A 144,179-nucleotide genomic window follows, 5' to 3' on the forward strand; every position below is an offset into this window, starting at 1 on the left:
ATGTTGACCTTTGCACTGTATAAGTATGATTTCGCTTTCCAACTACACACATATTAGCCTCTGTTCTGGGTGAACACAGTGTGAGGTGAGCATTTAGCTTAGGATTTAGCTTAGCATTTAGCTTAACATTTAGCTTAGCATTTAGCTTATCTTAGCATAGCTTGCTATCTGTATGAACACACAGTTTGGGTTCTGTTTCTTTGCATCCTGATAGATAGCCTAATCTACCGTTGTTGCTCAACCCTTGGTCTCTGTTAGAAAGAATTGTATTAAGACTTGTACAATGGTGATATAATGTGTTTTTCACTGTGGTCGAAGCTTCAAAGCAAAAAAAAAGGGAGTTATGGATAGTTTCTTCTTCTATAGTGTTCTCACATCCGGCATCATGACTTATGACTGATAGTAAGATACCAAGATATCAATCAGCTCTGTACCATTATTTTAACAAACTCTGAATTAATAATCAACACATTTTTGTCTAACTGTAGGCCTTGCATACCTGTATAGGGCCTATAGGTGTGTGTCCCAAACAGCAGCCTACTCCCTATATAGTGCACTACTTTTGACCAGGGCCCAAAGGCTAGTCTTATCAGTTAGAGGTAAAAATGTATGCACACATGACTGTAAGTCGCTTTGGATCAAAGCGTCTGCTAAATGGCATATTATATTATATTATAGAGGTACACAACTGACGCCACCCACCGCTGAGACCTTTAGATTCCCCGAAACTGTTGGTGCTTACCTTACTCCTCATGCTTGAAATATGTCACTTGTTGTCACTGCTGGATTGTCCTGACTCTGTTCATAGGGAAAGCATTGCAAAGATTGTATTCTCAGCTGTGTTGGTTTGCATGCTATGATTGGATGCTATGATTGGTCCTCCTTGGGGAGGGAATGGCCGGCAGGGATGTAGCTCAGTTGGTAGAGCATGGCGTTTGCAACGCCAGGGTTGTGGGTTCGATTCCCACGGGGAATTATGAAAAAATAAAAAATAATAATGTATGCACTCACTAACTGTAAGTCGCTCTGGATAAGAGCGTCTGCTAAATGACTAAAATGTAAATGTAAATGTTGTTATCGCACGCTTTGTTTTATCGTCACCGTTTGGCTCCCTTCACTGTCTACATGTTAATAAGTGGTCAATAGAACAGAGGTGTAATATTAAACTTCTAACACTGGCAATGGTTGATGTGGCTCAATGTGGTGATCTATATTTATCTAGTCATGCTCTCTCGTTGTGTTAGGTCTATTGTGTTAGGTCTGTTGTGTTGGTCTGTTGTGTTAGGTCTGTTGTGTTAGGTCTATTGTGTTGCTCTGTTGTGTTAGGTCTGTTGTGTTAGGTCTGTTGTGTTAGGTCTGTTGTGTTGGTCTGTTGTGTTGGTCTGTTGTGTTGGTCTGTTGTGTTAGGTCTGTTGTGTTAGGTCTGTTGTGTTAGGTCTGTTGTGTTGGTCTGTTGTGTTGCTCTGTTGTGTTGCTCTGTTGTGTTGCTCTGTTGTGTTAGGTCTGTTGTGTTAGGTCTGTTGTGTTGCTCTGTTGTGTTGCTCTGTTGTGTTGCTCTGTGACTGTCAGCATTGCCGATGTGATGTCTCAGATGTGTTGTAACTTAGACACACTAGAGGTGATGAGGTGTGATTTTCCATAGAGATATGAGAGGAGAGGCCTCCTGTAGCTCAGTTGGTAGAGCATGGCGCTTGCAACGCCAGGGTTGTGGGTTCGATTCCCACGGGGGGCCAGTATGAAAAATTTATGCACTCACTAACTGTAAGTCGCTCTGTTTAAGAGCGTCTGCTAAATGACTAATGTAAAAATGAGAGTGATTCTACCAAGTGATTATAACCAGTGCCTGAATTCACAAAGCATCTCAGAGTAGGAGTGCTGACCTAGGATCTGTTTAATATTTTAGATCATAATGAATACGATTATATTGTCAGGTGAGGACCTGATCCTAGATCAGCACTCCTACTGGGAGATGCTTTGTGGATACAGGCCCTGGTCCTGTCCTTCCTGTACACACAGGGCCTGTTTCCCCAACCCAGATTAATCCTGCTTCTGGACTAAAATAAATGTATGCTAAATGTTGAATCTCCATTGAAAGTGCTCTTTTGACCAGGACTAGGCTTAATCTGTTTCTGGGAAATTGGCCCACAGTCTGCTTTGGCTCCTAAAAAGTTATTGTTACGAGGTCAGCAAGTCTGTAAGAACCTACTCAGGTAAACGAATGATACTAAATGACAGATGTACAAATCTCAACTGTTCCATATCGCTTGTTTTTCTTGTTAGCATTAGCATATTGTAACAGGCACAAGTAGCCTTCAGTTCCAATCACTCTGGTACAGTAGTCTCACAGGACTGGTTAATTTAATGGAGCTAAATAACAGTCTCAGTCAGAGCTAATGAGCCATAGCAGTACTGATGTCCCCTGTTCACTATGCTTTATTCATACAGTACAGAGAGAGGGAAAGAGGGAGAGAGAAGCGAGAGGCGAGTGAGTAGTTCATTAAAGACACTGACTAACTGTGGAGCTTGTCTGTTCTGGGTTATCTCCCCTTTCTCCTATTTGTGTGAGTTGGTGCGTGCATGCCTGTGCGTGTGTTCCATGCATGCGTACGTGTGTGTGTTCATTCCTGCCTCCATTTGTGTGTGTGTGTGTTTTTCCCCATATCCATGACCATGCAGAAGGCCCATGAGGTCCATGAGGTCCAGCAGCAGCAGCAGGTGGGGCTGGGCTCCAGGGGGAACCCAGAGTATGTGGAGCGGGAGCGGGAGCAGCGAGTCAAGCTCCTAGAGAAGGAGGTTTCCTACTACAAGGAGGAGTCTGGCAAGGCCCAGGCCGAGGTGGATAGGCTACTAGCCATCCTCCGAGAGGTGGAGACTGAGAAGAATGACAAGGATAAGAAGATCGCCGAGCTGGAAAGGTAACTGGGCTATACTACCCTTAGCTTTACATTTCTATGGTACTCAGCAGAAGTGTTATATATATTTACAGATATGTCAAGTATGTAGGTGGTCCTCTGTAGCTCAGCTGGTAGAGCACGGCGCTTGTAATGCCAAGGTAGTGGGTTCGATCCCCGGGACCACCCATACACAAAAAAAAAAATGTATGCACGCATGACTGTAAGTCGCTTTGGATAAAAGCGTCTGCTAAATGGCATATTATTATTATAATAGATAAATATATTGATGTTGAGGAGTTGGAGGTGTGGCATAAGTATGGAAGTGCTATGGATGGATAGAGAAACAGACAGAATTATAGATAAATATAAACATATTTGTTGAACTGATTATCAGACTAACACCATATCCCCGGGTTAACGTCTAAGGCAATACTATTACTTACTGTTAATGCAATGTTTGAAAGTCTTATTTAATCACTACAAATCACTTGATTGAGTCACAGTATGAATGGGGGTTTTGATCGTTTTTTTGTGAGCAAGCAAGGCTATGGGTGAAACTCCTACAATGTGCAGCGAAGGTCACTGTATTTGTATGAAAATGCACTGGATGTGAGGGTCCTCTCCAAAAGGCCTTGTGTTGACTGCTTTATTGCTATGCGTTGTTTCTGTAACTCTGTGCAAGTTGGCTTTAATGTGCTCTTGTGTAGTTAATGTACTCTCTCATCCTGTCTTTGTTGATATATGGATGTTACGTCATCCTGTAAATCTCCCCCCCCCCGCCCGGGTATTGTGCTGACTGAAATCTACATCCTGCTTATAGAGTATTGATGAATATTTTAGTGTAAAATATTGCAGAAAATGGTGGGTCAAACTGTATGTGCTCGCCACATGAGCGCCCCCTGGCAATAATACGGTGCCATTGCATTTCAGTGTGTCATACTCATGCTGTGACTGATTCATTTAACTGAGTGTTTCTGTCCTTCTTTACCATCTTCGCCCAAATCTTCCCCCCTTTATATTTTCCTTGTTCATGCCAACGTCTCCTTTTTCCCTCTCTCCCTTCTTCCGTGTCACCTCTCTCTCTCTCTCTCTCTCTGTATCTCCCCAACACTTTCCCCTCACCCTCCTCCTCACGCTCCTCCTCCTATTCCCCCTGGCACAGCCCCCCTCACCTTTCCCCTGTCCCTCGCCCTGGCTTCGGCCTTGGCCCCGGCTCTGGCCCCGTCCCTCGTCACGGTCCCGGTGGTAGAGCTCCCCCTGACCCGCTCCCCCCTGTGTCCGCTGCCCCCCAGCAGATTGGGGGCATGGTGTGGGACTTCCTGGGAAAGTGAGTGCTCTGCCCCTGGCACTTCAGCTCGGCTGCCCTCGTGGTTTACGTCTGCGACTGCACCTGCATCTGGTCTCACCTGTTCATTTCTTTGGTTTGATTTGGAAGCCCATCGGCCCATCCATGTTATGTAAAGATCACTAGATCTGTTGTGCAAATTTTACAGCAGAAGTCTTGTCTGCACCGGTGTGTGTGTATCTTATGTTGTCTGTGCATGTCTTCAGCCTGCTTCTCCACCCGTGTCTGCACACACTTTATGACTCAGTAACTAAGGTGAGAATGGGCAATTGAAAACAAGCAATGTTATATATGACTAAACAAACTATATCAAAAACCAATCATCTACATTAGCATGTATGAATAAATACTTAAATATTTGTATTAATACTGAACTAATACTGTATGCATTAGATTTTACATATAAAAGCCATAAGGACGTCATATATTTCTCATATACAGTATGTAAGTTTCAACACATACAGTGCATTCAGAAAGTATTCAGACCCCTTGACTTTTTCCAAATTTTATTCTAAAATGGATTCATTATGTATTTTTTCTCATCAATCTACACACAATAACCCATAATGACAAAGCAAAAACAGGTTTCTATAAATGTTTGCAAATGTATTAAAAATAAACATCAGAAATACCTTATTTACATAAGTATTCAATCCCTTTGCTATGAGACTCGAAATTGAGGTCAGGTGCATCTTGTTTCCATTGATCATCCTTGAGATGTTTCTACAACTTGATTGGAGTCCACCTGTGGTAAATTCAATTGATTGGACATGACTTGGAAAGGCACACACCTGTCTATATAAGGTCCAACAGTTGACAGTGCATGTCAGAGCAAAATTTCAAGCCATGAGGTCGAAGGAATTGTCCATAGAGCTCCGAGACAGGATTGTGTCGTGGCACAGATCTGGGGAAGGGTACCAAAAAATGTCTGCAGCATTGAAGGACCCCAGGAACACAGTGGGCTCCATCATTCTTAAATGGAAGACGTTTCGAACCACCAAGACTCTTCCTAGAGCTGGCTGCCCGGCCAAACTGAGCAATAGGGGGAGAAGGGCCTTGGTCAGGGAGGTGACCAAGAACCCGATAGTCACTCTGACAGAGCTCCAGAGTTCCTCTGTGGAGATGGTAGTACCTTCCAGAAGGACAACCATCTCTGAAGCACTCCACCAATCAGGTCTTTATGGTAGCGTGGCCAGACGGAAGCCACTCCTCAGTAAAAGGCACATGACAGCCCGCTTGGAGTTTGACAAAAGGCACCTAAAGGACTCTCAGACCATGAGAAACAAGATTCTCTGGTCTGATGAAATTAAGATTGAACTCTTTGGCCTGAATACCAAGCGTCACATCTGGAGGAAACCTGGCACCATCCCTACGGTGAAGCATGGTGGTGGCAACATCATGCTGTGGGGATTTTTTTCAGCGGCATGGACTGGGAGACTAGTCAGCATCGAGGGAAAGATGAACGGAGCAAAGTACAGAGAGATCCTTGATGAAAACCTGCTTCAAAGCGCTCAGGACCTCAGACTGGTGCGAAGGTTCACCTTCCAACAGGACAACGACCCTAAGCACACAGCCTAGACAACACAGGAGTGGCTTCGGGAGAAGTCTCTGAATGTCCTTGAGTGGCCCAGCCAGAGCCCCGGACTTGAACCCGATCGAGCATCTCTGGAGAGACCTGAAAATAACTGTGCAGTAACGCTCCCCATCCAACTTGACAGAGCTTGAGAGGATCTGCAAAGAAGAATGGGAGAAACTCCCCAAATACAGGTGTGCCAAGCTTGTAGCGTCATACCGAAGAATACTTGAGGCTGTAATCGCTACCAAAGGGGCTTCAACAAAGTATTGAGTAAAGGCACTGAATGCTTATACAAATGTGATATTTCAGTTTTTTTTTTTATACGTGCAAACATTTCTAAAAAACCGTTTTTGCTTAGTGATTATGGGGTATTGTGTGTAGATTTCATCCATTTTAGAATAAGGCTGTAACGTAACAAAATGTGGAAAAAGTCAAGGGGTCTGAATACTTTTCGAATGCATATCATATGTATTCCTTTCATTTCCTGGATGATATTTCATTTGACAGTCCTGTTATGTCCCTTTACCATGAACTCACTCTCATTACAACAGAGTACCATTATAGGATCTGTACTGTAGCAAATGCACATATTGTACATGTACCTTACACATATACAATAACCAGACACTGATTCCACACACACACACATGCACACACACACACACACACTTTTTTTCTGTGGCCTTTTGTGTGTTGGCTGTTTGGTGTAGCTTCGGTACACTCTTAGAAAAAAGGGTTCCAGAAGGGTTCTTCGTCTGTCCCCATAGGATAATCCTTTTTGGTTCCAGGGGAAAGTGTTCTACAAAGGGTTCTCCTATGGGAATAGCTGAAGAACCATTTTAGGTTCTAGATAGGACCTTCCTACACTCTTAGAAAAAAAGGAACCCTTTGAAGAAGCCTTTTTGGTTCCAGGTAGAACCCTTTTGGTTCCAGGTAGGACCCTATTGGGTTCCATGTAGAACCCTTTCCCCTGGAACCAAAAAGGATTCTCCTATGGGGACAGACGAAGAACCCTTCTGGAACCCTTTTTTCTAAGAGTGTAGGAAGGTCTTTAGAGCTGAGTCCTTCTCCTGCTGTGAGCATGCTGCTTCCCCTGCTCATTCCTACCCCGCATCTGACCACCTTCACCCCAAACCCTCCCCCAGAACCAACCTCACCCTTCGATGTTCTGATACCATCACCCCTCCCCAGAACCACCCTCAACCTTCACTGCTCCGATACCTCCACCCCTAACCCTCCCCCAGAACCACCCTCACCCTTCTCTGTTCCGATACCTCCACCCCTCCTCCAGAACCATCCTCATCCTTCACTGCTTTGATACCTCCACCCTACTACTAACAGTGACTCCCACCTTCTCTACACTGACCTATGCTCTGCTCTCCCCTGCCCTCTCCCCTTCCCTGTCCAGCTTGCTGTGCCCGATGTAAATGCTAGCTCTCAGCCTAGTAGCCTGGCCTGCATGACTAGAGCTGCTGTGCTCCAGGTCAACAGTGTTTTGCTCTGTGAGTGAGCTGTTTAGTAGGTAGGGTCTGTATGTACTGTCCCCCTCTGTCTGGCTGTCTGCCATGGCTCCCTTGACTGGTTCCCTTGACTGGTTCCCTTGCTGCCTTGCCCACTTGGTCTCCTCTCCTCCTTGCTGTTTAGTATACTAGCTCTCTCGTCCCCCTCCTACTAGTCTACCCTCGCTCACTCCCCCTCTCTCTATCACGGCTAGTGTCCTCTGTCCCCTCTGTCTGACTGACTGCATGCCCGGCCCACACTCACAGGCTATGCAGCCAGCAGCTAATACAAAGACATACAGGGTTCTAACCTGGCTGTCAGAGGAGAAGGTGTATCCTGTGCATCCCGCGTTAGCTATGTCCGTTAGGCTGCTGTGTCTTCCAGTGACTGTCTCTCATTGGTGCCTCTGATGATGATGATGATGATGATGATCTTTCCCTGTCTGTTTCTGACTGTGTACACTCTGACCTATTCTGGTTCTGGGTCCTCGGTTGTCCTTCTTCTTGTCTGATTCTAATGTTTTATTTTTTTACTCTTCTCCTCCTGTCTCCTGTGTCTGTCCACTGTTTCCTCTTGTCCTGCCATCCCTCCTTACACCTCCTCCTCCTCTTCCTCCTCTTCCTCCACTCTTCCGTCTGCAGCCTAGCTCCCAGGTAAGTAGCGAACCTTCATTAGCACCCCCCATCTCCCCCCCACCACCACCAGCCCCATCCCTTCACCTGAGAGGTGCGACTCCCCCCTACTATTCTAACTCTGGTGCCTAAACCTGTGAGCCATTTCAGAGATCTCTAAACATATTAACATGGACATGTATATGTCTCATCTGTGTCTCATGTCTCCTGAATGTTGTTCATTGGTTTTAGATTCAAATTTCAGTGTCAGTTACAGTACCTGTATGTCTAACCTGAGTTTCTTGATGTGCCATATATATACTGAACAAAAATATAAATGTAACATGCAACAATTTCAAAGATTTTACTGAGTTACAGTTCATATAAGGAAATCAGTCAATTGAAATTAATTCATAAGCCCCTAATCTATGGATTTCACATGACTGGGAAACAGATATGCATCTGTTGGTCAAGGATGCCTTAAAAAAAAGGTAGGGGCGTGGATCAGAAAACCAGTCAGTATCTGGTGTGACCACCATTTGCCTCATGCAGCACAACATATCTCCTTCCCATAGAGTTGATCAGGCTGTTGATTGTGGCCTGTGGAATGTTGTCCCACTCCTCTTCAATGGCTGTGCGAAGTTGCTGGATATTGGCGGGAACTGGATCACGCTGTCGTACACGTCGATCCAGAGCATCCAAAACATGCTCAATGGCTGACATATCTGGTGAGTATGCAGGCCATGGAAGAACTGGGACATTTTCAGCTTCCAGGAATTGTGTACAGATCCTTGCGACATGGGGCCATGCATTATCATGCTGAAACATGAGGTGATGGCAGCAGATGAATGGCACGACAATGGGCCTCAAGATCTCGTCACAGTATCTCTGTGCATTCAAATTGCCATCTATAAAATGGCAATTTGTTCATTGTCTGTAGCTTATGCCTGCCCATACCATAACCCCACCACCACCATGGGGCACTCTGTTCACAACGTTGACATCAGCACACCGCTCGTCCACGTGATGGCAGACAATGCTGTCTGCCATCTGTAACGCTGTCTGCCATCTGCCCGGTAGAGTTGAAACCGGGATTCATCCGTGAAGAGTACACTTCTCCAGCATGACAGTGGCCATCGAAGGTGAGCATTTGCCCACTGAAGTCAGTTACGACGCCGAACTGCAGTCAGGTCAAGACCCTTGTGAGGACGACGAGCACACAGATGAGCTTCCCTGAGATGGTTTCTGACAGTTGGTGCAGAAATTCTTCGGTTGTGAAACCAACAGTCTCAGACGATCCCGCAGGTGAAGAAGCCGAATGTAGAGGTCCTCGGCTGGCGTGGTTTCACGTGGTCTGCGGTTGTGGAGCCGGTTGGACGTACTGCAAAATTCTCTGAAATGACATTGGAGGCGGCTTGTGATAGACAAATTAACATTAAATTCACTGGCAACTGCTCTGGAGGACATTCCTGCAGTCAGCATGCCAATTGCACGCTCCCTCAAAACTTGAGACATCTGTGACATTGTTATGTGACAAAACGCACATGTTAGAGTGGCTTTTTATTGTCCCCAGCACAAGGTGCACCTGTGTAATGATCATGCTGTTTAATCAACTTCTTGATATGCCACACTTGTCTGGTGGATGGATTATCTTGGCAAAGGAGAAATGCTCACCAACAGGGATGTAAACAAATTTGTGGACAAAATGTGAGAAAAATAAGCTTTTTGTGCATGTGGAAAATTTCAGCTATCTTTTATTTCAGCTCATGAAACACGGGACCAACACTTTATTTTGTTCAGTGTATATACAGTTGAAGTTGGAAGTTTACATACACTTAGGTTGGAGTCATTAAAACTATTTTTTCAACCACTCCACAAATTTCCAGTTAACAAACTACAGTTTTGGTAAGTCGGTTAGGACATCTACTTTGTGCATGACACAAGTAATTTTTCCAACAATTGTTTACAGACAGATTATTTCACGTATAATTCACTGTATCACAATTCCAGTGGGTCAGAAGTTTACATACACTAAGTTGACTGTGCCTTTAAACAGCTTGGAAAATTCCAGGAAAAGATGGCTTTAGAAGCTTCTGATAGGCTAATTGACATAATTTGAGTCAATTGGAGGTGTACCTGTGGATGTAGTTCAAGGCCTACCTTCAAACTCAGTGCCTCTTTGCTTGACATCATTGGGAAATCAAAAGAAAGCCAAGACCTCAGAAAAAAGATTGTAGACCTCCACAAGTCTGGTTCATCCTTGGGAGCAATTTCCAAACGCCTGAAGGTACCACGTTCATCTGTACAAACAATAGTATGCAACTATAAACACCATGGGACCACACAGCCGTCATACTGCTCAGGAAGGAGACGCGTTCTGTCTCCTAGAGATGAAAGTACTTTGGTGCGAAAAGTGCAAATCAATCCCAGAACAACAGCAAAGGACCTTGTGAAGATGCTGGAGGAAACAGGTACAAAAGTATCTATATCCACAGTAAAACAAGTCCTATATCAACATAACCTGAAAGACCGCTCAGCAAGGAAGAAGCCACTGCTCCAAAACCGCCATAAAAAAGCCAGACTACGGTTTGCAACTGCACATGGGGACAAAAATCATACTTTTTGGAGAAATGTCCTCTGGTCTGATGAAACAAAAATATAACTGTTTGGCCATAATGACCATCTTTATGTTTGGAGGAAAAAGGGGGGAAACTTGCAAGCCGAAGAACACCATCCCAACCGTGAAGCACGGGGGTGGTAGCATCATGCTATGGGGGTGCTTTGCTGCAGGAGGGACTGGTGCACTTCACAAAATAGATGGCATCATGAGGAAGGAAAATTATGTGGATATATTGAAGCAACATCTCAAGACATCAGTCAGGAAGTCTTCCAAATGGACAATGACCCCAAGCATACTTCCAAAGTTGTGGCAAAATGGCTTAAGGACAACAAAGTCAAGGTATTGGAGTGGCCATCACAAAGCCCTGACCTCAATACTATAGAACATTTGTGGGCAGAACTGAAAAAGCATGTGCGAGCAAGGAGGCCTACAAACCTGACTCAGTTACACCAGCTCTGTCAGGAGGAATGGGCCAAAATTCACCCAACTTATTGTGGGAAGCTTGTGGAAGGCTACCCGAAACGTTTGACTCAAGTTAAACAATTTAAAGTCAATGCTACCAAATACTAATTGAGTGTATGTAAACCTCTGACCCACTATTTACCTATAAAGTACAGTAAACAAAGTATTAGTAATGCCTCAAAAGTTGATTCCCCAACCCAAAGGGACGTAGGAACCATTGGTACCGGAAGTTCTGCTTGTGGTGCAGTAAGACGGTGACTAGTATGATAGAGGATTGAACTCTGACCCAATCTGTGGTTCTCCATCCAGGCAGACCAAGGAGCAGGTTACTAAGAAGGGGGGTCCCAACCTCAAACTGGGCCCCCAGGGAGACAAGAAGCCTGGTCAGATAATGGGGGACCCTCGAAAGGACAACACCATGGACCTTGGTCAGCATATAAAGGTCTGTTTATAAAGTGTGCGTGTGTGCTTGCATGTCTGTGTGAGTGCCTACTTCTTTGCATGCATGTGTCTTTCTGTGAGACATAGAAAATACAGTATGTCTGTAATTCCTGTGTGTGTATGTGTGTCAGCTGGAGGAGATGGTGAACACCCTAGAGAGGACCAGACAGGAGCTGGACGCTACCAAGCAGCGCCTCTCGTCTACCCAGCAGTCCCTGCAGGAGAGGGACGGTAACCTGACCAACATGAGACAGGAGCGCAGGAAACAGCTGGAGGAAATCCTGGAGATGAAGTAAGTCACGGGATGTCGTGCTGTACATCAGCAGAGCAATGAAACATGTTCATATTCATGTTCATATTCTGTTTAACAATGGTTATCAAAAAGAGCTGCAGTCAAATCATTCAAATAGGTCAAGGATATAAAGCAGAACTGGCTTGGTCGTGTGAATGCTCAAATGCCATGTCAATACTTTTTTGTTTCTCTTAAATAGAGAGAAATGGTTAAAGATGCTATCTTCAGATATGGGAAAGATGCATGTTTTGTCTCAGCTGTGCTGACTGGTATCTTTCTCTCTTGTCTGTCTATAGACAACAGGCCCTGCTGGCAGCCATCAGTGAGAAGGATGCTAACATCGCCCTGCTAGAGCTGTCTGCCTCTGGGAAGAAGAAGACCCAGGAAGAGGTTCTGGCTCTGAAGAGGGAGAAGGACAGATTAATGCACCAGCTAAAACAGCAGGTCAGGCCTGGTGACACAACTCAGGTAGCCATTATATTCAACCTTTACTCAGGGTCCATTCCATTTCAATTAAGTCAATTCAGTAAGTAAACTGTTTTAAATTTGAATTGGAATTGGAATTTCAGTTTACTTCCTGAATTGACTGAATTAAAATGGAATTGACTCCAACCCTGCCTTTATGTACACAGGTTTGTCTCATTGAGATCCAAAAATAATATTTTGCAGGAAGGACCTGCTCACGATAGAAGCAGTTGTTCCGTTATAAGCTTATTTCAGCTACTCAGTTGCTACTCTCTCGCTGCTAACTCAATCAAGTCCTTCCATTCATAATGACTAACTCAGTGTTTGGGTCTCTCGTGTTAAATTGTAGCACTTACGTTTTTGTGTTTTATTCCACAGACACAGAGCAGGATGAAGCTAATGGCAGACAACTATGAAGACGACCACTACCACCCCCATACCCCCTTCCATGCCCAACCCCAGCAACCCCACCCGGGTCCCCAGCCTCAGCCACAGTCCCCCCAGCACCAGTACCAGCATCCTCCACATCCCCAGCAGCAGCAGCAGCCCCCGTACCCCCATGCCCCACACCCCCAGCACCCCCAGCCCCCACCCCAACAACACCCTCACCCCCAGCAGCCTCAACAGCAGTACCCCCCTCACCCCCAACAGCACCCGCAGGGGCACCCCCAACAGCACCTGCAGGGGCACCCCCAACAGCCCCCACCCCAGCACCAACACCAACCACGGCCTCAGCACCCGCTGCAAGCACAGCACCCACACCCACAACAACAACACCCCCACCCAGGACAGCATCCCCACGGGCCTCCGCCACAGCAGCAGCACCCCCACCCCCAACAGCACCCACAGCAGCACCCTCACGGCTCCCCGCAGCAAGCCCCCCACCCCCAGCACCCACACCCCCAGCACCCCCAGCAGCACCCCCATCACTCTCCCCATGCCCCGCAACAGCAAGGCGGGCACCCCCGCCACCCACCCCCACACCACCGTGGAGGACCAGGGCCTGCCAGAGGACCCCCCCATGCCGGCCACCGCCCCTCCCACGACCAGGTCACTTGTCTCCCTTTCTTGTGTTTACAATCAGGGGCTTGATTCATAAAGCATCTCAGAGTAGCAGTGCTGATCTAGGGTCATCATAATTATGCAAAACTGAGACGTTTTATGACTACGGGCCCAGAACTCTGATTGTAAGGCTTTTACTCTTTGTAGCTACTAAAGTGGTGCACGTACTCTACTTATTCAAAGCCATATTCTCTTATTTACTCAGAATGTATTGCATTGCCATTGCCAACTCTAAAGAGAACCCTTTAAATGGTTGACATTATGGCAAATATTTAGGTCCATTATGTTTTTGCAATAACAGATGTTTTTGCGGACAATATTAGACAAAAAGCAGGCTGTCCCTCTGTATCCTGTCCTCCTTGTGGTGTGGTGGTCTAATGGCCAGAGTGTGCATCGTGCGTCTAAATCTATGTTTAGATGAACTCTAAGGCTGCGTCTCAAATGGCACCCTATTCCCTGTACTGCACTGCTTTTGACCAGAGCCCTGTGAGAACTCTACTGCAGTGCCTTCCTGGTGGGAGGTCAAAATAGACCCAATGTTTATTCTCAGCTTTGCTCAACAGTCATGCCTGGATCAAGCTGACCACTGTTAACCCATTCAACCAATACTGTCTGTAAATAGTATAGAGTGGGCCTTTAATTAACTTGTGCAATGCAGATTGGATTGAAAAGCAAAAACCAGATTTACGATGCCTTGATGCCTTTGCTATCCTCTATAATAATCCTATATACAGTGTAACATTATCATGACTCTTAATCTACTGCTTTCAATCATTTCTCTACTGCATATTTACCTACTCATGACATGCTTTCAGATAATAACCTTTGACCTATACTAACTCCTGTTAACCCTTTCTACTCTCTTCACTTCCTGCTTTTCTGCCGGCCTATAACACTGTCACCAATAGGATGACGAGGAGGGCATTTGGGCATAATCGTGTCCATGATGACAACCAAAGCTCTGACGTTCTGAGGGGTGAGATGTTTAGAAACACAGATTTTTCCTACCTTTTCGCTTTCACTTCCTGTTTTCTCTTCGGTTCTTCTGTTCTATATCTCTGTGTTAGGAGTGTGCTGTGGTTTTATTTGTTTAGCTAACTGATGAGTATCTCTCTCTCTGTCTGTGTCTGTGTCTCTCTCTCTCTCTCTCTCTCTCTCTCTGGGTCCTAGATGATTCAGTCACTATTGGAAGAGCACAGCCATGCCATGATGCTGAAACACATTGACCAAACATTTGTTACCGCCACACAATCCACACTTCAAAATGGGGCCTTTATTTTTTACTGAGGATGATGAAGCAGGTGGGAGGGCCAGACGAAGACACTGATAGTTGAGCAGGTAAAATGTATTTCTAGATTCAGTAACACTTGATTTGGAGAGTCCCCTTTAGGTGTAACTTTCCGAAAATTCCTTGGTTTTCCAGAAATCGCGGTTGGAAGATTCCTGGATTTCCTGATTATTCCCTCCTAATTCCAGGAATCTTTCAAGTGGGATATCAGGAAAACCTGGGAAAGTTACCTGAATTTTGCAATCCTAGTCCCCTTACAGAAGGTTTGTAGTCCCCTGTTGCTCAGTTGGTAGAGCATGGCACTTGCAACGTCAGGGTTGTGGGTTCGTTTCCCACGGGGGGCCAGTATGAAAATGTATGCACTCACTAACTGTAAGTCGCTCTGGATAAGAACGTCTGCTAAATGACTAAAATGTAAAATGTTGTAGATATAGGATAAAGCACTGTGAGTTACTGTTTAGTAACTGTTTAGTGTTCATTCAACAATCACTGTAAAAGGACAGGAACGACTGTAGTGCTAATTGCACCATTGTGTGTATTTTTACAGATGACTGAGGAGCCATCATGTGAAGAGCACTCTACAGACATTAGAGAAACTGGTCATCTCTTTGAGAGTGACTCTGTGGAGGATGAGTGGCCCTACACAGACACAGAGGTGCTGTCTGTGAAGTTAGACTGGGTTGGACAGACTGGGTCCCCCTCAGACAGACACAGACAGACAGATGAGCTGTCTGGTCTCAGCTCCGTGGTCCTGCTCACACAACCAAACTCACACAGCCGCTCTGGCCCAGTTGTGAAGCTGCACAGCTCCCCTGTCCGTCCGTCCCCAATCTCACCAACCTGCATCTAATTGGTTCACTCTCCTGACTCCACCTTGCTTACCTGAGCTGCCCTGTTTACCTGATTTGCCCCGCCCTATTCATCCCAGGCTGGCTCTGATTGGCTCACCTGCCTGTCAGTCTCCTCCCTACTGACAGTATTCACAGCACTTCGTTTACTCATATGTTGTTTTTTGTTGTTTTCTCTTTTTCAGAAATAGCCTGCTCTCTTCCCACATATTTTAGGAAGTGTCATACAGTTACAGCTTCAGTTAACTTTTAAATTGTTGTGCTACTTGTTTTTATCTTCTAATTACCTTTTGTTGAGTGTGTTTCATCTGCAGTACTTGACTATGGCTATGATTGCTTTGTGTTAAGTGCATCAGAACAAGGAAGAGGAACCAATAGGCAGCCACTACAGCTCTTATCAGACCAATAGGCAGCCACTACAGCTCTTATCAGACCAATAGGCAGCCACTACAGCTCTTATCTGACCAATAGGCAGCCACTAAAGCTCTTATCGGACCAATGGGCAGCCACTAAAGCTCTTATCGGACCAATGGGCAGCCACTGGCCTTGCCTCTAGTACTGAAAGTTTACTTGTGCTGTTAATGTGCAGTCTGGCATGGCCTTATGGGTAGGGCCCTGTAGTAGGGGTTTGCAGGGCCTTTGGGCTTAGGGCTGCCAACTGTGTATCTATCCTGTTACCTCGGTTGATAACCAGACACAGTCAGAACTCCAATCTATGCAGACGTCAGAACTAATAATGCAGCTTTTATCCAGTCATGAGTCAAGGGCACCAATCAAAAAGCATTTAGATGTCTTAAACCAGTACCAGTACCAATCAGAATGGTATTTTCAGAACATACACCAATCAGATTACATGATGGTGTGTTTCTCAACGTTATATGCACCTATGCACCTCCTCCTCCCCTGTTTCAGGGATACTTCTAATGGTGCTTTTAGATCACTGGTGCTCACAACATGATGTTCTACCAGAGACACAGCCAAGGGACATGGCCATTGGACATTGTGCAACCATGTCACTAAATAGGGATGTTGATCCCAAAACCTGGCTTGCTTATGAACTGTAGAAGACTGTATTGTATGTAGGATCAGCTGGAGAGACTCTGAGAGAATGGGACAGGAATATATACATTTAATGCCATCCATGGGCACCCAGGTGTATGAGATTTCCTGCCATACCTTTATAGTCCTCTCTCCCTCCTCCCTCCTCTTCTTCATCCTCTCGTCTCCTCCTTTCTTCTTCTCTTTCAGCAGTCAGTCTGTGCTAACCCAAACCCAAACCTAGTGACTCGTTCATATTGTATACATATTATAGATATATATAGAGAGAGATCTATAGTCTATATGTGGTCAGAATACTGTGTCAGAAAATAATATTGAGGATAAAAATACATGGTTTTGTATTTTTCAAACTGGCCTGAGGATAAAAAAACATTAATTGTGTGGAGTAACATTTGTGACTTTCCGCTGTTTTGTACATTCCAAGAAAAACTTAGCAGCAAGTAACATTCCCTGTATGAAAACAGACTGGCTCTCACAAAGGAAAGTCTGGCCTAAGGAACCTTGAGACACAGTCCAAAGGAAAGAAAACCATTCCATTCTCATTTAGAAGAGCTGTTACATTCCTGTTGCAGTGTGATAAATATTTTTTGAGACACACACACTCACTATAGTATCAATGAGATTATTTCTGAAACTTGCACTTGGGAGTGAGGACTATCACTACCATCGTTAAAGTGGAGGTTTGGAGTGACTCCGTGGTTGCAGATGCATTATCCAGACAGTCTCTGTGTTGTGTGTTTGTTTGTTGTCGTCGTCAATGTCATTGTCCCGGTGTATCCAGATGTGGTGACATACGTGACAGTTGAGTGTGTAGAGAACAACAAAAACCCTTCCATTGGCAAAACACTCCCCCTCCACCACTACCACCACTCCCCCTCCACCACTACCACTCCCCCTCCACCACTACCACCACTCCCCCTCCACCACTACCACTCCCCCTCCACCACTACTACCACTCCCCCCACCACCACTACCACTCCCCCTCCACCACTACCACCCACCACAACTCCACCACTACCACCACTCCCCCTCCACCACTACCACCTCACTACCACTCCCTCCACCACTACTACCACTCCCCCTCCACCACTACCACCACTCCCCCTCCACCACTACCACCACTCCCCCTCCACCACTACCACCACTCCCCCTCCAGCCTCCATCCTCCATGGTGTGTGTGTGTGTGTGTGTGTGTGTGTGTGTGTGTGTGTGTGTGTGTGTGTGTGTGTGTGTGTGTGTGTGTGTGTCTCCTTGTGGCTGATATCGTGACTGTTGTAGAAAGGTGCCCCATTCTCCAACGGGTACCAAACAAAACGTGATCCACTTACAACCGTCAACTCTGTGTCCATTTGTCTGTCAGCTTCAACACAGAATACAGACAGGACATGAATCTCACAACTCATCCTCTCATTGACCAAGAATTACAAGTTCCGATGAAATCAAATTGAAAAAAAGACGTTGTGTGGATGTTGTGTTTGTGTTTAATACCAGATATTGGTATTAATGAAAAAGAGAAGGTAATGCAGAAAAGGAGTTAAAAACCTCTCACTTTACCATCAGGCTTGGTTGAAGATGGGAAGGTTAAGACAGTGTAATAATTCCATGCGGAAGCATTCACAAACAAAAAAAATAATGGGACCAGCGCCGTTGCTGGATTCTACAGGATTAGCATTGAAACGTGACCAGCGGTCAGGAAGTCCAGTAATAAAGTGTCCAGATTATTTTAAAAACGTCTAAATGAATAGAATGACAGTAAAGCAGTTATGCTATGTGTTCAATGAGTAGTTAGCTGAAATTCACTACTGTTGTGTTACTTTTTCACTTTGATGGCGAACTGCTGCTGCTACCTTTAACTCTCAGTCATTCCGAATGCGGAAGCTGATCCCTTGTTGAATATTGGTGCAAAGAGTTATGGGATATTAGAATCCTCTTGTCTTAACCTGTATATTTTGAACGTAGCCATCAAGGGGAACGGATTCAGAATCCCCCATTTTCAGGTCCTTTACTACTGAATAGTTGAAGTATGGGTTATCCTACCATGAGAAGTGACTATACAGCACTTGGTATATAGAACATGGTAGAAAACGTGGAACCCTTCATTTATGCCCATGCATGCAGATTTTTACGTAATGTGCCAACTGAGAGTGATAGTCTGCGGAGATTCCTGTCCTCTGTGCAGAGATCTTGATGTGCAGTCATCAGTTAACATACACCAGGGTTGTGTTCATTAGGGCATGCAACGTTTTAAAACACTTTGCAATGCAAAATGAGAATGAGCGTTTGTTATTGGACAAGTCCAGGTAGTCCTTCCCTGTTTCTGTAGATTTTTCTTCTGTTTGGTGCCTAATGAACATGACCCAGGAGTTAAAGACAACAGACTTCACCAATAGCGATCAAGGGAGTAAAAGGCCTTCTGATTCAAATAGAAGTATGAGAAGCCTAATACAGGCGGACAGATTCCCCTTCTTTGTCTTGTACAAGTTGCATTTGATTTATTGTATGACGTTGAACATGCAAACCTTTGGATCAAACAAAACACTGTGACCAATGCCAGAAACATTTTTGTTTTCTTTTACTTCAAATTTGTGTTTTTACTTTTGTAGATGTATTTTAAAATGTAAAGCTGGAATCCTTAATGGTGAAACTGCCACGTCTGTTTGGGATAATACAACAACAAAGAAGTTGCTGCAAGACTGTTTGTTTCCCTCTGACATCATTGCACGTGTGATAGAACAGCAGCATATGTACTGCACTCATTCTTTTTTTTGCGTTGATGCGCGACGCTCCTCTCCTCTGCTTTGTTAACAAAACAAAAACAATAATGACAGTGGCGCTGTTTTCCCCTACTGTGGATTCCATCTTTAAGTTATACCTTTTTTTTGTTTGTTTGGCTTATTGAATATGTCAGTTTGGGACTGTACTATGTGTATAAGTAAATGTTTTCTGTACAGTAAGGATTTAGGAACAAGTTAAATGTGTATCCAGCATGTTGAGTGATTACTTGTGTGAACCTGGGCTTATTTCCCATGATGCTCTAGTCCTCATACATGAAGTGCATCTGCATCGTGACGGTGTGATGTTGTGTTTGAGAGTGGTGTGTCTCCTCACTTAACCTGTCCCCCTAGTAGACAGCCTGTGCAGTGTTATGAGCGAGGAAGCATGTTTTTGGGGTGTTGCGGGTGTAAATATGTAAGAAAGATGTGTGTGTGTGTGTGTGTGTGTGTGTGTGTGTGTGTGTGTGTGTGTGTGTGTGTGTGAGAGAGACCGAGAGAGAAGTGATAAAGTGTTTGTGTGTGTGCGCATGTACGTGTCTCTGTGTACTATATATTTTCTTGTTTGTTGGCGCGCGAGTGCAAGAAAGAGTCAAAGAGAGAGGGAGAGATGCAAAACCCTCTATTGCAGGGAGCCCTTTAGAGAGAAAGAGAGATGTGAAACCCTCTATTGCAGGGACCCCCTTGAGAGAGAGAGTTGTGTTCAGCATGGACACTGTGTGTCATGTTTGGTGTTTTTCGGAGGCTGTCTCCAGTGCCCCAGACATTTCTATTGTATGTGCTGTATCAGAATATTACTATTGAGTGTTGGCCAGCTTGTTTATATCCATTCAATAAAGGTGACTTTATTTCTGACTTGTGTGTTGGCTGGTCTCTGTACTTAGAACAAATCGTTTTAAACCTGCTCATGTGGTTTTCCTGTGGTGGCTGAAGACTGGTCGGCTGTTTGAGCCAGAAAAGGGTGCTTTGCTATTCTTGGGTAGCAGAATGACTTTTGCTTCCCTCCAGGTCTGAGGACACACACTTTCCTGTAGGCTTAGATTGACGAGATGGTAAATAGGAGTGGCAATATAGTCCGCTGTCATCCTCAGTCATTTTCCGTCCAAGTTGTTCAGACCCAGGTGGCTTGTCATTGTTGATATATAGCAATAATTATTTTCACCTCTTCCACACTCACTTTAAGGAATTAAAAATGACAATGCTTGTCTTTCATCATTTGGTCAGTTCTGAATGGATGAGTAGGTTCAGAGTTTGTTGTTGTCATGTCATGCCTAAGTTTGCTAATCTTGCCAATGAAAATCATTAAAGTAGTTGTCAACATCAGTGGGTTTTGTGATGAATCTGATTAAATGAAGGATGGAGCCGAGTTCGCCTTTTTTAGCCCAAAATTGTATATAAGTTGCTCCAAAGTGTTTTATTATCATTCTTTACATAATTTATCTTTGTTTCCTAATACAGTTTATTCTTCTTTTTGTTTAGTTTAGTGACATGATTTCTCAATGTACAGTATGTTTGCCATTCCTTTCGCCTCATCCCTTTCAGAGATAAAATTTTTCAATTCCTCATCAATCCACTGGGATTGAACAGTCTGTACAGTCATTTTCTTAATGGGTGCATGGTTATTTGTAACTGGAATAATTTGAACGTGTCAAATGCAGCGTCTGGTTGCTCCTCTTTGCACACAACAGACTAGCAAATATTCTTTACATCTTAAAAATAGGAATCACTGCAAAACCTCTTGTATGACCTCTTATACACTATATTAGGCCCAGCCTTTGGAACTGTGGTTTTCCTAGATATGGCTACTATATTGTGATCAGTACATCCGATGGATGTGGATACTGCTTTAGAGCAGATTTCTGTAGCATTAGTAAAGATGTAATCGATACCTGTGGATGATTTCATTCCTGCGCTGTTTACAAATACCCTGGTAGGTTGACTGATAACCTGAACCAGGTTGCAGGCACTGGTTACAGTTTGAAGAATTTTCTTGAGTGGGCAGGTTGATGAAAGCCAGTCAATATTTAGGCCACCCAGAAAATATACCTCTCTGTTCATATCACATACATTATCAAGCATTTCACACATAGTCCAAATACTGACTTTTAGCACTTGGTTGTATAGCAACTTCCTATGAGAATAGACTTTAGGTGAGGCAGATAATTCTGTAGCCATATTACTTTAAAGTGAGATGTGTCTACACTGTAAAGACTCACGATCCATCTATACACAGTAACCCTGTCTCAATCACTATTCTTGGTAAGAAAGTATTACTTAATACACTGATCTGGTTGAGTTACTTTGTTCTAATAGAAAAGTGTCACCTCAAGCTGGCATCAAACATGCATTTCTCAACAATGTATTCTCACCATTTCAGTAATTTAACATACAGTTGAAGTCGGAAGTTTACATACACTTAGGTTGGAGTCATTAAAACTAGTTTTTCAACCACTCCACACATTTCTTGTTAACAAACTATAGTTTTGGCAAGTCGGTTAGGACATCTACTTTGTGCATGACACAACAATTGTTTACAGACAGATTATTTCACTTATAATTCACTGTATCACAATTCCAGTGGGTCAGAAGTTTACATACACTAAGTTGACTGTGCCTTTAAACAGCTTGGAAAATTCCAGTCCTGGCTTTAGAAGCTTCTGATAGGCTAATTTACATAATTTGAGTCAAGTGGAGGTGTACCTGTGGATGTATTTCAAGGCCTACCTTCAAACTCAGTGCCTCTTTGCTTGACATCATTGGAAAATCAAAAGAAATCAGCCAAGACCTCAGAAAAAAAATTGTAGACCTCCACAAGTCTGGTTCATCCTTGGGAGCAATTTCCAAACGCCTGAAGGTACCACGTTCATCTGTACAAACAATAGTATGCAACTATAAACACCTTGGGACCACACAGCCGTCATACTGCTCAGGAAGGAGACGCGTTCTGTCTCCTAGAGATGAACGTACTTTGGTGTGAAAAGTGCAAATAAATCCCAGAACAACAGCAAAGGACCTTGTGAAGATGCTGGAGGAAGCAGGTACAAACGTATCTATATCCACAGTAAAACGAGTCCTATATCGACATAACCTGAAAGGTCGCTCAGCAAGGAAGAAGCCACTGCTCCAAAACTGCCATAAAATGCAGACTACGGTTTGCAACTGCACATGGGGACAAAAATCGTACTTTTTGGAGAAATGTCCTCTAGTCTGATGATACAAAAATATAACTGTTTGGCCATAATGACCATCGTTCTGTTTGGAGGAAAAAGGGGGTACTTGCAAGCCAAAGAACACCATCCCAACCATGAAGCACGGGGGTGGCAGCATCATGTTGTGGGGGTGCTTTGCTGCAGGAGGGACTGGTGCACTTCACAAAATAGATGGCATTATGTGGATATATTGAAGCAACATCTCAAGACATCAGTCAGGAAGTTAAAGCTTGGTCGCAAATGGGTCTTCCAAATGGACAATGACCCCACGCATACTTCCAAAGTTGTGGCAAAATGGCTTAAGGACAACAAAGTCAAGGTATTGGAGTGGCCATCACAAAGCCCTGACCTCAATCCTATAGAACATTTGTGGGCAGAACTGAAAAAGCGTGTGCGAGCAAGGAGGCCTACAAACCTTACTCAGTTACACCAGCTCTGTCAGGAGGAATGGGCCAAAATTCACCCAACTTATTGTGGGAAGCTTGTGGAAGGCTACCCGAAATGTTTGACCCAAGTTAAACAATTTAAAGGCAATGCTACCAAATACTAATTGAGTGTATGTAAACTTCTGACCCACTCGGAATGTGATGAAAGAAATAAAAGATGAAATTAATCATTCTCTCTACTATCATTCTGACATTTCACATTCTTAAAATAAAGTGGTGATCCAACCTGACCTAAGACAGGGAATTTTTACTAGGATCAAATGTCAGGAATTGTGAAAAACTGAGTTTAAATGTATTTGGCTAAGGTGTATGTAAACTTCCGACTTTAACTGTATAGCATAAATAGGTTTATACAACGGGTGGGTCTAATCCTGAATGCTGATTGGTTAAAATAGCATTCCAAACGATGTCTAGTCCACAAGTTACAACCGGCTAAATCTATGACACTAAAATGCCTATTTACTCTGTTCCATCTGACTGTGCAATCCACTGTCTCATCAGCCCAGCCAAGCAATTTATAAACTTCATCTCCACTATAAAAAGCATCTAGACGTTATCTCACATTTCTTTTAGACTAACATTCAACAGCAGAGATTTGTATAAACCTTTGGCGTTTGTCTCTCTGATATTTGCAACACTGTTTCAATATTCAAATTCAATCTCCAGCTGTCCTATAGTAATGAACTTGTCGGGATGGACAGACAGGCAGCGTTTCTCAGCCAGTCGAAATCATGAATCAGCTGGAATAATTTTTATGGTTATATACAAAGAAATGTCAATTGAAAAAATGTCAAATGAAATGAAGTGCAGCTAGTTTGCAGTCTTTTTGAAGTGATTGTGTTAGCTGTGTTGTTGGCTAGCTCCTCTGAACAACAGTGTCCTAACGAGTGAGCACATTTTCTATGCTATGACTTCATCTTGGGCCTAACAACACCCGTGCCAATATATCCTCCAAACACCGGCTTCTCTGGCATTATCAATTAAATGTATTATTCACAGGACAATATTTGCTGCTGCTGATTCTCTCTGACAACAAGTACAACATGTCTACATTTAGAAATATGATGTAATGTAACTCCATGATTAGTTCCATAAATAATCCAATGCTAATCTCCGCTGCTGTCATCTCCTTAATTGAAAAGTGACTGAAAACAATCTATTACAGGACACTGTCTTATCAATATTGAATTAAATGCCATTATACTGCATCCTGTCTAGTATTATAAAGGTAAATTGATTGTTTTTGTACCTGGAACCCACTCTTCTCTCTCTCTCCACCAGAGCCACTTGAAGACAGTTTGCGAACTTACTGTACATACATGTAGGCCTACCATACATGCCATACTGTACTGTACTGTACCGTAACATACTATACTGTACTGTACCGTACCATAATATACTGTACTGTACCATACCATACCGTACAGTAGCATACTATACTATACTATATCATATTATACTGTACTGTACTGTACCGTACCGTACTATACTATACTACACCCCCCTACACACACACTATTCTGTTCGTCTTTCTGTGTAAACTGAGTGTATGGTAGTGTCTCATGGCATGTTGTACACGGCAATGTTTATTATTAAAGCTTTTCAAATAACAATTTCTCTGAGGGTGTTTTCTATATTAACAAATAATATGAGCAACAACAATGTGGCTGATTGTTGTTACAGTAAAGTAAATTATAAATGTATCGCTTTGCCAATTTCTTTGCAGTATTACTTTATTCTGTACAGGCTTCCTTCTTTTCACTCAGTCAATTAGGTTAGAATTGTGGAGTAACTACAATCCATCCTCAGTTTTTCTTATCACAGCCATTAAACTCTGTAACTGTTTTAAAGTCACCATTGGCCTAAGGTGAAATCCCAGAGCTTTCGTTGTGAAAATGGAACACATAATAATATACAGACAGAATGAGATATGCATAGAAGTGTGTTCTACTTCACAGTTCAGAAACCAGTGATTAGTACCAGTCGTAATGAGGAGGATTTCATCATCACCTGTTTGATTCCTGGACCTGCTGGTAACAACACCACCTGTAACCTGTATGTTGGAGAGCAGAGTAAGACGTTCTTGAAAAGACAGATCAGGAAGAAGAAATCCCCAAAATCTAAACGATGGTACTATACATTCTCTGTGACCAAAGATGATCTGATCAAACGTCTACAGTCAGTAAGGCGTAAGGAGGTGAGCTGTGACTACAGAGTGAGCTCAGGACCAAACTCTCTCCACTCAGTGATGGGTACAGCTTTACTGGTGAGTCATTATCTATACAAATCTATTTGTGCTGCAGGTCTTCATGATCTGACTTCCCTTTGATTTGACAATCTTCTTAGTATTACTGTATTCATTCTGACCCACAAACTGTAAATCCCGAATGCTCTTAGATCTGGTGAGAGTTGACATCAGTGATCCCACAACTATACAGACACCCAGGCCTACACATTTATACAGCTGTCCCACTTCAATCTTTCTTTCATTATGAGTTCTAACAGAACACTTTTGTTGTGATTAAATGATGACCCTGCATAAGATGACCATTTGATTGCTACCTTTGTTCTTGCTCCTTTGATCTGTTTTCATCAGGTTTGACTCCTGGCTCTACTTTTGCCCTCAGCACAATAGCGAATCCTACAACAGGTGTGTTAGTCCTCTAGCGAACATTTTTATTTAGTTTACAAATATCCAATTATAAGTTCACAACGTTATCCCTTTACTTATTAGTTATGTTGGGTATGATTAATGTAGCTAAAATCAAACCACTGATTTTAAAGGAATAAATAACTCTTAATAGTGTCCGTTGATATTCTTCTCATGTCATAAACTTGGCTTGTCACCCTGATTCCTCTACTGGATCAACCCCTCCACTCATGACAACCACTGAGACCTCTATAGGAAACCCCACTGGTCCCACACTGACTCCAATGGAGATAGGTAATAAATGTCAGTTTAATTTACCAGAAAAGACAGAACAAATATTATGGTTAAACTCAAATATACAAATTGATAAAAAAACCAATAGCTTTGGAAAAAATGTTTTAAAAAGTTTAATCTTTGTAAATGATATCATAAATAGGACTGGTGGAGTTATGTCACACATACAGCAAACAAAAATATATGGAAATGTCTGCTCTAAATTTACAACCAACTAATTGCAGCATTACCGCAAAAATGAAAGAGGCAAGTGGAAGGGGGAGAAAGTAAGGAACTTGTCTGTCGACACTGCATTAAAGACCACAATTGCCTAAAGAAAATTGTGATAAATAAAACAGAATACCAGTTTAATTTAAGGACCAAAAAACTGACAGCTGTGCCATATACAGTGGGGAGAACAAGTATTTGATACACTGCCGATTTTGCAGGTTTTCCTACTTACAAAGCATTTAGAGGTCTATAAATCCAGAAAATCACATTGTATGATTTTAAAGTAATTAATTTGCATTTTATTGCATGACATAAGTATTTGATACATCAGAAAAGTAGAACTTAATATTTGGTACAGAAACCTTTGTTTGGAGATATATTCGTAGGTCTTGACAGGGCACACTGGCAGGGGATTTGGCCCACTCCTCCCAGTCCAGATTCACGGGGCTGTCGCTGGCAAGGACTTTCAGCTCCCTCCAAAGATTTTCTATTGGGTTCAGGTCTGGAGACTGGCTAGGCCACTCCAGGAACTTGAGATGCTTCTTACGGAGCCACTCCTTAGTTGCCCTGGCTGTGTGTTTCGGGTCGTTGTCATGCTGGAAGACCCAGCCACGACCCATCTTCAATGCTCTTACTGAGGGAAGGAGGTTGTTGGCCAAGATCTCGCGATACATGGCCCCATCCATCCTCCCCTCAATACGGTGCAGTCGTCCTGTCCCCTTTGCAGAAAAGCATCCCCAAAGAATGATGTTTCCACCTCCATGCTTCACGGTTGGGATGGTGTTCTTGGGGTTGTACTCAATCCTTCTTCTTCCTCCAAACACGGCGAGTGGAGTTTAGACCAAAAAGCTATATTTTTGTCTCATCAGACCACATGACCTTCTCCCATTCCTCCTCTGGATCATCCAGATGGTCATTGGCAAACTTCAGACGGGCCTGGACATGCGCTGGCTTGAGCAGGGGGATCTTGCGTGCGCTGCAGGATTTGAATCCATGACGGTGTAGTGTGTTACTAATGGTTTTCTTTGAGACTGTGGTCCCAGCTCTCTTCAGGTCATTGACCAGGTCCTGCCGTGTAGTTCTGGGCTGATCTCTCACCTTCCTCATGATCATTGATGCCCCACGAGGTGAGATCTTGCATGGAGCCCCAGACCGAGGGTGATTGACCGTCATCTTGAACTTCTTCCATTTTCTAATAATTGCGCCAACAGTTGTTGCCTTCTCACCAAGCTGCTTGCCTATTGTCCTGTAGCCCATCCCAGCCTTGTGCAGGTCTACAATTTCATCCCTGATGTCCTTACACAGCTCTCTGGTCTTGGCCATTGTGGAGAGGTTGGAGTCTGTTTGATTGAGTGTGTGGACAGGTATATTTTATACAGGTAATGAGTTCAAACAGGTGCAGTTAATACAGGTAATGAGTGGAGAACAGGAGGGCTTCTTAAAGAAAAACTAACAGGTCTGTGAGAGCCGGAATTCTTATGTCATGCAATACAATGCAAATTAATTACTTAAAAATCATACAATGTGATTTTCTGGATTTTTGTTTTAGATTCCGTCTCTCACAGTTGAAGTGTACCTATGATAAAAATTTACAGACCTCTACATGCTTTGTAAGTAGGAAAACCTGCAAAATCGGCAGTGTATCAAATACTTGTTCTCCCCACTGTAGATAGCAAAATAGTTGGGAAGAGATTTTCGAAGTACCGATTTCATGGCACATGGTTTATGAACCGATACACAAAACAACCCTGTATTCAAAACTTTAAAATAGTTTTTCAATTTAAATTATTATACAATATTCTTGCAACCAATAGAATGTTATATACATGGGGGATACATCCATCCCAACTCCACAGATTTTGCTGCGAAGAGACAGAATCAATAGACATTTGTTTTGGTACTGTCCATATGTAGCTTGTTTTTGGTCGCAGGTTCAGAAATGGCTGAAGAATTGCAACATTTACCTGGAGCTCTCTGCAAATAGGGTGGCTATTTGAAGAATCTCAAATATAAAATGTATTTTTTGATTTGTTTAACACTTTTTTGTTTACTACATGATTCCATGTGTGTCATTTCATAGTTTTGATGTCTTCACTATTATTCTACAATGTAGAAAATAGTAAAAAAATAAAGACAAACCCTTGAATGAGTAGGTGTTCTAAAACTTTTGACCGTTGTGTATATATATATACAGTGGGGAAAAAAAGTATTTAGTCAGCCACCAATTGTGCAAGTTCTCCCACTTAAAAAGATGAGAGAGGCCTGTAATTTTCATCATAGGTACACGTCAACTATGACAGACAAAATGAGAAAGAAAATCCAGAAAATCACATTGTAGGATTTTTAATGAATTTATTTGCAAATTATGGTGGAAAATAAGTATTTGGTCAATAACAAAAGTTTCTCAATACTTTGTTATATACCCTTTGTTGGCAATGACACAGGTCAAACGTTTTCTGTAAGTCTTCACAAGGTTTTCTGTAAGTCTTCTCAAATCCTGCAGTGCATATGATTTCCATACCATTGCATTTACTCCATTCCAGCCATTACAATGAGCATGTCCTCCTATAGCTCCTTCCACCAGCCTCCTCTGGCACACACACACATTTGTTGTGTGTGTTTTTCTAACAATATTTTATGCAATATTTTATCTTTGTGATTTATGTGATCTTTCATTTTTAATTTGTATACGGCAGTGTTTATTGTACAGTTGTAAATACTCCTAAAAATATAAAGAGGTACCTTAAAATGATTTTAATATATATATATTGATCTTGTTGAAATATTAATGTAGCCTTTGAGCTGGATGTAGGATAAAAACGAAATGCTGTGATTTGAATAATTTTTTTCATTAATATTTTTTCTATTGTTCTGGTGTGCAGAATTGCGTCTCCCTCACTTTGCGACTTGGGCAGGTTGCCTGATTGTAACTTTGTAAATGTAATTCTCATTCCGTGTCCTTGTTGTTTCTCAACCCCTGGTAGACAGATGTTTTCTGTTGGCCAGCCTCTTCACTGTGCACAATGAGAAAAGGGAAGAACCTACCTGTCGTACAAACACACATCCTTAAATGAAAGCACAAAGTCAGTACTATTGTCTGACAGACTGTGCTTATAGCAGTCTGTTGTGTGATTTTGCCCATTCAATATTTCTTTATGAATCACAGTAAAGCACAGGAACATCAAATCTTTCACACATAACCAATGTCAAGTCCATAGCAGCATACTGTATAATTGTACCAGACAAAGTGATTGAAGCTTGTTGATATTCTGTTTGTTGTTTTTCTTTTGAAGTTTTGTTTTTCATGAAGATTTACGTCAACTGAACTTTCGTAGCCCCCAGAACTAATAACTGTACAAATTCAATTTTCTTTGGTAGGCTTTACCAGTGTTTAGACTCAAGCATAATAGTGTAGATATTTGTACACTTATTTCAGCAAGAAAATGAGTTTTCTGGCACATAATGTATAGCATATACTGTGCATTGTCTTTTTATCAGTTGATCACACATGTGGACTGCATTTAACTGTGCCATTAATTTGTTTCAACCTGGCAGTTTGTTTAACTTGTACTTTAGTTAAATGCTTGCCATTATATTTTAATAGTGTAGCTGGTCCAGAACTATATAACTGGGAATAAAAATCTGATACAACTGACATTAGGCAAAGTACTTATAGCAACCTGCATCTGACCGGCGCATCTGATCTGGCTAATGAAGTCGTATGTACATTTAAGCTAGTCTATGCTAGTAGGCCTATCTAATGCAAAATGCTAATGCTGTTGTCTTTGCAGATTGGGTATTGATATGTTATCGGGCTGGGCCCTGAGAATTTGTATGAGAAAGTGTGTGTGTGAGTGTTTGTTAGTGAGAAGTTTACCATCTGGGGTCAGCAGAAGTATAAAACACGAATGCAAAGTTGACTGACAGTTGAAGTAAAGTAAACCAAAGGGTGATTCCTAAATTGAATGCACCAATTTGTAAGTCGCTCTGGATAAGAGCGTCTGCTAAATGACTTAAATGTAATATAAATGTTTATTGATAACATTTTCTTTCTTGACAAATATTGTGAGCAACAACACTGTGACTAATAGGTGTTAATGTCAATGATGATACATTTAGTATAGACATGTACCCACCAACAGGTTTGGTAATAAGTCCTTGATAGAGTTGTACAGTGCCTTGCAAAAGTATCCATCCCCCTTGGCGTTTTTCCTATTTTGTTGCATTACAACCTGTAATTTAAATGGATTTTTATTTGGATTTCATGTAATGGACATACACAAAATAGTCCAAATTGGTGAAGTGAAATTAAAAAAAAAAACTTTTTACAAAAATTCTAAAAAATAAATAACGGAAAAGTGGTGCGTGCATATGTATTCACTCCCTTTGCTATGAAGCCCCTAAATAAGATCTGGTGCAACCAATTACCCTCAGAAGTCACATAATTAGTTAAATAAAGTCCACCTGTGTGCAATCTAAGTGTCACATGATCTGTCACATGATCTCGGTATATATACACCTTTTCTGAAAGGCCCCAGTCTGCAACACAACTAAGCAAGGGGAACCACCAAGCAAGCGGCACCATGAAGACCAAGGAGCTCTCCAAACAGGTCAGGGACAAAGTTGTGGAGAAGTACAGATCAGGGTTGGGTTATAAAAAAATATCAGAAACTTTGAACATCCCACGGAGCACCATTAAATCCATTATTAAAAAATTGAAAGAATATGGCACCACAACAAACCTGCCAAGAGAGGGCCGCCCACCAAAACTCACGGACCAGGCAAGGAGGGCATTAATCAGAGAGGCAACAAAGAGACCAAAGATAACCCTGAAGGAGCTGCAAAGCTCCACAGCGGAGATTGGAGTATCTGTCCATAGGACCACTTTAAGCCTTACACTCCACAGAGCTGGGCTTTACGGAAGAGTGGCCAGAAAAAAGCCATTGCTTAAAGAAAAAAATAAGCAAACAAGTTTGGTGTTTGCCAAAAGTCATGTAGGAGACTCCCCAAACATATGGAAGAAGGTACTCTGGTCAGATGAGACTAAAATTGACCTTTTTGGCCATGAAGGAAAACGATATGTCTGGCACAAACCCAACACCTCTCATCACCCCGAGAACCACATCCCCACAGTGAAGCATGGTGGTGGCAGCATCATGCTGTAGGGATGTTTTTCCATCGGCAGGGACTGGGAAACTGGTCAGAATTGAAGGAATGATGGATGGCGCTAAATACAGGGAAACTCTTGAGGGAAACCTGTTTCAGTCTTCCAGAGATTTGAGACTTGGACAGAGGTTCACCTTCCAGCAGGACAATGACCCTAAGCATACTGCTAAAGCAACACTTGAGTGGTTTAAGGGGAAACATTTAAATGTCTTGGAATGGCCTAGTCAAAGCCCAGACCTCAATCCAATTGAGAATCTATGGTATGACTTAAAGATTGCTGTACACCAGCGGAACCCATCCAATTTGAAGGAGCTGGAGCAGTTTTGCCTCTAAGAATGGTCAAAAATCCCAATGGCTAGATGTGCCAACTTATAGAGACATACCCCAAGAGACTTGCAGCTGTAATTGCTGCAAAAGTTGGCTCTACAAAGTATTGACTTTGGGGGTGGGGGGGTCAATACTTACACATGCTCAAGTTCTGTTTTTTTGTCTTATATCTTGTTTCACAATAAAAAATATTTTGCATCTTCAAAGTGGTAGGCATGTTGTGTAAATCAAATGATACAAACCCCCAAAAAATCAATTTTAATTCCAGGTTGTAAGGCAACAAAATAGGAAAAATGCCAAGGGGGGTGGGTGAATACTTTCGCAAGCCACTGTAGCTCTAGCGTCCCTTAAGGAAGCTGTCCAGTACGCGGTCTCTCCTGTCTGAGAGCCAATATCCAGCCATGGCCGCCACTCCACCCATGAAGATGGAGGTGAAGACCATGTCTCCTTTAGCAGCCAGGGTGGCAAGAGCACAGAGCAGCACCCCAAAGAACATCTGCTGGAGAACCTCCACCTCTTCATCCTGGATGTCCTCAAACAGACCCTTCTCACCCACACCTGGAGGGGGAGAGAGAGAGATAAAGGAGAGGGAGAGAGAGAGAGAGAGAGAGTGAGAGCAAGAGAGAGAGACAGGGAGAGATGATGTGTGTGTCTGTGTGTGAGTGTGTGTGTGGTTACCGTGTGTGTGGTTAGGTCACTTACCTCTGGGTAGCTGTTTTTGCATACAGATGCTGTCCTGGCGTGTGAAGCCTTCAGCACAGTCACAGCGGAAAGAGCCGTCCACATTGGTACAGATCTCATCCAGCCCTGGACATGCCATAACCCGCTCACTGCACTCATCTATATCTGAGAGAGATGCAGAGAAAGAGAGACAGAAGTAAAATAACTGCAATCATTCCTTTTTCAGAGAGAGAGAGAGGTAAACCTACTGCAATCATTCCTTTTAAATAGAGAGAGAGAGAGAGAGAGGTAAACCTACTGCAATCATTCATTTTAAAGAGAGAGAGAGAGAGAGGTAAACCTACTGCAATCATTCCTTTTAAAGAGAGAGAGAGAGAGGTAACCCTACTGCATTCATTACTTTTTGAGAGAAAGAGAGAGAAAGATAGAGGTAAACCTACTGCATTCATACTTATTTAAGAGAGAGAGAGAGAGAAAGAGAACGGTAAACCTACTGCATTCATTCTTATTTGAGAGCGAGAGAGACATACAGACAGACACACAAACACACACACACAATATACCTACACATTCTCCCACAAACACTACACCACTAACCTAAACACTTGGCTCCAGTTAGTCTGTAGCCAGTAGCACACTTCCTGCAGCGAGCTGGCCCAGCGCCCATACAGCCCACACAGGCGTCATCACAGCCTGGGGGAAGACCACAAAACATCTTCATCAATACATAACACTCACATCCACAGCTCTCACTAATGGTGGAGAGGAGGTTCTGCTTCAGATATCGAAATGAATGAAACTCTCTTAGTCATAAAACTGGAGAAAGAGCAAAGAATCTACTTAAGACACCTCTAATCTATGCAATGTACAGTTATACCTGAAGCTCTTAAAAATCATAAAGTGTATCAACTTCTGATTGGCTGTTGAAGAGGAGGAAGTGAGCTCCTGACCTCTGGTAGCAGAACTGACCTCTGCACTGATAGTTGCCCTCTGTGTTGAAGCAGTAGGTGTTGGGAGGACACTGACCCAGCTCTGTGCCACACTCGTCTATGTCTGGAACAAAACAAAATAGGTATTATTGGAACAGAACAGAACAGGTATTATAGGAAGTGAACTGAACAGGTATTATAGGAGCAGAACAGAACAGGTATTATAGGAGCAGAACAGAACAGGTATTACAGGAACAGAACAGGTATTATAGGAGCAGAACAGAACAGGTATTACAGGAACAGAACAGGTATTATAGGAACAGAACAGAGCAGGTATAATAGGAACAGAACAGAGCAGGTATAAGAGGAACAGAACAGAGCAGGTATTATAGGAATATAACACAACAGAACAGGTATTATAGGAACAGAACAGGTATTATAGGAACAGAACAGAGCATGTATTTTAGGAACAGAACAGGTATTATAGGAACAGAACAGGTATTATAGGAACAGAACAGTTATTATAGGAACAGAACAGAGCAGGTATTATAGGAATATAACACAACATAACAGGTATTATAGGAACAGAACAGGTATTATAGGAACAGAACAGAGCATGTATTTTAGGAACAGAACAGGTATATAGGAACAGAACAGGTATTATAGGAACAGAACAGGTATTATAGGAACAGAACAGAGCAGGAATAATAGGAACAGAACAGAGCAGGTATAAGAGGAACAGAACAGAGCAGGTATTATAGGAATATAACACAACAGAACAGGTATTATAGGAACAGAACAGGTATTATAGGAACAGAACAGAGCATGTATTTTAGGAACAGAACAGGTATTATAGGAACAGAACAGGTATTATAGGAACAGAACAGTTATTATAGGAACAGAACAGAGCAGGTATTATAGGAATATAACACAACATAACAGGTATTATAGGAACAGAACAGAGCATGTATTTTAGGAACAGAACAGGTATATAGGAACAGAACAGGTATTATAGGAACAGAACAGGTATTATAGGAACAGAACAGTTATTATAGGAACAGAACAGAGCAGGTATTATAGGAATATAACACAACATAACAGGTATTATAGGAACAGAACAGTTATTATAGGAACAGAACAGAGCAGGTATAATAGGAACAGAACAGAGCAAGTATAATAAGAACAAAACAGAGCAGGTATTATAGGAACAGAACAGAGCAGATATTATAGGAACAAAACACAGCAGGTATTATAGGAACAGAACAAAACAGGTATTATAGGAACAGAACAAAGCAGGTATTATAGGAACAGAACATAGCAGGTATTATAGGAACAGAACAGAGCAGGTATTATAGGAACAGCACACAACAGAGCAGGTTTTATAGGAACAGAACAGAACAGGTATTATAGGAATAGAACACAACAGAACAGGTATTATAGGAACAGGACAGAAATTATAGGAACAGAACACAACAGAGCAGGTATTATAGGAACAGAACAGAACAGGTATTATAGGAACAGAACAGGTATTATAGGAACATAATAGGTATTATACGAACAGAACAGGTATGATAAAGTGCAGTACAGTATGATGATAAACTAAAGTATTACACATTATAAACACATACACCAAAATTGACATTGACATTAGTAATCCAGAGTGACATACAGTAGTGAGTGGATACGTTACAAGCGCCATGCTTTACCAACTGAGCCACACAGGATTTAGAGGAAGATGTTAAATGTTGATACAACTCTTCTTTCATCTGCGACACACTCACATACACACATGCACACACACACACACGCGCACACACACACACACACTGTCCCACTCACCTACACATGTGTTGACATGGAGGGTCCAGCCTGTTCTGCACTCCAGACACAGGTCATTCTGAGGACCTGAGCATTCCTTACAGGAGTCTAGACAGCCTCGGACCAGAACCATCTGGGACAGCACTGAGTACAGCCCTGCAGCCAGGAGAGGCCAGCCAATCCTCATCACTCACTCCCTCCCTACCTACCAGCCACTGAGACAGTATGGGAGAGGTGGAATCACTATGTTCTATAGTGGGGACTAGGGTACACAGACAGGAAAGCACACAGTTCAGGATTAGGTTGAACACTTACTTAAATCAATGAGCTAATTAAAGGGGGATCTTCTACGATTGCTACATCCATTTTTAGACCTTTAAATTATTTATACATCGGCCTGCCCATTGATTCGTGAAGAATATAGCTTATAAATGACTCATGGGCTTAGTTCAACTGTCACACCCCATCAGAACCCCAAATATATGCTTGTTTTACTCCATTGTTTCTAAACAATGTAATTGTAAACGAACATGGTATAGCCTCAAAACATGGTTAAAACTATCATTTTGATGCCATAGATGGTCGGTCCTTGCATCCATAGCTCTGTCTATGAATTCCAAGATGGCGTAGCATCTTGGAATTGGTGAAGACGCTAACGGTGACTAATAACAGGTAGCCATTCAGTTGCAGCTACACTATTTTCAGCTTACGGTTCTTGATGAAAGTTATAAAGTAATAGTAGAATCCTTTCCACGTTGGGTGAGGCGGGTTGCAGGAAAGTATATTTAGTTAAAGAATGAAAAGTAAAAATTGAGAAATATATACAAAATAGACAAAAAAAACAAGAAACGGGATATTTACACAGGGACAATGAATAAAAGCGACCGCACTGCTACGCCATCTTGGAACCTACACTATCCACCAGCCAGCTCTAGCTCTAGCCTGGACAATTCGTCGGCCAGTCTGCACAGCGTGCTATCGACCCAGCGTGCTATCGACCCAGAACTTATTGGACTTTCTGCCGGAATCACTGGACCCTAGCGCCGGATCATCGCAACCAGCTAGCTAGCTGCAACCTGTTGTTGGCTGATTACCATTGCCCTATAGCAAGCACCAGTTAGCCTTGAGCTAGCCTCAGGCCCATCTCCCGGCTATCTACCTCTCTGTCAACCGGACGGGACCTCCTAGTGTTGACACTGAGCCGACTGGTCTGCCGACGAAATATTCTGATGTGGTTTCAACAGGCTTCCCGTGCCAGCCCCGGCCCGCTAGCACACGCAAACTACAACTGTGCTCCCTGCTAGCTGTGCTGAAGCACCAATTTGAACTGCTCTCGGACTCACATATTGCTGTTCACTGGACCTTATGATCACTCAGCTGCACAGCTGATGCCTGCTGGACTGTTCCTTTACACGGTACCCTGTCCTGTTTATTCTGTTTATTCTGTTTAGCCTTAGCCCAAACGTTATCGCTATTTCCAGTTGTTGTCTTAGCTCTCTCTAATAACACCTGTGACTGCTTTATGCCTCTCTCCCATGTCAATTATGCCTTGCCTATTGCTGTTTGGGTTAGTTCTTATTATACAATTTCACTGTAGAACCCTAGTCCCTCTCAAACTGCCTCAAATAGTTCCTTTGTTCCACCCCCCATACACGCCGAGACCGGCTCAATCGGCTCAATCGGTGCCTCCAGTGACGCTATCTCTTTCATTGTTACCCAACGCTTAGGGTTACCTGAACTGTACTCATATCCTTCCATATCCTTTTCTGTACATAATGCCCTGAATCTTTCCTACAACGCCCGGAGAACTGCCCCCTTTATTCTATGTACCCAACGCACTAGAAGACCAGTTCTTAAAGCCTTTAGTCGTATCCTTATTCTAGTCCTCCTCTGTTCCTCTGGTGATGTAGAGGCTAACCCAGGCCCTGTAGCCCCCAATATCACTCCTACTCCCCAGGAGCTATCATTTGTTGACTTCTGTAACCGTAAAAGTCTTGGTTTTCTGCACATAAATATCAGAAGCCTCCTTCCTAAGTTTGAGTTATTCACTGCGTTAGCACACTCCGCCAACCCTGATGTTCTAGCAGTGTCTGAATCCTGGCTTAGGAAGACCACCAAAAATTCTGAAATTTCCATCCCCAACTATAACATTTTCCGTCTAGATAGAACTGCCAAAGGGGGTGGAGTTGCAATCTACTGTAGAGATAGCCTGCAGAGCTCTATCATACTATCCAGGTCTGTGCCCAAACAGTTTGAGCTTCTACTTCTAAAAATCCACCTTTCCAGAAATAAATCTCTCACTGTTGCCGCTTGCTACAGACCCCCCTCAGCCCCCCAGCTGTGCCCTGGACACCATATGTGAATTGATTGCCCCCATCTATCCTCAGAGTTCGTACTGCTTGGTGACCTAAATTGGGATATGCTTAACACCCCGGCCATCCTACAATCTAAACTAGATGCCCTCAATCTCACACAAATTATCAACGAACCTACCAGGTACAACCCTAAATCCGTAAACATGGGTACCCTCATAGATATCATCCTGACTAACTTACCCTCTAAATACACCTCCGCTGTCTTCAACCAGGATCTCAGCGATCACTGCCTTATTGCCTGCGTCCGTAACGGGTCCGCGGTCAAACGACCACCCCTCATCACTGTCAAACGCTCCCAAAAACACTTCAGCGAGCAGGCCTTCCTAATTGACCTGGCCCAGGTATCCTGGATGGATATAGATCTCATTCCGTCAGTAGAGGATGCCTGGTTGTTCTTTAAAAGTAATTTCCTCTCAATCGTAAATAAACATGCCCCATTCAAAAAATACAGAACTAAGAACAGATATAGCCCCTGGTTCTCCTCAGACTTGACTGCCCTTGACCAGCACAAAAACATCCTGTGGCGTACTGCATTAGCATCAAATAGCCCCCGCGATATGCAACTTTTCAGGGAAGTTAGGAACCAATATACACAAGCAGTTAGGAAAGCAAAGGCTAACTTTTTTCAAACAGAAATTTGCATCCTGTAGCACTAACTCCAAAAAGTTTTGGGACACTGTAAAGTCCATGGAAAATAAGAGCACTTCCTCCCAGCTGCCCACTGCACTGAGGCTAGGAAACACTATCACCACTGATAAATCTACAATAATTGAGAATTTCAACAAGCATTTTGCTACGGCTGGCCATGCTTTCCACCTGGCTACCACTACCCTGGCCACCAGCTCTGCACCCTCCGCTGCAACTTGCCCATGCCCCCCGCTTCTCCTTCACACAAATCCAGACAGCTGATGTTCTGAAAGAGCTGCAAAATCTGGACCCCTACAAATCATCTGGGCTAGACAATCTGGACCCTTTCTTTCTAAAACTAGCCGCGAAATTGTCGCAACCCCTATTACTAGCCTGTTCAACCTCTCTTTCGTAACGTCTGAGATCCCCAGAGATTGGAAAGCTGCCGCAGTCATCCCCCTCTTCAAAGGGGGTGACACTCTAGATCCAAACTGTTACAGACCCATATCCATCCTGCCCTGCCTTTCAAAAGTTTTTGAAAGCCAAGTCAACAAACAGATCACCGACCATTTCGAATCCCACCGTACCTTCTCCGCTATGCAATCCGGTTTCGAGCTGGTCATGGGTGCACTTCAGCCACGCTCAAGGTCCTAAATGATATTATAACCGCGATCGATAATAGACAGTACTGTGCAGCCGTTTTCATTGACCTGGCCAAGGCTTTCGACTCTGTCAACCACCGCATTCTTATTGGCAGACTAAATAGCCTTGGTTTCTCAAATGACTGCCTCGCCTGGTTCACCAACTACTTCTCAGATAGAGTTCTCAGAGTTCAATGTGTCAAATCGGAGGGCCTGTTGTCTGGACATATGGCAGTCTCTATGGGGGTGCCACAGGGTTCAATTCTTGGGCCGACTCTTTTCTCTGTGTATATCAATGACGTCGCTCTTGCTGCTGGTGACTCTCAGATCCACCTCTACGCAGACGACACCATTTTGTATACATCTGGCCCTTCATTGGACACTGTGTTAACAAACCTCCAAACGAGCTTCAATGCCATACAACACTCCTTCAGTAGCCTCCAACTGCTCTTAAACACTAGTAAAACTAAATGCATGCTCTTCAACCGAACGCTGCTTGCACCCGCCCACCCGACTAGAATCACTACTCTCGACGGGTCTGACCTAGAGTATGTGGTCAACTACAAATATCTAGGTGTCTGGTTAGACTGTAAACTCTCTCCTTCCAGACTCACATTAAGAATCTCCAATCCAAAGTTAAATCTAGAATCGGTTTCCTATTTCGCAACAAAGCCTCCCTTCACTCATGCTGCCAAACATGCCCTCGTAAAACTGACTATCCTACCGATCCTTGACTTCGGCGATGTCATTTACAAAATAGCCTCCAACACTCTACTCAGCAAATTGGATGTAGTCTATCACAGTGCCATCCGTTTTGTCTCCAAAGCCCCATATAATACCCACCACTGTGACCTGTACACTCTTGTTGGCTGGTCCTCACTACATATTCGTCGCCAAACCCACTGGCTCCAGGCCATCTATAAATCACTGCTAGGCAAATCCCGCCTTATCTTAGCTCATTGGTCACCATAGCAACACCCACCCGTAGTCTGCGCTCCAGCAGGTATATCTCACTGGTCATCCCCAAAGCCAACACCTCCTTTGGCCGCAATTCCTTCCAGTTCTCTGCTGCCAATGACTGGAACAAATTGCAAAAATCTCTGAAGCTGGAGACACTTATCTCCCTCACTAACTTTAAGCATCAGTTGTCAGAGCACCTTACCGATCACTGCACCTGTACACAGCCCATCTGAAATTAGCCCGCCCAACTACCTCATCCCTATATTGTTATTTATTTTTGCTCATTTGTACCCCCAGTATCTCTATTTGCACATCATCTCTTGCACATCTATCATTCCAGTGTTAATACTAATTGTAATTATTTTGCACTATAGCCTATTTATTGCCTTACCTCCATAACTTGCTACATTTGCACACACTGTATATATATGTATTTCTGTTGTATTTTTGACTTTGTTTTGTTTTACCCCATATGTAACTCTGTGTTGTTGTTTTTATCGCACTGCTTTGCTTTATCTTGGCCAGGTCGCAGTTGTAAATGAGAACTTGTTCTCAACTGGTTTACCTGGTTAAATAAAGGTGAAATAAAAAAAATTAAATAAAATTTGAGAGTAGTTACATTTCTCCAGCCCCATCCCTCAACTATTTACCAAAACAGAGGCTGCGAAACTACTTCGTTATTGCTTGAACAGCAGGTTGCCCATTTAAAAGTGGAGTAATTGTTGTTTTCACATGAATTAAATAAATGTCACTGTAGGTGTTATTTGCAGCCTTTTCAGTAAACCACAAACAACTAAGGGAAATAGTCCATGCAGGTCTGTGCAACTTGAGAACAGTAGTAAGAGATTACATGGGCTATTTTTACAAGAAAATAACCTTTGAAAAAGTTCACACAATATATTTATTTTAGCTATTTACCTGTAAGCGCTTCAACGCTGAGCGTGAAGAGCAAATTGTCGGGAAACTAACAGTTTCGTCCGAGGCACTCGTCAAAGAATTGAGTGAACTTCGATGCTCTCTTTGGGACGCCTTTTTGCTCCGTTGAGATCAGCTGCCGTCGTTCTTGTTGATCTCGTTTTCTCTCAAATAGCCCTTGACCAATCACAGTCTCTTGAGGGGCGAAAGGGTCCGGGACTACTGTACATGTTGGCCAACCAGAGCACCACCACACAGATAATCAATGTTATTTATAACTGCAAAAGTGTGAGAGGGGGGCTGCATTCCTGTCTGTCGCGCGACCACTCTCGCGGCTATTTCCCACAGATATTTGTGGTCTTTTTACAAATGTTTTTGAAAACGCAAAGTACTATTTTCCTCCTGGTGACAATATCAATTGTGAGGAGAAATTCTTTTTTATATCAAAGTACATTTATTTGTCATCTTTCACATAGAAAAAAATTATACATTATACAGTCCATGATAGGTATTGACCAAAAATAATTTAGGTCATTTACATAGGCTTACCACATTTTATTTCTACACTAATGCATGTGTGGTCTTCTGTAGCTCAATTGGTAGAGCATGGTGCTTGTAACGCCAGGGTAGTGGGTTCGATCCCCGGGACCACCCATACGTAAAAATGTATGCACACATGACTGTAAGTCGCTTTGGATAAAAGCGTCTGCTAAATGGCATATTATTATTATTATTATAAACAGATAAGGAGAATATAATTAAGCAATAAGGCCCAAGGAGGTGTGGTATATGGCCAATATACCACGGCTAAGGGTTGTACTTAGGCAAGACACAATGCAGAGTATATTGGCCATATACCACAAACTCTCGAGGTGCCTTATTGCTATTATAAACTGGTTACCAACTTAATTAGAGTGGTAAAAATACATATTTTGTCATACCCATGGTATACGGTCTGATATATCATAGCTGTCAGCCAATCAGAATTCAGGGCTCAAACCACCCAGTTTATAGTAAAATATATATTTATTGTCCATTGGTTAGAACGGCAATTTGTCTTCTGCCTTTCCCAACACCCCCAAGACACACACACACTATGAGAGGCACAGGGTGAGCAGCAAATGTTGGGGGTAGAGTGCCTTGCTCAAGGGCACAATGACAGGAGATGGTACATGGGAGCAGCAGCTTTCCAGCTGCCAGTTCAGTTCCATTTTTGTGTTCACGGCTTAAACCGTGAACCTTCCAGCTGCTGGTCCGCCTCTCTAATCTCTAGGCTACTGCATATCATTCAGGTTTGTCCTATCTTGAATTTTGATCCAGCAAATATTCCAATATGACTTTCAGACATCTCTATCTACAAATCATTGAATTAAGAGTAAGATAAAGAACATAATAGTTCACACATAGAAGTCTACCCTGAAGGTGTAGGCCTACTGTAGGTTACAGACTGTGTATTGGCTCAATAATAGCCCTCATAACATCACCAAATACAATCCAAGGCTTCTGCATTCAACCCGTTGCACGTCCAGTGTATTCAGTGTGAATGTAAAGTCTGGGGTTGTTGGGGTGATGATGGGGGCCGGTATTGTCTGAGTGGTTGGGGAGATTAAATGTCAGGGTGACTGCTCTGCTGTAACGGCACAGTCTCCACTCCAGTGACAACACACTTATGAGGCAGCTCCTTAATCAGGTACCCCCCTGAGTCTCTCCTCAAACCTCTGAGTCCCCCAGACAGTCTCTGTGTAGCCTCCTTCAGCCCCTATGTCCACCTATACCAGCCCCAGGCCCTGTGGGCCCCATGGCCAGCTCAGCAAGGAGCCCCTGGCTCTGGGAGGGCAGGTGGAACATGGGCAGCTCTTGGAACAGCTCTGGGAGACCTCTCTCACTGCTGGGGGGCTTGGCAGAATGGGCCTCAAAGTGGACCAGGAGGAAGCGTTCTCCAGCACAACCTAGTTTGTGGTCCGCCTTGATGCAGCTCAGAGCGGCACTGAACACGTCTGCATACGGGGAGGACAAGCCCTGGAGAAGCCCCTTATTCTCCCCCCTCCACCTCCTCACCCCCCTCCTCCTTCTCCACTCCCTGGACTATGTCCTTTCCCTGTTGGCCCTGCTGGTCCCACTGTCGAACCCAGTCCTCTGTCCTCTCCCAGGCTGCCTGTGTCAGTACCAGTATTGCCCGGCCCCCTTGGCTATCCAGGGGCTGCAGCTGGGAGTGCAGCCAGGGCAGGGGCCCCAGAGAGCACAGCTCAGCCCGACTCCACAGGTCCACAGAGACACTGAGGCCCTGGGAACACAGAGAGGAACCGAGCTCACACACCAGCTCTGACACAGAGCCATCCACGTCCGGCGGGCTCAGCAGCACTATGTGTCCCCTGTTGGCTACTACAGAGGGGGGGAGATAAGGAAGGAGGGAGGGAAGGGAGGGAGGGAGGGAGGGAGGGAAGGAAGGAAGGAAGGAAGGAAAGGAAGGAAGGAAAGAAGGAAGGAAGGAAGGAAGGAAGGAAGGGAGGGAGGGAGGGAGGGAGGGAGGGAGGGAGGGAAGGAAGGAAGAGGAAGGAAGGAAGGAGGAAGGAAGGAAGGAAGGAAGGAAGGAAGGAAGGAAGGAAGGAAGGAAGGAAGGAAGAAAGGAAGGAGGAAGGAAGGAAGGAAGGAAGGAAGGGAGGGAGGGAGGGAGGGAGGGAGGAAGGAGGGGAGGGAGGGAGGGGAGGGAAGGAGGAAGAGGGAAGGAGAAGGGAGGGAGGGAGGGAGGGAGGGAGGGAGGGAGGGAAGGAAGGAAGGAGTGAGGGAGGAAGGAAGGAAGGAAGGAAGGAAAGAGGGGGAGGGAAGGAAGGAAGGAAGGAAGGAAGGAAGGAAGGAAGGAAGGAAGGAAGGAAGGAAGGAAGGAAGGAAGGAAGGAAGGAAGGAAGGAAGGAAGGAAGGAAGAGGGAAGGAGGGAGGGAGGGAGGGAGGGAGGGAGGGAGGGAGGGAGGGAGGGAGGGAGGGAGGGAGGGGAGGGACAGAAATAAGAAATGAAGGAGGGAATGAGGGAGGGAATGAGGGAGGGAGGCAAAGGGCAGGGGGATTTAGTGACATTAATTTTCCATTGTTTTTCAATGATTATTGCTAGATGAATATGTATCTTCTTTATTTTCATATTGTACATTTGGAGTATGAGAAACCTGCTTACTTCGACCACACTCCTTCTGGTGCCATTCCCATGCCCACCCTGTTGGAGAGACAGAAATGTGATGTGAAACACACTGATATGGTTCTGTAACACAGAGTCTCCTGTGTCATTTCATGAGTTTTTGGTCCTTTACAAAAAGCCTTGGGCCATTGTCCACCCCCCAAATTCCTAACTGTAGTAAACACCCACAAGTCAGTCAGAGAGACACATGAATAGAGCTATTGAGAGGAGTGTGAATCTGGGACACTGAGGAATACACGTAGTATAGGAAAGATATTAATTCTTCTAAAATGTGTTTTGTTGTATTTTACCTCTTTCTCCCCAATTTCGATCTTGTCTCATCACTGCAACTCCCCAACCGGAGGAAAAGGTCAAGTCACGTGTCCTCCGAAACATGACCGCCTAACCGCGCTTCTTAACACCCACCCACTTAACCCGGAAAACAGCCGCACCAAGTAAAGCCCCCCCGGCCAAACCCTCCCCTAACCCAGACAACACTGGGCCAATTGTGCACCACCTCATGGGACTCCCCACAGCCGGTTGTGATACAGCCCGGTATCAAACGCAGGTCTGTAGTGACGCCTCTATGCAGTGCAAGCCCTCTTTCTCTACATTTTGATCTCATTTAAAACTCCTCCTCTCTCTCTCTATTAAGAATTATTTAGTGGGAGGCAGAGAGTACATCCGTGGTGAGAAGAGCCTAGCACTCACTTCACCACAGTGTAACACAACACAAACCTAACACAAGTTTAACACTTTTGGACTCTTTTTGTCTCTACACACAGTGCCTTTGCATGTGTGTAGTCGGGGAGAAGGACCAGAGTGACTCACGTTTCAGTTTACCATGCAGGAAATATAGACAAATTGCTGCTAGGACAGCCAGCATAAGGGAGACCAGGACCAACAGACTCCAGCGCCAGTGCCACCAACTGGCTGAGAGGGAGAAGTACATATATGATTATTTTCCAATCCTCCTAGAATTTCTTACTAGCTTCCCTACTGTGAACGTTTGTTTTACTGAGCATACAAATACATACTTTATTGATGAATCAGATTTGAACATAACAGCCATCTTTTAACACACCAAAAATCTGAGAAGTGGTCAGGAAATGGTACTTGTATTAATTTTAGTAGGATCCATATCAACTTTGATAACAGGGTGATTCTACGGAAATGGTGGATCTTGAAGAGCCAACATAAAAAATAAAAACAACTTTGTTTTTAACCAAAAAATTACAGTCAGATAATAGTTAACCGTTTACCATTATAAATCAACATAAAAGCCAGCTTAATGTATTTTTAGAAAGTGCAGTCTTTTTGTGACTTTATTTTAGATGACAATTCAGGCTTTCCTGAATGTAATTTCACAAAGCAATTTGCATATATAATCAAAGACAGAGAAGGTTAATGCTAATATGAAGATTATTCAAAAAACGAGTAATAATTTACTATAAAATGGGATGTGTAAAGTTCTATTGTGCAAAAAATTAATTATACCACGTCTTTTGTGTTGTAACATCAGAAATGATTGAGGTTGAGTCATCAGAATTGGTTTATCATATTCTTAAAATGCTTACTAATGAATGCAGCAGCAGTTGGGTAGATACAAATAAACATATTCTATAAAGATGGGCAACTCGGATGCCAGAACACCAATATGCCATGCAGTAACACCAGTGACGCGACATAACATCAGTGAAACAATGTGAAACCAATGACATAACATATGATTATTTCATACAAATTTGATCAATTTAGTAATATTTTTTTACAAATCATTTTGTAACATGTGTTGATTTCATATGAACAATAAAATGAAGGTTATTGGTCAAAGATTAAGACCAAAAGCCTATTGACTAAAATGTATTTCCTAACACAACATTGTCGTACAAGCATAAAACTTGTCTATTAGAACTATAGAAACACAAGAACAATAGAAACACAACATTGAATGTAAACTAAGACTAACGTTTCCCAAAAGCACTGATATAAACATATTGTATGCAGTAAAACATGTTCATGGAGTAGGCCTATTTCCTGTTCTCATTATTTCCCATACTAACTTCACTTTTACTTGAGATGTGTTTGTCTTCAGAAAAGTTTGTCCATATGTTTCTCTTTGTCATGTTATCGTGTCACGTCCATCTTTTATCATCTCCGAGCCAGTCTCCATTGATTTCTAGCCACTGACGGCTTCTTCTCTTGTGGCCAGTTCACATCTGCCACTTTCACACGTTCAGGTGCTCCTCCAAGTACTTCCAGATACTGTGGTCAATCTGAGCTGATCTTTTGTTCACTGGCAGCAGCTTTGGCATCAGACACACAATCTGGTCATCCCCATACCAGTTGATATCATTTTACATTTACATTTTAATCATTTAGCAGACACTCTTATCCAGAGCGACTTACAGTTAAGTGAGTGCATATATTATTTTTTTAATTTTTCATACTGGCCCCCCGTGGGAATCGAACCCACAACCCTGGCGTTGCAAACGCTCATGCTCTACCAACTGAGCTACATCCCTGCCTGCCATTCCCTCCCCTACCCTGGACGACGCTGGGACAATTGTGCGCCGCCCCATGGGTCTCCCGGTCGGCTACGACAGAGCCTGGATTCGAACCAGGATCTCTAGTGGCACAGCTAGCACTGCGATGCAGTGCCTTAGACCACTGCACCACTCGGGATATCATCTCTTGGGCTTGGCCAGAAGAACTTGTTGACTCCATTCCTGTGCATGCGCTTAACTTTAACGTTGTGTTCTTCGACCTCCAGTATAACACCAGGGTATGGTTGTTCATCGTAGTTCACAATGCACCACTATCCAGTGTGGTGAGCCTTGATGACATCTAGACGAAGTGGAGTTGAGGTATCTGGGTCGATGACATCTGTTTGATGTGGAGGTGAGTGCCAGAGTCCCTTACCTTCTGATAGAAAGGCATCCGTTATGTCTTTCCTGTGGTGGACCAAGAGGTCAGCTGACCTCTTTAGTGAACCCCCCACTCGATCCGGAGCACCCTTTCCTTCACTGGCCTCAAAAAAGTCCCACGTACTCCCCTGGAAGCCCTTCTTGAAAGGTTCAGTGCCAAACATATAGAAGTTGCCCTTCTGTTTATATTGGGTGGCAGGGCCATCACTGAAGAAGTGAAAGCTTTGCACGGTAGGGTACTGCTGCTTTATCATGTCCAGGACGGGGTCCAGGTGAGCCCATATGGCTGCTGGGTCATGACTTCTGCTGGGTGAGATGGTGCAGAAGGAGATAGGGGCCTCCTCTGCCACATAGAAGACACCAGTGTGGATCGTCGCCTGCTTGTGTGAACCCCCGAAGTGAACTGACTGGTTCTCTGAAGCATGCTTGTATGTGAAGTTTTCACTAAAATCTATATGGATCAGGCAGTCATTGGTCAGGTTCTCTCTCAAGGTCCGGTAGCTGTGGTACTGCCATTGGATGTTGAACAGATGTCTCCTAAATTTAAAGAGCCTATCCTGGAACTGGGTCACCAGCTCTTCCTCGGTTATGGCTATATCCTTCTTCACAGTGATGAAGCTACTTTTCTCTTATTCTTCATTTGCTCTGTTGTGCTCTATCTTCTCCAGACACCACTGAGTGAGCGACACCTCTTCGTTGGATTGCTGTCTAGCAGTTAGTGCAGTGGAGTGTTCACATTCTTGGCATTCGCCATAGGCACATGCCTTTGAATTGTTACAAACTGTGCTATCTGCAATCTCCTCCAGGTTGCTGGACTGTGAGTTCTCAACAGTCTTGCACTGGCAAGTTTCTCGGTCGCTCTCCTGTGGTGTCAAACCCAAAAAGGGTCTCTCCCTGCAGAAGAAGGGATCAACACTGTCTCTCCTGCTCTCAACATCTCTCTGTTTTTCTGTCTGACCCGACATTGCTTTCGCTACTTTTTCCTCTTTCTGTGAGATTATTCACTCTCTTTCTTTTTTGACTCTCTAAATCCTTTAAATAAGTAAGTCGGGTTTTTTTCAAGGTAAGCTGCTCTGCTGTCTGGGTCAGCATCCCTGCGCTGTCGTAGTCTTTGCTTTTCAGCAGCACTTACTTTTTAATTTGCCATATTTATCAAAAGGAAAGACATTATGTTACAAATTACAATATTGAAACAGTATAAAACCTTACATTGATATAAAAAGTTAGCAGTGTTATTGATTGTGACTGGTGTTACTGTCATGTCACTGGTGTTACCAGCAGGAACAGGAACACCAGTGATGTAACACCAGTGACGAATCTGCTGACAAGATGGCATATCTAAAATGGGGGCCACAGTAGCTCAAACCACACTTCTTAAATTGTAAATAAATCACTTAAAAATGTGATTGGATCAATTATTTCAATCATATTTCCTGTCCCCATACTATAAACTGCATAACACCAGTGAAGCCTTTTAAAGCTTCGCATTAAATTACCAAATGAATCATCAAATTGCTAACATATGAAGAGAGAGTGCAGAATCACCATGTGCTCTTCAAAACAGCCCCACCTGCAATTAACCTTTGACCCAGGAAGAAGTTGGCAGGATGTTGCATTTTTTCAAAGTGTTTTGAAAAAGGGTAACACCAGTGACATGAAATTGAGGGACAGCTATTCCCTGTAAAGTAATTATAATATTTAGTTGATATTTTAGCTTTTTAATTAATTCCCTAAAGAGCTATAATACTTTACTTTGTATTATGGCATTTAAAGTTGGAGAACAAAATATATTTTGACTCAAAATATGTCACTAGACCATGACTCCTGACTCGAAGGACAAGCCATTTTCATGGTGCTGACCGTGTTCTACGATAATATGAAAAATATAATTTGCAATATAACTGTCTTACATATGTTTATTAACAATAAAACATTTCAATTAAAACAAAAACATATATTTTGTGTCATTATCTTATTTGTTTTGGTGTTTTTCCCTGGTGGTTAAGGCAGGGGACAGGAAAGCCACCATTTTCATAGAATTTAGTCATTTAGCAGACGCTCTTCTCCAGATCGACTTACAGTTAGTGAGTGCATACATGTTTTTTTTGTTTTTTTTCATACTGGCCCGCCGTGGGAAACGAACCCACAACCCTGGCGTTGCAAACGCCATGCTCTACCAACTGAGCTACACGGGACTATCACCCAACAATGATACTTCAGCCCTCTCCTAAAATACTCACAGTCAATGGGACAGAAGGGGCCAAGCTCACTGTGCTTCCCTTTAACCTTCACCTGGAGGGACAGAGACCCCCCCACACACACACACACACACACACACACACACACACACACACACACACACACACACACACGACACAAACAAACACAAACACACACACACACATTTACCATAAGATGAGCTCTCATCATGATACGACAGGATCCCAGTTTAATACTGGGGAACAACGAGAGTGAACCAGTAGAAGTGTCTTACCATCACACAGAGATCAAGGCCAGGTTTGACATCCACAAACACACCGGGCATCAGCTGAAACATAAACATAAAACAAATATATCTATCATTCAATCAAAATATGTCTTATTCATATCTCACCAGACCATAAAAAAGCCACAAGTAAAAAACTAAACAAACAATTGCTACAAATGATGAGAGTATATCCCAATGACAAAAAGGTCACTAAAGATGCATCAATAAAAAGGGGACAAAATGATCAAAAGCATCCATCAAATGCTTCGATATACGTACCCAGTGTCCCCTGTCGTTTTCCCTCCATATGTCATCTGACAGACGCTGCCTAAAGGCAACCAGCTCTGTGCACCTGTCCTTGTCCAAGCCTGCATCTTTCTGGCAGTGCCACACTTCAGCCTCCATCCTACAGGGGGCAGTCAGGTTCCAGGATAGCATGGCACCACCACTGTTCATTTGGCCCTGCACCACAGATACTGACACATTCTCCCATACGTTCCTCTGCAACAGCTCTGGAAGAGAGAGATACAGGTATAAGATACTGTACTTTATAGTGGAGTTACAGATGCAATGGGAATCAACATCATGGCCCACATTCATTACTGTCATAGTGTAACACAGGTGTAGCAAGAAGGATGCTACATGGTTCTTCTCTTACCGGTGTGGTTTCTAAAGGGACAGCTCATAGATCGACGAGACCTCTCGTCTCCTGTATCCCACCACACCTGAAATACACACACACCAATTAACACACACCGATTAACACACACCTGAAACACACACACCGATTAGCACACACTGATTAACACACACCTGAAACACACACACACCGATTAACACACACCTGAAACACACACCCCGATTAGCACACACTGATTAACACACACACACCGATTATTAAAACACACAAAAAACAGAGAATTCAAGTGAGCAACACAAAATGTATAACCTTGTCACTGAGTTGGATGTTTCTAGTAGCAGCACTACTGACAAAAGTACTGTAGGCCTAATCCAGGTTGGTAATGAAAAAGGGGAAATAAGATCAGTACCTGGAAGCACATGCAGGGGGTGACAGAGTGCAGTGGAACCGTCCTCTCCTTACAGGGCTGTAGGACAACAAACAACATGTTATCATTGAAGAGGGAAGGGTGAAAGTCTGAGAAAATCATTGCCTATTAACTGAGTTAAAAAGAAAGCCAAGTACAACACGGACCCTGCACACTCCGTTATCTTCATGTTGTATGCACATTTCCAGTGGGTAGGGGCTGTCCTCTTCCTTGTCGACTCGCAGCCTCACCTCACGCCTCTCCTGATCAATCAGAGCGCTGAAACTGGGGACTGACAGACACACCAGCCAATTAGAGAACAGAAAAATGTTTCTCTCTCTTCAAATAAACCAGAATCATTATGGAAAAACAGAACAAATGCCACGGATAAAATATGTATTGGTTTGGATAGTCCCCTACAGATGGTTTATATATGCTCAACTGACTAGCAGCAAACTGTTCAACTACTTTAATTATCCACTAGCCGTAAGTCGCTCTGGATAAGAGCATCTGCTAAATGTAAAAATGTAATGTAATGTCTTAACACTAACCCTAACTCTAACACTAACCTTTAACCCTAATCCTAACTCTAACTCTAACCCTTAACCCTAATCCTTGGCCTAGCCCTAGGCAAGATGTTGCATGTCAACAGGGAGGCAATCGATAATCGAATTAGCATAAAAAAATCCCTATAACAACCTGTCAGTTTAAGCTAGACATGTCTGTTTTTGCACCGCATCCGACCATGTCGCACTTCCGCATCTGCGATGAAAGGTGACAGAGCGGTGTTTGTCAGACCATGAGACATCCCGAAAATTGGTCTTAACTATTATGACCCCTCTATGGAAAGATGAGACTCTCACGAACACGATGGTGTTCCCCGTTTTGCTCTACAACCCCGACAAGCGTCTGAAGGGAACTCGTCTGAAGTCGGTACAGCCAATCTGCCAACTTCTGTCTGTAGTGTCCGAACAGTTTGGTCTACACACTAATATGATCCCTCTGTATAAAGGTGAGACTCTCATGAACACGTACATGTCAGTGTTGCTCTAGGAGGCCCACTGACTTCACAAGACTCGTCTGAAGGTCCGCCAGTAACCAGAAATATTGGCATCCTTGCACTTTTTAAAATAATGCACCTCAGTCGAAGGTCATGGGCCTTCCAGCAGGACAATGACCCCAAACACACTTCAAAAAGCACCCAGGAATGGTTCAAGACAAAACGCTGGACTGTTCTGATGTGGCTAGCAATGAGTCCAGATCTAAATCCCATTGAAAACTTGTGGAGAGATCTGAAAACAGCAGTTGGGAGAAAGCACCCTTCAAAAATCTGGGAGAACTGGAGCAGTTTGCACAAGAGGAGTGGGCCAAACTGCTAGTACAGAGGTGCAGGAAGCTCATCGATGGCTATAGGAAGCGCTTGATTGCAGTTCTTTTGACCAAAGGCTGTGCTACCAAATATTAAGTCTAGGGTGTCAATAATTTTGTCAATGCCATTTCTGTTTATTTTCTGATTTAAATGGATATATTATGTTCTGAATAAAAAACTAATGGTCTGTAATATTAACAGTGAAATAAATAATTGTGGAGACCAAATACTTTGGTAAATTTCAATGTATTTTTAGGGAAAATTTTGAGTTACTTGAATAAAGTTTAAGGGTGCCAATATTTATGGCCATGACTTATGGTACATCGAGTGTCAAAAATAAGCGGTTAAATACATGTAAAAAAAACAGGGGGACTATCTGTTGTTCCATTTAGTGAATCTGTTATGCAGTATGAAGAAAATGTATGTACTCACTAACTGTAAGTCGCTTTGGATAAGAGCGTCTGCTAAATGACTAAACATGTAAATGTAAAAATTCAATGTGTTTGTATGGGCTAATAGCAGTAAGGCCCAAAATAATTTTTAATCAAATCATTGTGTAATATATATATTTTTTATACTTCAAGGGGTCTTAAAATTCAAAATCAAAGTTAAATGATCCTTGATATGACCTTCTTAAAACAATTCCATATAGCTTAGTAGAACCCCTCCCCTGGCTTAGACAGGCCTTAGATGCTTAAGGGTTAAGCATCTATAGAGGACTATCCATTACAGTAAGACCAATATTACAGTGAGAAACATTAAAGTGAGACCAATATATCTGCACACAGGACTCAGGAGATGTAATAACAATAGAATTAGAATTAGCTGAATATAAATAGAACCAGATTGAATGCTGTACAGGACTTCCTGTTTTTACTTCTTGCTTAACTCCTGTGGATACACTCCTGAATTTGGATACCCATTCTAGTAATTCTATTTATATGGTAATAACAACATGGGAACCATAGAAACAAACAAACATAGAACATAGTGCATGTAACTCACCGTCACACTCTTCTACAACCCCCTGTGCAGCGGATGAGCACACTAAGGGCAGAGAGAACAAATAACTATCAGATTTCAACATTTCAGATGATCAATTACTAACAAATATGTATTGACAGTCAAAGCAATGATATAAGCTGTTTGATCACTATGGGAATTGCAATACCTTCATCCACTGAGGGAAGCACCACTTTAGAGTGATGGGAGCAAACATACACAGTCACCTGACTGTTGAAGGACACAGCATTATCTTTCAGCAGCAGTGACAGCCATACCTGCTGGGTGTAGATGAACATGGACATGAATCACACACACATACACACACACACACACACACACACACACACAAATTTTTGTCATTTAGCAGACGCTCTTATCCAGAGCGACTTACAGTTAGTGAGTGCATACATTTTTCATACTGGCCCCCCGTGGGAATCGAACCCACAACCCTGACGTTGCAAGCGCCATGCTCTACCAACTGAGCATGGAAGCACGCACATACACATGCACGCACACGCACACACACATTCAGATGCACACATGTACATTTAGATGGAATATACCTCGGATGTAGCTTGCCCATCCAGAGCAGCAGGGATCACTGTGAACTCCAGCTTCTTGCACATATCCATTTCTAGCTCTGGTACGTTGTAACATACACTCACATATGATGCTGAAACACACAGAGAACACATTAGGCCGCAGGAGTGAGGATGGCATGACTTACTGACACAAGATGAGAGTATTTGCAATAAACCATGCATTAGAAGCTAATAAGGGTGCACTCTACCAAAATGTTCTCTTTTAACATTTTAACAGCAGAGGTTAAAATTGAAAAAAGGGGGTTTAGAGTATTCATACACCTGTCTGGTGCTTTCTGGGCTGGATGTCAAGGCGAATGTGTAGGCAGGGTCTGCATGCTGTGCCCTGTCTGCAGCACAGCACCGGCTGCACCTCCAGACCCCTGTGATCGACAGGACACTCTGGGTTCAGAACCATAGCACCTGCCTTCACTGTGCAGTTAGAGAGACTCTGATGAGAGACAAGGTAAACAGTCACTACACAACTACCGTTATTGTATGCAAGTACTATACTCTATTCATCCATTCATACACAATGACTACACACCTACCGGTGAGTACCTTACTGTGTTCAACCCAGTGACGTGCAGTCAGGGTAGGCAGGTTAGCCAGTGCCTACCCTGTGATAATCTAATCAAAATAACTGTTATGAAAAGCCAAATAAAAAATATAATAAAAAATAGATTTTCACAACAACAACAAAAATATTGAATGTTTTTTCTCAATGATTCTGGTGGTTTGTATGTTGAAAATACCAACATTTGCTAAAACTGCATTAAAAGAAATTCAGGAGAGGCACCAGGGTATGCATCACCGATTGTCGAATGCAGTGCCTACCTTCCCCTTCATTGAAATGCATTCAAATCGCATTTGTCACGAACAGAAGAGGACCCAAGAGCGCAAGTTCAAATTCAGAGTTCTTTATTCAAGGTTACAGGCGGGAAGAGGAGTCCCAGGGGTGTCAGGGGTCTTTCAGGGTCCTCCTGTGGGTACCTGTGCTCCGGGGGTCACCAAATGTCCGGGGGTGTCCAGTCCAAGTGCTTAGTGTGTGTGTTCCCCAGTGATGGAGCGGCGTATCGGGCTGAGGGTGGTGAAACGTCTGGGCACGCTCATCTGGTGGTCGGAGACCGGAGGGGCTGAAGATCGGAGAGTAGTCGAGGTCCAGAAGGCAGGTTGGGATAGACGGGGCAGTAGAACAAGGAGGCAGTCAAGAAAGGATCGGTATCACAAACAGGAGTCAGAGCGCAGACAGGCAGGTTACTGGTCCGGGTTTGAAGACGATCTGACAGGGCTTGGCTGAAAACCAGGGCTTGATATACTGGGAGTGGTAGTGGGGAAATGCAGTTCAGCTGGCAGAGTAATTAGAACAGAGTGAGGCAAGGTGAGGATGGTGAGTGGGAAATGCAGTGCAGCTGGCCAGGTAACAAGAGCAGAGCAGGGCAGGTGGAGCTAGTTAGGCTGAGTAGAGAGAGGGAGGTGAGCAGAGTGGAAGATAATTGAATGCAATTAATGTTGCTACCAGGGAGAGAGAGTGCTCATGACAGCATTCCTGACTCCAGTCACTGTTGATGGACTGGGCAAACACTGCATAATCCCTATTGCGCTAGCTACATTCATTTCATTGAGCGGATTTCATAGTTTGTACATGCGTATTGCCTTAAAAATGTTTTGGGATATCAGAGATACTCACCTCTTCCTCTCTGTGGATATGCAGTTCTTATGGTCGTGTTTACATAGTTTGGCACTGGCATCCCCTGAGTGTCATCTAACATTAATGAAGTTAACTAGCTAGCATAAAAAATAACCTAACAAAACGGATATTATGCACTTCAAAAAAGTTCCATTCATCCAAAAGGATAGATTAGTGGATTTAATTTACAAGTGAAGGTTAGCCTTTAGCATTTTCCTTTGCAATTAGCAGGCCATGAATGAACATGAGAATAACTGGTTTATTACAAATGCGTAAAACATATGTAACTTGCTCCATGATTATCAGTCGCATGGACCACGACATACATTTGAACTATATATACTGTAGAAAAGAGAAGATTTCAAGCTTCATAATGATATCAAATGTGTGTATCAACTGTCAAAACTCTGATTAGTTGTTAAGAGAAAATCACCCCAGAAGTGTGCTCTAATATTTCAGCCCCTGGCACCATTTGCATTCTGCACGCAGCAACGCAAGTGCCACTGTAGAATACATTGTATGTCTGACTGTTATTTAGCATAATGTGTAGCTTGCTAGCTACTTAATTAACAGTTGAACAAGATAATGTGCTATCTAGCTTGTTTGTTTATTAAAACTGTGTAGGCTAGCAAGCTAAACAGCTTCTTATATTGTCCATATATTGGTCTTTAGTGCCACCTATCGGTTGTGAATGACTGTTAGAGTTGAGCTGTGTGATTTTATCGGATGATATGAAATGTGCGGCCATCGGAGACTATCGCTTGTGTATCATCTGTGTTTACATATGGTTAATTATTTTTCTTAATTTTGGTTAATAGCCTTTGTCACTCTGGTTGTTGGAGCTATCTGTTGTATGGTAAGCTTGGGCTTCATCAATGTGATTCTTGTAAGTACATCTGCCATTGATAACGAGCCATCAGACAGGCAAAGCGTCAATACAGGACTAAGATCAAATCCTACTACGCAGGCTCTGACGCTCACCGGATGTGGGAGGGCTTGCAAACTATAATGGATTAGAAAGGGAAACCCAGCCATGAGCTGCCCAGTGACGCGAGCCTACCAGAAAAGTTAAATGCCTTCTATGCTCGCAAGCAACACTGAACCAGACATGAGATTACCAGCTGTTCTGGACGACTGTGTGATCACGCTCTCTGTAGCCGATTTGAGTAAGACCTTTAAACAGGTTAACATTCACAAGGCCGCAGGGCCAGATGAATTACCAGGACGCGTACTCAGTTCATGTGCTGACCAGCAGGCAAGTGTCTTCACTGACATTTTCAACCTCTCCCTGACACAGTCTGTAATAGCTACATGTTTCAAGCAGATCACCATAGTCCCTGTGCCCAAGAACGCCAAGGTAACCTGTCTAAATGACTATCACCCCATAGCACTCACATCTGTAGCCATGAAATGCTTTGAAAGGCTGGTCATGGCTCATATCAACACCATCATCCCATATGACCCACTCCAATTCACATACCTCCTGAACAGATCCACAGATGACGGAATCTATATTGCACTCCACACTGCCCTCTCCCACCTGGACAAGAGGATCACCTATGTGAGAATGCTGTTAATTGACTACAGCTCAGCGTTCAACACCATAGTACCCTCCAAGCTCATCAACTAAGGACCCTGGGACTGAACACCTCCCTCTGCAACTGGATCCTGGACTTCCTCCAGTTCCTCCATGCTGACCCACAACACGGGGCCCATCAGGGGTGCGTGCTTAGTCCCCTCTTCAGCCACGACTGCGTGGCCGTGCACAACGCCAACACCATCATTAAGTTTGCTGAGGTAGGCCTGATCACCGATGACGATGAGACAGCCTATAGGGAGAAGGTCAGAGACCTGGCAGTGTGGTGCCAGGAAAACAACCTCTCCCTCAGTGTCAGCAAGACAGCATGCCCCCATTCACATCGACGGGGCTGTAGTAGAGCAGGGTCAAGAGCTTCAAGTTCCTTGGTGTACACATCCCTAAGCATCTATCATGGTCCACACACACCAACACAGTCGTGATGAGGGCACGACAGCGCCCTCAGATCCTCAAATAATTATACAGCTGCACCACTGAGAGCATCTTGACTGGCTGCATCACCGATTTGTATGGCAACTGCTTGTATCCAACCACAAGGTGTTAAAGAGGGTAATGCTTACGGCCCAGTACATCACTGGGGCCAAGCTCCTTGCCATCCAGGGCCTCTATACCAGGCTGGGTCAGAGGAAGGCCCTAAAAATTGTAAAAGATTCCAGCCACCGAAGTCATAGTCTGTTCTTTCTGCTACCGCAAGGCAAGCAGTACCGATGCAGCAAGTATGGAACCAATAGGACCCTGAACAGCTTCTACCCCCAAGCCATAAGACTGCTAAACAATTAGTTAAATAGTTAACCAAATAGCTAACCCGACTATCTGCATTGACCCTTTTTGCACTATATTTTTTGACTCATCACATATGCTGCTGCTACTGTTTTATTATATATCCTGTTGCCTAGTCACTTTATTCCTAGTTATATGTACCTCAATTACCTCGTACCCCTGCACATCGACTGGTACCTGGTACCTCGTGTGTATAGTCAAATTATCGTTACTCGTGTATTTATTATTACTTTTATGATTACTTGTTTTTACTTTTCTATGATTTCTCTATTTTCTTTCCCTTTGCATTGTTGGGAAGGGCCCCTAAGTAAGCATTTCACTGTTAGTCTACACCTGTTGTTTACGAAGCATGTGACAAATACATTTTGGTTTGATTTGAGCCAGTGCCTACCCAGCCACTGACCTCTCCACACGTCACTGATTCAACCACACATACACGGTCACTAGGCCTGCACAACTACTGGTAAGTACTATGCTGTATTCATCCATACATACAGTGCCTTCAGAAAGTATTCATACCCCTTGACTTATTCCACATTTTGTTGTGTTACAGCCTGAATTCAAAATGTATTAAATATTATTTTTGTTCACTCATCTATACACAGTACTCCATAATGACAAAGTGAAATATGGAAATATCTCATTAACATTAGTATTCATGCCCTTGAGTCAATACTTTGTAGAAGTACCTTTGGCAGCGATTACAGCTGTGAGTCTTTCTGGGTAAGTCTCTAAGAGATTTCCACAGCTGAATTTGCCCATTATTCTTTTCAAGCTTTGGTTGTTGATCATTGCTAGGCAACAATTTTCAGGTCTTGCCATAGTAGATTTAAGTCAAAACTGTAGCTTTGCCACTCATGAACATTCACTGTCTTCTTGGTAAGCAACTCAGTGTAGATTTGGCCTTGTGTTTTAGGTTATTGCCCTGCTGAAAGGTGAACTAATCTCCCAGTGTCTGGTGGAAAGCAGACTGAACCAGGTTTTCCTCTAGGATTTTGCCTGTGCTTAGCTCCATTCCTTTTATTTTTTTATTCTGAAAAACTCCCCAGTCCTTAACGATTACAACCATACCCATAACATGATGCAGCCACCACTATCGTTGAAAATATGGAGAGTGGTACTCAGTAATGTGTTGTATTAGATTTGCCCCAAACATAACACTTTGTATTCAGGACAAAAAGTTCAGTTACTGACAAAAAGTTTTTTGCAGTATTCATTTAGTGCCTTGTTGCAAACAGGATACATGTTTTGGAATATTTTTTATTCTGTACAGAGTAGTATTGTGGAGTAACTACAATGTTAGTTCGTTTTCTCCTATCACAGCCATTAAACTCTGTAACAGTTTCAAAGTCATCATTGGCCTCCAGCAACTAAGTTAGGAAGGACGCCTGTATCTTTGTTGTGACTGGGTGTATTGATACACTATCCAAAGTGTAATTAATAACTTCACCATGCTCCAACATAATCCAGGTAGAATCAGGAATTCCCCAGGGCAGCGGTCTAGGCACCTTACTTTTTAAAATCTTTACTAATGACATGCCACTGGCTTTGAGTAAAGCCAGTGTGTCTATGTATGCGGATGAGTCAATACTATACACGTCAGCTACTACAGTGAGTGAATTCACTGCAACACTTAACAAAGAGCTGCGGTGACTTTCAGAATGTGTGCCAAGGAATAAGTTAGTCCTAAATATTTCAGAAACTAAAAGCACTGTATTTGGGACAAATCAATCACTAAACCCTAAACCTCAACTAAATATTGCAATGAATAATGTGGAAATTGAGCAAGTTGAGGTGACTAAAGTGCTTGGAGTAACCCTGGACTGTAAACTGTCATGGTCAAAACATGTTGATACAACAGTAGTTAAAATGTTGAAAAGTCTATCCGTAATAAAGCACTACTCTACCTTCTTAACAACACTATCAACAAGGCAGGTCCTACAGGCCCTTGTTTTGTCGCACCTGAACTACTGGTCAGTCGTGTGGTCAGGTGCCACAAAGAGGGATTTAGGAAAATTACAATTGGCTCAGAACAGGGCAGCACTGCTGGCCCTTAAATGTACATGGAGAGCTAACATTAATAATATGCATGAAAATCTCTCATGGCTCAAAGTGGAGGAGAGATTGACTTCATCACTACTTGTTTTTGTAAGAACTGTTAACATGCTGAAGTCATTCAGAAATCATGTTAAACACTATTATTGCACACAGAGTGAGTCTATGCAATTTATTATGTGACTTGTTAAGCTAATTTTTACTCCTGAACTTATTTAGGCATGCCATAACCAAGGGGTTGAATACATATTGGCTTGCCATAAGAAATACCTATTGACTCAAGATATTTTAGCTTTTCATTTTTAATGAATTGTCCAAAAGAATTAAAAACATAATTGCACTTTGACATTATGGGGTATTTTGTGTAGGCCAGTGCCAAAAAAAATCAAAATGTAATCAACACAACAAAATGTGGAAAAAGTCAAGTGGTGTGAATACTTTCTGAAGGCACTGTACAAGGTCACTACACAACTACCGGTAAGTACTTTACTGCATTTATACATACACAATGACTACTGACACACACACTGAGCCACACGGGATTTAGAGAAAGATATTAGACGTTGATACAACTTTTCTTTCTTCTGAGACACACTCACATGCACAATCACATGCACACTCACATGCACACACACACACACACACACACACACACACACACACACCTGTTCGGGGATCAGTTATCATCATGACTTAAATAAGTAACGTGCAAGTTGGAAAAAGGAAACTATTTAATCTGAAGTGATTGTTAACAGATAGTGGCATACAGTACATCCACTTTCTTTCTCTGTTCCGCTCCCATCTCTCGCTTTCCTCTTCCTCGTTTCTGTGTCCATCTCCTTACCGCCCCTCTCCCTCTCTCTCCCTCTCTCTCTCTCCCTCTCTCTCTCTCCCTCTCTCTCTCTCTCCCTCTCTCCCTCTCTCTCTCCCTCTCTCACTCTCTCTCTCCCTCTCTCTCTCCCTCTCTCCCTCTCTCTCTCCCTCTCTCCTCTCTCTCTCCCTCTCTCCCCCTCTCTCTCTCTCTCTCTCTCTCTCTCTCTCTCTCTCTCTCTCTCTCTCTCTCTCTCTCTCTCTCTCTCTCTCTCTCTCTCTCTCTCTTGCTCTTTCTCTCACTCACTCACACACACACACACACACACACACACACACACACACACACACACACACAATGATTGTTGACCTCTCGTTATAATGATCATTAGTTTATTACCTTTGAGCAGGTGAAGTGTTCACTCTCATAGTCAAGCATCTCCAACTCCAAAGCTGAAGCGAAAATCTGGATCGAGAGCAGGATTGCAAGCGACCACCACGAAAACATTGCTTTCATAATTTTCCTCAAATTCGACACATTCAGAGGTTTGTACCATTTGGATCCTCAAGCACTTGTTTCCTTCATCTGTGATTATCAACTGTTGTCAGATATGTCCACACACAATCCCATCAGTATGCCTCTGTGTATCTGGCGACATGGAAAACAAGTTGAGCAAGTCCGAAAATCAAGTTGAGCGAGTCCTATTTCCTGGCATTGGGCTTTGTTAGAAGTCTAGACTGAATCCAACTTCCTGATGTCAGACACCAGGCTGTGTCGAAGAATGGAGGGGATTACCTGAGGGAAACAGAGAGAGAGCAAAGTGCTGCCTATTAGCTAAGATTAGATAAGACATTTGTGACATGCCTTGCTCAATTTCAACTGGTACAGTAAAAATGAATGACAGCCTAGCCATGATAGAATGAGAGAATAGCTTAACCATGTAATTTAAGATAATATACATTGAGTATACAAAACATTAGGAACACCTTCCTAATATTGAGTTGCACCGCCCCAACTGAATAGTGTGTGTGAATTGCCCATTTATATCATTGGCACTAACAAAAGGGTTGGATTGTTCAGCAACATGAACAGTAAATGCTAACACAGCTTTGGTGATGAAAGGTATGTCACGGAGGTGACTATGTATCTATTAGAAGCTGTCCCCATACATTGCAATACACACTGAGTATACCAAACATTAGGAACACCTTCCTGATATTGAGTTCCACCCCACCCCTTTTGCCCTCAGAACAGCCTCAATTTGTCGGGGCATGGACTCTACAAGGTGTCGAAAGTGTTCTATAGGGATGCTGGCCCATGTTAACTCAAATGCTTCCCACAGTTGTGTCAAGTTGGCTGGATGTCCTTTGGGTGGTGGACCATCCTTGAAACACACAGCAAATTGTTGAGCGTGAAAAACCCAGCAGTGTTAGAGTTCTTGACACACTCAAACCAGTGCGCCTGGCACCTACCACCATACCCCGTTCAAAGGCACCTAAATATTTTGTCTTGCCAATTCACCCTCTGAATGGCACACATACACAATCCATGTCTCAATTGTCTCAAGGCTTAAAAATCCTTCTTTAACCTGTCTCCTCCCCTTCGTCTACACTGATTTGAAGTGGATTTAACAAGTGACATCAATAATAATAATAATAATAATATGCCATTTAGCAGATAAGGGATCATAGCTTTCACCTGAATTCACCTGGTCAGTCTATGTCATGAAAAGAGCAGGTGTTCTTAATGTTTTGTACACTCAGTGTATATCAAATGTAGTATGTTATTCTAATCAGTGGTTACATGAGCATACATGTGTAATACTTACAGCATAGATATTTTATCTTCACATCCATCTGTCAGAGTATATTGTATTCCTTGGTTGAAAAAGCTACAACTCTCCACAGTAAGAGAATACAGTGATTACATATCCAGGGAAATCCAACAGTTTCGTTGTTAGTGTGCTCTGTCATTGCCAGGTAACTGGTATATGGTAGGTTGAGTCATGTGGTGATTGTCTCTCAACCATGACATGATCCCTCCCCTCTGTGTCCTTGTCAAGCCCCCCCCCCAAAAAAAAGCAGTGACATTAAACCAATGGTAATAGACAAGGCAACGCAGCAGTAATATCCAGGAGGAACCCTGCTTGTATATCGTGGTAAAACTTTAACCAATGTACCCAGACGGATCAAAGTCTATATCCTTGGCTGTGTGTGTGTGTGTGTGTGTTATCGGTGAAGTATAAATCCAATGTAAAGCCTGTCAAGCGTATGTCTGTCTGTTTGTATACTGTAAGCATTGTCATGTCAAGACCCACAGAAGAGCCTACAATTAGATTGTAGATTTAGTGACAATATCAGTGATACTGTATGTAGTGGTTCAGGGCACATTTTCCCTGTTCAGTTTGTTTCCTTCAGCAGCGTGTCCTGTAAAATGAATTAGTCACCTTACTTCATGAGAACTATTACAGAAATGCCACCCCCGTGCTTCACGGTTGGGATGGTGTTCTTCGGCTTGCAAGCACTCCCTTTTTCCTCCAAACATAACGATGGTCATTATGGCCAAACAGTTCTATTTTTGTTTCATCAGACCAGAGGACATATCTCCAAAAAGTATGATCTTTGTCCCCATGTGCAGTTGCAAACCATAGTCTGGCTTTTGTATGGCGGTTTTGGAGCAGCGGCTTCTTCCTTACTGAGCGGTTTTTCAGGTTATGTCGATATAGGACTCGTTTTACTGTGGATATAGATATTGTGAGGGGAAAAAGTATTTGATCCCCTGCTGATTTTGTACGTTTGCCCACTGACAAAGAAATGATCAGTCTATAATTGTAATGGTGGGTTTATTTGAACAGTGAGAGACAGAATAACAACAAAACAATCCAGAAAAACGCATGTCAAAAATGTTATAAATTGATTTGCATTATAATGAGGGAAATAAGTAATTGACCCCTCTGCAAAACATGACTTAGTACTTGGTGGCAAAACCCTTGTTGGCAATCACAGAGGTCAGACGTTTCTTGTAGTTGGCCACCAGGTTTGCACACATCTCAGGAGGGATTTTGTCCCACTCCTCTTTGCAGATCTTCTCCAAGTCATTAAGGTTTCGAGGCTGACGTTTGGCAACTCGAACCTTCAGCTCCCTCCACAGATTTTCTATGGGATTAAGGTCTGGAGACTGGCTAGGCCACTCCAGGACCTTAATGTGCTTCTTCTTGAGCCACTCCTTTGTTGCCTTGGCCGTGTGTTTTGGGTCATTGTCATGCTGGAATACCCATCCACGACCCATTTTCAATGCCCTGGCTGAGGGAAGGAGGTTCTCACCCAAGATTTGATGGTACATGGCCCCGTCCATCGTCCCTTTGATGCGGTGAAGTTATCCTGTCCACCCCCCAAAAAAAAAGCAGTGACATTAAACCAATGGTAATAGACAAGGCAACGCAGCAGTAATATCCAGGAGGAACCCTGCTTGTATATCGTGGTAAAACTTTTACCAATGTACCCAGACGGATCAAAGTCTATATCCTTGGCTGTGTGTGTGTGTGTGTGTGTGTGTTATCGGTGAAGTATAAATCCAATGTAAAGCCTGTCAAGCGTATGTCTGTCTGTTTGTATACTGTAAGCATTGTCATGTCAAGACCCACAGAAGAGCCTACAATTAGATTGTAGATTTAGTGACAATATCAGTGATACTGTATGTAGTGGTTCAGGGCACATTTTCCCTGTTCAGTTTGTTTCCTTCAGCAGCGTGTCCTGTAAAATGAATTAGTCACCTTACTTCATGAGAACTATTACAGAAATGCATTCCTGGAATGCTTAATAGCTTTTCCCTGGTGGGGCTGATACACGCATAACTTTTAAGATCATATAATACATAGATGATAAAATTATGGTTAGTTGTAAATAGAGAATGTTTTATGTCCATGTTATGAACATGGTGACCCACTTGGTAACAACAACCTCCCAGACCCACCCAGTGCAAACAGCCTTCGACCTCACAGTGTAGACGGAAGTAAGAGAGTGAAAACTGAAAGCAAATACAGGCACACAAGAGGCCTGTGTGTGTACAGTTGAAGTTGGAAGTTTACATACACCTTAGCCAAATACATTTAAACTCAGTTTTTCACAATTCCTGACATTTAATCCTAGTAAAAATACCCTGTCTTAGGTCAGTTAGGATCACCACTTTATTTTAAGAATGTGAAATGTCAGAATAATAGTAGAGAGAATGATTTATTTAACTTTTATTTATTTCATCACATTCCCAGTGGGTCAGAAGTTTACATACACTCAATTAGTATTTGGTAGCATTTCCATTAAATTGTTTAACTTGGGTCAAACGTTTCGGGTAGCCTTCCACAAGCTTCCCACAATAAATTGGGTGAATTATGGCCCATTCCTCCTGACAGAGCTGGTGTAACTGAGTCAGGTTTGTAGGCCTCCTTGCTCGCACATGCTTTTTCAGTTCTGCCCACTAATTTTCTATAGGTTTGAGGTCAAGGCTTTGTGATGGCCACTCCAATACCTTGACTTTGTTGTCCTTAAGCCATTTTGCCACAACTTTGGAAGTATGCTTGTGGGTCATTGTCCATTTGGAAGACCCATTTGCGATCAAGCTTTAACTTCCTGACTGATGTCTTGAGATGTTGCTTCAATATATCCACATAAATGTCCTTCTTCATGATACCATCTATTTTGTGAAGTGCACCAGTCCCTCCTGCAGCAAAGCACCCTCACAGCATGATTCTGCCACCCCCGTGCTTCACGGTTGGGATGGTGTTCTTCGGCTTGCAAGCACTCCCTTTTTCCTCCAAACATAACGATGGTCATTATGGCCAAACAGTTCTATTTTTGTTTCATCAGACCAGAGGACATATCTCCAAAAAGTATGATCTTTGTCCCCATGTGCAGTTGCAAACCATAGTCTGGCTTTTGTATGGCGGTTTTGGAGCAGCGGCTTCTTCCTTACTGAGCGGTTTTTCAGGTTATGTCGATATAGGACTCGTTTTACTGTGGATATAGATATTGTGAGGGAAAAAAGTATTTGATCCCCTGCTGATTTTGTACGTTTGCCCACTGACAAAGAAATGATCAGTCTATAATTTTAATGGTGGGTTTATTTGAACAGTGAGAGACAGAATAACAACAAAAAAATCCAGAAAAACGCATGTCAAAAATGTTATAAATTGATTTGCATTTTAATGAGGGAAATAAGTATTTGACCCCCTCTCAATCAGAAAGATTTCTGGCTCCCAGGTGTCTTTTATACAGGTAACGAGCTGAGATTAAGAGCACACTCTTAAAGGGAGTGCTCCTAATCTCAGCTTGTTACCTGTATAAAAGACACCTGTCCACAGAAGCAATCAATCAATCAGATTACAAACTCTCCACCATGGCCAAGACCAAAGTGCTCTCCAAGGATGTCAGGGACAAGATTGTAGACCTACACAAGGCTGGAATGGGCTACAAGACCATCACCAAGCAGCTTGGTGAGAAGGTGACAACAGTTGGTGCGATTATTCGCAAATGGAAGAAACACAAAAGACCTGTCAATCTCCCTCGGCCTGGGGCTCCATGCAAGATCTCACCTCGTGGAGTTGCAATGATCATGAGAACGGTGAGGAATCAGCCCAGAACTACATGGGAGGATCTTGTCAATGATCTCAAGGCAGCTGGGACCATAGTTACCAAGAAAACAATTGGTAACACACTACGCCGTGAAGGACTGAAATCCTGCAGCGCCTGCAAGGTCCCCCTGCTCAAGAAAGAACATATACAGGCCCGTCTGAAGTTTGCCAATGAACATCTGAATGATTCAGAGGAGAACTGGGTGAAAGTGTTGTGGTCAGATGAGACCAAAATGGAGCTCTTTGGCATCAACTCAACTCACCGTGTTTGGAGGAGGAGGAATGCTGCCTATGACCCCAAGAACACCATCCCCACCGTCAAACATGGAGGTGGAAACATTATGCTTTGGGGGTGTTTTTCTGCTAAGGGGACAGGATAACTTCACCGCATCAAAGGGACGATGGACGGGGCCATGTACCATCAAATCTTGGGTGAGAACCTCCTTCCCTCAGCCAGGGCATTGAAAATGGGTCGTGGATGGGTATTCCAGCATGACAATGACCCAAAACACACGGCCAAGGCAACAAAGGAGTGGCTCAAGAAGAAGCACATTAAGGTCCTGGAGTGGCCTAGCCAGTCTCCAGACCTTAATCCCATAGAAAATCTGTGGAGGGAGCTGAAGGTTCGAGTTGCCAAACGTCAGCCTCGAAACCTTAATGACTTGGAGAAGATCTGCAAAGAGGAGTGGGACAAAATCCCTCCTGAGATGTGTGCAAACCTGGTGGCCAACTACAAGAAACGTCTGACCTCTGTGATTGCCAACAAGGGTTTTGCCACCAAGTACTAAGTCATGTTTTGCAGAGGGGTCAATTACTTATTTCCCTCATTAAAATGCAAATCAATTTATAACATTTTTGACATGCGTTTTTCTGGATTGTTTTGTTGTTATTCTGTCTCTTACTGTTCAAATAAACCTACCATTAAAATTATAGACTGATCATGTCTTTGTCAGTGGGCAAACGTACAAAATCAGCAGGGGATCAAATACTTTTTTCCCTCACTGTACTTTTGTACCTGTTTCCTCCAGCATCTTCACAAGGTCCTTTGCTGTTGTTCTGGGATTGATTTGCACTTTTCGCACCAAAGTACGTTCATCTCTAGGAGACGGAACGCGTCTCCTTCCTGAGCGTTATGACGGCTGCGTGGTCCTATGGTGTTTATACTTGCGTACTATTGTTTGTACAGATGAACGTGGTACCTTCAGGCATTTGTAAATTGCTCCCAAGGATCAACCAGACTTGTGGAGGTCTACAATTTTGTTTGATTGGGTGATTCCTTTTGATTTTCCCATGATGTCAAGCATAGAGGCACTGAGTTTGAAGGTAGGCCTTGAAATACATCCACAGGTACACCTCCAATTGACTCAAATTATGTATATTAGCCTATCAGAAGCTTCTAAAGCCATGACATCACTTTCTGGAATTTTCCAAGCTGTTTAAAGGCACAGTCAACTTAGTGTATGTAAACTTCTGACCCACTGGAATTGTGATATAGTGAATTATAAGTGAAATAATCTGTCTGTAAACAATTGTTGGAAAAATTACTTGTGTCATGCACAAAGTAGATGTCCTAACCGACTTGCCAAAACTATAGTTTGTTAACAAGAAATTTGTGGAGTGGTTGAAAATTAGTTTTAATTACGGCAACCTTAGTGTATGTAAACTTCTGACTTCAACTGTATGTTTGTGTGTGTGTGTGAGTGTGTGTGTGAGTGTATGTGTGTGTGTGTGTGTGTGTGTGTGTGTGTGTGTGTGTGTGTGTGTGTGTGTGAGTGAGTGGGTGTGCATGTGTGTGTGGGTGGGTTCGTGTGTGGGTGGGTTTGTAAGAGAGAGTGTGTTTGTGTGTGTGTGTGTGTGTGTGCGCATACAGTATGTGTGTGTGTGTGTGTGTGTGTGTGTGTGTGTGCCAATGTGTGTGTGCATGGGTGCGTGTGTGTGTGTGAGAGAGAGTGTGCATGTGTGTTCATGGTGCCAATTATGTTTTGTTCTACAGTATATTGATCCTTAGCTTGAGTTTAGTCACAAAGACAGTATTTATTGAATGCAACACAAAAGTTGTCAAACTGTTCAAAAAAGGATACATTTATTCAACAATGAATATGTAACAGGAGATTTTAGCTGTGTTATTATGTGAACTCATAGAACTCTATAAAGAAACCTCAGTCTTTATTGTTGCTCTTCCTAATTCTAGAACAGAATTACTGTATGTATAGTGTTCAGCTAGAGTTGTGTGACGGTGAAGTCAGCTAGCTCCCCCTGTAGGGCAGACTGAAGAGGCAGCAACCAGCATACCACGGTGGGGGCAGAGCGAACACTGAGATCCACAGCAGAGCTCCTGCAACACACACACACACACACACACAATCCACAACACGGTTCTTAATATAATAGCGTATACAGAATACTCCAGTTTCCCTAAATATTCTCACAGAACCATACAATCAAACATAATCACCTAAATATAAACTCATTAAATACACTAAATACACATTATTGCTATAGATACACAGTATTAAAACACACAACCTATGAACAGTCAGATCACTATACATGCAGTTTGTTTCTAATAGACAGTTGAACTTACCTGGAGACTTCTACTTCTTTGTCCTGAATCTTCAGTTTCATTGTTGTTCCCTGGACCTCCTCATAGGCAACAGGTGGACGGGCTGTAACACACAGTACAAATACTGTCACTATGAATCAAATGGACAGTATGAGGAGGTGGTCCTCAATTTGTAGCTCAGTTTGTAGATTGTGCTTGCAATGCCAGAATTGAGGGTTTGATTACAGGGACCACCCATACGTAAAATGTATGCATGCATGACTAAGTCGCTTTGGATAAAAGTGTCTGCTAAATAGCATATATTATCATATATTATACTGTGTCATTAACTACCGTATTTTCATCAATTTAGTGAGCATCCATGGTGGGAATTCTTTAGGGCACATTTCCTAGTTACAGTACTTGTCAACTTTAAGTGGAGACTCCCATGGATGTCTTCTAGAACCCCTTCTGTTTTGTTTTGATGGTCCGAGGGATTTTCTTTGTTAGTTCCCTTTTTGTAAGTGACATTTTGAGTTTGTCAATCAAAACAAAAATTGTTTTCAAAAGTGTCTCATAACAAAATGTAGATGTTATGACTACAACATAGGGATATGAAGTGGAATGTAGTCCTAACTGATAATGTTTCACTCACCCACGATCCCAATAATGTTGTCTCCCGTTGGGCGCTGCATCAGGACGGGCCACAGAAACTTGATTCCATTCCTCTCATAGAGCATGATGATGATCCGTGTTGACCCTATGGTGATGTCCATCTCCTTGTCCCGTAGGATCAGAGACACACTGCAGGAAGTGACATAACAAGGATCAGATGTATCAATTAAATTGGCTATAAAAGAGGACATGTCTATTTTGACCAGATGTATAAATGTAGATTGGCAACTTAAGTAATATACACTGAATGTACAAAACATTAGGAACAACTGCTCTTTTCATGACATAGACTGACCAGATTAATCTAGGTGAAAGCTATGATCCATTATTGATGTCACTTGTTAAGTCCACTTCAATCAGTGTAGATGAAGGGGAGGAGACAGGTTAAATAAGGATTTTTAAGCCTTGAGACAATTGAGACATGGATTGTGTATGTGTGCCATTCAGAGGGTGAATGGGCAAGACAAAATATTTAGGTGGGGGGGTACCATAAAACTCAATAATAGGAAGGTGTTCCAAATGTAGAGGTCTTTACATTTACATTTCTGTCATTTAGCAGACGCTCTTATCCAGAGCGACTTACAGGAGCAATTAGGGTTAAGTGCCTTGCTCAAGGGCACATCGACAGATTTTTCACCTAGTCGGCTCGGGGATTAGAACCAGCGACCTTTCGGTTACTGGCACAACGCTCTTAACCACTAAGCTACCAGTCTTTACTTCTCCATACAATACTTATGTTCCCAACATTAAATACCTGAGGCCTAAACCAGACTGAACACTACACTCACTATTGTCTCACTTCACTTGGTTTAACCAGGCTATAATTAAAACATCTTGCACTGCACAAAAAGCTAAAACTTTTAGCAGAAAGTCTGTGATTCAGCACCTGTCTGTTTCGTGGTTGATGTTAAGGCTCCAGGAGAAATATGTTGCATTCTGTCCATCCTTGAAGGTGATGAGAGTGGTGTCTAACCCAATATGTTGATCACTTTTGTAGTGGATCACAACCTTCTGGTAGCCTGTGCTAGCTGATTGTCCAAGCTGACCGTTTATGGACAACTCTGGGAAAAGATGGACACCATTCATTCATTCATTCAAAGATGTTTGAGGAGTGAGTTGAAGATGTGGACAGGTCAAGGAATTAATTAATTTATGAATGAATGAAGGAAGGAAGGAAGGCATTGAAGAACATTTGAATTGAGGTCAAGTCACCATTGTTGGGGTCCTTTAGGAGTCTGAGCGAGAGAGCCACAGGGATGTCATAGCACAGTGGCAGGGCCTGACCCTCAGCTGGCAACAGGAACCTCAGGGGAGGACTCACTGAGAGAGAGAGAGAGAGAGAGAGAGTGAGAGAGAGAGAGAGAGAGAGGGACAGAGAGAGAGAGAAAGAGAGAGAGAGGAATAGAGAGAGAGAGAAAGAGAGAGAGAGGGAGAAGGACAGAGATATGATGCAGAGGGGAGAGAGAGATAAGGATAATTAGTTTATGAAAAAACAGCAATAATCGTTGAGAACATCTTAATCACACAAAAAATAAATGTTGAGAGCGACATAAATATTCCTTCATATCCTTCATCATAGCCCGGACCAAGGAGGCCACTAAGCACATCCGCTTCATGGAAGACTGATCAAGACTGTCAAGTTCTACTGTGCGTCCTTTCTTTTCTGAATCCTTTTCTTCCCTAAGAGATTATTGAAATGTCGGCCATTTTGTCATTTCTAAATAGGATGAGGTTTTTGTTATACTGTTCATGAGAGTGGTACAAGTAGAGAGAAGCCATGGTTTTAAAATGGATTTCAATAAGTCATGGTAACGTTGTTTATTTTTTAAACAGCCATTCTGTCCAATGTAGTTTCAGTTCCACTAACTGGAAGGTTATGTATGGTGGCCCCGTGTAGCTCAGTTGGTAGAGCATGGCGCTTGCAATGCCAGGGTTGTGGGTTCGATTCCCACGGGGGGCCAGTATGAAAATGTATGCACTCACTAACTGTAAGTTGCTCTGGATAAGAGCGTCTGCTCAATGACTCAAAATGTAAATGTATATTGCAGTACTAGTTGTAGCTGTAGGTTGTAGTTTAAATTGAGTGAGTTGGTAGATTTCACTTTCAGTTGGAAGTGTAACATGAGAGAACATTTACAAAGAATCCTATACACAGTCAGAACATTTACATAAAGAATCCAACACACACAGCCATAGCCAGATGGCCAGCCAGGCACACACACACACACACACACATACTGTATAGTCAACCAGTTAGTCAGTGAGGGCATTTAAACAGGCAGGGCTCTACACACAGTCAGACAGTACAAAAAATATCAAACAATGATTTTATAAAATGTGGAAGAATTACCCAGTTTATAGGCAGAATATGACATCTGCTCATCCTCAGCAGCATGCAGCATGCCTATGACAAAAGACATCACACATTGAGCACACCTAAACTGATGTTCAACAAGTGGAGCTATGATGTAGGGGAAAGATACAGTAGTCACTTGCCTCCTCCTCCTCCTCCTCCTACTCCTGCTCCTCCTCTCCTTGCTCCACCTCCTCCTGCTCCTGCTCCTACTCCACCTCCCACACTTCTTCCTCCTCCCATTGTCTGAGCGTGTCCTGTAAAGCAGGTAAGAGGCAGCAGTAGTTGTAAAACTCATCACAGAATTGTGTAGAATTGGTCTGAATTCAATCATTGCAGAATGTTTTTTAGTTTTTTATTGCACTACACTCTCACAGCGGTTAGACTTCATTTTGACGGGGGAAGAACCAGCTAGGGAAAGACAGAAGGAAAGTTAATTGGCTTAATAGTGTTTGGGCAATGCATTAATATAACATATCTCTACTGTTGTTGGCATTCCTTTTGATTTGAATGTTTTCCCTTTATTCTTTCTCTCCTTTGTTTTTGTTTGTAAAATGTGTTGTGACCATTTCTTTTTGTAAAATCACGCTTTTTGATTTGATTTTAATCATTGCATATACCTGTACTAATATAAACCTGATCACACTGATCATGATGCTATTTATTTATACTGGTTTCAGTGTTTGTATACACTGAGTGTACAAAACATTCCATGACATAGACTGACCAGGGGAATCCAGGTGAAAGCTATGATCCCTTATTGATGTCACATGTTAAATCCACTTCAATCAGTGTAGATGAAGGGGAGGAGACAGTTTAAAGAAAGATTTCTAAGGATGTGTGCCATTCAGAGGGTCAATAGGCAAGACAAAATATTTAAGTGCCTTTGAACGGGGTATGGTAGTAGGTGCCAGGCGCAACTAGAAATACTGCTGGGTTTTTCAAGTTCAACAGTTTCCTGTGTGTATCAAGGATGGTTCACCACCCAAAGGACATCCAGCCAACTTGACACAACTGTAGGAAGCATTGGAGTCAACATGGGCTAGCATCCCTGTGGAACGCCTTCGACACCTTATACAGTTCATGCCCCGGCGAATTGAGGCGGTTCTGAGGGCAACTCAATATTAGGAAGGCATTCTAATGCCTTATTATGGAACCCCTACCTGTCCCAGACCTGCTGTTTTCAACTCTTAATGATCGGCTATGAAAAGCCAACTGAGATTTATTCCTGATTATTATTTGACCATGCTTGTCACTTATGAACATTTTTGAACATCTTGGCATGGTTCTGTTATAATCTTCACCCGGCACAGCCAGAAGAGGACTGGCCACCCCTCATAGCCTGGTTCCTCTCTAGGTTTCTTCCTAGGTTTTCGCCTTTCTAGGGAGTTTTTCCTAGCCACCGTGCTTCTACACCTGCATTACTAGCTGTTTGGGGTTTTAGGCTGGGTTTCTGTACAGCACTTCGAGATATTAGCTGATGTAAGAAGGGCTATATAAAATAAAATTGATTGATGATTGATTGATTGATTCTTAATGTTTTGTAGACTCAGTGTATATAAAACACAGGAAATTCACATTTTTGACTGCGCTGGGCCTTCATGGTAAAAATAATAATAATCATAGTACATACTCTGCTGTTCTATCATGTGTGCAATGATGATTGTGGAGTGTTTGTTGTTTGAAGTAACATCTTTGTTGTTGTAATATCGCAAACGGACATGGCAGTTTCACCACTATGGATTCCAGCTTCAAGATGAATGTCAACGCCGTTTACATCACTGTCAATATCTGTGTGTTTGAATTATAGACTTCCGGGATCTTGCATGCGACACCTTGGAATGCAGAGTTTGTTTTTCGCCAGGCATTACTGGAACCATGTAGTCCAAAAATGTATACTTTTGAATCATCTGTCCATAGAATGTTCTTCCAAGAGTCTTGATGATCATCCAGGTGCTTTTTGGCAAACTTGAGTCAACTTTTTGGACGAGATGGGTCCCATTATGCTTGGCGAAAACCAAACACTGCATTCCACAGTAAGAACATCATACCAAAGGGCAAGCATGGTGGTGGTGGTGTGATGGTTTGGGGATGCTTTGCTGCCTCAGGACCTGGACGACTTGACTTAATAGAAGGAACCATGAATTCTGCTCTGTATCAGAGAATTCTACAGGAGAATGTCAGACCATCCGTCTGTGAGCTGAAGCTGAAGCGCAGCTGGGTCATGCAGCAAGACAATGATCCAAAACACACAATCAAGTCTACATGAAAATTGCTAAAACGCAACAAATTGGAAGTTTTGGAATGGCCTAGTCAAAGTCCAGACCTAATCCCAATTGAGATGTTGTGGCAGGACTTGAAACGAGCAGTTCATGCTTGAAAACCCACACGTCACTGAGTTAAAGCAGTTCTGCATGGAAGAGTGTGCCAAAATTCCTCCACAGCGACGTGAGAGACTGATCAACAACTACAGGAAGCATTTGGTTGGAGTCATTGCAGCTAAAGGTGGCACAACCAGTTATTGAGTGTAAGGGGGCAATTACTTTTTCACACAGGGGAATTGGGTGTTGCATAACTTTGTTTATGAAATAAATGAAATAAATATGTAATTGTTGTGTTATTTGTTCACTTATGTTCCCTTTATCTAATATTAGGTTTTGGTTGAATATCTGATAACATTCAGCATCACAAATATGCACAAGTAGAGAAAATTAGAAAGGGGGCAAATACTTTTTCATAGCACTGTATAATATCATACACAATTATAGATTTTTTTCCATCCCTGATGTTTTCCTGGGCTTTACTATAGCTCTCAGATGCATTTCAGACACTTCAAAACATATTTCCTTTTGATCAATTTTTTTGCCATGTATGTACAGTACAGTATGGACTAATAGAAGTAAGGGTTGAAAAATTTCCCAAAATTCCCTGGTTTTCCGGAAATCCTAAAGTGAATATCCCAGCGAAGATTGAAGATTAAAATTAGGGGTAGGGTATTTGTTTTACATTTACATTTAAGTCATTTAGCAGACGCTGTTATCCAGAGCGACTTACAAATTGGTGCATTCAACTTAGGATAGCCAGTGGGACAACGACATCTTGATCACAGTACATTTACATTTACGTTTTAGTCATTTAGCAGACGCTCTTATCCAGAGCGACTTACAGTTAGTGAATACATTTTTATTTATTTTTATACTGGCCCCCCGTGGGAATCGAACCCACAACCCTGGCGTTGCAAACGCCATGCTCTATCAACTGAGCTACATCCCTGCCGGCCATTCCCTCCCCTACCCTGGACGACGCTGGGCCAATTGTGCGCCGCCCATGGGTCTCCCGGTCGCGGCCGGCTGCGACAGAGCCAGTATGTAGACTTCTTCAAACAAGCAGCTGTGAGCAAAGTCAGTGCAATCAGGGACAACTACATCTCGATCACAATAAGTACATTTCTTTAAACAAGTCAGTGCTAGCAGGTGAAATAAGTCAGGTTTTAGTTTAGACAAAAGACAGTGGTAGTAAAGTGGGGGTAGAAGGATTACTAATACTATTCCAGGTATTCCTTAAAGAGGTAGGGTTACAAGTGTCTCTGAAGGTGGTCAGTGACTCCGCTGTCCTGGCATCGTGGGGGAGCTTGTTCCACCATTGGGGTGCCAGAGCAGCGAATAGCTTTGACTGGACTGAGCGGGAACTGTGCTTCCGTAGAGGTAGGGGGGCTAGCAGGCCAGAGGTGGATGAACGTAGTGCCCTCGTTTGGGTGTAGGGTCTGATCAGAGCCTGAAGGTAAGGAGGTGCCGTTCCCCTCACAGCTCCGTAGGCAAGCACCATGGTTTTGTAGTAGATGCGAGCTTCAACTGGAAGCCAGTGGAGTGTGCGGAGGAGTGGGGTGACGTGAGAGAACTTGGGAAGGTTGAACACCAGATGGGCTGCAGCATTCTGGATAAGTTGCAGGGGTTTAATGGCACAAGCAGGGAGCCCAGCCAACAGCGAGTTGCAGTAATCCAGACGGGAGATGACAAGTGCCTGGATTAGGACCTGTGCCGCTTTCTGTGTAAGGTAGGGTCGTACTCGGTCGAGCCTCCGTGACACAGAGAAGAGCAGTCTCAGTTGAATGACCAGTCTTGAAACCTGACTGGTTAGGATCAAGAAGGTAATTCTGAGAGAGATAGCAGGAGAGTTGGCTAGAGACGGCACGCTCAAGAGTTTTGGAGAGAAAAGAAAGAAGGGATACTGGTCTGTAGTTGTTGACATCGGAGGGATCGAGAGTAGGTTTTTTGAGGAGGGGTGCAACTCTCGCCCTCTTGAAAATGGAAGGGACATAGCCAGCGTTCAAGGATGAGTTGATGAGCGAGGTGAAGTAATGGAAAAGGTCTCCGGAAATGGTCTGGAGAAGAGAGGAGGGGATAGGGTCAAGCAGGCAGGTTGTTGGGCGGCCGGCCGTCATAAGTCGCAAGATATCATCTGGAGAGAGAGGGGAGAAAGAAGTCAAAGCATAGGCTAGGGCAGTGTGAGCAGGACCAGCGTTGTCATTTGACTTAATAAATGAGGATCGGATGTCGTCAACCTTCTTTATAGTTTTACCACCATAATCTGGCAATGGCTGTGCAGGGTGCCCTGGTAAACAGAAAACATACAATATATATACAAAAGTATGTGGACACCCCTTCAAATTAGTGGATTTGGCTATTTTAGCCACACCCATTGCTGACAGGTGAAGAAAATCGAGCACACAGCCATGCGATCTCCATAGACAAACATTGTCAGTAGAATGGCCTGACTGAAGAGCTCAGGTACGTTCATAGGATGCCACCTTTCCAACAAGTCACTTTGTCAAATTTCTGCCCTGCTAGAGTTGCCTCGGTCAACTGTATGTGCTGTTATTGGGAAGTGGAAACGTCTAGGAGCAACAGCTCAGCCGCAAAGTGGTAGGCTACACAAGCTCACAGAACGGGACCGCCGAGTGCTGCAGCGTGTAGTGTGTAAAAATCGTCTGTCCTCGGTTGCAACACTCACTACTGAGTTCCAAACTGCCCCTGGAAGCAACATCAGCACAAGAACTGTTCTTCGGGAGCTTCATGAAATGGGTTTCCATGGCAGAGCAGCCGCACACAAGCCTAAGTCCACCATGCGCAATGCCAAGCGTCGGTTGAACCAACCGCCGCCATTGGAATCTGGAACAGTGGAAATGCGTTCTCTGGAGTGATGAATCACGCTTCACCATCTGGCAGTTCGACAGAAGAATCTGGGTTTGGCGGATGCCAGGAGAACGCTACCTGCCCAAATGCATAATGCCAACTGTAAAGTTTGATGGAGGAGGAATAATGGTCTGGGGCTGTTTTCCATGGTTCAGGCTAGGCGCCTTAGTTCCAGTGAAGGTATATCTTAATGCTACAGCATACAAGACATTCTAGACGATTCTGTGCTTCCAACTTTGTGGCAACAGTTTAAGGAAGGCCCTTTCCTGTTTCAGCATGACAATTCTCCCGTGCACAAAGCGAGATCCATACAGAAATGGTTTGTCGAGATCGGTGTGGAATAACTTGACTGGCCTGCACAGAGCCCTGACCTCAACCCCATCGAACACCTTTGGGATGAATTGGAACGCAAACTGCGAGCCAGGCCAAATCGCCCAACATCACTGCTCGACCTCACTAATGCTCTTGTGGCTGAATGGAAGCAAGTCCCCGCAGCAATGTTCCAACATCTAGTGGAAAGCCTTCCCAGAAGAGTGGAGGCTGTTATAGAAGCAAAAGGGGGACCAACTCCATATTAATGCCCATGATTTTGGAATGAGATGTTCGACGAGAAGGTGTCCACACACTTTTGGTCATGTAGTGTATTTAAAGTCAATATACAGGTTTTAATATTAAGTTTATAGATTGACAGTCTTTGCTCTTTTATTTACTCCATTGACTCACACCATACAGTAATTGTCATTCACTGTTGTAGACAGTATGTGTTTGTATGCGTGCGCACATACGTGTGTGTGTGTATACCTATGGTGTGTGCATGAGTGTGGGTGTGCTTGTGTGCGTGCGTGTGAGTGTGTTGATGATGGTAGTTATGCTCACCGGGGAATCCAGGTTGGCCACTCATGAACTGGAAGCTTGACCCAGAGAAGCCTTGCCTGGATCCTGAGGGCTTCTCCCCCTCCTTGGGCTTGTGGGCCACCTGTGAGTCCTCTCCCTGGGGCTTGGTGACCACCATGGAGGTGAGAGTAGTCACGAAGCCATACTTCAGACAAAGATCCAGGGCCTCTTTCTTCACCTTCTCCTTTGCCTTCCCGCTTGACTGCACCCTTAAACACACACACACAAACACATGTATGATTTAAAAACAATAATACTTTTATTTGCATAAAACATTTACAAAATAGTATAAGATCATTTTTAACCTGGTTTGCAAAACCTTTATTGGGATAATCAAGTCGAGAATTAAAATTCTGTAAATTTGGCGGATAAAGTTTGAATGACACAATTACATGTGTACAACATGTAAAGACCTGCATCAATATCCTGAGAGATTTTCAGTTTCTAAAAGGACGTACAGTATTTGGGTGTTTTTGGAGCCTTTGTTCATGTTTTTTCAGTGTATCACTGGTTGGGGGTTCGTTAAAAAAAAAGTGAAATCATTTTTATTTTTTGGAGTGTCTAGACCCTTCTATAACATGCTATTTATATCAAAAATTGAGATTTGGTTGAAAAAAAGCTAAATTCTCCTTAAAGTGGTCCATCTCTGAAATCATGTTGTGCCACATCATCACAATAAGGTTCTCGTCAATGAGTTAGGGAATAAAAAACTATCACATTTCATAACACTTTTTAATTACCTGCACTCCTGATTGCCATATCAGCCAATATGGTATGGGCATAATTGTCTTGAACACCTCCATCCGTCTATATTGCATGAGAAAGTATATATTTTTTGGAACAAATTATTCAACTCAGTTTTTTCTTCAACTACCATCACGAAACACAATTTTCTACTCTACCCCATAGAATTAGGAATTAAAATACTAGAATGGACATGAATCTTCTTATGATGGGAGAAAGGTCAGCCATTTTGGTCAGGGAAATGGTCAACCATGGTTTGCCAGTGCTGTGATAAGATATTGTTTAAAATAATTAACTTGAAGATTTTATCTGCACTGTATGTTTTTTAGCTAGCTAGCCAGCCAGTTTTAGAGGAAATATTCCATAAATTGTTTAAATGCAACAGCTTTCCAAGAAAACAAAAATATAGACATTTATAGTCAGAAAGTATTTATACCCTTGACTTATTCCAAATTTTGTTGTGTTACAGCCTGAATTCAAAATTGATTAAATATATATATTTTCTCACCGATCTACACACGATACCCCATAATGACAAAGTGAAAACTATATATTGAAAATGAAATACAGAAATATCTCATTGATATATGTATTCACACCCCTGAGTCAATACTTTGTGCAAGCACCTTTGGCAGTGTTTACAGTTGTGAGTCTTTCTGGGTAAGTGTCTAAGAGCTTCCCACAGCTGGATTGTGCAATTATGCCCATTATTCTTTTTAAACTTCTTCAAGCTCTGTCAAATTGGTTGTTGATCATTGCTAGACAATTATTTTCAGGTCTTGCCATAGATTTTCAAGTAGATTTAAGTCAAAACTGTAACTCGGCCACTCAGGAATATTCAATGTCGTCTTGGTAAGCAACTCAAGCGTAGAGTTGGCCTTGTATTTTAGGTTATTGTCCTGCTGAAATGTGAATTAATCTCCCAGTGTTTGGTGGAAAGCAGACAGGTATTTCTCTAGGATTTTGCCTGTGCTTAGCTCTATTCCATTTCTTTTTTAATCCTGAAAAACTCCCCAGCATACCCATAACATGATGCAGCCACCACTATGCTTGAAAATATGGAGAGTGGTACTCAGTAATGTGTTGTATGCGCCATACTACTATGGTTGACCCTGAAAAAAAAAAAAACATTTCACTGTACCTATCCGGTGTATGTGACAATACAACAACAATAATTATTGTTAGAATTTTATTTTTACTTTTTTTGTGGATTTGCCCCAAAAATAACACTTTGTATTCAAGACAAAAAATGTATTGCTTTGCCACATTTTTTGCAATATTACTTTAGGGCCTTGTTGCAAACAGGATGCATGATTTGGAATATTTTTATTCTGTACAGGCTACCTTCTTTTCACTCTGTCAATTAGGTTAGGGACAGATCGAAATTTACTGGGGGGAGGGGCTTGTCCAACTCAAGGTGTCATACAAAAATATGCCCCCCCCCCCCAAAGTAAAATATATTTTCACATGATCCTCCCCTTATACAGTCAAATAAATTGAACACCCTCCCCCGTCATATAATTAATTCAAAATAATATTTACGACCAAAAATAACAATAACTGTAGTGACCCTGTGTTTATAAACGTGTATATCGATTTAGCCACTTCAGCATGCTTTCGTGGCACAGTCGATGCCACGCAGGGCTACGGGCCAGAAGTTTGGGGGTTCGCCGACCACCACAGACGAGCTCACTCTCTCTGCCTGTTTTATTACACTACGATCAGAGCCGGCTGCAGACAATGATCAGCTAGTGGGAAATCAGATTTTCAACATTTTGATTTCATATTTATAATTATATAAAATATATGCATCAAAGGCTTCTGTGCCAATGCACCACACAACCAATAAACAAAGCCGACTTCGGGCACTTCAATATCATGGTTTGCGTTTTCAACACCACAATAAATAGACTATTTCAATCTCGACAAGCAGAAAAACAGTGCATTCGGAAAGTATTCAGTCCCCTTGACTTTTTGCACATTTTGTGACGTTACAGCCTTATTCTAAAATTGATTAAATCGTTTTTTCCCTTCATCAATCTATATTCAATACCCCATAATGACAAAGCAAAAACACGTTTTTAGAAAAATGTGCAAATGTAAACAGCCTTATTATAATATTGATTAAATGATTTATTTTTCTCATCAATCTACACACAATACCCCATAATGACAAAGTGAAAACAGGTTTTTAGACATTTTTGCAAATTTAAATAAGTATTAAGACCCTTTGCTATGAGATCATCATTCTTAAATGAAAGAAGTTTGGAACCACCAAGACTCTTCCTAAAGCTGGCCGCCCGGCCAAACTGAGCAATCGGAGGAGAAGGGCCTTGGTCAGGGAGGTGACCAAGAACCCGATGGTCACTCTTACAGAGCTCCAGAGTTCCTCTGTGGAGATGGGAGAACCTTCCAGAAGGACAACCATCTCTGCAGCACTCCATCAATCAGGCCTTTATGGTAGAGTGGCCAGACGGAAGCCACTCCTCAGTAAAAGGCACATGACAGCCCAATTGGAGTTTGTCAAGAGGCACCTGAAGGACTCTTAGACCATGAGAAACAAGATTCTCTGGTATGATAAAACCAAGATTGAACTCTTTGGCCTGAATTCAAATGTCACGTCTGGGGGAAACCTGGCACGGTGAAGCATGGTGGTGGCAGTATCATGCTGTGGGGATGTTATTCAGCGGCAGGCACTGGGAGACTAGTCAGGAATGAGGGAAAGATGAACGGAGCAAATTATAGAGAGATCCTTGAAAAAAACCTGCTCCAGAGTAAAGGGTCTGAATACGTATGTAAATGTAATATTTCATTTTTTTATGTTTAATAAATGTGCACATTTTTCTAAAAACCTGTTTTTGCTTTGTCATTATGGGGTATTGAATATAGATTGATGAAGGGAAAAAACGATTTAATCAATTTTAGAATAAGGCTGTAACGTAACAAAATGTGGAAAAAGTCAAGGGGTCTGAATACTTTCCAAATGAACTGTACATCCCTCCCTACCTTGTACAGTGGGGAAAAAAAGTGTTTAGTCAGCCACCAATTGTGCAAGTTGTCACGGAATCAGCCGAGGCTGCTCCTCCTCCTTGCTCGGGCAGGTTTCGGCGTTCGTCGTCTCCGGAGTACTAGCTGCCACCGATCTATGTTTCGGTGTTTGACTTGTTTTGTCCTGATTGTGTACACCTGTTCCCCATTATGTTGTATTGTTTCCCCTATTTAACCCTCTGTCGTGCATTGTGTGTTGTGTGTTATTGTATTAGTCTTCGGCAGTGTTAGTGTGCGGGTTGTTTTCCTCCTTGTATGGAGATGGTTTTCTTCTCTGGTTACTTTCAAGTAAAGTACGTTTCCAGTAAGCTCTGTGTCCTGCGTTTGACTTCGCCTACCGCATTTCACCGTCGCCTTCTGACAGAATAACACACCTTCCGATGGAGTCAGCAGGATCGTCCGCGCTCAGGGGAGCACTGGAGGAGCGTGTAACCCAACAAGAGGCCGTGATCCAGCACCTGGGCACCACCATCCAAGGGGTGATGGACACCTTGAGGCGATGGGAGAGTGGAGGTTTGCCCACACCTCATCCTACGATACCACCACCATCAGCCATACCCATCGGTCCATCTCCGGAGTCCAGAGGGATTCGGCTCTCGCTCCCGAGGGCTTATGATGGCACCGCGGCCGGGTGTCAGGGTTTCCTACTCCAGGTTGAACTCTACCTAGCAACCATTCACCCGGCGCCCTCGGGATACGAGAGCGTGTCTGCCCTCATCTCCTGTCTGTCCGGCAAGGCGCTGGAATGGGCTAACGCCGAATGGGGTGGGATAGACGCCGCTACGGTCAGCTATGCGGAGTTCACCCGCCGCTTCCGGGCAGTATTCGATCATCCCCCAGAGGGTAAAGCGGCGGGTGAGCGTCTATTCCACCTTAGACAGGGGAGGAGGAGCGCGCAGGAGTTCGCGCTGGACTTCCGGACGCTAGCAGCCAACACGGGATGGAATGAGAGGGCCCTCATTGACCACTACAGATGCAGCCTGAGGGAGGACGTGCGTCAGGAATTAGCCTGCAGGGACACCAACCTCAGCTTTGACCAACTGGTGGACATGTCGATTCGCCTGGATACCCTGTTGGTTACCCGCGGACATCCGGATTCTCGGCCGTCCATTCCATCCCCCAGCACTTTCGAGCCGACCCCTATGGAGCTCGGGGGTGCTGGTGCTAGGGAGACCAGGAGGGAGACCAGGAGGGAGGCCGTCCCCTGCACCAACTGTGGCCGCAGAGGACACACTGCTGGTCGGTGCTGGGGAGGGCCTCCTAGGAATCAAGGCAGTGGGCGACGCACTGATGAGTCATTCCAGGTGAGTAGGCACCCAACTCACCCAGAGCTCTCTGCTGATCATATGTGTATTAAAGTGGTGTTTCCCGAGGTTTCTCCTCACTCCCAGCATAAGGCGCTAGTAGATTCAGGCGCAGCTGGGAATTTCATTGATCGCCAGTTCACCTATAAGTTAGGGATTCCTATCGTACCTGTTGATGTGCCCTTCCCCATTCATGCCCTAGATAGCCGCCGGTTGGGGTCTGGGTTGATTAGGGAGGTCACGGCGCCTCTCCGGATGAAAACGCAGGAGGGTCATGAGGAGATAGTACGTTTGTATTTGATTGATTCTCCTGCATTTCCCGTGGTGTTGGGGCTTCCCTGGTTAACCGCTCATGACCCCAACATTTCATGGCAGCAGAGAGCTATCCAGGGATGGTCTGATCAGTGTACTGGGCGGTGTGTAGGCGTTTCCGTAGGGGCAACGATGGTGGAAAGCCCGAACCAAGTTCCCACCTTGCATATTCCACCTGAGTATGCCAATTTGGCTCTCGCCTTCAGTAAGAAGAAGGCGACTCAATTACCACCTCATCGACAGGGGGATTGTGCGATAGACATCCAGGTAGGCGCTGCGCTTCCACATAGTCACGTGTATCCTCTGTCTCAGGAGGAGACGGCCGCTATGGAAACCTACGTCACCGAATCTTTGAGACAGGGTTACATACAGCCGTCTACTTCCCCTGCTTCCTCGAGTTTCTTTTTTGTGAAGAAGAAGGATGGGGGTTTACGCCCGTGTATTGATTACCGTGGTCTAAATCAGATCACCATCAAATACACAGGGCGCGATTCTTCACAAAATTGGATCTCAGGAGCGTGTACAACCTGGTGCGCATTAGGGAGGGAGATGAGTGGAAGACAGCATTCAGTACCACCTCGGGTCACTATGAGTACCTCGTCATGCCATACGGGTTAATGAATGCTCCTTCAGTCTTCCAATCATTTGTGGACGAGATTTTCCGGGACTTGCATGGACAGGGTGTTGTGGTATATATTGATGACATTCTAATATATTCCGCTACACGAGCCGAGCATGTGTCCCTGGTGCGTCGAGTGCTTGGTAGACTGTTGGAGCATGACCTGTATGCGAAGGCGGAGAAATGTCTGTTCTTCCAGGAGTCCATCTCCTTCCTGGGACATCGGTTGTCCGCGTCAGGGGTAGAGATGGAGATTGACCGCGTTTCTGCCGTGCGTAATTGGCAGACTCCAACCACGGTAAAGGAGGTGCAGCGCTTCTTGGGTTTTGCCAATTACTACCGGAGGTTTATCCGGGGCTTTGGACAGGTAGCAGCTCCCATTACCTCTCTGCTAAAGGGGGGTCCGGTGCACCTGCAGTGGTCAGCTGAGGCGGACAGGGCGTTTAAACGTCTGAAGGACCTGTTTACCTCGGCATTCCAGGTGGAGGTGGACGCTTCCGAGGCTGGGATCGGCGCTGTGCTGTCTCAGCGCTCGGGTACACCACCTAAACTCCGCCCCTGTGCTTTCTATTCTAAGAAGCTCAGTCCGGCGGAGCGCAATTATGACGTGGGGGATAGGGAGCTGCTGGCTGTGGTTCAAGCCCTGAAGGTGTGGAGACATTGGCTTGAGGGGGCTAAACACCCTTTTCTCATTCTGACTGACCATCGTAACCTGGAGTACATCCGGGCAGCGAGGAGGCTGAATCCTCGCCAGGCAAGGTGGTCAATGTTTCTTTCCCGCTTTGTATTTAAGCTCACCTATATACCAGGGTCCCAGAACGCTAAGGCAGACGCCCTGTATCGACTATATGACACAGAGGAGAGGTCCATTGAGCCCACTCCCATACTCCCGGAGTCTTGTTTAGTGGCACCGGTGGTGTAGGAGGTGGATGCGGAAATCGAGCGGGCGTTACGTTCCGACCCTACTCCTCCACAGTGTCCAGAGGGTCGGAGGTACGTGCCGCTCGAGGTTCGCGACCGGTTGATATACTGAGCTCACACGTCACCCTCCTCTGGTCATCCGGGTATTGGTCGGACAGTGCACTGCCTTAGTGAGAAGTACTGGTGGCCAACCTTAGCCAAGGACGTGAGGGTTTATGTTTCCTCCTGCTCGGTGTGCGCCCAGTGTAAGGCATCTAGACACCTGCCCAGGGGGAAGTTACAACCCCTACCCGTTCCACAACGGCTGTGGTCTCACCTATCGGTGGATTTTGTCACGGACTTCCCCCCTCCCAGGGGAACACTACGATCTTGGTCGTTGTGGATCGGTTTTCTAAAGCCTGCCGTCTCATTCCCCTGCCAGGTCTCCCTACTGCCCTACAAACTGCTGAGGCCATGTTTACACACGTCTTCCGGCACTATGGGGTGCCTGACGATATAGTGTCTGATCGGGGTCCCCAGTTCACCTCTAGAGTCTGGAGGGCATTTATGGAACGTCTGGGGGTCTCGATTAGCCTTACCTCAGGTTTTCACCCCGAAAGTAATGGGCAGGTGGAGAGAGTTATCCAGGATGTGGGTAGGTTTCTGAGGTCATATTGCCAGGACCGGCAAGAGGAGTGGTCGGGATATATTCCCTGGGCAGAGATAGCCCAAAACTCCCTCCGCCATTCGTCCACTAACCTGACGCCTTTCCAGTGTGTGTTAGGTTATCAGCCGGTTCTGGTACCTTGGCATCAGAGCCAGACCGAAGCCCCTGCGGTGGACGAGTGGTTTCGGCACTCGGAGGAAACTTGGAACGCTGCGCCTGTCCATCTGCAGCGTGCCATCAGGCGGCAAAAGGCGAGCGCCGATCGCCACCGCAGTGAGGCTCCGGTGTATGCACCAGGAGACCGGGTCTGGCTCTCGACCCGAAACCTGCCCCTTCGCCTGCCCTGCCGGAAGCTGGGTCGGCGGTTTGTGGGGCCCTTTAAAGTCCTGAGGAGATTGAACAAGGTATGTTATAGGTTACAACTGCCCAGGTATTATCGCATTAACCCCTCGTTCCATGTGTCTCTCCTCAGGCCGGTGGTGGCTGGTCCACTCCAGGAGAATGAGGTACGAGAGGCTCCTCCACCCCCGTTGGACATCGAGGGGGCTCCGGCGTACTCAGTCCGTTCCATCTTGGATTCGAGGCGTCGGATGGGGGGCCTGCAGTATCTCGTGGAGTGGGAGGGGTACGGTCCGGAGGAACGGTGCTGGGTCCCCAGGAGGGACATTCTAGATCCCTCCATGTTGAGGGACTTCCACCGGAGTCATCCGACTCGCCCTGCTCCGCGTCCTCCTGGCCATCCCCGAGGCCGGGGTCGGCGCACGGCTGGAGCCGCGCGTCAAGGGGGGGGGGGTACTGTCACGGAATCAGCCGAGGCTGCTCCTCCTCCTTGCTCGGGCAGGTTTCGGCGTTCGTCGTCTCCGGAGTACTAGCTGCCACCGATCTATGTTTCGGTGTTTGACTTGTTTTGTCCTGATTGTGTACACCTGTTCCCCATTATGTTGTATTGTTTCCCCTATTTAACTTTCTGTCGTGCATTGTGTGTTGTGTGTTATTGTATTCGTCTTCGGCAGTGTTAGTGTGCGGGTTGTTTTCCTCCTTGTATGGAGATGGTTTTCTTCTCTGGTTACTTTCAAGTAAAGTACGTTTCCAGTAAGCTCTGTGTCCTGCGTTTGACTTTGCCTACCGCATTTCACCATCGCCTTCTGACAAAGTTCTCCCACTTAAAAAGATGAGAGAGGCCTGTAATTTTCATCATAGCTACACGTCAACTATGACAGACAAAATGAGTAAATTCCAGAAAATCACATTGTAGGATTTTTAAATAATTTATTTGCAAATTATGGTGGAAAATAAGTATTTGGTCAATAACAAAAGTTTCTCAATACTTTGTTATATACCATTTGTTGGCAATGACACAGGTCAACCGTTTTCTGTAAGTCTTCACAAGGTTTTCACACACTGTTGCTGGTATTTTGGCCCATTCCTCCATGCAGATCTCCTCTAGAGCAGTGATGTTTTGGGGCTGTCGCTGGGCAACACGGACTTTCAACTCCCTCCAAAGATTTTCTATGGGGTTGAGATCTGGAGACTGGCTAGGCCACTCCAGGACCTTGAAATGCTTCTTACGAAGCTACTCCTTCGTTACCATATGACATTGTCCCAATCCTCTTCTGGATCATCCAAATGCACTCTAGCAAACTTCAGACAGGCCTGGACATGTACTGGCTTAAGCAGGGGGACACGTCTGGCACTGCAGGATTTGAGTCCCTGGCGGCGTAGTGTGTTACTGATGGTAGGCTTTGTTACTTTGGTCCCAGCTCTCTGCAGGTCATTCACTAGGTCCCCCCGTGTGGTTCTGGGATTTTTGCTCACCGTTCTTGTGATCATTTTGACCCCACGGGGTGAGATCTTGCGTGGAGCCCCAGATCGAGGGAGATTATCAGTGGTCTTGTATGTCTTCCATTTCCTAATAATTGCTCCCACAGTTGATTTCTTCAAACCAAGCTGCTTACCTATTGCAGATTCAGTCTTCCCAGCCTGGTGCAGGTCTACAATTTTGTTTCTGGTGTCCTTTGACAGCTCTTTGGTCTTGGCCATAGTGGAGTTTGGAGTGTGACTGTTTGAGGTTGTGGACAGGTGTCTTTTATACTGATAACAAGTTCAAACAGGTGCCATTAATACAGGTAACGAGTGGAGGACAGAGGAGCCTCTTAAAGAAGAAGTTACAGGTCTGTGAGAGCCAGAAATCTTGCTTGTTTGTAGGTGACCAAATTCTTATTTTCCACCATAATTTGCAAATAAATTCATAAAAAATCCTACAATGTGATTTTCTGGATTTTTTTTCTTCTCAATTTGTTTGTCATAGTTGACGTGTACCTATGATGAAAATGACAGGCCTCTCTCTGTCACGATCGTCGGGAACAGATGAGGACCAAGGCGCAGCGTTGCAGATGAACATACTCTTTATTAGCGATACACGACCAAAACAACAAAAACGATAACGTGACAGTCAACGGTCAAACACAAACCAACTAGACCAAGATCCCACAACCACTGTGGGCAAACAGCTTGTTTAAATGTGGTTCCCAATCAGAGACAACCAGCCACAGCTGACACGCGTTGCCTCTGATTGAGAACCACACTGGCCAACATAGAAATGGAACACATAGAATACAAATGAAACTCACACCCTGGCTCAACATACAAGTGTCCCCATTGCCAGGGCGTGACAGTACCCCCCCCTAAAGGCGCGGACTCCGACCGCGCCAACTAAATACCACAGGGGAGGGACCGGGTGGGCACTCCGCCTTGGCGGCGGATCCGGCTCGGGCCTGATCCCCACTCCCTCTCCAACCCCCCAAAGTACCCCTGGTCGGTCTGGCCCCGCTGGCCGGAGCTGGACTGCACACTGATGGAGCGGATTGCTCTAGCTCCGGCGTAACGCATCTGACCGGTGCGGACCAGGCACCAGTGGAACAGGCACGGGCCGTGCCGGACTGACGACGCCCACCACTGGCTTGGTGTGGAGAACAGGCACGGGCCGTGCTGGACTGGCGACGCACACCACTGGCTTGGTGTGAGGAGCAGGAGCGGGCCGAACCGGGCTGGCGACGCGCACCATTGGCTTGGTGCGGGAAGCAGGAGCGGGCCGGACCGGGCTGACGATGCGCACCCCTGGCTTGGTGCGTGGAGCAGGAACGGACCGGACCGGGCTGACGATGCGCACCCCTGGCTTAGTGCGTGGAGCAGCAACGGGCCGGGCCGGCTGACGATACGCACCCCTGGCTTGGTGCGTGGAGCAGGAACGGGCTGGACCGGGCTGACGACTCGCACCCCTGGCTTGGTGCGAGTGGCAGGAACAGGCCGGACCGGGCTGGCGACGCGCACCATAGGCTTGGTGCGGGGAGCAGGAACAGGCCGGGCCGGGCTGGCGAAGCGCACCATAGGCTTGGTGCGGGGAGCAGGAACAGGCCGGGCTGGGCTGGCGACGCGCACCATAGGCTTGGTGCGGAGAGCAGGAACAGGCCGGGCTGGGCTGGCGATGCGCACCGTAGGCTTGGTGCGAGGGGCAGGAACAGACCGGACCGTACTGGGGACACACACCACTGGCCCTACACCGGGATCTGGAACGGGCCGGACCGGACTGGTAACACACCCCAGTACCTCTCGCCGTGCCTCTACACCTTTCTTCCCTTCTTTGACCAGTGGCCCCCGTAACCTGGCGGCCTCCTCTGCCAACCCGCTGGACCGCTCTATCGCGGCCTCCTGCTGCCCCGACGTCCACGTCGTGAGCCCCCCCCCAAAAAAATTCTGGGGGTCTCTCTTCCCCGTGGGCCAGGCCTCTATAGTTCTCGCCCAACTCTCGCTCTTCTGCTTCCAACTCCAGCCATTCTGCTCCTCATTTGGCTTGACCCAGTCGAGACTCTTCCTCCACTGTTCCCAAGTCCACCCTCTCTGCTCTTCATTAGGCTTGACCCAGTCGAGGTTGCCACGGAGATCTGCTAGCGACTCCCCTGGCGATGGCTCCTGGACACGCTGCTTGGTCCAGTTTTGGTGGGATCTTCTGTCACGATCGTCGGGAACAGATGAGGACCAAGGCGCAGCGTTGCAGACGAACATACTCTTTATTAGCGATACACGACCAAAACAACAAAAACGATAACGTGACAGTCAACGGTCAAACACAAACCAACTAGAACAAGATCCCACAACCACTGTGGGCAAACAGCTTGTTTAAATGTGGTTCCCAATCAGAGACAACCAGCCACAGCTGACACTCGTTGCCTCTGATTGAGAACCACACTGGCCAACATAGAAATGGAACACATAGAATACAAATGAAACTCACACCCTGGCTCGCACATACAAGTGTCCCCAGAGCCAGGGCGTGACACTCTCATCTTTTTAAGTGGGAGAACTTGCACAATTGGTGGCTGACTAAAAACCTTTTTTCCCCACTGTAGGCTTACCCTGTATAGAAGGCTTGGCTTGACAATCTCTGAATGTCATTTTCTAACAGATGTCTCTTTCCATTCATCAATTGGCCGCTGGCTGCATAGTTTGGATTGATTGATTGATTTTATTTGTCAGAATAAAAATACATATATACACAAAGATTTTAAAAAGTGACCGGTATTGCACAATAAAGTCAGGGACTTATTTCCATTGTGGTCCCTATTTAAAAAAAACTTAAATACATATATAATTACATAGATACAGACACATTACATAGATACAGACACATTACATAGATACAGACGCATTACATAGATACAGACGCATTACATAGATACAGACACATTACATAGATAGAGACAAAATAATGCTCAACCTCCAGATGAGTATGAGGGGGGAGTTTAAATTCTTCCAAGCTTGTTTGGCTGGTAGCTTATTCTTTAAATGTTTGGGGCTGCTGTTGAACCATGATTCGCAGGCATAATCAAAGTGACACTGGACTAGCGCACTAGCTAGGTTTCCATCCAATTGATGAAAGATTTCCATGCGAATATTCTAAAATCTTCATAAAAACAATATGCAATTCCTTCAGCAAAATTCGGCGCTGGACAACATAACATGGAAGATTTTAATTTACCAGACATCCATATGCATTCAGATCCGACATACGAGGGATATTGGCCAAATGAGCCACATTTACGTGTCCTTAAAAACAGCCTATAACAAATTACAAAAACACTATTCCTTGTGTTTCGATGTGTAGCGTATGGAAAACGTTATAGATTATTTTTTTAAAATTGTTTTTTAGGCTACTTTCCTAAAACAATAACTGTCCACCTCGCGGTTCAGCTGTCAGAGATTTGAGCACTACATGTATCAGGGCATTTCATTCATAGGCCTATAGGCTTAGGTGTCCACCGTATGATATTAACATTTTAATAAATATATATATAGCCTATATAAAGGAAGAGAAGCTTAGGCCTAACCCCAGAGAGATAGAGAGAGATAGAAATATGCCGGTGGCATGCTATGACACCGCCATGCATTTATTTATGTCAGATGGCTACTGCGTCTGCTATACAGATATAGACGTACAGAAGGAGGCTAATTCGTTAATGTTCGATCAGAATATTTTGTATAAAGTTAACCATTATATTGTTAGATTATAGGATGAACTCTGGTAGGCCTGAAACAGTCTTCCTCACCTCAAGTTTAACTGTCGGATTCAGTTGGAGCGCTGGGGCACACTTCCTTCATATCAGAGGCCTGCATTAGCTAAAGCTTAATAATAGCTACATCATACCAAACCATCACAAACGTTTCTAAACGTTATTAGGGTACTATCGAAAGTATGTCAAGCCATTGTTTATAGGGAAAATATGAGCAGAAAAACAAATGTAAACGCACTACCCTCCCCTGTGCCCAATAAAAAAACACACAACCCTCCTCAAAGCAAAACATTTAAGGTTTGACAACCCTCCCCTATTTTCGACCACCCCTCCCACCCAGTACATTTGTATCTATCCCTTAGTATTGTGGAGTAACTACAATGTTGTTGATTCATTCTCAGTTTTCTCTTATCACAGACATTAAACTCTGTAACTGTTTTAAAGTCACCATTGGCCTGAGTTGTGAAATCCCTGAGTGGTTTCCTTTCTCTCCGGCAACTGAGTTAGGAAAGATGCCTGTATCTTTGTAGTGACTGGTTGTATTGATACACCATCCAAAGTGTAATTAATAACTTCACTATAGTTTTTATTTATTTACCCATCTATCAATAGGTGCCCTTCTTTGCGAGGCATTGGAAAACCTCCCTGGTCTTTGTGGATGAATCTGTGTTTGAAATTCACTGCTCGACTGAGGGACCTTACAAATAATTGTATGTGTGGTGTACAGAGATGAGGTAGTCTTTCGAAAATCATGTTAAACACTATTATTGTACACATAGTGAGTCCATGCAAATTATTATGTGACTTGTTAAGCAAATGTATACTCCTGAACTTATTTAGGCTTGCCATAACCAAGGGGTTGAATACTTATTGACTCAAGACATTTCAGCTTTTTATTTGAATTAATCTGTAAACATTTAGAAAAACATAATTCCACTTTGACATTATGGGGTATTGTGTGTAGCCCAATGAAAAAATCTGAATTTAATCCATTTAAAAAAAGTTATGGGGTGTGAATACTTTCTGAAGGCACTGTATATTTTAGAGGCAATTTATACAGAACATTTGTATAAAACCCATATAAACTCTATTTATAGGTACATTACAATATTTTAGGTTAACAACAATTATATTAAAAAATTTCTAATATATCACATCCCTTACTTTTATTTTCCTGCATAAGTAAAATCAGGATTATGCCTCTACTGCGATTAATTCCAATTAGACTGGTTAGGATTTCTTCTTGACCAATATGGCTGCCATTTTCACCCAATTGTGGAACTTTGAGGGTTTATGACATAGCCTTTCTAGTAATTTAATACGATCTGTATGCTCCCCCCTCGCTATGTGTGTGTGTGACTGCGTCTGTAGGCCATTGGGTTGCAATAGCAACATCAGACACACACGAAATGCCAGGTTGAACATGGTGAGATTGTTGACTCCTAAATTGCTAGTGCAGTTTTTTGCAGTTTAACAGCTAGCTAGCTACTTCACATGCTGATTTTGACTATGGTATTATTGTGTGTAGCTATGTTTGCTAGCTAGCTAGCTAGCTACACTAGCTAGCTACACTAGCTAGATAGCCAGCGTGCCAAGAGAGAGAAAGAGAGAGGGTTTTGTAGTGCAAAAATTTGTTTTTGTAGTGCAATAGATTTTCACATGTTGCTCCCAACCTTATTAGAATGACAAAATGAAACATTTGTTCACAAAAAATATTATTATAATATTTTAGCTTTATTTAACACTTTAAATCATAGGAATTAGTGGTTTTGGGTGTATTATTCATTTAAATTGAATTTAGATAAATATAATCTCTATTGTTCACTGTAAAATGTGCAATGTTGATTGTATGAATCTAATGCCCCATTTCCACTGGTGCCTAAAATTAGGGCCAAATTAGGTTCAAATTTGAGCTGGCTCAAATGGAATTTCCAAATTTGAGCTGGGTCGAGGGAAACCCGGGCCAGTGTAGCCCAGTTTCACAACTGGTGCCAGCTCAATTAGAATTCGGGCTGAATATGGAATGGATGATCGCACAGAACTTTTGGAATAATTTTGAGGCGGAAATGGAACATGACGAGAGAGGATGAATTAAATGAGGTGGCAGGTGCAGTGATGACTGCTGAGAAGAAGTTGAGTGTAGAGGGAAGTAGTGTGGTGAGGAAGGGTGGGCGTCAAGTGCAAAAACAGGGATACGTGCTCAAGTGGTTCAGAGATGGAACCTGTTGAGAGTGAGGGTGAAGTACCTACGGTGAGGACTGCCGAGTTCCGGCCTCATCCCAAGGATGATAAGGATGATTTGGGGGATTGTTGAGTTGGTGAAATTAACTCAGAGTGGACTCATGATTATTTATTGTGTTTCCTCCGCCCAGAGGGAGAGGGCGCTCCGGATTACAAGATTAGGGACAATAATTGTGACGTGCTTTGCTCTCGGAGCAGGGCACCGTTGAAAAGAGTGATAACGGGGTGGCATTAGGTGTTGAGGAGGAGCAGTTGAAATGGAATATTCCCGGTGTCTGTGACGCCTGCCATTTGGTGAGAAGTACATCAGGTGGCGAGCGTGGGGAAACAAATACATTATCTGTCATGCTTAGTTTTGATGCAGAGTCGTCACCAGTTATCCCGTGAGAGCTTTTGTTCAGAAAATATTCTGGTGTTTTAGATGTCAAATGTATAGGCATATTGCAGCAGTGTGTAGGAGGGAGACACCTAGATGTGAGAAGTGTGCAGTAGGGCATGAGATGAAGGAATGTGTGGTATAGGTGGAGAAAGCTATGTGTGTGTTAGTTGTGGGGGTGATCATGGGGCTGGAGATCGGAGGTGTCCAGTGAGAGAAAGGCAGATTGAGGTCGGCAGGTATTTTTTTGTATTTTATTAGGATCCCCATTAGCTGTTGCGAAAGCTACTCTTCCTGGGGTCCACACAGAATATGAAATATTCCATAATACAGAACATTAATAGACAAGAACAGCTCAAGGACAGAACTACATACATTTAAAAATGGAACACATAGCCTACATATCAATACATACACACAAAATATCTAGGCCAAATAGGGGAGAGACGTTGTGCCATGAGGTCTTTGAGCAATAAGAGATGGAAAGGAGTTAATAATAATGGCTCTATATAATACTGTATGCTTTCTTGAATTTGTTCTGGATTTGGGGACTATGAAAAGACCCCTGGTGGCATGTCTGGTGGGATAAGTGTGTGTGTCAGAGCTGTGCGTAAATTGACTATGCAAACAATTTGGAATTTTCAACACATTAAGAGATGCAGTCAGTCTCTCCTCAACTCTTAGCCAAGAGAGACTGGCATGCATAGTATTTATATTAGCCCTATGATTACAATTAAGACGTGGCGCTCTGTTCTGGGCCAGCTTCAGCTTAACTAGAGTCTGCAGGACTTGCTTTGTGGAGTCAAAAAGTGTCAAAAAAGCAGAACCTCTCTTTACTATGGACAGACCTCTCCCCATCTTTACCATTGAATCTACATGGTTTGAACATGATCTAAGGTAACACCAAGTAATTTAGTCTCCTCAACTTGTTTATATTCAGAACCACATTTCTGTAAAGCTTAGAGAGGATCTCATGTACTGTTGAAGTAATATGGCTACAGGTTCATCTGCCTCACCTAAAGCCCATTCTGGTGGGAAGCTGCTATAGACCACCAAGTGCTAACAGTCAGTATCTGGATAGCATGTGTGAAATGCTTGATAATGTATGCAATATCAACAGAGATGTATATTTTCTGGGTGATTTAAATATTGACTGGCTTTCATCAGGCTGCCCACACAAGAGAAAGCTTCAAACTTTAACTAGTGCCTGCAACCTGGTTCAGGTTATCAGTCAACCTACCACGGTAGTTACAACCAGCACAGGAATGAAATCATCAACATGTATTGATCACATCTTTAATAATGCTGCAGAAATTAGCTTTAAAGCAGTATCCAAATCCATCGGATGTAGTGATCACAATATAGTAGTCATATCTAGGAAAACCAAAGTTCCAAATGCTGGGCCTAATATAATGTATAAGAGGTCATACAATAAGTTTTGTAGTGATTCCTATGTTGTTGATGTAAAACATATGTGTTGGACTGTGGAGCAACCAGATGCTGCACTTGACAAATTTATGAAATTGCTTATTCCTGTTACTAATAAGCATACACCCATTATGAAAATGACTGTACAAACTGTTAAGTCCCCATGGATTGATGAGGAATTGAAAAATGTAATGGTTGAGAGGGATGAGGCAAAAGGAATGGCAAATAAGTCTGGCTGCACAACCGATTGGCAAACGTACTGCAAATTGAGAACTCATGTGACTAAACTGAATAAAAAGAAGAAGAAACTACACTATGAAACAAAGATAAATGACATAATGAATGATAGTAAAAAGCTTTGGAGCACCTTAAATGAAATGTTGGGCAAAAAGTCAAACTCAGCTCCATCATCCATTGAATTAGATGGCTCATTCTTCACAAACCCCACTGATATTGCCAATCACTTTAACAATTTTTTCATTGGCAAAATTAGCAAACTTAGGCATGAAGCCGACCAATCAGCCTGTTACCAACCCATAGTAAACTTTTGAACAAAATTGTGTAACCCTGGATTGTAAACTGTCATGGTCAAAACACGTTAATACAACAGTAGCTAAGATGGGGAGAAGTCTGTCCATAAAAAAGCGCTGCTCTGCCTTTTTAACAACACTATCGACAAGGCAGGTCCTACAGGCTCTAGTTGTCTCTACCGCTGCCACCACAACCTCTATTTTCTGTGACTTTCGATCCATTTCTGCAGGACAATTGACAAGCATGGTTATAAATGCTAAAAAGCCCACCTTACTGAATCACATTCTTCCCATTACTCTCTCTTGATCTCTGCCTACTAATAATAATATGCCATTTAGCAGACGCTTTTATCCAAAGCGACTTACAGTCATGTGTGCATACATTTTTACATATGGGTGGTCCCGGGGATCAAACCCACTACCCTGGCGTTACAAGCGCCATGCTCTACCAATTGAGCTACAGAGGACCACTCACAGGAATCCTCTCAGGATCCCTCACCCTGTACCCATCTTCCTCTACCACTCTCTTCACTGCTTCAGCATACAACAATTTCTGCACTATTCTAACCCTGGCGTGGTGTGGTGTAATGTTCTCTCAAATTTTTCTTGAGCTTGATGAAAGCCAGTTAATATTGAAATCACACAGAAGATATCCCTCTTTGTTGATATCACATAAATTATCAAGCATTTCACACATATTATCGAGATACTGACTATTAGCACTTAGTGGTCTATAGCAGCTTCCCACAAGAATGGGCTTTAAGTGAGGCAGATGAACCTGTAGCCATATTACTTCAACAGTATTTAAAATGAGATCATCTTTAAGCTTTACAGGAATGTGTCTCTGAATATAGACCGCAACACCGCCCCCATAGGCATTTCTGTCTTTTCTGTAGATGTTATAACCATGTATTACTACCACTGTATCATCAGATGTATTATCTAAGTGAGTTTCAGAGATAGTCAAAATATGAATGTCATCTGTTACTAGCAAGTTATTGACTTCATGAACCTTGTTTCTTAGGCTACATATGTTAATGTGGGCTATTTTTAGCACTTTTCTGGGATGCTTGAATGTTTTTATTGCTTTACTGGGGAGCTTATCAGAAGTAGAAGTATGTTATTTACATTTGAGCTGATAGTGCAGGGTGAGCTGCACACAGTGGACTTCGTACTAAGGCACACCGCCTCAGTGCTAACAGTAAGACTCTGGTTCATAGGCATATGATTACTGCATACAATAGCTGTAGGATCAACAGAGGCATTCAGGGAAGTTAGGGGGACATCAATTAAGTTACTTACATTGTGTCTGCCAACGCCCTTGGGATAATGTACATTTGCTGCAGCATAATGACAACTCAGCGACACAATGGTAGGGATTAACTGAGCTGGTCTTGGGTCATTGATAACTCATTGTCTCAACGCAGCCTTGCGTAGGGGCATAGAGCAGTAGAGTAGAGGCACTTACAGAAGTTGCACACATGGGGAACATATTTAGTAGCCTAGGGTCCGGGAAAAATTGGCCTTTTATAAATGCATTTCATGCAATTCTACGTCATTTTACATGACTGGAGAGGTTGGCATAATCTTTTTAATACTGCACAAATGTCACGGATTCTGCCGAGGCTGCTCCTCCTCCTTGCTCGGGCAGGCTTCGGCGTTCGTTGTCACCGGAGTACTAGCTGCTACCGATCCATGTTTCTATGTTCTACTTGTTTTGTCTGATTGTTCACACCTGTTTGCCATTATGTCTTGATTTCTTCCCTATTTAACCCTCTGGCTCCCACAGTGTTTTGTGCGTGTTTGTTATTGTATGGTTGTCGTCTGGTGAGCGGGTTTGTTCCTCCCTGCGTGGAGGTTATGTTCTTTACGTTTACTACGAGTAAAGTACGTTTGCGAATGTCTATTCCACCTCAGACAGGGGAAGAGGAGTGCGCAGGATTTTGCACTGGACTTCAGGACTCTGGCTGCCAGTGCAGGATGGAATGAGAGGGCCCTGATCGACCACTACCGATGCAGCCTAAGGGAGGACGTTCGTCGGGAACTGGCCTGCAGGGACACCAACCTTAACCTGGACCAACTGGTGGACATGTCAATCAGGCTGGATAACCTGTTGGCAACCCGCGGACGTCCGGATCAGGGGCCGTCCATTCCATCCCCCAGCACCTCCGACCCTACTTCTATGGAGCTCGGAGGTGCTGCACTTAGGGAGACCGGGAGAGGGGCCGTCCCCTGCACCAACTGTGGCCGCAGAGGACACACTGCTGGTCGGTGCTGGGGAGGGTTTTCGGGAGTCGAGGCAGTAGGCAGAGCACTGGTAGACCGTCTCAGGTGAGTAGGCACCCTACTCACCCAGAGCTTCCTGTTGCACATATGTGTATTGATATTGTATTTCCAGAGTTTTCCCCTCATTCCCAGCATAAGGCGCTAGTAGATTCAGGCGCAGCTGGGAATTTTATTGATCGTCAGTTTTCACGGCGTTTAGGGATTCCTATTGTGCCTGTTGATGTGCCCTTCCTTGTACATGCATTAGATAGTCGCCCTTTAGAGTCAGGCCTGATTAGGGAGGTCACAGCTCCACTCTGGATGAGGATTCAGGAGGGTCATGAGGAGAAACTTAGTCTCTATCTGATTGATTCTCCTGCGTTTCCAATGGTGTTGGGGCTTCCCTGGTTAACTTCTCATGACCCCACGATTTCATGGCAACAGAGGGCTCTCAAGGGATGGTCAAGTCAGTGCTCTGGGAGGTGTGTAGGGGTTTCCATAGGGGCAACTACGGTGGAAAGTCCAAACCAGGTCTCCACCATGCACATTCCCCCCAAATATGCAGATTTGGCTCTAACCTTCTGTAAAAAGAGGCCGACTCAATTACCACCCCATCGACAGGGGGATTGTGCAATAAATCTCCAGGTAGGTGCTGCACTTCCCCGGAGTCACGTGTATCCTCTGTCACAGGAAGAGACGGCGGCTATGGAAACATATGTCTCCGAATCTCTGGGGCAGGGATACATTCGGCCTTCCACTTCACCTGTCTCCTCAAGTTTCTTTTTTGTGAAGAAGAAGGATGGTGGTTTACACACGTGCATTGACTACGGTAGTCTTAATCAGATCCCAGTTAAGTACAGCTATCCACTACCTCTAATTGCTAGTATGACGGAGTCATTGCATGGGGCGCGCTTCTTCACGAAATTGGATCTCAGGAGCGCGTACAACCTGGTGTTATCCGGGAGGGAGATGAGTGGAAGACGGCATTCAGTACCACATCTGGACCCTATGAGTACCTCGTCATGCCGTACGGGTTGATGAATGCTCCATCAGTCTTCCAATCATTTGTTGATGAGATTTTCAGGGACCTGCACGGATAGGGTGTAAGGGTGTATATTGATGACATTCTTATATACTCCACTACACGGGCCGAGCATGTGTCCCTGGTGCGTAAGGTGCTTGGTCGACTGTTGGAGCATGACCTGTATGTCAAGGCGGAGAATTGTTTGTTCTTTCAAGAGTCCATCTCCTTCCTAGGGCACCACCTGTCCGCGTCAGGGGTGGAAATGGAGATTGACCGCATTTCGGCCGTGCGTAATTGGCCGACTCCAACCACGGTGAAGGAGGTGCAGCGATTCTTGGGGTTTGCCAACTACTACCGGAGGTTTATCCGGGGCTTTGGTCAGGTAGCGGCTCCCATTACCTCCTTGCTGAAGGGGGGACCGGTGCGACTGCGGTGGTCAGCTGAGGCGGACAGGGCTTTTGGTCACCTGAAGGACCTGTTTACCTCGGCTCCAGTGCTGGCTCATCCGGATCCCTCCTTGGCCTTCACAGTTGAGGTGGACGCGTCCGAGGCTGGGATAGAAGCTGTACTGTCTCAGCGCTCAGGTACGCCACCAAAACTCTGCCCCTGTGCTTTCTTTTCGAAGAAGCTCAGCCCGGCGGAGCGCAACTATGATGTGGGGGACCAGGAGCTGTTAGCTGTGGTTAAAGCTCTGAAAGTGTGAAGGCATTGGCTTGAGGTGGCTAAACACCCTTTTCTCATTTTGACTGACCACCGCAATCTGGAGTACATCCAGGCGGCGAGGAGATTGAACCCTCGCCAGGCAAGGTGGGCCATGTTTTTCACCCGTTTTGTTTTCACCCTTTCTTACAGGCCAGGTTCCCAGAACGCTAAGGCAGATGCTCTGTCCCGACTGTCTGACATGGAGGAGAGGTCCATGGAGCCCACTCCCATACTTCCGGGGTCGTGTCTGGTGGCACCGGTGGTATGGGAGGTTGACGCGGACATCGAGCGGGCGTTGCGTACCGAGCCTATTCCCCCCCAGTGTCCAGAGGGTCTTATGTACGTGCCGCTAGAGGTCCGCGATCGGTTGATCTATTGGGCTCACACGTCACCCTCCTCTGGTCATCCTGGCATCGGTCGGACAGTGCACTGTCTTAGTGGGAAGTACTGGTGGCCCACTTTAGCCAAGGATGTGAGGGTTTATGTTTCCTCCTGCTCGGTGTGCGCCCAGTGTAAGGCCCCTAGACACCTGCCCAAAGGGAAATTACAACCCCTACCCATTCCACAACGACCGTTGTCCCACCTATCGGTGGATTTCGTTACAGATCTTCCCCCGTCACAAGGGAACACCACGATCCTGGTCGTTGTGGATCGGTTTTCTAAGTCCTGCCATCTCATTCCTATGCCCGGTCTCCCTACGGCCCTACAGACTGCGGAGGCTCTATTTACACACGTCTTCCGGCACTACGGGGTACCTGAGGATATAGTGTCTGATTGGGGTTCCCAGTTCACCTCACGGGTCTGGAGGGCATTCATGGAACGTCTGGGGATCTCGGTCAGCCTGACCTCAGGGTTTCACCCCGAGAGTAATGGGCAGGTGGAGAGAGTAAACCAGGATGTGGGTAGGTTTCTGCGGTCTTATTGCCAGGACCGGCGGGGGGAGTGGTCAGTGTTCATTCCCTGGGCAGAGATGGCCCAAAACTCCCTCCGCCACTCCTCCACTAACCTTTCTCCATTCCAGTGTGTATTGGGTTATCAGCCGGTCCTGGCACCATGGCATCAGAGCCAGATCGAGGCACCTGCGGTGGACGAATGGTTTCGGCGCTCGGAAGAGACCTGGAACGCTGCCCATGTACGCCTGCAGCGGGCAATCAGGTGACAAAAGGCGAGCGCCGACCGCCACCGCAGTGAGGCCCCGGTGTATGCACTGGGGGATCGGGTCTGGCTCTCGACCCGAAACCTGCCCCTGCCCTGCCGGAAGCTGGGTCGGCGGTTAGTGGGGCCATTTAAAGTCCTGAGGAGATTGAACGAGGTATGTTATAGGTTACAGCTTCCTCCTGAGTATCTTATTAACCCCTCGTTCCATGTGTCTCTCCTCAGGCCGGTGGTAGCTGGTCCACTCCAGGAGTCTGAGATACAGGAGGTTCCTCCACCCCCACTGGACATCGAGGGGGCACCGGCGTACTCGGTCCGTTCCATCCTGGATTCGAGGCGTCGGGTGGGGGGCCTGCAGTATCTCATGGAGTGGGAGGGGTACGGTCCGGAGGAACGGTGCTGGGTCCCTAGGAGGGACATCCTCGATCCCTCCATGTTGAGGGATTTCCACCGTAGTCATCCGACTCGCCCCGCGCCTCGTCCTCCTGGCCGTCCCCGAGGCCGGTGTCGGCGCACGGCTGGGGCCGTGCGTCAAGGAGGGGGTACTGTCATGGATTCTGCCGAGGCTGCTCCTCCTCCTTGCTCTGGCAGGCTTCGGCGTTCATCGTCACCGGAGTACTAGCTGCTACTGATCCATGTTTCTATGTTCTACTTGTTTTGTCTGATTGTTCACACCTGTTTCCCATTATGTCTTGATTTCTTCCCTATTTAACCCTCTGGCTCCCACTGTGTTTTGTGCGTGTTTGTTATTGTATGGTTGTCGTCTGGTGAGCTGGTTTGTTCCTCCCTGCGTGGAGGTTATGTTCTTTACATTTACTACGAGTAAAGTACGTTTTCGATTAGCTCTGTGTCCTGCGCCTGACTTCGTCCTACCGCATCACACTGACAGCCTGACAACAAAGTAATTGTAATAACAGGCTACTTTGACACTGACAAACTGAGATCAATAAATAAAATAAAAATGACCTTATCTTAAAATCCATGAATAGTCTAGGCCTAGATGTATGGAGACATATTGTAGGCTACAATATGAGGAGGAAATTATAGTCCTAAAAATGCTTTCCCGTTTCACTGACTCACCCAATGATGTGCAGCTCATTCCTTTGTGATAGCCCACGTGGCGCTCATGCCAAAAGCCTATCTCTCTCTTGTTTTACTTTGTAAAACAATATATGGAAGTTGATCAAATATTTTGGTAGCCTACAGAAGACAGATTAGTCTTCTCTTTTCAGCAGGAGCCATTTGCTTTCCAAACTGTGTTTTCCCGCTAATGTATTTGAAATATTGCGAAAGGCCTGTTGTCTGCATGCTGTTTGTTTACTGACAGATTTGTTGGGCTACATCCACAGCTAGGCTATTTAAAACAAAGAAGCTATTGGTCCTCTGTGGCTAAATGATAGGCCTTCTCATGGTGTAGTAGGCTATTCTGAATTATTTCATTTATTTTTGAAAAGACAGCAATGATTCTATAACTTTGGCTAATTTATTTGTATTTATCAGGGGTGCTGCAGCTCCACCGGAACCCTTCGCAGGGCTATGATTCTATTAGGAAATAAATGATGAAGTGCAACTCTGGAGAGATGATAGTTGCAGGCTCATGTCTATCAGAGCAGGGAGAGGGAGAGAGATCATAGAAAATGAATCTCATTCTAGTTCTGTGAAAGATACAGGCGCGCTTCTCAAACAACGACTGCACGCGTTGGTCTCAAACATACTGTTCCAGTAGGATCTGGCTCAAATTAAGCACTGGTTATGGGTAAAAGTCCACAATGAAACTGACATTAAATGTGGAGAATGATACATTTGCATCTGTTGGCCATAAATTAGCCTATTAATTGCTATGCCTATGTAGGCTACTGTAGCCTACCATTTAATACAATAAATACGTTGAAATGATAATATCAATGGAGTCATTGAAAATCAATTTGTGCCACTTGTGTAGCCTACCTGGAGCTGGCAAACAGATTTAATAAATAGCCTATAACTTCAGTTTATTGTTGTTGTAGCCTTGTGTTATTATACAATTATTAATGGACATGTTTAGTTAATGAAATTGGAAGTTATCAATTGTGATCATAGTCACAATTCTATCGCAATTGCCGATCAGCTGTTGTTAGAATGCATTAGATTGAAGGCAACAGTCAGTCAGATTAGGCTACAGGTAAATAAAACACTGGCTGTTGTTGACAAGCACATGCCTATTCAGTTCCTATCTATATTTTTACATTTGATTCAGTGATTGAAAGTATGACCCCAGGAAGCACTTCTTACCTCGAAATTGCCACTCTGTTCATGTTGAATAAATTAGTCTATCATTTTGAACTAAGCAAACTGCTAAATCGTTCATTTTACATCTTGCCTAGGCTACTGTAGGCTGTCTGAAATTAGATATAGGCCTATCAGGTTACCTGCATCTAGCTAACCAAACCATGACAAAGTTGAATTACAATCATAAACCCAGGTTTGAGTCAGTAGACCTAGCCTATTCCTGTTGAATGACAAGTCAATCTCCCTAATAGGCCATTTATAACGGTTTGTAGTCTTAACATCTGGCACATAATAACGGCACAATTGCCAGAAAATAGCCTAACATTCGTTTTTGAAGTTTAATAAGGGCTAATTATTTTTTCTGTTGATACAGTTCAAATTCCTTTATTAGTTACATTAGCTCGCAATATTTATTATGTTGATGGAAAACCACATTTTGCTTCTTAGTTTGTTAGAAGTTAAGTCAAGATTCCTTCTTAATTCGCTCAATAACGTTATGGAAAAAGGGTTTATTAGCTAAATGTGGCAACTCCTCTCTTGCTGGGAAGAAAAACATGTTGGTCTAGTTTTCAGGCCTTGTGGGTGGGTTTTGAGTAGTCATTGGGCTAGACATTTTAGCTTGACCTAGCAACCCTGGCTGGCATAGTGTTTAGTTCATTACCAAGTGCAGCTCGCAAGCTACTGCTGTGAACACAGATTTCTGTTTTGGACATTATTTCCTTTCTGACTAATTTATTCATCACTGTGCATGAATACCAGAACTGTAATTTCCAGAAATGTAACTGTATTCGGAAAGTCTTCAGACCACTTTACTCTTTCCACATTTTGTTACGTTACAGCCTTATTCTAAAATTGATTAAATTGTTTCCCTCATCAATCTACACACAAAATCCCATAATGACAAAGCAAAAAAAGTTTTTTATTAATTTTTGTACAAAAACAAACAAAAAAACTACGGAAATATCGCATTTACATAAGTATTCAGACCCTTTACTCAGTACTTTGTCTTCTTGGGTATAACGCTACAAGCTTAGCACACCTGTATTTGGGGAGTTTGTCACATTCTTCTCTGCAGATCGGCTCAAGCTCTGTCAGGTTGGATGCACAGCTATTTTCAGGTCTCTCCAGAGATGTTCGATTGGATTCAAGTCCGGGCTCTGGCTGGGCCACTCAAGGACATTCAGAGACTTGTCCCAAAGCCACTCCTGCGTATTCTTGGCTGTGTGCTTAGGGCAACTGTCCTGTTGGAAGGTGAACCTTCGCCCCCAGTCTGAGGTCCTGAGCACTCTGGAGCAGGTTTTCATCAAGGATCTCTCTGTACTTTGCTCTGTTAATCTTTCCCTCAATCCTGACTAGTGTCCCAGTACCTGCAGCTGAAAAACATCCACACAGCATGATGCTGCCACAACCATGCTTCACCGTGGGGATGATGCCAGGTTTCCTCCAGACGTGACGCTTGGCATTTAGGCCAAATAGTTCAATCTTGGTTTCATCAGACCAGAGAATCTTGTTTCTCATGGTCTTAGAGTCTTTAGGTGTCTTTTGGCAAACTCCAAGTGGGCTGTCATGTGCCTTTTACTGAGGAGTGGCTTCCGCTTGGCCACTCTACAATAAAGGCCTGATTGGTGGAGTGCTGCAGAGATCATTATTACAGAATGAAGTATCTTGTTTTTATGCTATCTATCTAACATTATTAGCTACATTTGTGACATCTTGTATTTATAACTGGACAGTTAATTGGATAATCACAGCTGAGTGACGTGGCACAGAATTGCAAACATTGTTCATCTCCAATCAACATTAAATAACCCTAAACTGAGGAACTGTCCCTCTCACTTCTCTCTAATAGGAATACAATCTCCATAACTTCACCTACTCAATCAGTGTAGAAATTCCAGAGGCATCACCCTCTAATTCAGTATTGATTGATATAATTATTTATGCATGTAATTAATTATGTTGCTAGATGTTTAAATTCACTTTTCCTATCTTTATTTTGCGTTTTGTTTTCGGTTGTGGCCTGGCATATCCAGGTAACTGCCAAAATAAAGGAAACACCGGCATTAAGTGTCTTAATAGAGCATTGGGCCACCACGAGTCAGAACAGCTTCAATGCATCTTGGCATTTGTGATTGACATATATTATTATCACAATCAATAAAAGACATTAGTCTTTTTGTCTGTGTCTTTTTACCTTTTCACTGCCGCCCTGTGTTGTCTTTGACTTGAACTCCATCTTGCACTTGAATACATCTTCTCCCTCTCAGATAAGTCTTTTAAATGTACCTTTCCTTCTTCCTTTCTTATAGCATTTTTCCCCCTTATTTAAAAAAAAATATTCTTGATATCACACAGGGGCAGTTTTTATCCTCTATGTCTTTCTGCTGTACTTTTCGGCATGTTGGCACATAATGGATGTCCCTGTCCTTCAATAACTCTACAAATAATCCAAAATAGAAATTATTATCTATGATTTTAATGAACACTGCTCAAAAAAATAAAGGGAACACATAAACAACACAATGTAACTCCAAGTCAATCACACTTCTGTGAAATCAAACTGTCCACTTAGGAAGCAACACTGATTGACAATAAATTTCACATGCTGTTGTGCAAATGGAATAGACAACAGGTGGAAATTATAGGCAATTAGCAAGACACCCCCAATAAAGGACTGGTTTTGCATGTGGTGACCACAGACCACTTCTCAGTTCCTATGTTTCCTGGATGATGTTTTGGTCACTTTTGAATGCTGGCGGTGCTTTCACTCTAGTGGTAGCATGAGACGGAGTCTACAAACCACACAAGTGGCTCAGGAAGTGCAGCTCATCCAGGATGGCACATCAATGCGAGCTGTGGCAAGAAGGTTTGCTGTGTCTGTCAGCGTAGTGTCCAGAGCATGGAGGCGCTACCAGGAGACAGGCCAGTACATCAGGAGACGTGGAGGAGGCCGTAGGAGGGCAACAACCCAGCAGCAGGACTGCTACCTCCGCCTTTGTGCAAGGAGGAGGAGGAGGAGCACTGCCAGAGCCCTGCAAAATGACCTCCAGCAGGCCACAAATGTGCATGTGTCTGCTCAAACTTACCAAACAGACTCCATGAGGGTGGTATGAGGGCCCGACGTCCACAGGTGGGGGTTGTGCTTACAGCCCAACACCGTGCAGGACGTTTGGCATTTGCCAGAGAACACCAAGATTGGCAAATTCACCACTGGCGCCCTGTGCTCTTCACAGATGAAAGCAGGTTCACACTGAGCACGTGACAGACGTGACAGACGCCGTGGAGAACGTTCTACTGCCTGCAACATCCTCCAGCATGACCAGTTTGGCGGTGGGTCAGTCATGGTGTGGGGTGGCATTTCTTTGGGGGGCCGCACAGCCCTCCATGTGCTCGCCAGAGGTAGCCTGACTGCCATTAGGTACCGAGATGAGATCCTTAGACCCCTTGTGAGACCATATGCTGGTGTGGTTGGCCCTGGGTTCCTCCTAATGTAAGACAATGCTAGACCTCATGTGGCTGGAGTGTGTCAGCAGTTCCTGCAAGAGGAAGGCATTGATGCTATGGACTGGCCCGCCCGTTCCCCAGACCTGAATCCAATTGAGCACATCTGGGACATCATGTCTCGCTCCATCCACCAATGCCACGTTGCACCACAGACTGTCCAGGAGTTGGCGGATGCTTTAGTCCAGGTCTGGGAGGAGATCCCTCAGGAGACCATCCGCCACCTCATCAGGAGCATGTCCAGGCATTGTAGGGAGGTCATACAGGCACGTGGAGGCCACTCACACTACTGAGCCTCATTTTGACTTGTTTTAAGGACATTACATCAAAGTTGGATCAGCCTGTAGTGTGGTTTTCCACTTTAATTTTGAGGGTGACTCCAAATCCAGACCTCCATGGGTTGATAAATTTGATTTCCATTGATAATTTTTGTGTGATTTTGTTGTCAGCACATTCAACTATGTAAAGAAAAATGTATTTAATAAGATTATTTCATTCATTCAGATCTAGGATGTGTTATTTTAGTGTTCCCATTATTTTTTTGAGCAGTGTAGATCATCATATCAGATGTTTTTTTTCAATCAATGTAAAGAAAAACAGTGTCAATAGACTTATTTTGGACTTTAATGAATCCCAATGGCTAGAATATCCTTTGGACAAATGTATATCCCCCAAAAAACATTTTAGTTTAGTCCCAAAACCAAACTTTATATATTTAAAGTATTATATGTTTGGTATTGGCACTTCTTAGAAATACATGAAGATTTACTAACTTGTTCACTGATTTTCTTAAAATGGGGGTTGCAATCCCATTTTCTGATTTTAATTGTAGGGGTGTGGCTTAAGGCACATTCATTCTACAGTCTTTTAATGTGTGTGTTTTGGTAGTGACATCAAAAGTGGGGCCAACATTTTTCAGAGGAAAATTCATTAGATCAGTATCTTTCAATTTAATAATAGAACAACTCAGATGGAGACCTGCATAGACACAGGTGTAAACACACCCAATCACAGACGCAATGCCATGCAAAGCAGACTCACTCTTTTTCCAGTAGCTGCTTAACAGTGAGGTAGGCCCAAAGCCTCTGGATGTGGTTGTCAGACCTGGTTTCAATGGGCTCCTTCGTTGGTATTGTCTCAGAGTACATCACCTTATTGTTTTTCTGAAATAATCAAGGCATCCTTACATCACAATACTAAACATTGACTTTATTGTATATTTTTATATTTGGCTGAACTATCTCTAAAGTACTCATATGGGGTGATATTTTTATCAACATTTAATTTTGTATTGCTTTCAAAATCAAAAGAACATACAAAACAAGGAACAGGACAGTGTGGAGTGATCTGACCTATGAACTGGTGAAGGAGGCTGAGTAGAGGTGACCTCACCGATATGGCTATGACCTCTGCAGTGAACGTCTCTATGTTGTTGTCGGTGATCTGACCAGACACCACGATCTCGGAGCCGTTGTAGTACTGGCTGAAGTTGGTCTGGGTCAGGTTAGTCCCACCCACATACACCATCTGCACATCCGTCAATAAGGGTGTGGCCACCTCTTCATAAAAGCCCTGTCAATCATACAGTACAGTCAGCCTAGCGGTTAAGAGCGTTGGGCCAGTAACCGAGTTGCTGGTTCGAATCCCAGATCCAACTAGGTGAAAAATCTGTCAATGTGCCCTTGAGTAAGGCACTTAACCCTAATTGCTCCTGTAAATCACTCTGGATAAGAGCGTCTGCTAAATGACTAAAATGTAAATGTCCAGAGGCCATTAGTCCCGGCCCCTGCTCCCCCTAGTTTCTTCTCACATAATCTACATTTAGGAAATCAGGAAACAACAGTCAAGCCTACTTCGATGAGATACGATCTTATTGCACTTTAAAGGTTGGTTCGGCCCTTTAATATTCCAGATAATTAATTTGGGACCATTTTTGATCATTAGTGTTTTATGAATTTTGTTGAGAAACAGTATGTAAGAAATAATTCAAATCCATTGTAGTGCAGGGACTGTAGTGTGAATACACTGCCTCACAGTGTGTGTTCCCTTACCTGCAGCTGCAGAGCAGCATCAGAGTCCTCATATATTCTGCGTCCCACACCGCTGTTCTCCAGTGCCATCTTCTCCAGGAACTCAAAGTTGACATCCATTCCAAAGCCGAGACAGTAGAGAGGGAATTTCTTACCAATGGCTTCCTTTACATTCTTGTGGATCTTGTCCAGGTTGGTCTCACCTGAGGAAAGTGAGATTGCCTTTCATTGTGTGTGTGTGTGTGTGTGTGTCCGTGTGTGTGTGTGTGTGTGTGTGTGTGTGTACCTGTGGTTGGGTCTCCATCAGTGAGTAGTATGAGGAGGGAGGCTGAGCCCTCTCGTGGGTTTCGTTTCAGCATGGCTGTGCCCTCCAACACAGCAGCATTGATGTCGGTGGCTAAGAAGAGAAGAGAGAGGACAATACATCTATGTATTAGCTCCTGTTGTCACTGACTAAACTATTGTTCATATCTCCCATTATTTTACCCTTTTGTGCACTTTGGTTGTATTTACACAGCCACCCTAAGAACCCAAATGTGATTTTCTTTATATATCCAATGTTTTTTGTTTACTGTCCATTTCTAGTAACTCTTCCTTTAAACATTTTGGGGTGGTTTACATTTGACATTTTAGTCATTTAGCAGACGCTCTTATCCAGAGCGACTTACAGTTAGTGAGTGCATACATTTTCATACTGGCCCCCCGTGGGAAACTAACCCACAACCCAGGCGTTGCAAGCGCCATGCTCTACCAACTGAGCTACAGGGTCATGGTAACGGCAGGTCATGTACAAAAAACCCACTTCAGTTTAAAAAAATCTGATCTGAGCGTCTACATATGCAGTTGGTATAAATCAGAAGTTAAATGATGAGATTCCATGTGGTTATCGCTGTTTACACATTAGGAAAAATGAATTGGATCTGAATTGGGCTGCCTGTGTAAACACAGCTTTTAAGACTTACAAAATTGTGATACACTGTAATTGTACTGTTGGCTTTGGAAACCATTGAAAATAGGGAAGAGGATCAAGTAAGTAAATAATAATTGTACCTCCTCTGTCGTGAATGTGTCGTGCAAAGCTCTTGGCAGCCTCCAGGTTTTCCTGGTTGGCCGGCAGCAGCTCCTTCTTCCAGGTAGACACAGAGTAGTCGAAGGTGATTAGGCCAAAGTGGTCATCATCTGCCAGGTCTACCAGGATCTTCAACAAGGCCTCACGGGTCTGACAGATCACAGTGCATCAAAATGCAATCAACCAATCAATAAATATTAATTGTCCCATGCATTGAATAGGAATATGTGGTGTATGTGTACATTGATAAATCGTTAAGCCTTTAGCGTCATTACAGCAGGCAACACAACAAACCTGCTCCATTTTCCTGCCATGCATAGAGCCACTCCGATCGATGATGAAGACTACATTCTTTGGTATGCGTGGTAGGTCACTGGGAGCAAAGTGATGGACAAAATACCCTTTTGACTCCTGAAGAGAGAATCAGAGATGGTGATGAAAAGACAGGGTAGAGATGAAGAAATGAATGACAGGAAGAGGGTGGAGGAAGTGTACCTTGAGATCTCCCATGGACGTGTTCCTGTAGACGTCATAGACAATGACCAGGTCTCCGTTCAGGCCCTGCTCTCCACAGCTGTCACACTGGCTCTGCTGCTCCTTGCTGGGGTAGAAATGTACCCAGGCCTGGGGAGAGGGTGGTAGTTTAGGCTTCTGCTTTTAAAAACACAGCCTGCTTTAGCTTAACTCTTTAGCATGAGCTAATTCTTATTAGCGTTAACATGCACAGAGATGTGAAAATCACTGTGGTGCGAAGAATAGGTTTTGAAATTATGCATGTCTACATCTTTTTGAAGGTGGCAATCCCCCTAGCTCATCTTAATGTGATATATGTTATGTATTGACTGGACTTGCCATTTTGGTTAGCTCTACATGACTCTGGTGTGGACATTACCTCACTAGAAGCGTGTGTTTTGGTGATGGCATTAGCCAGCGCTTTGGTGCTCAGCCCTCCTTTTATGTCCAGGAAGTTAATGCCTGGTCGCTCATTGATGTACACGTCAATCTGGCCATAAGGAAGAGAAAGAAAACATAACATCAACATCAAACATACATTCACTAGGAGGAGTATTACTGTTCCTGAATACATGCCTTGATAATGCTAATAACTCATCAATCAATGTGTGCTCTCTCTCTCTCTCTCTCTCTCTCTCTCTCTCTCTCTCTCTCTCTCTCTCTCTCACCTTGAAGTCAGCGACAGGCTGCATGGGTCGAGCATGGATCAGCAGTTCGTACTTGCCCAGTCGGCGTTTCAGCAGCTCCTCATAGGTCAGTTCAAAGGTCACCTTACTGAGCGCGGCCACAGTCACAGACGTCTTAAACTCCTCAAGGGTCCTCCCCACAGAACTGAGGAGACATAAAGAGACAGTCTAGCAAACATCAACACACACATATTGTAGATACTAGACAGAGATACACAGAGGGGCCCCTTCGGCAGCGGAGAGAAAAATCTGCAGTTTTAAAGTTCATTTCGTGAAATTCTACACATTTTTGCCATTGGTCTTAAAGAAAATGTTGCAGTTTTAAATCACATTTTCTGTAATGTCACACATTTTGCCATGGGGCTAAGAGAACATTTTGCTGTTTTAAAATGAATGTCCTGCAATTCTACACATTTTTACGATGGGGTAGAGAGATTGTCATTTTAAAGCTAATTTCCAACAATTCTGCACATGTTGCCATGACTTATGCCATGTTCATATAATATTTGAGTTAGAGAGACTAACAAAATAAATGGGGGACCCTGGAGGTCAGGGCTCCTGGAGATCAAGGCCCCTAGGCACATGCCCTGCGTGCCTGGTCAGAAATTTGGCCATGATTACAGTCCTACAAGGTTTAGATTGCTAGGTTAGTTTGTCTAGCCAGTAATCTAAAACATTTGAGCTGACATGAGGGGTATACTACAAAGCAGCATCAATGAGTTAGCCAGTTAACTTTGCTAAACAACCACAAATAACTATTCATTTTCTGGTTCATTAAGCAAGCTAAACTTATATATGTGTTTTTCGTTGTTCGGTCACTTAGAACATGCCAATTTCAAGCTTATCTAAACGGTATATACAGTACCAGTCAAAAGTTTGGACACACCTACTCATTCAAGGGGTTTTCTTTACTTTGACTATTTTCTACATTGTAGAATAATAGTGAAGAGATCAAAACTATGAAATAACACATATGGAATCATGTAGCAACCAAAAAAGTGTTAAACAAATCAAAATATATTTTATTTTTGAGATTCTTCAAATAGCCACCCTTGCCTTGATGACAGCTTTGCACACTCCTGGCATTCTCTCAACCAGCTTCACCTGGAATGCTTTTCCAACAGTCTTGAAGGAGTTCCCACATATGCTAAACACTTGTTGGCTGCTTTTCCTTCACTCTGCCGTCCGACTCATCCCAAACCATCTCAATTGGGTTGAGGTCGGGGGATTGTGGAGGCCAGGTCATCTGATGCAGCACTCCATCACTCTCTTTCTTGGTAAAATAGCCCTTACACAGCCTGGAGGTGTGTTGGGTCATTGTCCTGTTGAAAACCAAATGATAGTCCCACTAAGCCCAAACCAGATGGGATGGCGTATGACTGCAGAATGCTGTGGTAGCCATGCTGGTTAAGTGTGCCTTGAATTCTAAATAAATCACAGACAGTGTCACCAGCAAAGCACCCCCACACCATAACACCTCCTCCTCCATGCTTTACAGTGGGAACCACACATGCGGAGATCATCCGTTCACCCACACCTTGTCTCATAAAGCCATGTCGGTTGGAACCAAAAATCTCCAATTTGGACTCCAGACCAAAGGACACATTTCCACCGGTCTGATGTCCATTGCTCGTGTTTCTTGGCCCAAGCAAGTCTCTTCTTCTTATTGGTGTCCTTTAGTAGTGGTTTCTTTGCAGCAATTCGATCATGAAGGCCTGATTCACACAGTCTCCTCTGAACAGTTGATGTTGAGATGTGTCTGTTACTTGAACTCTGTGAAGCATTTATTTGGGCTGCAATTTCTGAGACTGGTAACTCTAATGAACTTATCCTCTGCATCAGAGGTAACTCTGGGTCTTCCATTCCTGTGGCGGTCCTCATGAGAGCCACTTTCATCATAGTGCTTGAAGGTTTTTGCAACTGCACTTGAAGAAACTTTCAAAGTTCTTGACATTTGCCATATTGACCGACCTTCATGTCTTAAAGTAATAATGGACTGTTGTTTCTCTTTGCTTATTTGAGCTGTTCTTGCCATAATATGGACTTGGTCTTTTACCAAATAGGGCTATCTTCTGTATACCCCCCTACCTTGTCACAACACAACTGATTGGCTCAAACGCATTAAGAAGGAAAGACATTCCACACATTAACTTTTAAGAAGGCACACCTGTTAATTGAAATGCATTCCAGATTACTACCTCCTGAAGCTGGTTGAGAGAATGCCAAGAGTGTAAAAAAGCTGTCATCAAGGCAAAGGGTGGCTATTTGAAGAATCTCAAATATAAAATAGATTTTGATTTGTTTAACACTTTTTTGGTTACTACATGATTCCATATGTGTTATTTTATAGTTTTGATGTCTTCACTATTATTCTACAATGTAAAAAATAGTAAAAACAAAGAAAACCCCTTGAATGAGTAGGTGTGTCCAAACTTTTGACTGGTAGTGTATATATATTTCAGATTATTTAGGTAAATTAGCTGGCTAACTCATTGATCCTGCTTTGTAGTATACCCCTATCAGTGATGTAGTGGTAAAAAAGATAGGTGGGTAAACTCTGATTGCCGGTCGCAGCGAAAAAAGTAACGCTCCCTATACTTTCAACGCATTTTTCCTCAAAAGGTGGGTAAACTGTGTTTACTTGCATTTTCCCTCCACTACACCACTGACCCCTATGGGTAATTGAGTGACTATCAGTGACTTACATAACATTAGGAAAACTGCTGATGCACTACCATTTTTTAAAATTGAACCTCGTGTATTATACTATTCTAACTCTCAACAGCAGGTTGAGACCCTGACTGAGTTCCACAAACAAGTGGCCGCTTATGCCGCTTATTGGCTAGGGCCGGCCCTGCACACACACCCACACACACCTGACTATGCCAGCACTTTGGCCACGAGACACTGCCTGAGTGTACTGCTGCTGAGCCTCCTCCTTCTGTTTCACAACCCCATCATACGTCTGCCCATCAATGGTCCTGAGGAAGAGAGAGTTTTTTTTTACAGGTCTATATGCAAACATTTGTGTAAGCTATATGTAAGACAGTAGAGATATCTGCTCAATAGGGATACATTCATGTCGACCCACATTTTGAATGTACTGATGAAGGCCGTCTTGGGAATTTTGACATGGAATTCTATTTCCTGTGACTGGTCGATCCGATTGGCCACTCGGCTGGTGATGGTAGTGGTTGCATAGCGACTGGTCACTGTGGAGTTGACGTGAAAGCTGTAGATGTCCCAGTCCCTGTTCTATAAATGATCAGGAAACACCATCAACACTGTTTACTATCAGACAACATTTTAACACAGATGCAGTCTGTTAGCATTTCATGATTGCATTAATAATTGTTGCATCCCAATTTAGCATTTAAGAGTTGCATTTTAGAATTAGCTCTGATAACCCTCCATAATACTGTGGCATGCTGAGGCATGACCTGCCCAGAAAACAAGACTGCATCTGTACACACACACACACACACACACACACACACACACACACACACACACACACACACACTCACTCACTCACTCACTCACTCACTCACTCACTCACTCACTCACTCACTCAGTCACACACACACCACACACACACACAAGCAATCGCACCATTTACGCATAAATAATAACCAGTAGAATTCAAGATGAGTATATCTGAAACCTGATTGGGCTCGGACTGGTTACACCTACTTTTTGTTTGACTGCCCTCTAGACTAATGCACTCTCAAAAGAGAAAAAAGCATTGACCAGTTGGTCCTTCACCCCAGACGTGATATGATAACATGTTGCTGTTTGTCTAGCAAGGAGACATGGTGTTTGGGGCTGATAGGACAGCGAAGGGAAACAGCAACCAGGACTATAGCTCAATCTAACCCCTAACACTTTAGGGGATCTTGAGCTCGCCTACCTTGTGCTCTCTGCGCATCCAAAACTGTGGTCAAAAGACACATCTGAGCGGATGTAACCACGCACACACAAAGTCACAATCACATGCATGCTAATCAACACAACAAAACACATTATCATCCCTGACAGAGTGCCCTCCCCCTTCTGACCCTTTGTCCTGTGTGTGACCCTACCTTATTGTTCGGTGCCGTGGTAACGCAGGCCAGTAGCAGTCCAATGAGGCCGACTCGTACTGTGACTCCCTCCATCATGACCTCAGCAGAAATGAAGCCCCATAAAACACACACAGCCTTTTAAAGAGGAGCACAGTGTGCTATTGGCCAGCAACCAGAGAGCAGGGGCGTCATTTCAGCTAAACCTAGGGTATGGCAAAGTGATTGAGGGACGTTAGAGATAGTTTCGCGAGCCAATGCTAACTAGCATTATCCAAAGCGACTTACAGTCATGCGTGCATACATTTTTTTTTGTGTATGGGTGGTCCCGGGGATCAAACCCACTACCTTGGCGTTACAAGCGCCGTGCTCTACCAGCTGAGCTACAGAGGACCTTATTCTAAAATTCTAAAATTGATTAAATTAATTGTTTTTCTCATCAATCTACAAACAATACCCCCTAATGACAAAGCAAAATCAGATTTGTAGATATGTTTGCAAATGTATTACAAATATGAAAAAGAAATACCTTATTTACATAAGTATTCAGACCATTTGCTATGAGACTCGAAATTGAGCTCAGGTGCATCCTGTTTCCATTGATCATCCTTGAGATGTTTCTACAACTTTATTGGAGTCCACCTGTGGTAAATTCAATTGATTGGACATGATTTGGAAAGGCACACACCGGTCTATATAAGGTCCCACAGTTGACAGTGCATGTCAGAGCAAAAAACAAGCCATGAAGTTGAAGGAATTGTCCATAGAGCTCAGAGACAGGATTGTGGCGCAGTGGTCTCCCGAGTGGTGCAGTGGTCTAAGGCACTGCATCGCAGTGCTAGCTGTGCCACTAGAGATTCTGGTTCAAATCCAGGCTCTGTCGTAGCCGGACGTGACCGGGAGACCCATGGGGCGGCGCACAATTGGCCCAGCGTCGTCCAGGGTAGGGGAGGGAATGCCCGGCAGGGATGTAGCTCAGTTGGTAGAGCATGGTGTTTGCAACGCCAGGGTTGTGGGTTCGATTCCCACGGGGGGCCAGTATAAAAAAATTTATGCACTCACTAACTGTAAGTCGCTCTGGATAAGAGCGTCTGCTAAATGACTAAAATGTAAATGTAAATGTGTCGAGGCACAGATCTGGGGAAGGGTACAAGAACATTTCTGCAGCATTGAAGGTCCCCAAGAACACAGTGGCCTCCATCATTCTTAAATGGAAGAAGTTTGGAACCACCAAGACTCTTCCTAGAGCTGGCTGCTCAGCCAAACTGAAGAATTGGGGGAGAAGGGCCTTGGTCAGGGAGGTGACCAAGAACCCAATGACAGAGCTCCAGAGTTCCTCTGTGGAGATGGGAGAACCTTCCAGAATGACAACCATCTCTGCAGCACTCCACTAGTCAGGCCTTTATGGTAGAGTGACCAGACGGAAGCCACTCCTCAGTAAAATGCACAAGACACCCCGCTTGGAGTTTGCCAAAAGGCACCTAAAGGACTCTCAGACCATGAGAAACAAGATTCTCTGGTCTGATGAAACAAAGATTGAACTCTGTGGCCTGAATGCCAAGCGTCACGTCTGGAGGACGTCTGGCATCATCCCTACGGTGAAGCATGGTGGTGGCAGCAATCATGCTGTGGGTGTATTTTTCAGCGGCAGGGACTGGGAGACTAGTCAGGATTGAGGGAAAGATGAACGGAGCAAAGTACAGAGAGATCCTTGATGAAAACCAGCTCCAGAGTGCTCAGGACCTCAGACTGGGGCGAAGGTTCACCTTCCAACAGAACAATGACCCTAAGCACACAGCCAAGACAATGCAGGAGTGGCTTCGGGACAAGTCTCTGAATTTCCTTGAGTGGCCCAGCCAGAGTTCGGACTTGAACCCGATCGAACATCTCTGGAGAGACCTGAAAATAGCTGTGCAGCGACGCTCCCCATCCAACCTGACAGAGCTTGAGAGGATCTGCAGAGAAGAATGTGACAAACTCCCCAAATACATGTGCCTTTTACTGAGGAGTGGCTTGTATCGTCATACCCAAGAAGACTCAAGGCTGTAATCGCTGCCAAAGCTGCTTCAACAAAGTACTGAGTAAAAGGTCTGAATACTTATGTAAATGTGATATCTTGTTTATTTTATTAAAAAACTGTTTTTGCTTTGTCATGGGGTACTGTGTTTAGATTGATGAGGGAAAAAAACGATTTAATCAATTTTAGAATAAGGCTGTAATGTAACAAAATTTGGAAAAAGTCAAGGTGTCTGAATACTTTCCGAATGCACTGTATCTCTCTAAGAAGTGGGCGGGGAGGGGTGATCAACTATACCTCTCCTCATTCCACTGAACACTACACCCCCACACCAAAGAGAGTACAGTATGACGATAGGCTAAAACTGCTTTTCCAATAGAAATCCCCGATTACACTTGTAGGCGATGTCTAGCAATGTGTAGAAAAACATCGTCATATCTAACGGTCAGAGTAATAACATGTTCAACTACTTAAGATATTTGCTCGAATCTAGGTTGTGCCTTTAGATTTCGAGAACATTAACAACTAAGGATGAATTTTTCACTTCTCTCATTGACTTGTCAAACCCCAAACCCCTGCCTGGTCTGTTTGGTCTGTTTCGAAAGCATTCCCTGAAGTCTCGAGTTATTGTGCCTTTGGGTTTATAAACTCTGTGCCCACACCACCCTTCCTTTTATTTTATTTCCGGTGATCAAATCACTGCTAATGGGAAGTCTGCTGGACACTGATTATGGGAAGTCTGCTGGAACATGGCAGAAAATTATGGAATGCCATTTGTGACTTGTCAAAAAAGATACACGTCAAATAACACTACTTAACGTGTCAAATAAGCTTGTTGACCAATCAGGACCTGAATATCACTACAGGTCACATAATAATTGAACACGTTCATACATTCTTTTTACATAGTTATCACACATTGATTACACTATTACTTGTATTTCATATGTCACAGTAATTCACCAATTCGTATGCTATGATGCTGGTAGTGTTTTGTCTCATGCACATGCCGCTGCTGCACAAGGCAGACACACACTTCCCCAAGCTTTAGGACAGTGCTGGTCAGGAGAAAAGCTAGCTAGCTGATGGATGCAAACAATATTCTCCCCCAAAAACATAGCAAAATGACATCAACTGTTTCAGTAGCTAAAATACCCTTAATTTATAAGACAGTTTTGTATCTGGTTGATGATGGTCGGACCATGTCCAATCAACCCACACTAGATGAAGCTAGCTATCTGCTTATAACATTAGCTTGGTGCAACAGAGCTAAGTAGCTGGCTAGCTTGTTTAGTTAGTTATCTAGCTAGCTAGCTAGTTATTTTCATGAACTGAAGTTTGATTTCGATAGGAGAACAACAAGTCGCTGCCTAGCTAATACTTAGTCATGTATTCCTAAATCATTGCTAAGAATATTGAAAATTATTGCAGTTTCTGGTCATTCACTTCCAATTTGAAACTGCAGTAAAAGTGCAATTATTGCAGTCGACTGTGGTATTTTGAATAAGTGGAGTTACACTGCAAAATTACTGCAGTGAAAAAATGTTATTTTGGATGCAGTATTTGTAGCATAATGCAGTTATTCTGCACTTGAACTACAATCTTCTCATAAGGGTTGTTTTCAGGCTGGTTGCATTGGTGCTAGCTAGGTACAAATTTGCTAATAACATCTGTATCAAAGATATTTGTGAGTGACTTTGTCATAATGCAAACTGAAGTCAATTTAGTAGAGAGACAGCCACCTCCAGTTTCCAAACTGTCATCAGTGTTAACAGAATGGTTGATTATTCTGTATTTTGACTTGCTAGGATGAATCAGGTGCAACTGCTTGAGATGTGGCTGGCTGGCAGGCAGAAGCAGCAGGATCACCATCCTTTCTTCCCTGGATGGTTGCATGTCAGGGATAATGTTGGACTACCAAGTATTTTTTTTTTTATCCTGCTCGTTTGATCCTGATCTTATTTCAAATGCTCACACAGCTGTTTTCCCATTCGGTCGAACAAATAATGGCTTATACTGACTGACTGTAGTGGTGGAGCTTGGTTTGCGCATGCACATTCAATGCATACAACATTCTGTAATAGAATTTTGTTATTTGACGAGTCAAATTAAAAGCTTATTTGACGCGCCAAATAGTGTTTTCTGCCATGTACCTTTTTTTACATGCAAAGATCCAAACGGCGTTCCATAGAAAATTGAGGTGAGGAAACAACTGATCGTAGGACTACTAATCACCAAATAACCAAGGCTTCAGGAACAGCCCCAGGTAGCCTACAAAAGCAAGGTCAAAGAAGTAAACAGGAGTGCTGTGCCAGTAGTCACAAGAAGGCCTTTGTTGAAAGACTGGCAAGTGCGGCGGAGAAAGCTGCAGCCCTGGGAGACCTGGGCGCTGTATACAAGATCAACATGCGTCTCTGTAAGCAAAAACACCAATCAATCTGCTCCTGTGAAAGACAAGAACGGTAACACCATTAGCTCTGAGCGTGAGAAAGCAGCCAGATAGGTCCAACACTTTCAAAAGGTGTTCAACCTTCCTGACCCAGAACAATTAGCCAATCTCCCAACAACTGATAATGTCTTTGACATTGACACCAGTCCTCCTAATGTGGCCAAGGTTAGAACCGCCATCAAAAGTCTGAAGAGCGGCAAGGCATGTGCCATAAACTCAAGCCATGCTGAGATGCTGAAGGGAGACATCACAACAACTACTAAAGTTCTGACCGACCTCATTAAAAACATCTGGTAGAGTGACACCATTCCTGATGACTGGTCGAAAGGCCTCATAGTGAAAATTCCACCAAAAAGGCGTTCTCAAGAACTGTGATAACTGGCGAGGAATTAACTTACTGTTCATAGCAAGCAAGGTTTTAGGCAGAGTTTTCCTCAATGCATGGAAGCAGCCATTGACATGACTCTGGAAAGAAAGTGGATCTATGGACCAGATCTTTGCACTGCGAAACATTATAGAACAATGCTTACTGTCACGACTTCCGCCGAGGCTGCCTCCCCTCCTTGTTCGGGAAGGTTTCGGCGTTCGTCGTCACCGGCTTACTAGCTACTGCCGCTCCCATTCTCATCACTCCACTTGTCTTGTCTTGTCAATCACACACACCTGGTGCTCATCCCCTAATTAGTCTGTGTATAAGTGTTCCCTCTGCCCCCTTGTCTTTGTGAGTGATTGTTCTATGTGGGAGGAGAGTAGCTCGGTTGAGATACTCTCTCATTTATTTTGCCAGGGTTGATTTTCCCCTGTGTCATTACATTTATTGTATTTTCTGAGAATGTGTTTGGTCAGAGAGGATTGTTTCCCCTGTACCTGTTTCGCTTGCCGTTGTAGGCGCATTGTATGTCTGGAAGGAATAAATCTGCATCCGGTTATTTTATTCCAGCGCCTGACTCCGTCCATCATTCACTACAGAATCACTCACCCGCTGATATGGAGTCAGCAGGAGAAGACCGCATACCTAGAGTCGTGGCAAGGGTCCAGGAGCATTCCACGATGCTGGCCAGCTTAGGGGAAACAATGGATCGGGTTCTTCAGGTCGTCCAACGCCTGGAGAGGAGAGGACCCGATCTGTCGAGACCAACTGGCCAACCAGATCCAGCCACCTACACCCCAGCATCCGGAGATATCCCGGCCACCGGCGTTTGATGGGACGGCAGCGCGCTGTAAAGGATTCCTTCTCCAACTGGAGCTGTATTTCTACAGCATCAGGCCGGCGCCATTGGAGCAGGAGAAGGTATCCGTCCTCGTTTCCTGCCTCCAGCTGAGGCAGGGGACGAGGACCGCACAGGACTATGCGCTGGAGTTCCGGATGCTTGCAGCAGGGTCCGGGTGGAACGAGCGGGCCCTGATCGACCATTTCCGGTGCCACCGACGGGAGGACGTCCGACGGGAGCTAGCCTGCCGGGATGCCATGCTATCGTTCTCCCAACTGGTGGACATGGCCGTCCAGCTGGACAATCTGCTGGCAGCCAGAGGATGTCCTGGTAGGGGTCTGCCCGTTCCCACCCCAGATGACTCGGATCCTGAGCAGATGGAGCTGGGTGGAGCCGCCGGTCGAGAGAGCGGAGGAGGACAGTGCCACTCTGGTGGCACGAAGGGACAATACACCTCATGTCGCAGTCAACGTTCTTTTGGGTCTGGAGGCGGTAGGCAGGGCACTCACACATCACCCCAGGTATCGAACACCCACACTTGTTCAGAACCTTTTGCGGTGCACTGTACCCTATCTATCTCCTTTCCCAATCACATGGTAGTTCCCCAGTGTAAGGCGCTAGTCGATTCAGGCGCTGCTGGGAACTGTATGGACAGGGCATTTGCACGCCGTCAAGGCATTTCATTGGTTCCCCTATCCATTCCACTCTCCACTAGAGCCCTTGATAGTCGACCATTAGGGTCCGGGTTAGTTAAGGAGATTACTGTACCAGTCACCATGATCACCCAGGAGACTAATTTTGAGCAGATTACCTTTTTGATTATTGAATCTCCTGCTTACCCTGTAGTATTAGGTATCCCGTGGTTAGCCCTTCACAACCCCAATTTCTCATGGCCACAGAGGGTTCTTACGGGGTGGTCGCGAGAGTGTCCGGGTAGGTGTCTAGGTGTTTCCGTTGGTGCAACCACGGTGGAAAGTCCAGACGGTACCCCCACTGTGCGCATTCCCCCCGAATACCATGATCTGGTGCTCGTGTTTTCCAAGACGCAGGCGACTAAATTACCACCTCATCGGGAGGGGGATTGCGCGATAAACCTTGGGTAGACGCTGTACCTCCCAGGAGTCATGTGTATCCCCTGTCGCAGGCTGAAACGGAGGCTATGGAGACATACGTCACCGAGTCCCTGGGCCAGGGGTATATACGTCCCTCCACTTCACCTGCTTCCTCTAGTTTCTTCTTTGTGAAGAAGAAAGATGGCGGTTTACGCCCGTGCATTGATTATCGACCACTGAACAAGGTGACGATACGATTTAGTTATCCTCTTCCCCTCATTCCTTCAGTGATTGAGTCAATGCATGGGGCCCGCTTCTTCACCAAATTAGATCTCAGGAGTGCCTACAACCTGGTGCGTATTCGGGAAGGGGATGAGTGGAAAACAGCATTCAGCACAACCTCGGGGCATTATGAATACCTGGTGATGCCCTACGGTTTGATGAATGCTCCATCCGTCTTCCAGTCCTTTGTGAACGAGGTGTTTCGGGACATGCTTGGTCGCGGTGTGGTGGTCTACATCGATGACATCCTGGTGTATTCTGCTACGCGTCCGAGCATGTGTCCCTGGTTCGCAAGGTACTGGTCCGACTGCTGGAGAATAACCTTTATGCCAAGGCAGAAAATTGTGAGTTTTTCCAGCAGTCAGTCTCCTTCCTCAGATACCGCATTACTATCTCAGGTGTGGAGATGGAGGGAGATCGCATTTAAGCCGTGCGTAATTGGCCGACTCCAACCACGGTTAAGGAGGTGCAGCGCTTCCTTGGCTTTGCCAACTACTATCGGAGGTTTATTCGGGGCTTTGGCAAGGTCGCAGCTCCCATTACCTCCTTGTTGAAGGGTAGGCCGTCCCGGCTCCGCTGGTCTGCTGAGGCTGACCTGGCCTTCAGTAGACAGTGGGGTCTGTTCACCTCAGCCCCGGTACTGGCCCACCCCGATCCATCACTACCGTTCGTAGTGGGGGTGGATGCGTCCGATAATGGATGCCTTAGAAGAATTTGATGCATTTTCTGGCCAAAAAAAATCACTAACCACAAACTCTACAGGAAGGAGGAAGTGCATGATCACATCCCAAAAATGTCCCTAAGGTGGACTCCACCAGGGCAAGCAACCCTGGTAGGTCTATAACTACCTGGTGCAAAACTGTGACGGATGAGCTGGCCAAGATTAACCTTTCTTGGGGCGAGGCACAACACGTGGCCTAGGACAAAGAGTGGTGGAAGGAGCTCATTGAAGCCTTATGTCCCATAGGAGATTCATATTCAATATGTAAGATGGTAACAAGAGGTCAAACTTTAAGAGAAGTGAGAATGGATCAATAGTGTTAACCTGACTTCAGATGAGGGAATGGGTTTCCCGTAACCCTTCTCATTTATGGGGTTAGATAGGGGTAAACCAGTCCACGGACCAAAGGTTGAGGAACACCACTGTGAAATCTGCACACAACAGAACAACTCAGCATGTGTTGCTGATATAAGTCAATAAACACTGCAGAGATTGGTTACAATGTGTTCAGTGTGCATTTGTGCTGGAGATGTGGGGCCCATCCCAAATGGCACCCTATTCTCTACAGTATATAGTGCTTTTGGTCAAGTAATGCACTACTTTAGGAAATAGGGTGCCATTTGGGGTGTAAACTTGGACTAGAGAAGCAATATGACAGAGGCAGAGAGAACATCCCACTGGGCAGAAACTGGTTAAATCAACGTTGTTTCAACATAATTTGGCAATGTATTGTGACGTGGAATCTACATGGAAAATACATTGGATTTGAAAAACATCTTCAACGTGAACTGATGTTTTGAGGGTAAAATTTCAACCACAGGATTATGTCATCATGGTATACAATTTTCAACATAGACAAACCTTGTATAAATGTGTTGAATTTGTACCTTTTGAAACAAAGTCAGATCTTCAACGTAATCTCCACTATAAGACAATAACAATAGGCTGGGCTGCACCTCATACTGGAGAGCTGATCTATCAACAGCTATCCCATTGGTCTCCCATCCTGGGTTTTAACCAACCCCAGCCCTGCTTAGTTTTTATATTTGTCACTGACCATTACCAATGTGCTATCGTGAGAAATATTGTTGAGAAATCTACACTTAATAGATTCACTGTTGCTATCGAAGTCATTCCAAAGGGTACGCTCAAAAAATTATGGGTTCAGCAAGGGTTCTTCTAAGATCCTCGAAGTTCTTTGAAGAACCTTAGGGTTCTTGGCATTGAAATTGGCCCCCAAATGGTTATTTCAAGAACCCCATAGGAGGTGGGGTTCATCGAGGAACCTCCTTAGGGGTTCTTGCAGGAACCTAACTGCCCAACTGAAATATTTGGATTTGAATTTGAAAGGACAACAGGTGCAGGCATTTAACTGAACAATTTAAAGATGTCCTCAATTTAAGGTAAGGTTTGTCCCTTGTATGATCTAAATTGATATTGTTTTATGATGATACCATCTATCTTTTCATATTTGTGCAAATCTTTCTAAAACAGCAAATGGACACATTTCAATGGATATCAATCAACAAAGAGGAAAGAATATGTAGGCTATAAGAATATGTTGAAGGCTAGCTGTATTGGGTGCAGATGACTGAACTGCTCACTTTTGTGTCTGTGTCTGCAGCTATACAGACAAGGAGGCATACAAAGGTAAGTCAATTGGCATTGGTATGTTATGTAGAGCACATTTACCATCCTCCTTCCTTACCTCGTCAATGAATATCCCATAGGCCTCTACATTATGGACAAGGTATGTTTATGAAAACCATTATCAAAACTGTTTTTTAAATTCACATTCACCACAAAAACCAAGGTATGAATTAACCCCAAAAGGTTATTTAAAAGGTTCTCAGAGGATCCATTAACAGGGGATCTTTGAAGAATATTTAGAGAAAATTGTGACGTTCCTAGATCCTTGGATATTTGAGGGTTGGGTTTTGATTTTAATTATGCCCAGTCACGCCCACTTGCCCACTAAGACGGGATGGTAATGCCTAGGGAGTGTTGTCATGCACGGAAAAACACCTGTGCTGATTGCGCTCTATCAAATCATTGCAGCAGAATCAACCTTTTAGCTACTGTACAGACACTGAGACAGACCTGGGCCTGGTTTCCTGATAGCGATGGAACTTAGGCTTACGAAGGCACCTTGTGTTAAAAATTCTATGAGAAACAGTGACATACACTCTGAATGACCTAAAATAATAAATTGCATATTGGTCTTTCACAGACAGGCCAACCCAAGCTGTACTGTGCAAGTAGGCTAATAGTAGGCATAATATTGAAACAGATAAATGAGGCTGTGAACTGAGTCAGAAATTCGCAGGTTTCAGTTATTTTCCAATTTTTTCAGGTTTTCGCTCTCAAGGTCACATTTTTGTATGCCACAAAATTGTACGTTCTAAGTCCATAAAAATGCTTGAACCACATCAGGAGACCACTTTTGAGGTCTGGGAAAAATCTAATAATGTTTTATTTTTTAGTGTAGTTACCCTTTAATTCAAGTGTGCAGGCACCTAGCACTGTTGTTTGGTTAGTGGTGTTTCTGTAGCACATGAGATGGCGTTTGCAAAAGAAATAGCCACTGGATTGATGGAAATAATCATGATATCATTCTGACAGGTAGGCATAGCTCAGTTGGTAGAGCGTGGCGCTTGCAACGCCAGGGTTGTGGGTTCGTTTCCCACGGGGGTCCAGTATGAAAATGTATGCACTTACACTGCTCTAGATAAGAGTGTCTGCTAAATGACTAAAAATGTAAAATAGGCATAGGCTACTTTGTAGCTAGTTAACATTTAATAGAGAAGGTTTTTGGGAAAGCCTTTCCATTTACCAGAAGACGGTTAGGCCTATCATTAGCATCCCTATATTTTTCCTGTTCCTTAATTGTTTGACACCTGGATGTTTTACTTCATAGTATGAGGCATGTCTTACCTTGCCAGCCTACAAGTAGCAAAATGGTAATCAATTGATTGAACATGAAATGTATTTCAATATGATTCAAATATGCCTATAGCCTACTGTTTATATGTGAATGCAATCTTAGTTTTTATTTGAATAATCTTTTCAGAAGTTGCTTTTTTGTATCAATTGCAAAGACATTGGCAACTTTGTATTTGTAGTCAACTCTGAAGTTATCAGCAGTCACAGAGAGACTGATAAACCATCAGATTCTATGTTTAGCAGAGATCTTCTGTGTATAAAGTGACGCGGGGGGCAAAAAAGCATCTAACTACATACATAGCTGTTTTATGAGTGGTCTGAGGCAGGCGTTAGATTACAAGCGTTTTCAAGTGCAACGTTAATAACAATGGTTTTGGGAAACAGCTCAGAGATTTAAACAGGGCCCTGATAATTTTTTTTTTTACTGTATGATGTATTTATGTTTTTCTGTTTTGTATATAATGTTTCCATGTCTAGATTTATTCAGACCCCTTCCCTTTTTCCACATTTTATTATGTTACAGCCTTATTCTAAAATTGATACAATTATTTTTTCCCCTCATAAATCTACACACAAATACCCCCTAATGACAAAGCGAAAACAGATTTTTAGAATATGTAGCAAATGTACTAAAAATTAAAAACAGAAAAACCTGTGAGGGAAAATGTTATTATCTGAAGAGATGGCCTTGAATTGTACACAGCATCTCCTCTCGTTCTCTTGGTTCTCCTTTTGGTCACGTGACTGTGACCTCCTCCTCAGACCAATTGGCAGTACGCCCAGAACATTGCTCTGGCTCCAAAAGGAGAATCTCAGTTTCAAGGACCCAACTGTGAGAGAAGAAGCCTCGTCAGTCACATGCAGTCACATTATTCATGAATAATGAATAACGTAAATCATGCTTATATGACTTGTTTGTGTAGCAGTGCCTTCGGAAAGCATTCAGACCACTTGACTTTTTCCACATTTTGTTACGTTACAGCCTTATTCTAAAATGGATTTAATATATATATATATATATATTCTCAGCAATCTACACACAATACCCCATAATGATAAAGTGAAAACAGGTTTTTAGAAATGTTTGCAAATTTGGTCACTCTAGAGTTCATCTGAAAAGATGGGAGAACCTTCCAGAAGGACAACCATCTCTGCAGCACTCCACCAATCAGGCCTTTATGGTAGAGTGGCCAGACGGAAGCCACTCCTCAGTAAAAGGCACATGACAGCCCACTTGGAGTTTGCCAAAAGGCACCTAAAGACTCTCAGACCATGAGAAACAAGATTCTCTAGTCTGATGAAACCAAGATTGAACTCTTTGGCCTGAATGCCAAGCGTCACATCTGGAGGAAACCTGGCACCATCCCTACGGTGAAGCATGTAGACCTTCTCAAGTCTGGTTCATCCTTGGGAGCAATTTCCAAACGCCTGAAGGTTCCACGTTCATCTGTACAAACAATACTACGCAAGTATAAACATCATGGGACCACGCAGCCGTCATTCCGCTCAGGAAGGAGATGCGTTCTGTCTCCTAGAGATGAACGTACTTTGGTGCGAAAAGTGCAAATCAATCCCAGAACAACAGCAAAGGACCTTGTGAAGGTGCTGGAGGAAACAGGTACAAAAGTATCTATATCCACAGTAAAACGAGTCCTATATTGACATAACCTGAAAGGCCGCTCAGCAAGGAAGAAGCCACTGCTCCAAAACGGCCATAAAAAAGCCAGACTACGGTTTGCAACTGCACATGGGGACAAAGATTGTGCTTTTTATGGAAATGTCCTCTGGTCCGATGAAACAAAAATAGAACTGTTTGGCCATAATGACCATCGTTATGTTTGGAGGAAAAAGGGGGTGCCTTGCAAGCTGAAGAACACCATCCCAACCGTGAAGCACGGGAGTGGCAGCATCATGCTGTGGGGGTGCTTTGCTGCAGGAGGGACTGGTGCACTTCACAAAATAGATGGCATCATGAGGAAGGAAAATTATGTGGATATATTGAAGCAACATCTCAAGACACTTCAGTCAGGAAGTTAGAGCTTGGTCGCAAATGGGTCTTCCAAATGACCAATGACCCCAAGCATACTTCCAAAGTTGTGGCAAACTGGCTTAAGGACAACCGAATCAAGGTATTGGAGTGGCCTTCACAAAGCCCTGACTTCAATCCTATAGAAAATTTGTGGGCAGAACTGAAAAAGTGTGTGCGAGCAAGGAGGCCTACAAACCTGACTCAGTTACACCAGCTCTGTCAGGAGGAATGGGCCAAAATTCATCCAATTTATTGTGGGAAGCTTGTGGAAGGCTACCCGAAACGTTTGACCCAAGTTAAACAATTTAAAGGTAATGCTACCAAATACTAATTGAGTGTATGTAAACTGTTGACCCACTGGGAATGTGATGAAAGAAATAAAAGCTGAAATAAATCATTCTCTCTACTGTTATTCTGACATTTCACATTTTTAAAATAAAGTGGTGATCCTAACTGACCTAAGACAGGGAATCTTTACTAGGATTAAATGTCAGGAATTGTGAAAAACTGAGTTTAAATGTATTTGGCTAAGGTGTATGTAAACTTCCAACTTCAACTGTACATGATGTCTGGGCGCACAGCCAAGAGCTGAGAGGCGAGACCTATGGTTTCCTGCTAGTCAGAAGGAAAATAACCGGTTCCTCTTCATCTACTGAAACCAGAGCAAAGTGTTAAATCATGCGCACTAATGATAAAGCTGTTGTCCTGGCTAAGGCCTATTGCTGGTCAAAAGGTTCAAACTTGGTGTGTGTATGTGTGTGGGTGTTCAGGCCCACATCCTCTAGGCAGACAGCGAAAGACACTTGCTTGCGCGGGTCAAGGGGTCATTCATCTACTTTTGAGGAACTATGTCTGGGGAGATTTCCTGTTGTTTTAACACCCATTGTCCTCAGAATGAAACAACCTTTTTCACAGTTAGTCTGCACCCTGTATCCCAGTTCCGTCTCATTGTCCAGCACATACTCACACCAAGATCACGAATTTTGTACATGCTTGCATAAGATGGCTTGCCTATATAAGGTTTCTGTACTCCTCATGTCATTCGAGCTCTCTGGCGTACACCTCAGACGTGCATGCCCAACCAGCTTCATTATTGCAATAATTAATAGATAAATAAAGTATGATTGTTTGAAGAAATAACAAAGTCCCTCCTCATTGGTTAGAATTTCCATGACAGCCCCCCAGGGTCGTCATCCCACAACGGCTGTCCACCGTGTGTGTGTGTTCATGGTGGCAATTATCGTCTTGTTAATGTGATTTGCTTTAGCAGTCACACTTTAAATAATGTACAAATTATTTCTGACTTTTTAATGTGACTTGCTTCAGCAGTCACACTTTTAATATTGTACTCATATCTTTAGAACGCAACTCCTCTTACACCGTTAAAGCTAGAAACACCATTCAAACTTTTAAAATGTGCAAATTGAAGCAAGTCACACAGTTTTTCTTCAGGAAAAATACATTTCTAGCTCTTTATTGTTCCTCTGTGAGCTTGAGTTTCATCAGAAAGACAGCATTCATTGAAGAGAGTGGAATGCAACACAAAAGCTGTCAAACTGTCAGAGTGCTGTGTGTGGATGAGTGTAGGGAATCAAGCGCAGGAACCAGGATGACTTCAACAGACTTTAGTAAATCCAAATCAGGTAAAGAGTCGCCAACCCAACCGGGCGGCGCGAACAATTACGCACAAACACAGTGCGGAAAACAAGAAAAAGCGCACGCAGTGCGAACTCTCGAAAATGACAACAAACGAGAGAGAACAAACTCCTCTGTGGCAAGCTGACAAAATACAATCACGCATAACACCTGACCCAAACAAACAAAACTAAATAGGGAACATAATCAAACACAAACAAGGGACAGGTGTTACAAAGAGACAAAACCAAACGAACATGAAACATAGAACGGTGGCAGCTAGTACTCGGAGACGACGACCGCCGAAGCCTGCCCGAACAAGGAAGAGGAGCAGCCTCGGCCGAAACCGTGACAGTACCCCCTTGACGCGCGGCTCCAGCCGTGCGCCGACCCGGGGCTCGGGGACGACCCGGACGACGCGGAGCAGGGCGCGCAGGATGACCCCGATGGAACTCAGCAGGGACTGGTCCAATATGTCCCTCCTTGGCACCCAGCACCGCTCCTCCGGGCCGTACCCCTCCCACTCCACGAGATATTGAAGACCCCCCATCCGGCGTCTCGAATCAAGGATGGACCTCACGGTGTACGCCGGAGCCCCTCGATGTCCAACGGGGGCGGAGGAGTCTCCTCTATCTCATACTCCTGGAGTGGACCAGCTACCACCGGCCTGAGGAGAGACACATGGAACGAGGGGTTAATATTCCTATAGTCAATAGGCAATTCTAACCTGTAACACACCTCGTTCAACCTCCTCAGGACTTTGAATGGCCCCACAAACCGCCGACCCAGCTTCCGGCAGGGCAGGCGGAGGGGCAGGTTTCTGGTCGAGAGCCAGACTCGATCTCCAGGTGCGTACACAGGCCCCTCACTGCGGTGGAGATCGGCGCTCGTTTTCTGCCGACGGATGGCCCGCTGCAGATGTACGTGGGCAGCGTTCCATGTTTCCTCTGAGCGCCGTACCCATTCATCCACCGCAGGGGCCTCGATCTGGCTCTCGTGCCAAGGTGCCAGAACCGGCTGGTACCCTAACACACACTGGAAAGGGGTTAGTTGGGTGGAGGAGTGGCGGAGAGAGTTCTGTGCCATTTCGGCCCACGGAACGTATCTCGCCCACTCCTCCGGCCGGCCCTGGCAATAAGACCTCAGAAACCTACCCACCTCCTGGTTAACACGTTCAACCTGCCCATTACTCTCCGGGTGGTAACCCGAGGTAAGGCTTACCGAAACCCCCAACCGTTCCATAAACGCTCTCCACACTCTGGAGGTGAACTGGGGGGCCTCGGTCAGACACTATATCCTCGGGTACCCCGTAATGCCGGAAGACATGGGTAAACAGAGCCTCAGCGGTCTGTAGGGCAGTGGGTAGACCCGGCATGGGAAGGAGACGACAGGCCTTCGAGAACCGATCCACAACGACCAGGATGGTAGTATTCCCCTGTGAGGGGGAAGGTCGGTAACAAAATCCACCGAGAGGTGGGACCAGGGTCGTTGTGGAATAGGCAGGGGTTGTAGCTTACCCCTGGGCAAATGTCTGGGCGCCTTACACTGGGCACACACCGAACAGGAGGAGACATAAATCCTCACATCCCTAGCTAACGTTGGCCACCAGTACTTCGTGCTAAGGCAGTGCACTGTCCGGCCGATACCCGGATGGCCAGAGGAGGGGGACGTATGAGCCCAACAAATGAGGCGATCGCGTACCTCGAGCGGAACGTACGTCCGACCCACTGGACACTGTGGAGGACTTGGGTCGGTGCGTAACGCCCGCTCGATCTCGCCATCAACCTCCCACACCACCGGTGCAACCAGACAAGACTCTGGTAGTATGGGCGTGGGCTCAACGGACCTCTCCTCCGCGTCATACCGCCGAGACAGAGCATCTGCCTTCCCGTTCTGGGACCCAGGGATGTATGTGATTTTAAACACAAACCGGGCTAGAAACATAGTCCAGCCGGGCCTGGCGAGATTCAGTCTCCTAGCTGCCCGGATGTACTCCAGGTTACGATGGTCAGTTAGAATGAGGAAAGGGTGTTGAGCCCCCTCGAGCCAATGCCGCCACACCTTTAGGGCCTGTACCACGGCTAACAGCTCCCTGTCTCCTACGTCATAATTCCGCTCCGCCGGACTGAGCTTTTAGAATAAAACGCACAGGGACGGAGTTTAGGTGGAGTGCCAGAACGTTGGGAAAGAACGGCCCCTATACCGGCCTCTGACGCGTCCACCTCTACCTGGAACGGTAAAGAGGGATCCGGATGCGCCAACACCGGCGCCGAGGTAAACAGGTCCTTCAGTCTCCCAAAAGCCCTGTCCGCCTCAGCTGACCACCGCAAGCGCACTGGACCCCCTTTAACAGAGACGTTATGGGAGCTGCCACCTGTCCAAAACCCCCGGATAAACCTCCGGTAATAATTCGCAAAACCCAAGAACTGTTGCACCTCCTTCACAGTGGTTGGGGTCTGCCAATTACGCACAGCTGACACCCGGTCTACCTCCATCTTCACCCCTGACGCAGACAACTGGTAACCCAGAAAGGAGACCGACTTCTGAAAAAACAGACATTTCTCTGCCTTGACATATAGGTCATGCTCCAACAGCCTCCTCAATACTCGGCGCACCAGGGCTACATGCTCTGCTCGGGTAGGACTGTACACCAGAATGTCGTCGATGTACACGACTACTCCCTGTCCCTGCATGTCCCGGAAAATCTCATCGACGAAGGATTGGAAGACTGAGGGAGCATTCATTAACCCATATGGCATGACTAGATACTCGTAGTGTCCGGAAGTCGTGCTAAACGCTGTCTTCCATTCATCGCCCTCTCTAATGCGCACCAAGTTATATGCGCTCCTGAGATCCAATTTTGTAAAGAACTGCGCACCGTGCAGTGACTCCGTCATAGTCGCAATCAGAGGAAGTGGATAGCTGTACTTCACCGTAATCTGATTGAGACCGCGGTAATCAATACACGGGCGCAGACCTCCATCCTTTTTCTTCACAAAAAAGAAACTCGAGGAAGCGGGTGAAGTGGAGGCCCGTATGTATCCCTGTCTCAGAGACTCAGCGATGTACGTCTCCATTGCCTTCCTCTCCTCTTGAGACAAGTGATACACATGGCTCCGCGGGAGAGCTGCTCCTGACTGGAGATCTATCGCACAATCCCCCCGTCTATGAGGCGGCAGCTGCGCCGCCCTAGTCTTACTAAACACCAGTTTCAAATCCTCATACTCGGGGGGAATATGCAGTGCTGTCATTAGATTTGGACTTTCCACCGAGGTCGCCCCTATGGAAACACCCAGACACCGCCCCTCACACTTGGCAGACCACCCTTTAAGAGCTTTCTCTCGCCACATAATAGTAGGGTCATGGGTCATCAACCAGGGAAGGCCCAGCACTACCGGATACGCAGGAGAGTCAATCAGATAGAGCTGAATCGTCTCCTCATGACCCTCCTGCGCCATCATTTGAAGGGGCGCTGTGACCTCCCTAATCAACCCAGACCCTAACGGACGGCTATCTAGGGCATGAACAGGGAAAGGCTTATCAACTGGAAGGAGGGGAATCCCTAACTCTATACAAAACTGGCGATCTACAAAATTCCCAGCTGCGCCTGAATCTACCAGCGCCTTATGCTGGGAACGAGGTGCAACCTGTGGAAAACAAACAGGCAAGGTTAGGTGCACGACAGAAAGCTCTGGGTAAGTAGGGCGCCTACTCACCTGGGGGGACCCCCCAATGCGTGACCTGCCTTCTCCTCCACCGGGGGACCCTCCCCAACACCTAGCCGCGGTGTGCCCTCCACGGCCACAGTTAGTGCAGGGAACGGCCCCCCTCGGGTTCCTACTCCTCCGTTCTCTAGCGCCAGCACCCCCGAGCTCCATAGGGCTCGGCTCGGAGGTGCTGGAGAGTGGAATGGGCGAACCCCACCCGGGACGTCCACGAGTGGCGAGCAGGGTATCCAGCCGAATGGCCATGTCGACAAGTTGGTCAAAGGTCAACGAGGTGTCCCTGCATGCCAACTCTCGCTGGACGTCCTCCCGGAGGCTGCAACGGAAGTGGTCTATATGGGCCCGCTCATTCCACCCTGCATCGGCCGCTAGAGTCCGGAATTCCAAGGCAAAGTCCTGGGCGCTCCTCATCCCCTGTCGGAGGTAGAACAGACGCTCCCCCGCCGCCTTCCCCTCTGGTGGATGGTCAAACACAGCACGGAAGCGGCAGGAGAACTCCGCATAGGTAGTGGTAGCGGCATCCATTCTCCTCCATTCGGCGTTGGCCCACTCCAACGCCTTGCCGGTGAGACAGGAGATGAGGGCTGAGACGCTCTCGTGTCCCGAGGGCGCCGGGTGTACGGTGGCGAGGTAGAGCTCCACTTGCAGCAGGAACCCTTGACACCCGGCAGTGGAGCCGTCGTACGCCCTCGGGAGCGAGAGCCGAATCCCACTGGGTTCCGGAGATGGGACAGGAGGACTGACCGATGGGGATGGTTCGGTAGGTGGGGTCGTGGGTACCCCGCTGGTTTCCCATCGGTGGAGAGTGTTCATCACCCCCTCCAGGGCATGACAGACCTGGTTAATCCGATCCTCCTGCCCACGAAGACGTTCATCCATACCTGCTGTTGGCGCGGTCGCTCCTGCTGATTCCATGGAATGATGCGTGATTCTGTCAGAGTGCTGTGTGTGGATGAGTGTAGGGAATCAAGCGCAGGAACCAGGATGACTTCAACAGACTTTAGTAAATCCAAATCAGGTAAAGAGTCGCCAACCCAACCGGGCGGCGCGAACAATTACGCACAAACACAGTGCGGAAAACAAGAAAAAGCGCACGCAGTGCGAACTCTCAAAAATGACAACAAACGAGAGAGAACAAACTCCTCTGTGGCAAGCTGACAAAATACAATCACGCATAACACCTGACCCAAACAAACGAAACTAAATAGGGAACATAATCAAACACAAACAAGGGACAGGTGTTACAAAGAGACAAAACCAAACGAACATGAAACATAGAACGGTGGCAGCTAGTACTCCGGAGACGACGACCGCCGAAGCCTGCCCGAACAAGGAAGAGGAGCAGCCTCGGCCGAAACCGTGACACAAACAGAAAAGGGATATTTATTCAACAATTAGTTTGTCACAAAATATTTTAGCTGTGTTATTATGTGAACTCATAGAACTCTATAAAGAAACCTCAGCTTTTATTGTTGCTCTTCTTAATTCTATAAACAGAATTACTGTATTTATAGTATTCATCAGTTGGTGATGGGAGCAACTACATGGTCAGTTAGAGTTGTGTGACGGCGAAGTCAGCTAGCTCCCCCTGTAGGGCAGACTAAAGAGGCAGCAACCAGCATGCCACGGTGGGGGCAGAGCGAACACTGAGATCCACAGCAGAGCTCCTACAACACACACACACACACACACACACACACAATCCACAACACGGTTCTTAATATAATAGCGTATACAGAATACTCCAGTTTCCCTAAATATTCTCACAGAACCATACAATCAAACATAATCACCTAAATATAAACTCATTAAATACACTAAATACACATTATTGCTATAGATACACAGTATTAAAACACACAACCTATGAACAGTCAGATCACTATACATGCAGTTTGTTTCTGATAGACAGTTGAACTTACCTGGAGACTTCTACTTCTTTGTCCTGAATCTTCAGTTTCATTGTTGTTCCCTGGACCTCCTCATAGGCAACAGGTGGACAGGCTGTAACACACAGTACAAATACTGTCACTATGAGATACCTGGACCTGATACAATGGCTCCAAACTCTATGGCTAGCTATCTTAAATCAAATGGACAGTATGAAATTATACTGCGTTAACTAACGTATTTTCATCTGTGTCCTAGAATTTAAAGTTATGTTTTTAAAAATGTACACACTCACGTAGAAACAAAGAGAATATATAATGGCTATTGACTACAACATAAGGATCTGAAGTGGAGTGTTACTGATAATGTTTCACTCACCAATGATCCCGATAATGTTGTCTCCTGTCAGGCGTTGCCTCAGGACGGCCCACAGGAACTTGATTCCATTCCTCTCATAGAGCATGATGATAATCCGTGTTGACCTTATGGTGATGTCCATCTCCTTGTCCCGTAGGATCAGAGACACACTGCAGGAAGTGACATAACAAGGCTCAGATTGATCAATTAAGTCGACAAAAAATAGGACAAAAAAAGGGCTTAGTCTATTTTGATAAATGTAGATAGGCTAAATGTATCTGTTTCACTGCAGCTTAAGCCTGTTGGATGAGGTAGCTACTAGCTAAGTTGAAACTGCTTGGGAAGAGCTAACTCTTATTGGTCACATGCGCCAAATACAACAGGTGCAGACATTACAGTGAAATGCTTACTTACAGCCCTTAACCAACAGTGCATTTATTTTAAACAAAAAAAAGTAAAAATAAAACAACAACAAACCAAAAGTGTTGAGAAAAAAAGAGCAGAAGTAAAATAAAGTGACAGTAGGGAGGCTATATATACAGGGGGGTACCGTTGCAGAGTCAATGTGCGGGGGCACCGGCTAGTTGAGGTAGTTGAGGTAATATGTACATGCGGGTAGAGTTAAAGTGACTATGCATAAATACTTAACAGAGTAGCAGCAGCGTAAAAGGATGGGGTGGGGGGCAGTGCAAATAGTCCGGGTAGCCATGATTAGCTGTTCAGGAGTCTTATGGCTTGGGGGTAGAAGCTGTTGAGAAGTCTTTTGGACCTAGACTTGGCACTCCGGTACCGCTTGCCGTGCGGTAGCAGAGAGAACAGTCTATGACTAGGGTGGCTGGAGTCTTTGACAATTTTGAGGGCCTTCCTCTGACACCGCCTGGTATAGAGGTCCTGGATGGCAGGAAGCTTTGCCCCAGTGATGTACTGGGCCGTACGCACTACCCTCTGTAGTGCCTTGCGGTCGGAGGCCAAGCAGTTGCCATACCAGGCGGTGATGCAACCAGTCAGGATGCTCTCGATGGTGCAGCTGTAGAATTTTTTGAGGATCTGAGGACCCATGCCAAATCTTTTCAGTCTCCTGAGGGGGAATAGGCTTTGTCGTGCCCTCTTCACGACTGTCTTGGTGTGTTTGGACCATGATAGTTCATTGGTGATGTGGACACCAAGGAACTTGAAGCTCTCAACCTGTTCCACTACAGCCCTGTCGATGAGAATGGGGGCGTGCTCAGTCCTCTTTTTTTTCCTGTAGTCCACAATCATCTCCTTTGTCTTGGTCACGTTGAGGGAGAGGTTGTTGTCCTGGCACCACACGGCCAGATCTCTGACCTCCTCCCTATAGGCTGTCTCATCGTTGTCGGTGATCAGGCCTACCACTGTTGTGTCGTCGGCAAACTTAATGATGGTGTTGGAGTCGTACCTGGCCATGCAGTCATGGGTGAACAGAGAGTACAGGAGGGGACTGAGCACGCACCCCTGAGGGGCCCCCGTGTTGAGGATCAGTGTGGCAGATGTGTTGTTACCTACCCTTACCACCTGGGGGCGGCCCGTCAGGAAGTCCAGGATCCAGTTGCAGAGGGAGGTGTTTAGTCCCAGGATCCTTAGCTTAGTGATGAGCTTAGAGGGCACTATGGTGTTGAATGCTGAGCTGTAGTCAATGAATAGCATTCTCACGTAGGTGTTCCTCTTGTCCAGGTGGGAAAGGGCAGTGTGGAGTGCAATAGAGATTGCATCATCTGTGGATCTGTTGGGGCGGTATGCAAATTGGAGTGGGTCTAGGGTTTCTGGGATAATGCTGTTGATGTGAGCCATCAGCTGAGTTCATCAATGTAGCTAGCTAATGATTTTAGAAAAGAAAAACTATATATTTGCCAGCTATATTTTAAAGACTTGTTACTTACTATTGAACACTTTTTGCCAAACGAGTTTGTTCCCCTGACTGTTTATTGATGAATTGGTAACTGAAAAAGAGGCAAAAAGGCAGTTGTTTTGGTACAATTTGGCTGATAAAGAATAGGCTTGTACATTTTTTACATTTACATTTTAGTCATTTAGCAGACACTCTTATCCAGAGCGACATACAGGAGCAATTAGGGTTAAGTGCCTTGCTCAAGGGCACATCGACAGATGTTTCACCTAGTCGGCTCGGGGATTAGAACCAGCGACCTTTCGGTTACTGGCACTTGTACATGTGCAGTATATATATGTGCATGTATACTGTACATTAGTGTTTATAAATAATAAAATAAATAAATTCAAATGTTTCATTAGTTAGCTAAGTTACTGGCTGAGTAGGTACATTGTTATTCATGTTTTTGTTGTTATTGCATTTCAGATGGAGGGGGAGTAAATTCCCTAGAAAGGAGCATGCTGACAGACATGGAAGAAAGCTGTTGTTGAACAGCAGAGGTATTACAGTCAAAGCTTATGAACTGAATATTGTGTGTGAATTGCCCATTTATATAATTGGCACTAAACAAAAAGGTTGGATTGTTCAGCAACATGAGCAGTAAATGCTAACATAGATTTGGTGATGAAAGGTATGTCACGGAGGTGACTATGTATCTATTAGAAGCTGCCCCCATACATTGCATTATACACTGGGTATACCAAACATTAAGAACACCTTCCTAATATTGAGTTGCACCCCCTTTTGCCCTTAGAACAGCCTCAATTTGTCAGGGCATGAACTCTACAAGGTGTCAAAAGCGTTCCACAGGGATGCTGGCCCATGTTGACTCCAATGCTTCCCACAGTTGTGTCAAGTTGGCTGGATGTCTTTGGGTTCGCCCAGACAAATATAAGGTCCACATCTCCTTGCCCCTGGTAACTCTTCTCCCTGTTGATCACAGGAGTAATTATAACACGTCACTGATTGGGACCTGGGAGTTGCTTGCACCTGTTCTTTATTTAAGGTGAACGCCAGAAGCAGCACGCCATCGATGTGAGCTGGGAGCAGCGTTGCTGCGGAGCCGAGGTGACTGAGGAGAATGCATGCTGTTGCTGGAGCAGACCTGAATCATTGTTGAAACGGAGAGAGAAGGCCTTAATGGGAATTAGGAAGGTGAACGTGTCACCCTTCCCAAAGCTAAGTACCTCTCTATATCCAACTCTAACTTAGTGCCTGATAGAGCTGTATTCCGACATTCTCTACTGTGTTGCGTGCTACGCACTCATTAATGCCAGTGTGCCTGTGGATTGAGCCTATAGCTGCTGTGTGACCTGACGGGAGTACCAACTAAGAAGCAACAAGTCACTGTGGACCGGATTAACGGCTGCCGGCGAGTGAACGGAGCGGAGGCCTTTTGGGAAATTGGGAAGGTGAACGCTTCACCTTTCCCAAAGCTAAGTACCTCTCCATATTCCATTTCCAACATTTCACCTGAAAGCACTGCCTGCCGACGTTCTCTACTGCTTTGTGTACGCACTCCAGTGCACCTACTTGTGAACCGGAGAGGAGGCCTTTGGGATACTGGGAGGGTGAAGCACATTCACCCTTCCCTAAGTAGCCTACCCTTCTCATTCCATCCACACCAGTATAGACTCCCAACTGGGGCGAATTCCTTTTGATCGCACTGGACAAGTCATTATGGATTATAGTGACTTTTCTGCCTGAACACTCCCCGCTCACATCTGAACTATTTTAGTCAGTAGGTTCTCACTACTGGCTCTTACTACAAAGACAATTGAAAACCTGTTATTTTGTGAATAGACATTATTGGCCTTTATTGATACCAGATAACGTTACTTGAGCCACTATGCCCTGCCTCCATTTATTTTGGTTTAAATTACTGTATCAAGTCTTGTTGATTTTCCAATTAAGTTTGTTTAATTCTATTTACTATTTCCACATTGTTTGTTTTTGCTTTGATATGATTATACTCCTTTCCTTAGTTCTATTGTGATTTTGTTTAATCATTTTTGGAGAGGTATTGTGGAGGTTTATTGTACTAAGCCCCTACGGCGTCTCAGCACTGACAGAATCTTTGTCTTTCACTCAGTACAACACAACCCAGGAGAGGCCTGCTGTGAACACTGGCTTGGATCCCTCAGAGCGTCCCTGCTGTGGTGGGACCACAGAACGCTACTCAAGGACTTTTAAAATAGGACTTTTACATTTGATATTTTTGGACTTGTCCACTTGGGACTTTTAGCTATTGTTAAATAAATATTGTGTGGAACACCCTTCTGTCTCTGGTGTGTGTTTTGAAGGTCTACATATCTTGTAACCACCCATTCATACAAACTGATATAAATGCAAGAACTGACGTATATTCACTTGTCTATTGTCCCATTCATCAATCTGGTCTTTGAAATACAATGTACAGTATTTTACTCGATACACCTGTGTGATGTGTCTAATATACATTAATAAAATGTATTCACCTTGGACATGAGACTTGAATCAATTCTTTTGAACTTTTGAATTCTACACTCTAAGTGTTGTCTTGATTGATAAAGTCGGCATGTTAGATTTTTTGGTTACCATAGTTAGTAAAAATGAAGACCAACAGGCTATTCAAAAGTTATGATTTTGTAACCTAATTATTTAAAATAAATTAACATGCACAGTTTATACACAGCTTTATTGCATTAATCATCCCCAAATTCGGCCATTGAAAGCCTTGACCATTGCACCCTTCCTCAGAGAACGACCTGCTGAGAGCTGACAACAGGGTGGCATGTTTTTTGATGTACTGCTCTAGAGTTCCATTGCCCAGCAGACTCACCTGGGGACAGGGGGAAAGACATGTTAGTTTTTATTAAATCTGGGAGACTTTTAGAGGGAGGAGAGAGCATGAGTCTTGAATTGAGTACAATAAATCCAACCAGTGACCCTTGATTAGATGCTATATCACACAGACAGCAACAGTGAAGGTGCATAAGTATACTATTATGAGTATACTACTACTTCTCTGTGCTCTGGAGAGATCGCAGGTAGTTGGTCAGAAGGCTCTGGAGGTCCTTGGAATATTCTGTCTGTAGCACCTGGAGAGAGATGGATAGAAGTACTGAGTGTGCTTGAAATAAAGGGAGCAAGAGAGTTAACATGTAACAAGTATTACATTGATTATTGAGGACTATTATGGGGCCTTCAAATCAGACAAATGGATGCGTAAAAGACGCAGTAACTCATTGGTTTTCAATGGGAGGAGTGTGTTGGGGGAGGCCCTAGCATTGTGTCTGTCAGAAAAGTTGCAAAGACATATCCATTGAAAACGTAGAGCAGTGTTTCTCCTCACCAAACACCTGTGTCGGACATGCATTTCATGCATTTTGATTTGAAGGCAGCCTTACTCTGTTGTTCAAGTTGTTCAAGTATCTTCATGTCTGTAACTTCGCTCTTACTGGGCGAGTTCGTTGTGCATGGCCCGCTGCCCCGGGTGGCTGGAGATTTCACTTAAGGACCAATGGAATGGTGTAAAATGTGCAAACTCCACCCACCCAGGGCACCGGGCAATGTTAAACTAACTGGCCCATTCTCTCTGACCCCTAAGCCCTCACCCGTGACCTCCCATTTGCCCAGGGCATCCTGTTTAACCCTCTAATCACAGTCTCTCTGACATGAAGTTACTCCAGTAGACAGGTTAATGGTGCATATGGCTTCTCCACTCCTCATTTGAGTGGAGTTTTAGTTCTTCAAATTGTATCGGTAGGGAGCCCAGCGCCTAAGGGGTTGGACCTATAACCGAAACGTGGCTGCTTCGAATCCCGGGCCAGGCACTAGAAAAAAGGAGGGAATTGATCTGGCAACTGGAGGGCTGCTGAGTTCACATCCTAAAGACATTCCCCTATTGTTGGGCCCTTGAGCAAGACCAATAACACCTCAACATGCTCTCCATTCAGGGGCGCTGCACTGCAGCTTGTGTGCCGTCATGACTTACTGACATTGACATGGAGTGCTCCATGTTCCTGCTGACAGCAGGCCTTAACCTGGATGTATCTATCTCTATCAGGCTTCTTGGAAATCAGATGACAAACCTGCATGGATTAGCAAAAGAAAATGGTACTTGTATTTAGACAATTGTAGTTGACAACCACAGTTTTTTTAAAGAGGAGTGTACAGGTTTTTGTTTTTCACTCTACTAACACTTCACTGAACTAATTATGGTCTAAATTGAAGACCACAATTAGTTGAATGAGATGTTTGTGCTAGGCAAGAATAAAAACGTGCGCACAGTTCAGTCCCCTGGGACTAGGGTTGCAAAAATCCAGTAACTTTCCCAAAATCCCCAGGTTTTCCAGAAATCCTGGTTGGAGGTTTCCAGATTTCCTGCTTATTCCCTCCTGATTCCTGGAGTCTTCCAACCGTTTCTTCTGGAAGACCAGGGGATTTTGGGAAAGTTACCAGCTTTTTGCAACTGGGACAGAAAATCACCCATGTCTGTATTATATAATGAGAGCCATAAGTTACTGTACAATGAGATGACAATTCTGATTGATATAACATTTGTGGATCTACAGGTAACTATGGATCGCCGTTTGGGTCTTTGCGTGTCAAAAAGGATACGTCAAATAACACTACTTAACGTGTCAAATAAGCTTGTTGACCAATCAGGACCTGAATATGACTGCACGTCACATAACAATTTAACACGTTCATACACTTTGTTACATAGATATTACACATTGATTACACTATCATTCGTATTTCATATGTCACACCGTCTTATCGATACGTATGCTATGATGCTGGTAAAGTTGTCTCGCGCACCTGCCCTTCCCCAAGCCCTGGACAGTGCTGGTCATAAAAAAAGCTAGCTAACTTTAGCTGATGGATGCAAACAATGTTCTTCCCCAAAAACATAGCAAAACTATATAATCTGTTTCATTAGCTATAGTTAGCTAGCTAACTATCTAGCTAGGTGTCATCATCTAAAATACCCCTAATTTATAAAACTGTTCTTATTTGATTAATGGTGGTGGGACCCACCTATGTGAGACTAGCCACAATAAGGATTAGCCACAATAGTGGAATTTGCGGTTAGCCTTCACAATAAAAGTATGTCATTGACAGTGATGCAAATGAATACAAATAGTGGAATTATGCCATGGATCCTGCTAAATGAGGTTGGATTGTTGTTATATAAATTCAACAAAATAAAGTAATTTGTTAATTTGACAAAAATCTGTTGAAATCACACTGGATGTATTAGACTTTAGAATTGCATATTTATTTCACTGTACAGCCTTACCTATGGATTATGGATCAATGACATGGGGTATCAGTCTACTCAGTGACACCCAGAGAACAACGTTGATAGAGCATGGCGTTTGCAACGCCAGGGTTGTGGGTTCAATTCCCACGGGGGGCCAGTATAAAAAAAAAAATTTATTCACTAACTGTAAGTTGCTCTGGATAAGAGCGTCTGCTAAATGACTAAAATGTAAATGTAAAATGTTTGGCAACTCGAACCTTCAGATCCCTCCACAGATTTTCTATGGGATTAAGGTCTGGAGACTGGCTAGGCCACACCAGGACCTTAATGTGCTCTTTCTTGAGCCACTCCTTTGTTGCCTTGGCCGTGTGTTTTGGGTCATTGTCATGCTGGAATACCCATCCACGACCCATTTTCAATGCCCTGGCTGAGGGAAGGAGGTTCTCACCCAAGATTTGACGGTACATGGCCCCGTCCATCGTCCCTTTGATGCGGTAAAGTTGTCCTGTCCCCTTAGCAGAAAAACACCCCCAAAGCATAATGTTTCCATCTCCATGTTTGACGGTGGGGATGGTGTTCTTGGGGTCATAGGCAGCATTCCTCCTCGTCCAAACACGGCGAGTTGAGTTGATGCCAAAGAGCTCGATTTTGGTCTCATCTGACCACAACTTTCACCAAGTTCTCCTCTGAATCATTCAGATGTTCATTGACAAACTTCAGACGGGCCTGTATATGTGCTTCCTTGAGCAGGGGGACCTTGCGTGCGCTGCAGGATTTCAGTCCTTCACGGCGTAATGTGTTACCAATTGTTTTCTTGGTGACTATGGTCCCAGCTGCATTGAGATCATTGACAAGATCCTCCCGTGCAGTTCTGGGCTGATTCCTCACCATTCTTATGATCATTGCAACTCCACGAGGTGAGAACTTGCATGGAGCCCCAGGCCAAGGGAGATTGACAGTTATTTTGTGTTTTTTCTATTTGCGAATAATCGCACCAACTGTTGTCACCTTCTCATCAAGCTGCTTGGCGATGGCCTTGTAGCCCATTCCAGCCTTGTGTAGGTCTACAATCTTGTCCCTGACATCCTTGGAGAGCTCTTTGGTCTTGGCCATGGTGGAGAGTTTGGAATCTGATTGATTGATTGCTTCTGTGGACAGGTGTCTTTTATACAGGTAACAAACTGAGATTAGGAGCACTCCCTTTAAGAGTGTGCTCCTAATCTCAGCTCGTTACCTGTATAAAAAGACACCTGGGTGCCAGAAATCTTTCTGATTGAGAGGGGGTCAAATACTTATTTCCCTCATTAAAATGCAAATCAATTTATAACATTTTTGACATGCGTTTTTCTGGATTTTTTTGTTGTTATTCTGTCTCTCACTGTTCAAATAAACCTACCATTAAAACTATAGACGGATCATTTCTTTGTCAGTGGGCAAACTTACAAAATCAGCAGGGGATCAAATACTTTTTTCCCCTCACTGTACTATGTGTATTGACCACTATTCCAGAGGAAAAACAATACAACCTGGATGTTTTGGAGTCTGATAACTCTGAGGAGGACGTTGGGAAAAAAGCTCTTGGTACTGAGTAGACTGACACCCCATTTAATTAATCCCCAATCCTTAGGTAAGGCTGTACAGTGCAATATGAATGTCAATACGCACAATAGGCTGACTGGGGAGGTGGTTTCACACAGGCACAGTCCCGCGATAAGAGCTACAATGCTAATATTTGCATAAATTCTTCACAGTTGTGTTCTGTGGGTGTCACTGAGTAGACTGATACCCAATTTCATTGCTCCACATTCCAACCTTGTTTAACATATATTGCATGATTTCACCAATTGTAACCTTCTGCGTCACTTTCAAAGAGGTACTGTGATGTTGAGACAACGATGCTGATATGCTGTGTTGACAAGGAATCTGCTGACACTGTACTTTGATTATAAAGGTTTATTATATCAAAAGTTTTCAGCGTCAATTTACAGATTTCTGCAGAATCTGGAGAACAACTAACCCAATCTCAAATATGATTATTCTCCCCGTCCTTTGTTGAAAACCTGATATATATCCTATGTAACATAAGATGGGTGTTTTGAATAGACCAATCCCTGGCTTCCACATATCCAAGTCTCCTCTGTTTCAGGGGGCCCCTATAGTGATGCTTTCCAGATGTTTCAGCAAGGCAGAGTAAAATTCATCTAACACACCATTTGCAAACGTCAGCCAAAATTATAAACTGTTCAGATACTACATATTTCCCCCCTTCGAGACTAATTAAGTCTCGAAAACAAAAAGAATAGGATTATGACAAACAACAATTTTTATTACATCAGGCTTCTTGATTAACTTTAGCAATAAAACAAAATGTATGGAGAATAAACAAATTTTGATGTAGACAAATTTTCATGGAGTGTAAACA

At 44.2% G+C, this 144,179-nt stretch overlaps 3 protein-coding genes and 2 long non-coding RNA genes across 11 annotated transcripts; 1 reads left to right on the forward strand and 4 right to left on the reverse strand.

Annotated features, from left to right (window-relative positions):
* Positions 1–13,099: 13,099 nt before the first annotated feature.
* On the forward strand, positions 13,100–17,381 carry LOC123492084. Its single transcript, XR_006661619.1, has 4 exons — positions 13,100–13,256; positions 14,177–14,244; positions 14,439–14,606; positions 15,104–17,381. It is a non-coding gene; the product is annotated as an uncharacterized LOC123492084 (long non-coding RNA).
* Positions 17,382–31,798: 14,417 nt separating this feature from the next.
* Positions 31,799–41,135, reverse strand: LOC121578640 (protein disulfide isomerase Creld1). Of its 3 annotated transcripts, none has more exons than XM_041893012.1 (6): positions 40,486–41,135; positions 34,986–35,179; positions 33,187–33,270; positions 32,815–32,910; positions 32,239–32,382; positions 31,799–32,094 (listed from the first exon to the last, which is right to left on the reverse strand). In XM_041893012.1, exons 2-6 carry the CDS (start codon positions 35,149–35,151, stop codon positions 31,874–31,876), a joined length of 711 nt encoding a protein of 236 aa, XP_041748946.1. In that variant the 5' UTR covers positions 35,152–35,179; positions 40,486–41,135; the 3' UTR covers positions 31,799–31,873. The 3 variants fall into 3 exon arrangements, with proteins under 3 accessions (XP_041748946.1, XP_041748945.1, XP_041748947.1); XM_041893011.1 differs by having other exon boundaries at positions 34,986–35,226; XM_041893013.1 differs by lacking the exon at positions 40,486–41,135 and adding an exon at positions 40,035–40,050.
* Positions 41,136–42,446: 1,311 nt separating this feature from the next.
* On the reverse strand, positions 42,447–61,999 carry LOC121578067. Of its 4 annotated transcripts, none has more exons than XM_041892154.2 (15): positions 61,826–61,999; positions 60,397–60,792; positions 53,347–53,515; positions 53,047–53,156; positions 52,650–52,761; positions 52,484–52,525; positions 50,277–50,401; positions 50,113–50,169; positions 49,722–49,788; positions 49,343–49,575; positions 49,070–49,123; positions 48,816–48,867; positions 44,480–44,581; positions 43,649–43,687; positions 42,447–42,864 (listed from the first exon to the last, which is right to left on the reverse strand). In XM_041892154.2, the coding sequence occupies exons 2-15, from the start codon at positions 60,511–60,513 to the stop codon at positions 42,515–42,517; spliced, it is 1,629 nt and encodes a 542-aa protein (XP_041748088.2). In that variant the 5' UTR covers positions 60,514–60,792; positions 61,826–61,999; the 3' UTR covers positions 42,447–42,514. The 4 variants fall into 4 exon arrangements, with proteins under 4 accessions (XP_041748088.2, XP_041748090.2, XP_041748089.2 ...); XM_041892155.2 differs by having other exon boundaries at positions 42,448–42,864; positions 52,650–52,758; XM_045223763.1 differs by having other exon boundaries at positions 42,633–42,766.
* A 5,685-nt stretch (positions 62,000–67,684) lies between these two features.
* LOC121578068 (inter-alpha-trypsin inhibitor heavy chain H3) lies at positions 67,685–114,416 on the reverse strand. 2 transcript variants are annotated; one of them, XM_041892157.1, is made up of 21 exons: positions 114,311–114,416; positions 113,320–113,483; positions 113,105–113,209; positions 110,211–110,373; positions 109,922–110,032; positions 109,525–109,653; positions 109,324–109,440; positions 109,011–109,179; positions 108,247–108,357; positions 107,982–108,163; positions 107,323–107,502; positions 106,972–107,093; positions 104,624–104,749; positions 77,262–77,488; positions 71,337–71,450; positions 71,191–71,244; positions 70,053–70,160; positions 69,727–69,901; positions 68,821–68,969; positions 68,208–68,289; positions 67,685–67,958 (listed from the first exon to the last, which is right to left on the reverse strand). In XM_041892157.1, the coding sequence occupies exons 1-21, from the start codon at positions 114,386–114,388 to the stop codon at positions 67,844–67,846; spliced, it is 2,781 nt and encodes a 926-aa protein (XP_041748091.1). In that variant the 5' UTR covers positions 114,389–114,416; the 3' UTR covers positions 67,685–67,843. The 2 variants fall into 2 exon arrangements, with proteins under 2 accessions (XP_041748091.1, XP_041748092.1); XM_041892158.1 differs by lacking the exon at positions 104,624–104,749.
* Positions 114,417–139,164: 24,748 nt separating this feature from the next.
* LOC121578070 lies at positions 139,165–140,569 on the reverse strand. Its single transcript, XR_006002733.2, has 2 exons — positions 140,483–140,569; positions 139,165–139,586 (listed from the first exon to the last, which is right to left on the reverse strand). It is a non-coding gene; the product is annotated as an uncharacterized LOC121578070 (long non-coding RNA).
* Between the last annotated feature and the right edge of the window lie 3,610 nt (positions 140,570–144,179).

Source organism: Coregonus clupeaformis, chromosome 12 (genome assembly GCF_020615455.1).
Source record: "Coregonus clupeaformis isolate EN_2021a chromosome 12, ASM2061545v1, whole genome shotgun sequence".
Classification (NCBI taxonomy): domain Eukaryota; kingdom Metazoa; phylum Chordata; class Actinopteri; order Salmoniformes; family Salmonidae; genus Coregonus; species Coregonus clupeaformis.

What these genes read in the sequence shown, in the direction of transcription:
- LOC121578640 (XM_041893012.1), bottom strand. Translation starts at nt 35,151, where the DNA reads ATGAGGATTGGCTGGCCTCTCCTGGCTGCAGGGCTGTACTCAGTGCTG. An exon ending in CCATGTCAACACATGTGTAG is followed by an intron (nt 33,271 to 34,985) that starts GTGAGTGGGACA and finishes GTTTTGTTCCAG; the next exon opens with ACATAGACGAGTGTGGCACA. An exon ending in GCAAAAACAGCTACCCAGAG is followed by an intron (nt 32,095 to 32,238) that starts GTAAGTGACCTA and finishes CTCCCCCTCCAG; the next exon opens with GTGTGGGTGAGAAGGGTCTG.
- LOC121578067 (XM_041892154.2), bottom strand. Translation starts at nt 60,513, where the DNA reads ATGAAAGCAATGTTTTCGTGGTGGTCGCTTGCAATCCTGCTCTCGATC. An exon ending in AAAACGACAGGGGACACTGG is followed by an intron (nt 49,124 to 49,342) that starts GTACGTATATCG and finishes TTTATGTTTCAG; the next exon opens with CTGATGCCCGGTGTGTTTGT. An exon ending in CCCCTTCTGTCCCATTGACT is followed by an intron (nt 44,582 to 48,815) that starts GTGAGTATTTTA and finishes TCTCCCTCTCAG; the next exon opens with CCAGTTGGTGGCACTGGCGC.
- LOC121578068 (XM_041892157.1), bottom strand. Translation starts at nt 114,388, where the DNA reads ATGATGGAGGGAGTCACAGTACGAGTCGGCCTCATTGGACTGCTACTG. An exon ending in CAGAGGTCATAGCCATATCG is followed by an intron (nt 107,094 to 107,322) that starts GTGAGGTCACCT and finishes TGATTATTTCAG; the next exon opens with AAAAACAATAAGGTGATGTA. An exon ending in AAGCAGCTACTGGAAAAAGA is followed by an intron (nt 104,750 to 106,971) that starts GTGAGTCTGCTT and finishes TTTTTAAATAAG; the next exon opens with GGGGAAAAATGCTATAAGAA.